Source organism: Corythoichthys intestinalis, chromosome 1 (assembly GCF_030265065.1).
Source record: "Corythoichthys intestinalis isolate RoL2023-P3 chromosome 1, ASM3026506v1, whole genome shotgun sequence".
In the NCBI taxonomy this organism is placed as follows: domain Eukaryota; kingdom Metazoa; phylum Chordata; class Actinopteri; order Syngnathiformes; family Syngnathidae; genus Corythoichthys; species Corythoichthys intestinalis.
The window spans coordinates 37,655,381-37,790,000 of record NC_080395.1 but is presented as its reverse complement, the minus strand read 5'-3'; the positions used below and the strand labels follow the sequence as shown (position 1 = coordinate 37,790,000).

Here is a 134,620-nt window from a genome sequence, read left to right as displayed (position 1 = left end):
CACGAGAAAGAGCGTCTGAACTCACACAAAGTATTCTGAAAATGATTGTCCAGGACATCGCGATTAATTTTAACATTTATAACAATATAGACAATGACATACCGCAAAAAGAGTAAGAATTGTTTTGACTCCTGTTAAAAAGGTAACGTCACGGTGTTTCCGTTTATTTTTTTGCACCAGTTAATGCCAGCAGCATTTGACCTCATTGTTTGTGATTTATTATTGATATTTGTTATTTATTTATACGTTAATAAAGAATGTAGGTGTTCCAAAATGTTTTTTGTGAATTAATAAGCTTTACCAAAATTTCCTTATTAAATTATTTAAAAAAAATTTTTTTTTTAGATTAGTCGACTAATCGTAAAAATAGTCAGCTGACTAATCGGGAGGAAATTAGTCGTTTGGGACAGCCCTAACGGTGACACACATTATTTCATGTCAAATAATTATTTCTTTATGTGGGATTTTTTTCCCCACTGAATAAATGCACTTGTATTGAAGGTTGGATTTTTCTCTTTTTTTCCATTAAGGTCACATATTTGAATTTTAAAAAATTATTAGAAGCTAAAAAACCCATCTTAACCAGGGGTGCCAATAATTAGGGAGGGCACTGTGTATGTATATATATATATATATATATATATATATATATATATATATATATATATATATATATATATATACACAGAAAAGATTTTTTATATACCTGTATATACTTTTTAGGGAAAAAAGTGACATAGCATGTCTTATACTATATGTATCGATTTCCAATGCTAAATCTGAATGAATACATTGAACACACACACACACAAAAAAGTTTTTTTCTTTTTCTACTTCAAGGTTTTTCACTTATCGCTGTGGTTTCTGCTCCCCATTAACCGCGAAAAACGAGGGATCACTGTATTTAATTTCATTATTTTTCAGGACATAAATGTGATAAACTCGCCGTTTCTGACAAGATTTCAAATATCTTTGCCGTTTTTAAAAGCTACCCTCAATCACAAAAAGGGCAACTCAAAATCTCCCGTGGGCCTGGCTTTAATGGAAAGCTCACTTTAAATGGATTTGTATTATTTTGGGTTTCAGGCAAAATATTTGTCACATCCTTGCATTGTTACGGCAAACATTAACCAAAAAACAATAAGCATTCATTTTGTGTTGATGCTTCAGAACATTATAAACACAAATTTATGCACCTTGTTCCCAGAAGTAAAGAATGTAGAGATGTCTCTTTGTCCCCCTGCTGTCGCCTGAGAAAGAAATGAAGAAAATAGAATGTGTGCATGTTTTATAATAACTGTGGCAGGTGAAAGCGGATGGTGCATTTTCTGAAAATTAGCAGTAGTGAGTGACTCGTGACACTTGGTCTCTACTTGCAAAACTACGGAGACGATTTGGAATGTCATAACTGAATGTAAAGTAGTCTGGTCAACTTACCTTGGGATTCTTCAGTTTGGTTCTTTTCATATTGATTAAACAGGTAAACAAACAGAAGCTGGTTTTCTAGTCTGTAATAAAGGGTAAAGCTACTGTTTCATTGCTAACAACGCTAACATTCGCCGTTTTCGGTTGAGCCGCGCGGAATTTTGGACTTAACTGACGACGCAATTCAATTAAACAAAAAGTCAACTAAATCGTTGTGACGGGGCTTTTTTTTAATTATTGTTTGTCATCTTGCAGTTTGATTTGGCGCGCCATATTCTGTTTCGCGCAACGGACGTGACGTCAGGTAAACTTCCGGCAACGGAATCGGAACAAGGGAGATCGTGACAAGGGATACATTAAACGAAGAAATAATATATAAATAGTTTACATAACTAGAAACTGCAATTTCGGGAGAAATTACACCTTGGTCTTTCCTCTGTGGAGATACAGATCTTAGCCCCACTCAGGTCTATCAACAGAATGGACAATAATGCCAGTCAATGGCACGAAACAAAGTAAAAGCCATTAGAAATGAATGGGAGAATTGGACGTCCATGGACGTCAATGGCCGCACCCTTCATAATTGCTAATGGAATCGGGGAAGTTTGGGGTACACGTCTTATTGATATCTAGTCATTTTCTGTTGATTTGGTGGGAAAAAAAATTCCCATTGAAAATGAATGGGAAAAATTTTGAATAATACGTATTAAAATTACACAGTAAAGTGCATCACGATATTACATATTTATATTTTTTTAAGTGACGATAATAATTCTCTGCCCCCATAACTTCATTTTTATTGTTTTCTTTACAGCTGATATTTTTAATTTACGATGTCGATGACTTTTGTTGCTTTTCCACATTTTAAACTCAATTTGAATTCACAAATAGTCGCAAAAATCCGGATGTGCCGAGAGCCGTTTTTCACATTGCAAAAAAATTACTACTTTCTACGTTAAAAATACATTCCAAAAAGCCATCCTATATTTCATATTCCAAATTAAAGCCATCCTATATTTCATATTCCAAATTCATGTTCCACAATAAAAAATGTCGACATTTTTACGGTACGGGGATACTAATTTCTCCCGATTCAAACCATTCCAAATATCCACTATGAGGACACATTTTCACATTCCAAAGATGCCTATTTTTCCAACAATTCTAAATTCACCAATATAATAACGCAATACAAGTTAATAAAAAAGAACCTCATCTTCCACAATCAAACTGTTACTTTCAGCCAAGGGCGTAGGTTTGGTCTCAACATTGGTAGGGACGATATAACAGCATAACCTGGATGTACACATTTTGCTGGGGACGGGACATTAATAAGACCAAACAGATTATTGAACAGGGGTCAGACCTACATTTCTCACGAATATGAACCTAATTAATTGATAGGCTAAATGATCAATGCAAAATAAATCTGTACTGATTTATACTAACTTTAAATTGTATTGGTTCAGGTCATACACCGTTTGATTCAAACTTTTGTTATCAAAAACTACTAAAGACCTATTTTGACAACTTCCAGAATAAATGTCTGGATTTTATTAACAAATTGAAATTGCAATATTTGAACATAACTTAAATTATATTAATATACTCAATGAATACAAACTTGTTAAGAAGCTCTTAACTATCCAGGAATGCAAAAAATAAACATTTGTCTTACTTAAGACCACTCAACGTTGTCTGAATAAATAAAATAAAACTGAAAAACCTTCTTAGTCAGGGAATAACAAAAATAAATAAAAATACAGCCTTCCTTCAGATACACCACTACTGCTTTTGTCCTCAAGCACAGTAAAACTCAACAAAAAAATGAAAGCTCTTTTGGACTGCTTTAAGACCACATAAATAAAATAAAAATGAAAATTGAGGAGAAGGGGGTAAACCTCGGTTTACTATATTTTTCACAGTTTAATTAACGTTAACCATAGAAAACACACACAGTGGACACTTCTCTACAAGCAGCTTCTACTTGAGTTTTCCCGGTTAGCAACTTTTCACAGTTTAAGGTTATGCGAACTCTGATGCAAGTCGGACTTTCAGTAGCAAAATTAGTGGTGTGTTCCCCACCTCCACAACACTGACAGATTTTTACATTACTTACAGTGGCCGCTGCTGCTGTCCGAAACAAACTTCTAATATCCCTCCTATTTGAAGGGGGCAGAATCAAGTCATCAACCAATCAAACATGCGTTTAAGGGGGGAGGAAATGGACCGGTACATTCAGCAAATGAAAAGGGGTAAATGTAAGTCTGAACATAATAAAAATACTTCATTTGATGATGGTAGGGTCAATTCTATCCGTACAACATATGGGAAGGCAATCTAAACGATATAAATTGTGTAAATAACTGAAGTTATTATATAATGCAAATAAGGTTGCTTAAAAGTTGGCGGGGACAATATGAGCATCCTGAAAAGTTGGTAGTGTTATGTCCCTACCGTCCCTATGCAAACCTACGCCCTTGCTTTCAGCACATCTTTGTTTCCACATTCCATTAACTTCGAATCATCTTAATCACCTCATCACCTAAATCCACTTTGCACAAAAATTACCAAAATCAAGACCCCTTTAGCATATTTTAATGAATTCCATTAATCAGATTAGAACTCTGGTAGTAGATGTAGTAGTTCTTCTTATGGAAACTAATTTTGAAGTCTTTCGCCTCCTTTAGACATGAAGTGATCGCATTGAAACTTGGTTTCTATATAGAACTGCACAGTATCTATTGATTCAGGGAGCCCGATTTTTAGCATCATGGCTGATTAATTAATTACGTATTTTTATTCATTTTTAGTAATTACTTACTTATTGCTGCCTGTGTTATCTGTAAATTACGAGTTACCCAGTAGAGGGCGTGCGTGTACAGCCTTCAGCCTTGTGTTTTTTAACCCACTCCAGTGCATTTATTAAATACAGTTCAGTTTTAGTCAATGTAAACCTGAAGCGATTAGAATTTACTGTTTTATAAATGTTTCTTCACAAATAATAGGGATCAATTTGTAAGTATAATCCCACTTAACTCAATCTTTAATTAGATTACCTGAATATTGCAGAAATTCTAGCGCAGTGTTAATGCACAATCTGCGGCTGCCTTTATTTTCCTGAACATTTCGGCCTACTAAACAAATGTATATGTTGGCACTGATGGTATGGAACCCCAAAAGGGTCATACAGTGATCCCTCGTTTTTTGCGCTTAATGGGGACCAGAACCTGCTGCGATAATCGAACCCTCCACACCCCCCAAAAAATTGTGTGTGCGGGTGTGTGTGTTCAATGTATTTATTCAGATTTAGCATTGGTAAGAGATACGTATAAGACATGTATCCCTTTTTTCCCAAAGTATAATTTTTAAAAAATGTATTCAATGAGGCAAATAAGTATTTAGTCAACCACTAATTGTGCAAGTTCTCCCACTTGAAAATATTAGAGAGGCCTGTAATTGTCAACATGGGTAAACCTCAACCATGAGAGACAAAATGTGGAGAAAAAACCCCCCAGAAAACCACATTGTTTGATTTTTAAAGAATTTATTTGCAAATCATGGTAGAAAATAAGTATTTGGTCAATACCAAAAGTTCATCTCAATACTTTGTTATGTACTGTTTGTTGGCAATAACAGAGGCCAAACGTTTTTTGTAACTCTTCACAAGCTTTTTACACACTGTTGCTGGTATTTTGGCCCATTCCTCCATGCAGATCTCCTCTATAGCAGTGATGTTTTGGGGCTGTTATTGGGCAACACAGACTTTCAACTCCCTCCACAGATTTTCTATGGGGTTGAGATCTGGAGACTGGCTAGGCCACTCCAGGACCTTGAAATGCTTCGTACGAAGCCACTCCTTTGTTGCCCTGGCAGTGTGTTTGGGATCATTGTCATTCTGAAAGACCCAGCCATTGTCAGGCCTAGGGCCGGGCAGGTGTGTGGGTGTGTTTGTCATCCAATTACAGGCCCAGCACCTGACGGGTGGAGCGACAGCAGCTGTCAGCAATCACCATCACCAGCCTACATAAGCCAGCCAGAGCTCCACCACGTCGCTGGATCGTCTCTTTCAGTACACTGTTAGTGCTTTCTCGCATTTTGAATATTTTGTGTGGACTCATCTGATCATCGACCTTTTGCTTTGTTCCAGGATCTCGTCCACGCCTCATGTTTTTTGGTACCTTTGCCCAGACGCTCAACGCCACAGATTCAACAGCTGTTAACAATAAACTGCTTGAACTCAGGGCCTCAGTATCTCACGTGCCTGTTTAGGGGTTCTCAGCCTACGACCGTAACAGCCATGCCCCATCTTCAATGCCCTTGCTGATGAAAGGAGATTTTCACTCAAAATCAGATCAGTCGTCCTGGTCCCTTTGCAGAAAAACAGCCCCAAAGCATGTTGTTTCCACACCCATGCTTCACAGTGGGTATGGTGTTCTTTGGATGCAATTCAGTATTCTTTCACCTCCAAACACGAGAACCTGTGTTTCTCCCCAAAAGTTTTATTTTGCTTTCATCTGACCATAACACATTCTCCCAGTCCTCTTCTGGATCATCCAAATGCTCTCTAGCGAACCGCAGACGGGCCTGGATGTGTATTTTCTTCAGCAGGGGGGACACGTCTGGCAGTGCAGGATTTGAGTCCTTGGCGGCGCATTGTGTTACGGATAGTAGCCTTTGTTACTGTGGTCCCAGCTCTCTGTAGGTCATTCACTAAGTTCCCCCATGTGGTTCTGGGATTTTTGCTCACCGTTCTTGTTATCATTTTGACGCAATGGGGTGAGTACTTGCATGGAGCTTCAGATCGAGGGAGATTATCAGTGGTCTTTTATGTCTTCCATTTTCTAATAATTGCTCTCACAGTTGATTTCTTTACACCAAGCATTTTACCTATTGCAGATTCAGTCTTTCCAGCCTGGTGCAGGTCTACAATTTTGTCTCTGGTGTCCTTCAACAGCTCTTTGGTCTTTGCCATAGTGGAGTTTGGAGTGTGACTGACTGAGGTTGTGGACAGGTGTCTTTTATACCGATAATGAGTTAATGCGCCATTGATACAGGTAACGAGTGGAGCCCGTTAAAAGAAGTTCGACCTCTTTGACAGCCAAAAATCTTGCTTGTTTGTAGGTGACCAAATACTTATTTTCCACTCTAATTTGGAAATAAATTATTTAAAAATCAAACAATGTGATTTTCTGTTTTTTTTTCCACATTCTTTCTCTCATGGTTGAGGTTTACCTATATTGACAACTACAGGCCTCTGTAATCTTAAGTAGGAGAACTTGCACAATTGGTGGTTGACTAAATACTTATTTGCCCCACTGTATATAAATGCATGGTTTTTAAGCACTTCAAATGTAATGACTATAATACGTTTTAAACATGTTACTGTCCCACCGAATAATTTTTAAACAAGAATAAAGTAGTACAAACATGCTTGTCTTTATTAAATGCTTCATTGAGTGAGTCAACTCACTCCACTACACTGCTCACTAACACGCAGAGTTGCCACAGCAACTGTTTAACAAGTTAAACAATGATTGATGCATGTGTCGCTTTGATCTTAACAGAGGAGCGGACTTGAAACACGTGTGTCAAGATCGTTAACTTAAACAACTCCAGTGCACGGGAGAGGGAGGGAGGGAGGGAGAGTGAGACTACACGATCGGCTCAGGACAGCTCATCTGTTTTTTGTTTTTGTTTTTTTTTATTTTATTTTTTAAAAATCTGCTATGGACTGTGGGCACGAAGTTTGAAGTGCGAAGTAGCAAGGGATCACTGCGTAGTATTCTTTAAGATTGTTCTTGCTGGAAAAGGTTTATCAAAGTTATAAATACAACACCTCTTTTTTCACTTGACTGTTTCAATTATCTACAAAGGTCAGCCCCCGGAATCAGAAAATAAATAGGCGCGAAAGACACAAACACAATTACAAGAGGGAGCAAGAGAACGAAAGATAATTGGATTGGACCTGGATAATTAGGCCAATTCATTTGGCGATATCAGCTGAATCCCTGTAGAAATGCTGTTAATCTACTCTCCAATGAATAGACATTGTGACAAGCTGTTAGCTATTTGTATAGCTTGTCAGGACTGCCAACTGTTGAAATAACAGAAGGCAATGATTATTGGACAACAGTGTGCTAATGATTGTTGTGTAGTGTCTAGTGTTGCCAACTACCTGTAAAAAAGGATCACCTCATTGGTAGAGCCAGCCGGCCTGATAACCATCAGGCTTTAATTATTTTTTGGGGATGTGAAACTGTTTTTTTATTAAAAGTATAATATTATGAGTGTGTGCGCAAATAGTTGTTCGTCTCATTGTGCCCTGCGATTGGCTGGCAACCGATTCAGGGTGTACTCTGACTACTGCCCATGTTAGCTGGGATTGGCTATAGCACCCCTGTGACCATCATGAGGATAAGCGACTTGGAAAATGAAAAAATTATAATACTATAGTAATTTTACTCAACACTGAATCCATTACGTACATATTTGAATGATACAAGGACATGAAAATCATATTAGCAAAGTGTTTTTAATACAAAAACGACTAGACTAAAATTAACATCTGTCATGCTAAATTTTAAACTTTAACCCTTAAGGTCCTGAGCCTTATGTGAGTGCGTGTGTGTTTTGGGGCGGTTTTTTTGTTGTTGCTTATTATTATATAATTTTTTGTAAGAATTTAGGTGTCCCCTCAGCAATAACAGTTTCGCAAACGATCACTCCGAACATAATGTGGAAATGCATACAAAATCAACAGAACACTAAAATATAATACAATTTAGTGAAAATTATGTAAACAGAGAAGAACAAGAAAACCAATGATTATCATTTTGTACATGCTTAGTTTTTACTAACGCTTCACTCAAACCTCTTTCCTCCCACTCTTATGTTGTCTTCCGTTTTCCTCATGGCGAGCGTCAGTTCCTCCTCGACCAATGAGATGCGCGGGATTGTCATTGTTCTGTCAGCTCATTGGTCAGAAAGCAGGAGAGGGGAAGGAATGCATTGCCCTACATATTCTTGAAAAACATCACACCAGCATTCGTTCGGTCTACAAATAAAACACAGTTTTCAATTTTCATGGGACAAAGCGCGTCCCTTATAAGCTTAATACGGGACGCGTACTTTTTTTCTGAATACGGGATGATTCCGCTTTTCAAGGGATGGTTGGCAACCCTAGTAGTGTCAGAGAGTTGTGACATTCCCTTAGGGATCCATTATATGATTTTACTTCCGGGTACTGTAGGGTAAAGGAGCCTCGAATAGTTCCAAACATCGCTTTGACGAAGGCAGACCCCAATGAGATAATCAAACCAAGTACTTAGATATGCGATTTTATCAATTTTTACCATATATGTCGCAATTACCGCTGTAAGTTCCTACAAAAAAGATTACAGGGCTGCTTGTGCTTGGAACTATTCAGGCCCATGTGTAGCACGTGACCAACTGCCGTGTTGCTCTGGTGTCAGCAAGTCAGTGAGTTTCTTGAAAAGTGATGGATTCAACAGATACGCTATTTTCTTATATGCCAATTGTAAATCTCAGCAGATTTGTATGAAAGCACTGTAAGGTGAGACACAAAGTCAAGGAAAGCAGAGCTTGTGATTAGCCGCCTCATTATTTTGACTCTGCCTAGTGAAAAATCAATCACCGTTAAGTGAATGTGACAGCAGGTCTTTGAAATACGTTTCTTCTTATTTAAAAATAATTCAATGATAATAACATAGTAATACGGCAAGTGACCAGTTTTGGTTATTAAGCAAGGCAAGGCAAGGCAAGGCAGTAACTAAATGATGTCTCACCGTGATTGGTTCTTGTTCTTGGAACATACAGGAGACCGGTTCCAGACGAACAACAACAAAGAAAAAAAACAACATAATGACCTGGTGTTTACATACAGACATCACATTTTGGGTAATATTGACCACAAAATTAACAATTGGTATAAAAGTGTTGCCTGCATGACCCAAAATGCAGCAGGGCCGAGAACGAAAAGTGGTATTTGCCATGTGGCAAAATGGATTTTGCCACATGGCATTTTTTTTGCCATGTGGAAAATGGACTTTGCCATGTGACATTTTTTTTTGCCATGTGGCATGTTTTTTTTCCATGTGGCAAAACTGATTTTGCCATGTGGCATTTTTTTTTTGCCATGTGGCAAAATTTATTCTGGCATGTGGCAAAATGGATTTTGCCATGTGGCATTTTTTTTGCCATGTGGCAAAATTTATTCTGGCATGTGGCAAAATGGATTTTGCCATGTGGCATTTTTTTTTTGCCGTGTGGCAGTTCATAAATACACCTCTAGGTGCTACTTGAACACATCATCAATAATGAACCGGAGGTCGTAGAGTGTTTCGGGTCTTTTGATCATTACACACCTTTACTCCGGCGACCCAGCCGGGGGTGATCAGCCCCCGACTTGTGGATCCTCCAAAGGATCCCCCCCTCCGGATCCATAGTCATCTTGAGGCTTTTTCCACAGCCTCGCAAAATGTATTTTGACATGTGGCATTTTTTTTGGTATGTGGCAAAATGGATGCGCTCTAATGTAAAGTGTACGGTCAAAAATCACAACCACACGTTTTCCTGCCATTCAAAATGAATGGAAAATTTGGACGTGCACAGCCGTCAATGGCATAGCCTGACTTGGGTGCCAGTTGAATCTCAATGCTCTGTATTGGTAAGTGTATGGTCAAAAATCACAGCCAGACATGTTTTTTCTGCCATTTAATATGAATGGAAAATTTGGACATGCATAGTCGTCAGTGGCATAGCCCTACTTGGGTGCCAGTTGAATGTCAATGCGCTCTAATGGTAAGTGTATAGTCAACAATTACAGCCACACAGGTTTTCTGCCATTTAAAAAGAATAGAAAATTTGGACGTGCACAGCCGTCAATGGCATAGCCTGACTTGGGTGCCAGTTGAATCTCAATGCTCTGTATTGGTAAGTGTATGGTCAAAAATCACAGCCAGACATGTTTTTTCTGCCATTTAATATGAATGGAAAATTTGGACATGCATAGTCGTCATTGGCATAGCCCTACTTGGGTGCCAGTTGAATGTCAATGCGCTCTAATGGTAAGTGTATAGTCAACAATTACAGCCACACAGGTTTCTGTCATTTAAAAAGAATGGAAAATTTGGACGTGCATAGCCGTCAATGGCAGGGACGTGCACGGCTTGCAAAAATGCCATACACACCAAAAAAATGCCACATGGCAAAATCCATTTTGCAACATGGCAAAAAAAATGTCACATGGCAAAATCCATTTTGACACACGGCAAAAAAATGCAACATGGCAAAATCCATTTTGACACATGGCAAATACCACTTTTGGTTCTCGCTGTCTCTCCCAAAATGTGATGCCAGGTCTCAATTATGATTGTATTATTATTTATTTATTTATTCATATATTTTTTTAATGTTAACATTATTTTATACTTTTTAAATGAATGAGTAAAATTGTGAATTACTAAAATTTTCATAAAAACAAAATAAAACCAAAAGGAATAAAAACAAATACTCTCTGGTTATGGTCCTCAATAACACCCTAAAGTTTTTTTGTTATTATTATTTTCAATTTCATTGTGTTCAACTAACAACAATTGACAACAATAGACAGCAAATTCATTTAAACTAGGAAGACTGGCTGTGAAGGCTTCAGGTTTCAGTGCCCTTGACGCAACTAGACGTCCAATCCATTTTGAATTGGATCGGAAGTCTACTACGTCCATTGCCAGCCAATGAGTTAAATGATTGCACTATAAAGGGTTAATAATATAGACGTTGCTGGTAACATTGGATAAGGCATTTATATAGTCACATTTCTATTAATTTCCAAAGTTTCCACGTTTTTTTTTCAACAATTAGATAAATTATATAGAGGAAATTTATATGCAAATGATTTTAATTGTCATTTTCCAGCAAAAAAAAAAGATAATGAACTATTCTGGCAGTAAATTAAGTCCTTGAAATTGGAAGTGGTTTAAATGCGGCGACGCATTTTGATTGTATTTCATTCCGGGGAAGACAGGCTGCACTGATTACATGATGCGTCAGGGGCGGCATAAGATTCTGTGTTGCGTGCCTCCATGATGGACCAAAGAATGGAAAAGTGATTGCATGATTGTTTTCAAGAGTAGACATGCTCACCTAGTTTAAGCTAGGGGTTTGTGACACTCACATGCTCCTTTCTGGCTGATATAGACCGACCATTAATCTAAAGGTGTGAGGCGAACAGGCTTGTGCTATATGTGGAACTCAACTCCTTGACTCGCATACATTCCCAACGTTTATGGTTGGCTAATGGCTGAAGCAGCTAATAAAAGTTGGAAGAATAACTCAGACTTAAAAATGAACTCAATGGCCGCCAGCTATTCCAATTCAAATGAATCAGACGTGTGTTGCCAGTGTCGCGGGAAGTGGGGAGCTGAGGGTTGGGGGGGGGAGTGTTTTGATATTCTTTTGTTTTCGTTCAAAATAAATAAAACATTAAAACAATAGTGTAATATAACTTTGAGGATTAAATACTAGTAGGCTATATATAGTGGGGCAAATAAGTATTTAGTCAACCACCAATTGTGCAAGTTCTCCTACTTGAAAAGATTAGGGAGGCCTGTAATTGTCAACATGGGTAAACCTCAACCATGAAAGACAGAATGTGGAAAAAAAAACAGAAAATCACATTGTTTGATTTTTAAATAATTTATTTCCAAATTAGAGAGGGAAATTAGTATTTGGTCACCTACAAACGAACCAGATTTCTGGCTGTCAAAGAGGTCTACCTTCTTCTAACGAGGTCTAACGACGCTCCACTCGTTACCTGTATTAATGGCACATGTTTTAACTCATTATCGGTATAAAAGACACCTGTCCACAACATCAGTCAGTCACACTCTAAACTCCACTATGGCCAAGACCAAAGAGCTGTCGAAGGACACCAGACACAAAATTGTAGCCCTGCACCAGGCTGGGAACGCTGAATTTGCAATAGGTAAAACGCTTGGTGTAAAGAAATCAACTGTGAGAGCAATTATTAGAAAATGGAAGACATACAAGACCACTGATAATCTCCCTCGATCTGGGGCACCATGCAAGATCTCTGGGGGTGGAAACATCATGCTTTGGGGCTGTTTTTCTGCAAAGGGACCAGGACGACTGATCTGTGTAAAGGAAAGAATGAATGGAGCCATGTATCGAGAGATTTTGAGTGAAAATCTCCTTCCATCAGCAAGGGCATTGAAGATGAGACGTGGCTGGGTCTTTCAGCATGACAATGATCCCAAACACACAGCCAGGGCAACACAGGAGTGGCTTCGTAAGAAGCATTTCGAGGTCCTGGAGTGGCCTAGCCAGTCTCCAGATCTCAACCCCATAGAAAATCTGTGGAGGGAGTTGAAAGTCCGTGTAGCCCAACGACAGCCCCAAAACATCACTGCTCTAGAGGAGATCTGCATGGAGGAATGGGCCAAAATACCAGCAAGAGTGTGTGAAAAGCTTGTGAAGATTTACAGAAAATGTTTTGCCTCTGTTATTTCCAACAAAGGGTACATATCAAAGTATTGAGATGAACTTTTGGTATCGACCAAATACTTATTTTCCACCATGATTTGCAAATAAATTCTTTAAAAATCAAACAATGTGATTTTCCGTTTTTTTTTTCTCCACATTTTGTCTCTCATGGTTGAGGTTTACCCATGTTGACAATTACAGGCCTCTCTAATATTTTCAAGTGGGAGAACTTGCAGAACTAGTGGTTGACTAAATACTTATTTGCCCCACTGTATGTTGAAATAACATGGTCACTACCCGACACCTTGCTTGCTACCGGGTCACGTTGAACAAGTCGCTATCGGACTGGGAAAGTATACTGTTGACAGGAGGCGTTAACATGGTGCAAAAACGAATTAGCGATTTTTTTTTCTTTACAAAAACAGCAACATTTTTTAAAATTCAATTCTATGTCAAAAATAAAGGGGATTAATACTTATCTTATATTTAGTTTATAATAGTGCCCAGCGAGGAAAGGCTGGCTGTAGGTTTAGACTTCAAATCGGTAGGACACACTTGCCTTGTAGCCATATTATTGTTTGTTGTTGCTGTTGAGCTGCCGCTGTGCAGAGCGCTCTTGGATATTCGTGTGCAATTTATTTGAGTGTTGTCAAAAGTGGGTGTTAAGCAGAGGGTTATTTGACCTTTTAGTTTTCAAATGTGTTCGTGTGTCATTGCGCTGTCTAGCTGCGGGGATTTGCATTATAATACACAGGCACTTTTATTTCCAATACAAAAACTCCAACACACACTGTAGGTGAAATAGTGTGTTTAGACCAGGGGTGTCCAAATTTTTTGCAAAGGGGGCCAGATTTGGTAAAAATGTGGGGGGCCGAACTTGGCTGACGCCCTTTACGTAGAACAATATATTTAAGCAAATTTTAGCAACCCATTCTGTGTGTCACATTTATTATTATTATTTTTTTATTAATAATTTCAACAATCTCGCAAATAGCCTTTGTGGCGTTCTCTTTCGACTCTCGGGCTCCTGCAAAATACTGCTGCTGTGAAATTGAACTAGCTTCAAGTTGCTTCAATTTCTCGCTGCGTATCTTCCCTGTAATCTGGTCGTACATGTCAGCGTGTCTCGTTTGGTAATATCGCCTCACATTTTGAACTCTTTAAAAACAGCGACTGTCTCTTTGCAAATGAGACGAACACAGTTGCTGCGTATTTTAGTGAAGAAATCCAATTTCCATCTATCCTTGAAGTGTCGGCCGTCGCAGTCTTTTTTTGTTGATTGTCGCTATTTTAGAAAATTGGAAGTAAAGGGTCACAAGGGGTAATGTTGCTTAGAGTGCTGCTGCCTTTCAGTGGGTAAATGAGGAGCAGCATTTAGTGTGTAAGCTACTTCATATGCTGGTAGCTGTACTGCTGACTAATTTATTAAGTGTGTGCGGGCCAGACGTTATTGATTTTATGACAGAGGCTGGGGGCCGGATGAAATTTGACCACGGGCCACATTTGGCCCCCGGGCCGGACTTTGGACATGTCTGGTTTAGACTACCCAGCATAAGTGTGTACACACATTGTGCATGCCTCGTATGAAGAAAAAGCGCCAGCATGACAAATTTGGACCAAAACGGCTGTTTTTGGATGGGGAAAAATAAAATAAGGTCCTCAGCACCCCCTACTGTGAGTGACTTCCAGCGCCCCTGTCTGTTGCTGTCAATGGCGCTGAATCATCATAGTAAATGGGGTAAATAATTGAAACTAAAACGGCAGCAAAAGCAATTGCTTATGACACCAGAACGTCCAAGGGGTGCTAAAAATTTACGGGTAAAAAATTACTTAAACAAAACTAACAAAATTGGAATACATTTTACATCATACCCTTGAAATTTGAAATAATCCATATACAAAACAAAAAAACATCCAGTGGCTCAGTAGCTATACTCTCCTGAGACCAAACCTTACAAAAAAAAAAAAAAAAAAAAACCTGACGCGAAAAGAATGCTTGAAAAATATTTTTGAAATACCGAATAAATCTGCAGTACCCCCTTAAAATGCTACTCTTTATTGCCCACCCCCTATCCAATGACCAAATCAATTTAAATAAAACGGTTGAATTTAAATCTAAACTGAATTTTTGGGGTATTATTTGTTTTGATTGCGTTTTTTTGTAACTGTTGGAACATTTGTTTAAATACGCATAATATTTCTCATATGAATAATAAATAATGGAACGTGTGTCTTAATACATGCCTGCATTTCTGTTGCCATAACCTTATTTTTCAAGCATTGTAGAAAAAAAAAAGCTGTAAATCATGTTACGTTGGACTTGTCATAGAACAGTATTCCAAAAGAATGTGTAGCGCACTTTTATGTCCTGTTTCTATTTTTAATATTTTACCTGCAGTATGCTTGGGTTTGTGTACAATACAACCGAATGGCAGATGAACATACTTTCCTTGGAGATTCAGCTGGAATGTAGAAATAGGACACAATAAAGGGGTTAATGCTTAATCGCTTTTCCTTCACTGCGTACAGTATTATGGCGAGCGACATGGAGAAGAATAAGACAGACAGTTTTTAGGTTTCACACTTGCTGCTTTTGTGCCCTGTACACTGCACGGCCTTAGCAGGGAGCACCTTTGTTGAACAGAAAACACCAGTACTTAACAACGGCAACCACCACGCTCAGTCATGGTTGCAGCAACTACCCACGAACCATTGCGGGTGTAGCACAGAACAGTCGCTATAGTACGAATGTCCAGCCAAAATGAGTCCCGTAGTAATATTTTTGAAAATTGTACATTTTTTAAAACAGCGTCTCGTGTAGTTTGAATTTAAATTCGTACATGGAACCGTATAGTTTGAAAGCCAACTGCAACATTGCAATCGCACAAGACGCGTCTTTTGCTGTCGCTTCCACAATCAGGTCGCATTTTCTATGCTAATTCTTGGAGTTTCAAATTAATTTTCTGCACTAAATAGAGGACTACAGAGATATAGCCCATCTAAAAACACTCCCAGACACATAAAGTACAACTGTGTAAAGTTTCGTCAAAACCCGCCCAGCCGTTCGGAGTCCATAGGGAACGGACACACAAAGTTTTATATATATGTACAGTGTATATATATATATATATATGTATATTAGGGCTGTAAAACGATTAACATTTTTAATCGAGTTAATTACACCTTAAAAATTAATTAATCGTAATTAATCGCAATTAATCGCAATTCAAACCATCATAAAATATGCCATATTTTTCTGTAAATTATTGTTGGAATGGAAAGATAAGACACAAGATGGATATATATATATACATTCAACATACGGTACATAAGGACTGTATTTGTTTATTATAACAATAAATCAACAAGATGGCATTAACATTATTAACATTCTGTTAAAGCGATCCATGGATAGAAAGACTTGTAGTTCTTAAAAGAAAAATGTTAGTACAAGTTATAGAAATTTTATATTAAAACCCCTCTTAATGTTTTCGTTTTAATAAAATTTGTAAAATTTTCAATCAAAAAATAAACTAGTAGCCCGCCATTGTTTATGTCAATAATTACTTACACAATGCTCATGGGTGCTGAAGCCTATAAAATCAGTCGCACCCAAGCGCCAGCAGAGGGCGGCAAAACTCCATAAAACACAATTAACAAGTGAGCGTTTCACTGTACCGTCATTTAAATCTGTCTGAGCGGGGCATCTGTGTTAATTGCGTCAAATATTTTAATGAGATTAATTAAAAAAATTAATTAACGCCCGTTAACGCGACAATTTTGACAGCCTTAATGTATATATATATATATATATATATATATATTAAAGATACAAGATAATATCGGTGGCCGATAATTATCGGCCGATAATGGCAATTATGACGTCACACAGATAATCCAGATAATAAAAAATTGAACCGATAATGTAATCCGATAATTATATACTTGATTTAGCCTCCAAATGTGCACAACCGAAGAATTCAACACGCCGCCTCCTCAACCCCTCCCCTCTCTGAAGCCCCTGAGGGAGGAGGGGTTGAGGAGGCGGAGTTACACGCCAAGAAATAGTTGAATATTATGGCGGCTGTTACTAAAAAAACGACGCTCTCGCCATTTGCGAAACATGTACCGCAGAAGTTCCAAGAGGCCGAAAGAAAGCGTCCTCATTCAAAATCACTAACCCAGCATCCATTTAAAACTGCATCACAAAGATTTTTGGAACGAATGCCAGGCTGCTGCTGCTAGCGGGAATGCTAAAGCTATTGTAAACACTAAATTAAACTAGGGGCTTGTGACGATTCAGAGTCGGGTTGTTTGGGAAAGCAGTCCAAGGCGGGTGGTAAACTCGCATCTAAGGCTAAACACCGGCACGACTGGAGACCGATCGTCGGCAAGTAGCCGTCTTCCGACGGAGCCTGCCGCTCTGGCCGGTCCGGCAGGCCGCCGCCGCCTCGCCATCGGCGGGGCGGGCAGAGCCCGGTTCCCCGGCTTCAGGACCTCCGGCGAACACCCCGGTTTCTCGAGCGTTCCCTCACGGCGTGTGAGCAGAGCCAGGCCCCGAATACGCCGCGGCAAACCGGCCGGTGCGGGCGGATTATCCGGTACGAACGTAGCCGCCGCCGAGACGAGACACGATTTTTTTTTTTTACCGAAATGACCCGAGAGTCAAAGCCCTGGATAAAAAAATAATGCAGTTTATACGACCACCATTCTTCATGAAAAACATGCCAATCACATTTTCACCACTACATTTGGAAAAGTGATGTCCAGTAAGCAAGCTTATCATGACGGCACAGTGTTTAGATGATAATTTAAACATGGAGAAAACGAAGTCAGCCCGTCAATAATACATTCAGTATGTAAAATGACGAGCGGTCAGATGACTTTGTAATGCCGCCTTTATTTTCAGCTTAACAAAACTCAGGCACAAAACAACACGCACGGAGATGCGAGCTCCAACTGCATCCAAATAGTACTGCCGTTTATCAGTTTAGCTGCTGTAAAGCGAATGTCGGGACTCGGGAGTGCCGCAAATGTAAACAAAGCGCTGCAGAATGGGTACATGACATCTCGCTCTTTTGAGTTAATCATTTTCACAGTGTGCAACAAAGCATATAACATTAGCAATCACTTTTCAAATTAATTTAACTTATTTGTCTGCTCAATTACAGTCACAGTAGATAATCTAAACTTATTGGCACTTATTAACACTTATTAATTTAAATATGCACATTCCTGTTGTAATGAAATAACAATAATATTCTGTCGCCACAAATATTCAAAATCTTTTCTTCTTCCAAGTTTTTTTTAGGATTAAGTATAATAATGTATTGCTTAAAATAAGGCTGTTGAGATTATTTTCAGCTAGCTATTTTTCTTCCAAGAAATCTGAGAGAAATACACATGAAGTGCTGGCAGATAATTTCACTTATTTCCAATAGATTTACACTTAAAACTGACTAGTTTTAAGGAAGTGTGTTTTGCAGTGTATTAATGTTATGTTAGGAATGGCTTACTTTTAAAGGCATTTTTGTGCAATTTAGGTATTTACTCTGTAAGTAATTGTTGCCAAAAGTTTACCATTACACAATGTCAGACAATGTCATTTTTTAGATGTTGGAATTGACGACTTGTTCATATTTTATGTTGGAAAAAAAAAAAGCAATAAATTATATTTTTGCACAGTAATATTTTCTTTTGTTTAAAATTTTACATAAATCTTTTAATAGAATTATCGGCTTGACATTATCGGTTATCGGTAGGAATGAGGAGGAAATTATCGGTTATCGGTATCGGTTGAAAAATGTATTATCGTGCATCACTAATATATATTATTTGTCAGTTCTGGGTTACCCACCTATAAAGAACTATTAAGAAATCTGATGTATAAGTTCATGTGTCGATTAAATGAGTCAGAAAATAGTATTTTAATGAAAATAACGGACCCTACAAATAATTATAGATGTAGGTGATGCATGTGGCGACATTGGCGGAAAAGCCTGTTTGTTGTGCACAGACAGTTTGTGCCTTTTAATTTTCTTTTTTGTAGTTTCTGTTCCCGTGTTTTCTAATATCATTTTTTTCTGTTGGTTTGTGTGCTATGGACACCGTTTGATTCCTGAATAAAGATCATATATATTAAGTATCGATAATTTATTGAATGTGCATCTTACAACATGCCTGTTGTATAACCTATTTTAGCATTGTAGAAAAAAAAAATCAGTGAATCACATTATGTTGATTACTGTTTTACGTCATAAAACAGTTTTCCAAAATAATGCATAGCATTTATGTCCTTGCTTCTATTTTTCATATTTATAAATAATATAGAGCCTTGAATTTCTTACTGTAGCCCATGTAACAGTTATGCATATGAGTAAAATAAGAAAATTTAATTAAAAAAAAAAACAAACAAACTAAACATAATAGATTGCTAAATTTGTCATCCTGATCAGTACTAACTAAAAAGCTTAGCTTCTATTCCTAAGAAAAAGCTACATACACAAAGTAGGCCTACATATTTGCAACCATGTGACTGAGATTATGCAAAGTACCAAATAAATCATGTAATAAGGATTTTAATATTGATAAGAAGGATAAATTAATAAAGCATTTAATACTTCATTACCTATAATTGATATATAGCTGAAAATCTGAGGTGAAGGCTATATTTTTCAAAAGTTTTGAAGCAAAAATGTCCTCGAATTCTGAAGTGGACCTTAATCTAAAACAATTTCCCTTAAATAAAAATGGAAATTCTAAATTCAAAAGTAAAGCAATTCCTAATTAAAATGATTAGAAATAAATTAGAAGTAAAAGCAGGTACCATGATTTTATTATTTGTTATATTTACAACTTGCGCGCTTACATTTTTCATGCTTAGTCGATTTAAATATTTCCTTTTTACTTCTTAATAGTCTATATAAGTGCTCATGCATTACAATTCAAGTCATCTAGAGCATGTTAATTTGTTTTTACATTCGTGTTAAAGTGGACAATAAAAAATATTGATACACCAAAATAAATTGTAGTAAATGGCTAATTTGCATTGGCTCATCACCATTTCACACTAATAACAATAAAGCTGTATCGAATTTAATATGCAGATGAGGAAAAATGCCTGCATATTAAACGTGCAGTGTACACCATGTGTCTATTAGGTTTTATATTTTTGTATTATTGCAGTCTTTATGTTATGTTAAATAATTACGAATTAGTTAAGTGATTAAAAGTCAATAACTGTTAGTCTCTCACCTGCCAGAAGTCCTCAATTGTGATTGTAATCTCCCAAGTGGATTCTGCACCCTCGGTCCATGCTTCAAATGTCAATCAATGAATATATGAAAATATAAATCTCATATAAATCAGATCACTGTGTGCTAACAGGGATTCAATTTGACATGTTCTTAACTTCTGGAAAGGCCAGAGTCTCCGCATGTTCTTAACTTCTGGAAAGGCCAAAGTCTCCACTCACTGAGTGAATGACTGTGATTGGAAGTGTAAATAGAAATCCGTCTCTATAGGTGCCCTTTGATTTACTGCGAACCTTTCACCCAAAAGTCAGTTGAGATAAGACTGAGCACAAAGGAAGCTTTCAACGGAATAATAACGATTTATTCTACCATTTTATATAAAGAAAAGCTGCTGTTTGAGTGACACCTTGATAAACTTTTCACGCTGAAAAGTAACTTTAATTTCGGGGCAATACACAGTGAAGTATCTATCCTCATTAGATTCGGTGTCTTTGCAGCCAAGCAGCTCATTAAGGAAGAACAGATGGAGCAAAATATTACCTTTCGGAAGACAAAAAGATTAGCGGCAGTTTCTAGAAGAGCGAGGGGGCTCTACACTAATTGTGTTATTTGGTGTGTGATGTTACTACTAATCCACAGGTTTGCTAAATGTTAAAAAATGGAAATTCATGAAAGTACAGGAAACATTTCAAAATTTTGTGCAGAATGATGTAGATGTGTTCTCAAATCATTAGGAATAGACAGGAGGAGAAATCATTTTTTGCAGGGGATAAAGAACATATAATAAGAGTAATTGTTTTGTCAACTGTTTTTAAAGTCTTGAAGCCCAAAGCTTATTTTGGCCTTTTTTCTTTTTCTTTTCTTTCTTTTTTTTTTTTTTTTAAAATAATTTTTGTTTTGCCTCTCTATACCACGTGAAGAAATGTTTACAAACCCTTGCCTAGTAGTTTTTTTTTTCCCAGCACAAATTCACTTATATGAAAAAATCCACCATATTAGGCCTTAAAATAGACAAAAATGAGCAAATTACTGTTACCAGTCATGTTTGTGTCCCAATGTAATGTATGTATGCCTCACTTATGTTATTCCTGTGTTATGTGATATGGGATAGAGAGAGAAATGCAATTTCTTTGTATGACCTGTGCATATGAAGAAGATGACCATGACAAACATGCTAAACGAACAAAAATTCTAATTTTCTGATCTAACTCTTGTGATCGTGTGATTTTTTTTGTGAAGTAAAGTTACCATTTTATGCTCCTGAATGAAATGAACCGATTGGATGTGTGTGGAAGCAATTGATTTATTTATTCCAATTTTTAATCCCACGCCAAGAAAATTTGCGACTTCCTGGATTCAGGAAGAATGCGAATGCGACGTCAGCCGGGTCACCATCTCACAATACAGCCATTGCTATATAGCATGCAGATGGAATGGATTCAACTGATTTTGCAGATTAATTTGTTTATTTTTCACATCACGCCAGCCCAATGTGCTCTGGGGCAGGGAAATGAGAAAAGCCGGACAAACCCCGGTGGCATTAAATACTATTTGGGAGAGGAAGAAGTCGGCAGTTTTAACCATTATGCAGTAATTTTGCCCTGTCTTACGGAATAAATGCCTTTTTAATATATCATATTCCATTTAGCACAAAACTGTTATTTGTCACGACCACAGCATTTATTTAGCAATTGGGGAAAAAATACATAAAAAGAATCACCTGTAAAAATATTGGAGAGATTGAAACAATCATGACATCTTGCTGCTCTTTGTCGCAGTTTCCTCGTTCTGAATCTTCCCCCTCAATGGGCTGAATTCTAAATCAGATGAAATCGTGACCCTGCCAAAGTCATCATCCAGCTGCAGATGCTAGAGCGCTATAATGACAGGCGGGGGCTAAACGGCAGATTAAAAGACTTAATTTCTCGTCATCTGCGCTTTGCCAAATTGTTGTATTTAGTCGAATCGTCTCATAATATGATTTTAATTCACATAATAATGCTATTTAGATTTTTTTTATGCTGTCACAGGCACTTTAATAGCTATCTTAAGTTAACATACCGGTCACGTTCTCAGTTCCTTGTTGATGCTTCATGTAACGTTAGCATACCCGTACACTTATTCAGCCTGCTGTTCTCTATTCTGTTTTTTACTTTTAATTGCCTTTCAAGATGACCTCTGTTTTTGGGGTTGGATTTTATCAAATAAATTTCCACCAAAAATGCGACTGCTACTCCAGTGCGACCAGAGGTGGGTAGTAACACATTACAGTTACTCCGTTACTGTGACATATTTATGTCACACTGCTGTTGCCATAGTGTTCCCCTCCTGTGGGTGTGGTATTACAGTATAAAAAGGAATCTCTGTTATGTCTCTGTGACATATATGATGAGAAGTACACTGAATAAAGAAGTGTTGTTCCATTCAAGTCTCGGCCTTCCATGTACTTAGATCAGGGAAGTACATAACAAAAGTGGCGACGAGGACGTCTGGACCTGCGTCAGCTTGGACGTGCTGTTTTTGGAGTTTACTGCTGGTCGCGGTGCTCCTGGGGACAGACGGCGCCGACCTCAGCTTCCACGTCGTGACTTTGTGGGGAGGACGAGCGGAGTTTTCAAAAGGAGCTTGAAGGTGCTGTATAACCAGGCGCTATGGCGGGAGTTATCGGCTCTGTTGGTCTTTTTGATGAGCTTGTGGAACAGTGGAGCTCGTACACAGAGCGGTTCGGCTATTTCGTGGTAGCTAACGACATAGCGGAAGAGAAAGTGGTGCCCACGTTTTTGAGCGTTATTGGGCCAAAGACTTTCAATTTACTGAGAAACTTGCTTCAACCCGATAAACCTGGTAGTAAAACGTACAGGGAAATCGTGGAAACTCTTAATGGACATTTTTCACCCAAGCCCCTTGTGATAGCAGAGAGATTCCGATTTCACAGGAGAAGTCAGGAAGAGGGGGAATCTGTCACTATGTTCGTAGCGGCGCTGCGGAAGCTGGCTGAACATTGTGAGTTTGGTGATGTTTTAGAAGACACATTAAGAGACAGATTGGTATGTGGACTGTGTGTGTTCAAAGCGTACACTGGACACAAAGGGCACATGAAAGGAATGACTGACATTACTGTGCAATGCAAGGATCAAACTGCTAAACTTCCAGTGTATGTCACAAAAGGGAATTTTGCTTCCATAATGGGACGACTGTGGATTAATGCACTTCGTGTAAATTTGCTAGAAGTTCGGCAGCTGTCAGACGCTTCTTCACAACTACAAGTCATACTGGACAAGAATGAAGAGGTTTTCCATGAGGAATTGGGCAGCATGAAGGACATTACAGTGAAATTGCACATTAAACCAGGAAGCAAACCTGTGTTTATGAAGGCTAGGACAGTGCCGTATGCTATTCGTGACAAAGTCGAGGCTGACCTGGATGCGTTGGTCAAAAGTGGGGTTTTGGAACCAGTCACCACCAGCGAATGGGCGACACCAATTGTGCCGGTTCCGAAAAACAATGGCGGAATTCGCACATGTGGCGATTTTAAAGTGACTTTGAATCCGGTGCTTTGTGTGGAGCAGTACCCACTTCCATTGATCGATGATTTGTTTGCAGGTCTGAGCGGTGGTCAAAAATTCAGCAAAATTGACCTCAATCAAGCTTATCTGCAGAGGCATGTGGATGAAGAATCACGGGAGTGGCTGACAATTAACACGCACAAGGGACTTTTCAGATATTGCAGATTACCTTTTGGCATCACATCTGCTCCTGCTCTGTTTCAACGGGCTATGGATCAAATTTTGAGTGGATTGCCAGGAGTACAATGTTACTTGGATGACATTCTATACACCGGTGCCAACGACGAGGAGCATCTTCGCAACCTGGATGCTGTCTTGAAAAGGCTAAGGCAGTATGGTCTTCGAGTGCGCAAGGAAAAATGTGAATTTTTGAGACCATCGGTGGAGTATCTCGGGCATGTGATAGACCACGCAGGATTACACAAGGCTCCATTAAAGACAAAGGCAATTGTGGATGCACCCGCCCCAGAAAATGTGAGTCAGCTTAGATCTTTTTTAGGTCTATTGAACTATTATGGACGGTTTATTCCCAATTTGGCATCACTTCTTAAACCATTGCATGAGCTGTTGTGCAAAGATGTAAAATGGAAATGGACGAATGAGTGTAACAAAGCTTTTCGAAATGCGAAAAACGCCCTGATTTCATCAGAGGTTCTCACTCATTTCAACCCTTCATATCAAAGCTGACATGTGATGCTTCACCCTATGGGGTGGGTGCTGTCATCTCCCATGTGTTCCCGAACGGAGATGAAAGACCAATTGCTTTCGCATCGAGAACACTTAACAAAGCAGAGTCAAACTATGCTCAATTGGAACGAGAAGCATTGAGCATTATTTTTGGTGTGAGGAAGTTCCACCAATATTTGTATGGAAGGAAGTTTACTCTGTTAACGGATCACAGACCACTGGCAACGATTTTGGGACCTCATGCAGAAATCCCTTCACTGGCTGCTGCACGTCTTCAGAGGTGGGCTTTGTTGTTATCAGCTCACTCATACGACATCAAGTATCGTAAATCTGATTTGCATTGCAATGCTGATGGACTTTCGAGGTTGCCGCTTCCTGTCACAAAACATGAACCTACCTCAGTGGACATATTCTATTTCCGAAATGTTGACCATGCACCAATTTCAGCGTCGCAAGTAAAACGTGCAACTCGGAATGACCCCGACCTGTCAGTCGTCATGGACATGGTAATTAAAGGACAAACCATGTGTGAGAACACCGCTCTCAAACCTTTTTTGGATAGGAGGTGGGAACTTTCTGTTCAATCGGGTTGTTTGCTGTGGGGGAGGAGAGTGATTGTGCCACAGTCATTGCGTGCTAAAATGCTTGCGCAACTGCATGCAGGTCACAGTGGTATTGTTAAAATGAAAGAAATGGCAAGAAGTTATTTTTGGTGGCCAGGATTAGATAAACAGATCGAAGAGACGGTAAAAAGTTGTTCATCTTGCCAGAAGATTCGCAGCAATCCACCTGCAGCCCCACTTCATCCTTGGGATTTTCCTCAGGACCCTTGGCACCGCATTCATATTGACTTTGCGGGGCCTTTTGAAAATCGAATGTTTCTGGTTGCTATCGATGCCCATAGTAAGTGGCCAGAGGTAGCTATCATGAAATCAACCACATCGGAAAAGGCAATTGAGAAGTTAGGGGAGATGTTTAGTCGTTTCGGAGCCCCTGCACAACTCGTCTCAGACAATGGCCCCCAATTTGTGTCAAAAGAAATGGTTGAATTCCTGCAAGCCAATGGGGTTCAACACATTAAGTCGGCTCCCTATCACCCGGCAACCAACGGCCTGGCAGAGAGGTTTGTGCAGACCCTCAAACATGCTCTCAAAGCATCACAAGGGCAAAGTACACTCCATCAGAGACTACACGAATTTCTCCTCAAATACCGAACATCTGTGCATGCAACTACCAAAGTATCGCCAGCGAGCCTCATGTTTTCTCGAGAGATACAAACTGGCATGGATCTTCTGAAAACACCAACCCTGAGTGAGATTGTTCAAATGGATCAACAGAAGCAAGTCAAGTACAGAGACCTGCATTCCAAGAACAGAGTTTTTGCACCTGGTGACTCTGTTATGGCCCGGAGTTACCAGAGTAAGGAAAAGTGGGCCCCTGCCACCATCATTGCTCAAACCGGGCCTGTTTCCTACACCGTTCGGACAGCTGATGGTGTTTGGCGTCGCCATGTGGATCAATTGTTGGGAACATCAGACACTACTCCAGAACTGTCTATTGATTGTGATGATGCTAGCAGTGTAATTATACCAGAAATGTCTAGCTTACCGGGATGTGTCAAACCCAAACAATCCTGCTGTAATTGTGTCTAATTCAACCAATGCACAAACGGAACCTGAAACGGTATCGGAACCTGTTTCCACAAGTGGGAAATCGGAAGTGACTGTTGAACGTCGTTATCCTGCACGCGACAGGCGACCGCCTGATAGATTGGATTTATAAGTAATAAGTAATGAGGGGAAAACAGGAGGTATTCTTGTGTTTATTTTTGGGACATGTTATGTAAGGGGGGAGGAGATGTGACATATTTATGTCACACTGCTGTTGCCATAGTGTGCACCTCCTGTGGGTGTGGTATTACAGTATAAAAAGGAATCTCTGTTATGTCTCTGTGACATATATGATGAGACGCACACTGAATAAAGAAGTGTTGTTCCATTCAAGTCTCGGCCTTACATGTACTTAGATCAGGGAAGTACATAACAGTTACAATTATTTGAGTAACTTTTTATGAAAAACGTACTTCTAAGAGTATTTTTAATAAGCCATACTTTTTACTTGTACTTGAGTACACTTGTGGAGACAAAAACGCTACTCTTACTCGCTACTTTGGACTACACAAGAGTCGTTACATTTTTCTTTATTCTTCATATTATGATATATTTATTTATTTTTCGCTAGCGATGCTAAGAAAAGCGCTAAAAATTATCCCAATGAGACGACGGAACAATAATCACATGATTTCATTATACCAGTTGGACGCAAGCTTGCCGTTGTTTGATCACCCAAACATGTTCAATCACATGGCGCCTTTAAAGTACCGTAAAAAAGGAAGTATTTGACATAAAGAGCTGCCCTCAACATGACTCGAAAGCGCGGATTTAAACTCTCTCCCAGTATTTATTTGGCACCGACTGACACCGAAAACCGGAGATATGATCCTTTTAATTTCATAATAGTAACTATGAAGGAACTATTCATAATTCAAACTGTTGAAGTGGTTGCAGCTCAACGTTGCATTCGTAGGAAGAATTGACGGAGAATAAGTTGTCTTTTAGCCAAAACTTGGCGTGTTTAATTTCCATTGACATGCGGATACATCCTCTCTCATTGCTCTCTTCACAGGCAATCCCACAAATCAAAGTAATCAAAGTCAAACACAAAGAAGTAATAAAAGTAGCACTTTAGACAATTAAGTCCCATCCTGCCATCTTGTGGCGTAAAGATAATATGTCAATAATAACAAGCAATAGGAACATTATTTCAACATCAACTGAGTACACATTTATGAATACAAAATATTTCTCCAAACATTTCTCTCAACACAAACTAGGAACTTTCTTTGGCTTAATGTGGTTATGTAATGGGTTATTGGGTTAACTTTTTGCTGGAAAAAAAAATCTAACAAATTTGTAAGTAGTTACGCACAATGGTACTCATTACTTGAGTATTCTTTTCACCAAATACTTTTTTACTTGTATTTAAGTACATTTTTTGGGATGACTACTTTTACTTGAGTTAAATTATTTTGAAGTAACGCTACTCTCAGTTGAGTACAATTTTTTTGGCTGCTCTACCCATCTCTGAGTGTGACTTATATGTGTTTTTCCTCTTCATTGCGCATTTTTTCTTTTCATGTGCGACTTATAGTCCGTAAAATGGTATCGATTTGGCAATTCTGATTTTAAAAATCCTTTGCAGTTTTGGGAAGCTCATCAAAACCACAATAAGACCTCAAATAAAATTTGCAATCTTTCAACCCAAGTGTCTGGTTTCGTCAGTAAAGCTTACATGTGATAGTGTTCATTTAACCCAAATTCAAGTCAATTTCGCTTGAATGGAAACAGTCTTAAATTGTTCAATCAATAGGTTACTAAATGCTCTTTGTGGAAATGTTTCCCTTTTGCATGCCAGGTGAAACACCAATTTACAGGGGAGTCTTTTATTCGACTTCATTACAATGTAATTGACTTGCTACAGGAATCCATAAGCTACTGTGTCAAAGCATTACATTAGGGAATCGGTTCTTGTGAGGTTCTTCCATCTGTTTCTTTTTGGAGCATGGTTTCCATTTCGGAATTCTGTGTATTTCTTTCTCTGTTTACCATTGTTATTTTTAACATGATAGTCAGAAGAGCAAACACACAATCACAGCCTCAGCCCAGGCATTCAAAGTCGTCCCAATCACAGATCCGATCAGATTTGAATTACAAATGTCGCTCACGTATTCTTGCTGTTTGATATGTATGCCAGATAAAGTTTTTTTTAGAAGGGAGAGCTCAGGAATTTTTCTCAATGTACGTGAATGCGTGTATATGGCCAACTAACGCTCTCCCCTGAGAATAAAACACAGCTAAACTAAATTACCTGGGTATGCGAGGCGAGACTTTATGGAAGCGTCATTTTGAATCTCTGCATACTGAAACGCTCCTTATGCTTGCTTTTTTTGCTCCAGCCTTTAATTTGCAATTGCTTTCATCCCCATTTCGTTTTCTGTTCTTAACTGAATGTCAAATGTCATGCTGTTTTTTTTTTAATTTTCTTAATTTGATGCGGTTTCTTACTAAAAAAAGTCTGGAATTAAATCAGTAATATTGATGTCCTACCAAGCCTAGAAGGACTTTGTAAATTTCAAATCAAGAAAAGTGAAATTTATTTATTGCCTTTTATTTATTTAACCCTTAAAGGGCAATCATTTAACTCACTGGCTGCCATTGACGGCGCTAGCTGTCCAATCCATTTCGACAGGGAGGGGGCGAATTCAGGTCCCAGTTTGAACGAATCATCAACGAATCATGAGTCAGCTATTAAAAAATGCCACAAATTTGCGCTTAATTGCGAGTTAACTATTTAAAAAATGTGAACATTTTGTGATTGATCATGATTTCACTGTTTTAAATTTTTCGATTCATCACCAGTTAATAATTTTAAAATGTGCCAAATTTGCAATTAATCACCAATTAAAAGTTCTTAAAATGTGACAAATTTGAAATTAAAAGTTTTTGAAATTATTATGAATTAAAAATTACAAACGAATTCCTTCTCATTGTTATGTTATGTTGAAGCAATCTGTTGTTTTTTTGTGTGTGTGTAAGACATCTTCTGATGTAATGTAAAGAAGAATAGTTATTTTGACTAATTAATCAAAAACAGTTAAACTCATAATTTTTTAAAGAAGTTGCTGGCCAATTAAAAGTGTCAACAAATCCCATAGTATGTGACAACCATTATCACAATGGAATGATTAACAGTTGCCACGTTTACATGGAGCCAGATATTCCAATTACAATCGGAATATTTGTTCAAACCGAATAAATGTGTTCCATATAAACACCTCATTCGGAATGAACAGGCCCAAACCGAATGGAATTTCATTCCGATTCACAGGGGTGGAATATTCCTTTTCCCAAACCGATTAGAAGTAAAATTATATCATGTAAACAGGGAAGCGGAATGGTGTCTGGTTGCGTTCTTTCTGCGCATGCTCCGTACTGACGTGGTGACGTCACTCGGTGACGTAAGTAACGTCACTTGCAACATGGCTTCCAAGCACACGCACAGCGCACCCACACAACTTTTTAAATGAACGGCGTATCATTCTGAAGTTTTGTTTCCACTCGAAAAGTTAAAACAGCAGCTGATCTGACGATCGATCTCCATGTTTTGCAACGTGACGCTTTGTTTTGATTAATCTGCGCATGTCAGACAGCAGTTGTCAAACGTCCTTTCGGAATGAAGGCAGTCACATGTAAACGCTGGATCGGAATAGATGAAGTGACATGTAAACAGCTGATGTGAAATTTCCATTCGGAATGATTTGAATCAGTATGAATAAAAGCATGTAAACGTGGCTAGTGTCAGGTTGCCTTGTTGCAATAAATGAATGACTAGTCTAAGATTTGTTAATTGGAAGATAAACATTAAATAGTGAAAAATTTGTCAAACAACTCTGCTCTCCCATACAAATTAATGAAATGAAAAAGCAGTGAGGCAAAGTGAACACTGCAAGAAGTCTCATCATAACGGTCTTTATTACGTGCCGAGAGCATCCAATCCTATCTTTCCATTCAGGGAGATGAACTCATACATTCAAAAAGAACAATTCTAGATTTGTGGTGCTTGCTCACCTGAAAAAAACATTACTGTTTAACATTAAGAGACCTGCTCTACCAAAATGAACTTTAGTGACAGTTGGCATGATTTCTCCCATTTTGTGCGTATCATTTAAAGTGTTTATTTCTTCTACTTTCTACTAATTTAGTTCATTAGGTGTTTTCAGGATCATTGGTTTGAAATCCCCTCGTTTAACACACAAACACACTTACAGTTTATCCCCTTGGGCAGAACATATACAGTGAAGAAAATAAATATTTGAACACCTGCTATTTTGCGAGTTCTCCCACTTAGAAATCATGGAGGAGTCTGAAATTTTCATCGTAGGTGCATGTCCACTGTGAGAGAGAATCTAAAAAGAAAAATCCAGAAATCATCCATCCATCCATTATCTTCCGCTTAGTCCGGGGTCGGGTCGCGGGGGCAGCAGCTTTAGCAGGGAAGCCCAGACTTCCCTCTCCCCAGCCACTTCAGCCAGCTCCTCCGGCGGGATTCCAAGGCGTTCCCAGGCCAGCCGATCGACATAGTCTCTCCAGCGTGTCCTGGGTCGACCCCGGGGCCTCCTGCCGGTGGGACATGCCCGGAACACCTCTCCAGGGAGGCGTCCAATAGGCATCCGAACCAAATGCCCGAGCCACCTCAACTGGCTCCTCTCAACGCGGAGGAGTAGCGGCTCGACACCAAGCCCCTCCCGGATGACCGAGCTTCTCACCCTATCTCTAAGGGAGAGCCCGGACACCCTGCGGAGGAAACTCATTTCGGCCACTTGTATCCGGGATCTTGTTCTTTCGGTCACGACCCACAGCTCGTGACCATAGGTTACGGTAGGAACGTAGATCGACCGGTAAATCGAGAGCTTCGCCTTTTGGCTCAGCTCCTTCTTCACCACAACGGACCGGTGCAGAGTCTGCATCACTGCAGACGCTGCACTGATCCGCCTGTCAATCTCCCGCTCCCTCCTACCCTCACTCGTGAACAAGACCCCAAGATACTTGAACTCCTCCACTTGGGGCAGGATCTCATCCCCGACCCGGAGAGGGCACTCCACCCTTTTCCGGCTGAGGACCATGGTCTCGGATTTGGAGGTGCTGATCTTCATCCCAACCGCTTCACACTCGGCCGCGAACGGCCCCAGTGAGAGTTGAAGGTCAGGGCTTGATGAAGCCAACAGCACCACATCACCTGCAAAAAGCAGAGATGCAATGCTGAGGCCACCAAACCGGACACCCTCAACGCTTCGGCTGCGCCTAGAAATTCTGTCCATAAAAATTATGAACAGAATCGGTGACAAAGGGCAGCCTTGGCGGAGTCCAATCCTCACTGGGAACGAATTCGACTTACTGCCGGCAATGCGGACCAGACTCTGACACCGGTCGTACAGGGACCGAACAGCCCTTACCAAGGGGCTCGGTACCCCGTACTCCCGGAGCACCCTCCACAGGACTCCCCTTGGCACACGGTCGAACGCCTTCTCCAAATCCACAAAACACATGTGGACTGGTTGGGCGAACTCGCATGCACCCTCGAGGACACCTGCCGAGGGTGTAGAGCTGGTCCACTGTTCCACGGCCGGGACGAAAACCACACTGCTCCTCCTGAATCCGAGATTCGACTTCCCGACGGACCCTCCTCTCCAGCACCCCTGAATAGACTTTACCAGGGAGGCTGAGGAGTGTGATCCCTCTATAATTGGAACACACCCTCCGGTCCCCCTTTTTAAAAAGGGGGACCACCACCCCGGTCTGCCAATCCAGAGGCACTGTCCCCGATGTCCACGCAATGTTGTAGAGGCGTGTCAGCCATGACAGCCCTACAATATCCAGAGCCTTTAGGAACTCCGGGCGGATCTCATCTACCCCTGGGGCCTTGCCACCGAGGAGCTTACCAACCGCTTCAGTGACTTCAACCCAGGAGATCGAAGAGCCCACCTCAGAGTCCACAGACTCTGCTCCCTCAAAGGAAGGCGTGTCGGTGGAATTGAGGAGGGCTTCGAAGTATTCTCCCCACCTACTCACGACGTCCCGAGTCGAGGTCAGCAGTACACCATCTTCACTATACACAGTGTTAATGGTGCACTGCTTTCCTCTCCTCAGACACCGGATGGTGGACCAGAATTTCCTCGAAGCCGTCCGGAAGTCGTTTTCCATGGCCTCGCCGAACTCCTTCCATGTCCGAGTTTTTGCCTCAGCGACCGCAGAAGCCGCAGTCCGCTTGGCCAGCCGGTACCTGTCAGCTGCCTCCGGAGTCCCACAGGCCAAAAAGGCCTGATAGGCCTCCTTCTTCAGCTTGACGGCATCCCTTACCGCTGGTGTCCACCAGCGGGTTCGGAGATTGCCGCCACGACAGGCACCAACCACCTTACAGCCACAGCTCCGATCGGCCGCCTCAACAATGGAGGTGCGGAACATGGCCCACTCGGACTCAATGTCCCTCACCTCCCCCGGGACAAGGGAGAAGTTCTGCCGGAGGTGGGTGTTGAAACTCTTTCTGACAGGGGATTCCGCCAGACGTTCCCAGCAGACCCTCACAATATGTTTGGGCCTGCCAGGTCTGGCCAGCAACTTCCCCCGCCATCGGAGCCAACACACCACCAGGTGGTGATCAGTTGACAGCTCCGCCCCTCTCTTCACCCGAGTGTCCAAAACATGTGGCCGCAAGTCCGATGACACGATTACAAAGTCGATCATTGAACTGCGGCCTAAGGTGTCCTGGTGCCAAGTGCACATGTGGACACCCCTATGTTTGAACATGGTGTTCGTTATGGACAAACCGTGACGAGCACAGAAGTCCAATAACAGAACACCACTCGGGTTCTGATCGGGGGGGCCGTTCCTCCCAATCACGCCCCTCCAGGTCTCACTGTCATTGCCCACGTGAGCGTTGAAGTCCCCCAGTAGAACGAGGGAGTCCCCAGAGGGGGCGCTCTCCAGCACACCCTCCAAGGACTCCAAAAAGGGTGGGTATTCTGAGCTGCTGTTCGGAGCATAAGCGCAAACAACAGTCAGAACCCGTCCCCCCACCCGAAGGCGGAGGGAGGCTACCCTCTCGTCTACGGGGGTAAACCCCAACGTACAGGCACCAAGCCGGGGGGCAATAAGTACGCCCACACCTGCTCGGCGCCTCTCACCGTGGGCAACTCCAGAATGGAAGAGAGTCCAACCCCTCTCGAGAGGATTGGTACCAGAACCCAAGCCGTGTGTGGAGGAGAGTCCGACTATATCTAGTCGGAACTTCTCTGCCTCACCCACCAGCTCAGGCTCCTTCCCTGCCAGAGAGGTGACATTCCATGTCCCAAGAGTTAGCTTCTGCAGCGGGGGTTGGACCGCCAAGGCCCCCGCCTTTGACTGCCGCCCAACTCTCTACGCACCCGACCCCTTTGGCCCCTCCCACAGGTGGTGAGCCCGTGGGAAGATCCAGAAATCACAATGCATGATTTTTTCACAATTTATTTGTGTAATACAGCTGCAAATAAGTATTTGAACAGCTATCTATCAGCTAGAATTCTGACCCTTAAAGACCTGTTAGTTTGCTTATTAAAAGTTCACCTCTAATCCACGTATTATCCTGAATCAGATGGACCTGTTTGAGGTCGATAGCTGCATAAAGACAGCCATCCACCCCATACAATCAGTAAGACTTAAACTTGTAACACGGTCAAGACCAAAGAGCTGGCCAAAGACACCAAAGAGACCAAAAGAGTCCAGGGGACAAAATTGTTCACCACCAAAAGGAAGAAGATAAAAATTACGGTCAATCTCAATTGGAGTGGCATCCCATATAAGATATCTCCTCGTGAGGTCTCAATGATCCTATGAAAGGTGAGGAATCAACCCACAACTACACGAAAGGAGTTGGTCAATGACCTTAAAAGAGCTGGGACCAGAGTTTCCAAGGTTACTGTTGGTAATACACTAAGACGTCATGGTTTGAAATAATGCATGGCACAGTAGGTTCTCGTGCTTAAACCAGCACATATCAAGGGCGGTCTTAGGTTTGCCTATGAGCCTTTGGATGATGCAGAGGAGTTTTGTGGTCAAGTAAAATAGAACTTTTTGGTCATAATTCCACTAACCGTGTCTGGAGGAAGAAGAACGAGGAGTACTATCCCAAGAACACCCTCCCTACTGTGAAGCATCAGGGTGGTAGCATCATGCTTTGTGGTTGTTTTTCTGCGCATGGGACAAGACGAGTGCACTGTATAAAAGAGAGGATGACTGGGGCCCTGTACTGTGAGATTTTGGGGAACAACCTCCTTCTCCAGTCAGAGCATTGAAGATGGGTCGTGCCTGGGTCTTCTAATATGACAATGACCCGAAGTACATAGCAAGGGAATGCAAGGAGTGGCTCCTTAAGAAGGATAACAAGGTTCTAGCATGGCCTAGCCAGTCTCCAGACATAAACCCAATAGAAAACCTCTGGAGGGAGCTCAAACTCTTCTAACGAGGTCTAACGAGGCTCCACTCGTTACCTGTATTAATGGCACCTGTTTTAACTCATTATCGGTATAAAAGACACCTGTCCACCACCTCAGTCAGTCACACTCCAAACTCCACTATGGCCAAGAGCTGTCGAAGGTTTCCAGAGACAAAACTGTAGACCTGCACCACGCTGGGAAGACTGAATCTGCAATAGGTAAAACGCTTAGTGTAAAGAAATCAACTGTGGGAGCAATTATTAGAAAATGGAAGACCTACAAGACCACTGATAATCTCCCTTGATCTGGGCCTACAGAGAGCTGGGACCACAGTAACAAAGGCTACTATCAGTAACACAATGCGCAACCAGGGACTCAAATCCTGCACTGCCAGACGTATCCCCCTGCTGAAGCCGTTACACGTCCAGGCCCGTCTGGGGTTCGCTAGAGAGCATTTGGATGATCCAGAAGAGGACTGGGAGAATTTGTTATGATCAGATGAAACCAAAATAGAACTTTTTGGTAGAAACACAGGTTCTCGTGTTTGGAGGAGAAAGAATACTGAATTGCATCCGAAGAACACCATACCCACTGGGAAACATGGGGGTGGAAACATCATGCTTTGGGGCTGTTTTTCTGCAAAGGGAGCAGGACGACTGATCTCTGTAAAGGAAAGAATGAATGGGGCCCTGTATTGAGAGATTTTGAGTGAACATCTCCTTCCATCAGCAAGGGCATTGAAGATGAGACATGGCTGGGTCTTTCAGCATGAGAATGATCCTAAACACACAGCCAGGGCAACAAAGGAGTCCTGGAGTGGCCTAGCCAGTCTCCAGATCTCAACCCCACAGAAGATCTGTGGAGGGAGTTGAAAGTCCGTGTTGCCCAACGACAGCCCCAAAACATCACTGCTCTAGAGGAGATCTGCATGGAGGAATGGGCCAAAACACCAGTACCAGTGTGTGGAAAGCTTGTGAAGAGTTACAGAAAACATTTGGCCTCCGTTATTGCCAACAAAGGGTACATAACAAAGTATTGAGATGAACTTTTGGTATTGACCAAATACTTATTTTCCACCATGATTTGCAAATAAACTCTTTAAAAATCAAACAATCTGATTTCTTGTTTTTTTTTTCTTCCACATTCCGTCTCTCATGGTTGAGGTTTACCCTTGTTGACAATTACAAGCCTCTCTAATATTTTCAAGAGGGAGAACTTGCACAATTAGTGGTTGACTAAATACTTATTGGCCCAACTGTAAATTGTTTTTTAAAAAAAAAATCGTACAATGTGATTTCTGGATTTTTTTTAGATTCTCTCTCTGACAGAGAATATGCACCTACGATGAAAACTTTAGACCCCTCCATGATTTCTGAGTAACTTGCAAAACAACAACGTATTCAAATACTTATTTTCTTCACTGTAACCCGAACCCCTAAGTGCCTATGGCACTAACACATCCAATGAATTCCACCATTTTATGTATAACCCTGTTTTACCCTTGAAGCTGTTATACTTTTTTGACAGGTGTTGGAGTTCATCAGAAATGCTATTTCCCAAATGATTGCTGTTTTGTTGTGCTCTTACCCTTTGTGAACTCAATCTCCCTGTCTGTTTATCGAGTGTTTTCCTCTCAGCAAATGCCAGCCCCAGATTACAATGATTAGCCGACTAATATATGAGGCTAACAAAATGTTGGTCGTCAAGGTGCAGTCATTTGTATGATGGATCCAAAACCACTGACTGCAAAGTTGGCAGCATTGCCCTCCTATGTACCTCATGCCCTTGATTTATATCTAAAAGCCAAGTAATAATTAGAAAACATTAACAAGCAATTGGGCTTCAGAATATTAAAAAAAAAAAAAAAAAGCCTTTACTGATTTTCTTCTACATATTCATCAATAATTGGTGGTAACTGAGCTAAGGCTTGATTAGCTCAGCTTAGAGATCAATGGTAAGTTGTAACATTTTTATGACATGATTTATTCAATGTTTATAGTTGGAATAATCAAACTAACAGAGTTGCAAATCTGTTTTATTGTTAGAATTTATTTTGCAGTTAAATCTTGCGGATTAGCTAGCTGTCAGTGCTGACTAGGGGTTGCCAACTCCCTCAGAAAAAATGAGGGATACGTCATTGGTAGAACCAGTCGGCCCGATAACAGTCACCCTTGATTTTTTTTTGTTTTTTGTATGTGAAAAGTGATTTTTATTTTTTTAAAATTAATAATTATAAAATTATAAGAGCGGCATGGAGGCAGAGTGGTTAGCACGGCTGCCTCACAGTTCTGAGATCATGTGTTTAATCCTGGGCTCCAGCCTTCCTGTGTGAATTTTACATGTTCTCCCAGTGCCTGCGTAGTTTTCTCCAGGTACTCCCCCCATCCTAAAAACATGCATGGTAGGCTGATCGATCACTCAAAATTGTCCCTAAGTATGAGTATGTGCGCAAATGGTTGTTCGTCTCCTTGTGCCCTGCGATGGCGTACCACACGCAGGCTATTTTTAGACCGTGACGTTGCATCGTAAAGCGGAAGTAAAGCAGCAGTGGGACATTATAGACGCGCCCTCGTATAGACTTAACGTAATATATGCTACTTTTCACCGGTAATCTTTCAAAAACGAACATGCTGATCACGCATGGCTTTTTTGGAACTTGTAGAAACAACTCTAGACATTACGACACATGAAGGATGTTTTCTTCTTACGTTTCTGGAAACCAAAAACTCGGGAGGAAAAAATGTGAAGACCGAATCAGCTTGCGCGGACTTTAACACCAGCTCGGTGAATCCATTCACATTTCTTATGCAGTAAACATCATGTTGGGTTGGCATGGTCTTTCAGAGGACAAAGAGGTAAGCCATTTTTATATTTTTAACTTATTCTTTTAGCGTAACGTTGTGCTGTACTGCTTATGTCTGACAATGAATGACCTGAAAAGAATTACAATGGTATCTGACTGCCGCTGTTACAGTTTCTGTTATATATATAAAACAACTTTAGTAAGGGGGAAGTGTAAATAAATTATAGAATTAAGATGTGTTATCAATGAAAAAATTAAAAGTGTTCGTTGGCTGTCACCGAGTAGCATTTGCGATCGCTACACAAAGCTAACTAAATTACCCCCAAGAACGGTAAGAGACGTAGGACAACCAGAGGATACATAAGAAAGACAGGGCTGATAGTAAAGGATAGCTTGTTGAAACAGGAGAATGTCATTGTCAGTCGGGTCAATAAAAAAGCTAAAGCTATACTTCGGTCGGCTCGTTTTTTTTCGTCTTTTTCAGCCTTCGACACTTAAGCCATCTCTTTAACTGAACATTTTTATGTTTTTCCACCTCTTTGCCAGTGAATGTGGCACCAGGCACATCATTTTCGGGCAGAATTGGTAGGTTTAGTTGTGTAAACATCTCCTTCGTACGTACACGATTTCCATTCATTTCCTATTAGGGACAAACGGTGGCTTGTCCCTACGGGAACGGAAGTGACGTGTTGCTTGCGGTACGCCATTGGCTGGCAACCAATTCAAGGTGTACTCCGCCTACTGCCCATAGTTAGCTGGGATTGGCTCCAACACCCCCATGACCCTCGTGAGGATAAGCGGCTTGGAAAATGAAAGAACGTATGAATGAATATTATAATAATTTTACTCAAACCTTAAATTTTCAGGCATCTATTTGAATGATATAAGCATACGGAAAAACAATAGTTATCAGCAATGTATTTTTGATACAAAAATACTACAATAAAATTAACGTATGTCCTGCTAATTTTAAAACTATAATTTAACCTAAGTTTCCGAGCCTTTTTCTTGTGTGTGTTTTGGGCTTTTTTTTTTTCTTCAACTCGGAGGTAAACTTTAACAACTTAGGTGCGCTCAAACCCCCATTGAAGTAACATTTAGCTAATGATCACTCAAAAAATAATGTAGAAATACAAATGAAATTGACAGAACACAAAAATAGTGAAAATAAAGCACAGAGAAGAACTAGAAGGGTTTACAAATTATCATTTTGAACATGCTTTTTACTCAAGCTTCACTCTAACCTCTTATCTCCCACACTTTTGTGTTGTCTAGCGTTATCATCATAGCCAGCGACAGTACCTCAACTAATGAGATGAGTGGGATTTTGTATTGTCATTGTTCCCTCAGTTCATTGGTCAAAAAGCAGGAGAGGCGGGGGAATACGTTTCCATGCATATTATTGAAAAGCACCAGACCAGTATTCGTCCGTTCTACAAATAATTTCTATTTTCGAGATTGATGATAATTCGGGAAAAAGCGTGTCCCTTAAAAGCTCAATCAGTGACACGTACTTTTGTTTCTCGATAAAAGACTATTCCGTTTTTCAAGGGACGGTTGGCAACCCTAGTGCTGACCAAGAGGACAAAATCACTTATTGACAAAAGAAAACTTATTTTAGCAATTTTTAAACTGCATACTTTTGTATTTTGTATGTAGATTTGTTCAAATACATAAGATGTCAAAAATATTCTCAATTCTGAAATGACCCAATTAAATTGGGCACAAGACCGTTACAAAATGATCAAGTAGATTCACATACTATGAAGTAAAAGGAGTTTGAACTTTAAACTGTAGGAATATATTTTCACATAATCATGTATAATAATACAGTACATATTTGCTCATTGCCGTTCTATAGAGTTCCCGGGTTACGAATGAGTTCAGTTCCTTTGCTGGCGACGTAACTCGAATTTCTGCGTAAAACGGAATTAACCCGTTAAATACCCCAAAATACCCCCTAAATCTCAAAATACAGCACATGCACAGGTAGTCCCCAGTTTACGAACGGGTTCCTTTTCTACGGTGGAGACATAACCCGGTATTCCGCGCAAATCGGACTTAACCCTTAATCTCAAAATAACTATCCAAAAACATGTATTATACATTTGTATGAAAGAGTATCTGAACCTTTTGGAATTTCTTACATTTCTGCATAAAATCACAATGAAATGTGATCAGATCTTTGTAAAATCACATAGATGAAAATACAGTGTGCACTTTAACTAAAACCACCCAAACATTTATAGGTTTTCATATTCTAATGAGGATAGCATGCAAACAATGACAGAAGGGGGAAAATTAAGTCAGTGAAACCTCTGCATAAAGAGACTTAAAGAGCAATTGAAACCAATTTTTACTAGGGCCGTCCCAAACGACTAATCTAGTAATTAATAAATTTTTTTTTTTTTTATTTTTTTTTTTTACTAATTTAGCAATGAAATTTTTGTTGACGCTTAACAATTCACAAAAAACATATTGGAACACTTGAATTATTTATTAAAGTACAAATAAACACGTAAATAACAATAAATCACAAATAAACAATGAGTTCAAATGCTGATAGAATTAACTAGTGTAGCATCCCGATTGAAAAGATGGTCTCTTAAACTGATGGTTTACAACTTTTATTCCATCCTTGATGTAATCACATTGTAAGAGCTACGGTGCACACAAATAAAACAACACAATTAGAAATTAACAAAAACTTTTCACCTTTTTCCTTTTAAACCTTATTTATATATCAATGAATTGCCTATATGAATTGCCTTTACCTTAATTTATTACCTTTTCATTGACAGTCTCTCCCTTGAGTGCAATCACTGTATATACTGTATATATTTATGACCTTTTAACCTTATATAATTTTCTATACCATAAAATAAACCATAACATGAAATAAACCTTTCAGTTAGCATTAAGAACAATACTAATTTCACTTATAGGCCCATTGTCAATGAAACATTGTTATTTAGTAAGGCGACAGCACCCTCTGGTGTACAAAAAATGGGAAAAAAAAGAAATTACAAACTGGGTGACGGCGCTTGAGGTGTTTATTCACGGCCGACGTGCAGCCAAGCTTGTCATTGAAGAGACAGGACAGAAGAGTGTATCATCCTTTGTTTCTTTGAAATAAGTCAATGTTTTGGACACTCTGGTGCGCTTTTTTTGGCTTTGTGCCGCTTTCCCCGCTTGCATACAGAGCATCCGACATTCTGAACTTTCCACGCATATATTTTTTTAACCCTTCATTAACCGTCGACGGGATGTTGTGCTCGTCGACGGATTTACGTCATCGATGACGTCGACTATGTCGACTAGTCGGGACAGCTCTAATTTTTACCAAACATTTTAAGTCAGGTGTGTGCCCAATCACTGATGAGTGGTTTAAAGCTGCCCTGCCCACTATAAAACACACAGCTGGTAAGAAATGTCTTGATGAGAAGCATTGTCTGATGTGCATCATGGCTCGGTCAAAAGAGCTGTCTGAAGACCTGCGATCAAGGATTGTTGATTTGTATTAAGCTGGGAAAGGATGTTCATCAGTCGACAGTCAGAGAAGATGTCCACAAATGGAGAGAGTTTGGCACTGTTGCTTCTCTCCTAAGGAGTGGCCGTCCACCAAAGATGACGCCAAGAGTTCAGCGCAGAATACTCAGAGAGCTAAAGAAGAACCGTAAAGTGTCTGCTAAAGACTTACAGAAATCACTGGCACTGTCCAATATCTCTGCACACATCAACTATATGTCAAACTACGGCCAAGAATGGTGTTCATGGGAGGACTCCACGGAGGAAGCCACTGCTGTCTGAAAAAACATTGTTGCTCGTTTAATGTTTGCAAAAAGGCACTTGGACACTCCAAAGAATTTTGGGCAAAATATTTTGTGGACTGATTAAACCAAAGTTTAATTGTTTGGGAGTAACACACATCATCATATTAAAAAAAAAAAGAAACAGCTCACCAACATCAACATCAACTTCATAATGGTTTCAGAAGAACAAAATACACGTTCTAGAGTGGCCAAGTCAAAGTCCAGACTTGAACCCCATTGAGATGCTGTGGCATGACCTAAAGACAGCGATTCATCTCAGGAATCTGACTGAACTACAGCAGTTTTGTTGAGAAGAATGGGCCAAGATTAGTCCTGATTGATGTGCCCAACTGATCTGCAGCTACAGGAAGCGTCTGGTTGAAGTTATTGCTGCCAAACGGTGGGGCCACAAAATATTCAATGTGATGGTTCACTTATTTCCCCCCTGCCTATTGTCATTGCTTGCATACTATCCTCATTAAAATATGTAAACCTGTAAATGTTTGGGTGGTATTAGTTAAAGCAGACGCTGTTTTTTCTTGTGTGTGGTTTTGAAAAAGATCAGCTCACATTTGGTGATTTAATGCAGAAAAGTGAGAAATTCCAAAATGTTCAGATACTTTTTCATACCGCTGTACATCATATTAACAAAATAAAGTAAAAAATATGATATTTCTTCCCTCCCTTAACATCGATCACACCATGGTTCTTCTTTCAACTGATATTTATGTCACTGTTAAAACTATGAACACACATTTAGAAAATACAATCATGACAGAGCATACAATAATGCTATAAAGTAAATCAATAGAGACATATTCTCTTACAAAAACATACCTCAATGGCTGCACAATAATACCAAGGGAAATAAGGTCCATATCTTGGGCAATTCAGCAAGGAAAACGGCAGCTATTAGTGGCACCGGTCCAGCGGTGAAAACGAACGCTGCTCAATAAGCCTACGAAGTAATAGGGGGAATCACCGAGCCTGCGCCTTTTACCCTTTTTCTGCCTTCTTGTAATGTTAACTGGCGTTCACCCCCGCTTCCCAACGTGAAAGCAACGCTCAAAATAACAAAGTCGCGCTTACATGACTTCAAACATGTCAGAGTGAAACAAAGCAGACCGCATATATAGTATAATAAAATATCAGATATGCGTTGCAATTAGAGATCAACCATCTAGATTTAATAAATAACAAAATTAAATGACAAATAATATACTGTACTTCCCATAAATACTGAGAGTCTGTGAACAAGAAATGTGAAAAAATCCCTTCAAAATAACTCAAAATATAGCCATTAATATCTAAACCCCTGGCAACAAAAGTGAGTACACCCCTTTGAAAAAACGTACATCCCTAAATGTCCAAATTAAAGGGGATGTTTCGGCAAAGGGGGTGTGAGACATCAATAGAACCGTTATGCGCCAAGATAACAAATATTGATAAAGTTAACAAAAAAATCAATCACATTAATGAGCAATTATCGAAAATAGATCGAAAATGACGAACACTACCGAAAGTGTTCCGGAAACAGCCGAATGGGGCGGCGACGTCACGACAAGTGATTGAAAGTCGAGGTGGAGCTAGGTGCCATTGTTTTTTAACGACGAGAGAGTAGCGTTGGGGTTTGTTTGACCAAAACATCACAACAATGGTTCAAAACTGCTGTGCTATGTGGTGTACAAATAGTTGTTTATCGGAATATAGTATCCATGAGTTCCTGAACGCGAAAAAAAAAGCTGGACTACACAGAAAATGGGTAAAGTTCGTCCGTGCAAAGAGGGCTAATTTTCTAGACACAGCCTCCGGCACGCTTTTCTGTGGTGCGCATTTTCCAACTGAAAGCTTCTCGAACTATGGACAAGAGAAATCGGGTTTTGCTAAAAGATTGCTGCTCAAAGGAGATGCGGTGCCGACCATAGATGCACAGCCACCTAAATGTCCCGAGATATCAAGAGAGAGACGATGACTGCTAAAGGAGGCTAAAGCTACGCAAAGAAGGGAGCAGCCAAGCTTGAAATGGCCAGAGTGAGTACTCTTTTATAATTAATTAAAAAAAATGTCACGCCTTTGGATACAGGACTCGACACATGTATAAATGATCGTTCGTAAAATATATAGAACAAATCCTCTGATCCCGTTCATATTTGTGTCTGTTGGCAGAGCGAAAAGCTATGATAGTGCAATAAATTATAATTATTCTATGCATTCCTTTATTTTGCAGTCACGGTGTATCAGCTTCACAAAAAGAAATGCTAAACAAATCATTGGTGTTTCCCACACGATCTGCTGCCGATGTTTCATCAGTGTCATTGCTCCCCTCAATGACCGTTTCATTACGCTGCATTGGCGTTCGTTTGGGCTCAAATTGGTCACCTATAACACCGATTAAAGCTTTGCAACTCTCCTCGTCACCATTAGATGAACATTCGTTACGTCCTTCTACGTCGGATTCGTCGCTGAAACTAGAAACGAAATTGTCTGCCATCATCGCCGCCATTCAGTATTAAAGCACTGAGCCTTTTTCTTGTTGAAGAAACAGCCCTCACTGCCAACTCTGAATTCTCTTTTATTGACAACGAGCGGTGTTTCTTCATGAGGGAACCTGGAATATGTGCAGGACGAACACAATGCATCAGCATAAACAGCTCAAAACACCCCCAATTCTCCCCACACTAGAAGGAATTATATTGATGCAGACAGGCGCTGCCCCCCTAGTGGCCGGTGGCACTCTCTTCACTTGACGTGACGTCACGCACACAATCTGCCAGATCTCGGGCGCCGGTCGTTTTAGCTTGACAATCGAGCCAAATTTCTCTCATTTTCTTGTGTGTAATTACACGAAGTGGCATGATATGAATACAATAGGCATGCATTTATGGATAAATGATGGAATATCAAAATTTTCCCAGGGCGCTACATCCCCTTTAAGAACTGCTTGTCACTTTCCCTCCAAAATGTCATGTGACTCGTGACTCGGAGTGCTGTCAGCATTGCTGCAGAGATTGAAGAGGTGGGGGGTGAGCCCGCCTGTCTCATCAGACCGTAGGACATGGTTCCAGTAATCCATGTACTTTGTTGACATGTCTTCAGCAAACTGTTTGTGGGATTTCTTGTGTACAGTCTTCAGAAGAGGCTTCCTCCTGGGGTGACAGCCATGCACACCAATTAGATGTAGAGTGCGGCGTATGGTCTGAGCACTAACAGGCCGATATGGTGACCCTGAATCCTCGCCTGGGTCCCTCTGTGCTGTATGATTGCTGTCGACTCAGAATAAATTGTAAACTTGTGCTTCGATGCCTTTTCCCAGCTTTCAAAATGGAGTCCGTTCAAGGGGTTAAGATTAAGGGGAACGCGCAGAGTTTGGCCTTTTGGCCGGGTTGTCGGGATTTCGCCAGCCTGGGATCTGCGCCAGCGCGCGGGTCTAGCTGGCTAAAAGGTCAGATTCCTTCAATTAGTATCCGATTGTTATACGAAGACAGCCGTCTATATTAAGCGGTGGGTATTATTACCTGCCTACCTTCTCCATGTCGGAACGTATCCAGACAAGAGGTACGCTGGTGTAGCAGACATGCCGTATAGACCCTACTCACGTGACGTCACAGCCACGCCCCCGCGCCATGCTGTCCGTATACTCGTCATGTTAATGCATTAGCGCTTCGTAAATTTCTCCTATTATGGCATGTTTTTCTGCTCGTTAACATTAATAATCAAAATGGTGAAGTCGTGTGTGGCGGTCGGTTGCAAAAACAGAGAAGATAGACGGAGAAAAGTTTTACCGTATTCCGAGAGACCCGGAGAGGAGAGCGAGATTGACTGCTGCAATTCGACGAGAAAATTGGGCTCCAAATGACTACCACAGATTATGTAGTAGTCATTTTATATCTGGTAAGATGCATTTAATATATATTTAGAGGGTTTTGGGCTGACAACCACAATTAAGATCATTGCTAGGCTAATCGCCAACAACATACACTCAGACGTTGTGAATGAACTACCTGAAAATATATAAGGGGATAATAAGACAGTTGTCATACAATTAATTTACAATTTCACTATTGAGGTCAAAAGCCAAAAAATAAATTCAACTAGGGACAATCTGGAGTAGTGCTATTGCACTTCATATTTATTACATATTATATATGTATGTAGTGAGAGTGCTATCGCTAAACCATATAAACATTAAAAGCCCTAGGTCCATTGACAAATGACATGAAATACATTAGACTTGACAGTGGATGTTAGCAAGAACAAAAGATTTTGAATTGAAAATTTCGTAACTCACCTTCCTGAGCACAAGATAGATTCCTGCCGAATTTTCGTGGACGAGGACCTGTTTCACCCAACCAGCAACGAAGTATTTATAAGCCTCCAAGCTCTTTAAGTTTTTCAAACTTTCGTGAGAATAGGCTGATTTTGTGTGGACAAGATAGTTGTAAATATCAGGATAGCTAGCAGATGTCAGGCAAAGACGGCAAAGACAGCGGGTCGAAAAACATCGATTTAGGCATCAAATATGGATCTGGCGAATGGATAAACTGAAGCTTTTCCACATAACGCCTTTTATGCAACGCATCCAATGAGTTTACAGTGTCAGATAACACCGGGGCTTCCATGAATTGCTCTATAACTTATAATAATCTATAACTCTATAACGACTAATTGAAAACAATGAGAATAAGTCTAAAAAATACGGACAATATGGCGGCCGGATACAGCGACACGTCATTTTGTGACGTAGGTGAGTAGGGTCTATAGTCTAAATAATTACACGTTTAAGGCCATTATCCGTCCTCGTGTAGACGTAGCCTTAATCAGCGTATGATAATTGGGCTTGAGTGTCTTAAACTTTGAAGAACAACTTAGACGTCTGAAGTATGCTCAAACTGTTAGCTTCTTTAAATCATGGCTAAAAACGCTTTTGTTTGGCACTGCATATCCATAACTGTCTATATATTTCAACCTACCTGCCTTCTATTCCTCTTGTGCTAATCTCCATTGCTGATTTCAATGATTATTATTAGTAGTAGTTTTTGCTTTATTTTTATTTTTGTTTTATTTTTATTTATTTATTTATTTTTATTCTGTGATTAAATGCGATCATTTGTCTTGGTTTTTACGTTGTGTTGATTTAAATGTGATTTTTATGGTCTTCATGTGATGTAAAGCACTTTGAATTGCCTTGTGTTGAATTGTGCTATATAAATAAATTTGCCTTGCCTTGCCTTGCCTAGACTTACTAACCAAACCCCTAGGGTTCGATCAAATCCAGATTAAGAACCACTGTTGAGGATTTCGTATTTGACTAAGGTTGCAGTAAATTATTTAATTTCTTCTCGACTACACTGATGCTTACAGATAATTACTCAAATTTTAAGTTAATTATTCAATCCGTTCTAAAAATCTAACTTCTTAATCATTCAGAAATTTCAGACCACATTTCACATTAGCTGAAACATGGTGCAAAAATACAGAGATGAGATTGAAACTCTTTGTCGATTTAATCAGACATCAATTAAGATGATACAATCAGCCTATTCATTAGAATGTTGTCGAATCAGTGGTAATTGGGTGTATCGGGTTTAAAGATTGGCAGTGATGATAAAGGTGATGGTCTGCTATTTAAGTCATATTGTGCTTCTTCCTCAGCTGCTTTCTCCCACGATACAGTTGTTAAGGGGGAGCTTGCCAATTAATGCAACAACAATCAATTACGGCCAAAAAAAAATAAAAAATTCAGGAATGTAAAGGAAGGTAGTGGACATTTGTGGACGGTCACCAACAAACACATTTCCTGTTCTGTAAATAAATTGACACGCTGAATGTGTGTTGTGGTTAACACATGGCGTAACGGCTGACCTCAAATGTTTGATTCATAATCACATTGTCTTCTGCTGACTCTGTGACTGAGCGGCACATGATTATGTGCATGTGTGAGGGGCCGCTTCACTCTCATGGTTTTGCAATTTGTGAGTTTGGATGATTATCAATGTTATCTTTCAATTCAATTCAATTATATTTGTGTAGCCCTATATCACAACAAGGTTGTTTCAAAGGTTGTCTTGTCTTTGACAAACAGGGCAAGTCCAGAACAAAAAAATAGCTTGGAATATTTCTTATACTTTACCAAAATCGGTCCATCTTTACTTACAGACGATAAATCATATGGTCCTCAAAATTGGTGGGAGGGTGCATATTAGCCAGAGGAAGAACGAGTTTATACTTTTCATTGATGGGTCCAGAAATGGCCGAAAACGACTAATACTATGATATAAATTAAGACATACAGGAGTTCACCACAAGGCCCCAACGATTTTAAGAACAAGTTTTAATATTGCATTCACCATTGCGATAGAAAGATGTTGCCGCAAATTAATTAAAATCATTCAAAATATGATTGTTCAGGAATATCTACAGGGTAACTATGCGGTATGCATTCTGAAGTTGATAAGCAACCCTGTCGATGAAAATTGCGTCAGTGCTTTTTGGACGTGCTCACCATGTCATCTTTATAGAAATGCCATATGAGACTTCAGGTGATTGGAAATACTTTTAATTATGAGCTCCATTAGATGAAAGGGAACACAATACAACCTAATTGGAATGGATGTCATACTTCAGCCCAATAGCTTAGTTTAACACATTAAAACAGATTCAGAATGAAGTTGACTGAATGAAGCGACTCAAGATTGTTTCTGCCACACAGCAGGAGGTCAAATCCTTTTTTTTTTAAGCGTTCTCACACTCCCAAACACATACAGTGCTGCTCAAAAGTTTGTGAACCCCCTCAACATTTTGGAATTTTCTATTATTTCAACCTGATTTCCTAATCAATCAATTCAGTAGTTTTTTTTTTGTTTTTTTAACAGTTGTGTTGTCGAGACTAAATTAAAAAGAGTTTTCATCAACTGATGTAGGTGCAAAATTGAACTGTTTGGTCACAACCAAAACCGCCATGTCTGGCGAAAAGTCAACACTGCATACCACCAAAAGAACCTTCTCCCAACAGTGAAGCATGGAAGTGGGAATGTCAAGATCTGGGCTTGCTTTTCATCCTCAGGACCTGGACAACTCCACATAGTCCAGGGAATCATGAATTCTGAGGAATATTGTCAAATCCTAGAACATAACCTGACGCCATCTGTTTTGAAGTTAAAGCTTGGCAGAAGGTGGATCATGCAACATGATAATGATCCAAAGCATTCCAGCAATACAACCAAGGAATGGCTGAAAAAGAAGAAGATTCGTGTTCTGGACTGGCCCAGTCAAAGTCCTGACCTAAATCCCATTGAAATGCTGTGGCGGGACCTGAAGCGAGCAGTTCATGCCAGACGCCCATCAAACCTCTCTCAACTGACTGCGTTCTGCAAGGAAGAATGGGCAAAAATCCCCCAAAGTAGATGTGAGAGGCTGATTAGTCACTACAGAAACCGTTTGGTTGAGGTAATCTCTGCAAAAGGAGGCGCAATATCCTATTAACTGAAGGGGTTCACATACTTTTGCACACATGATATCTGAGTTTTTCTTAAATCAACCACTTTTGTTAAATAAAGAATGACAATATAACTATTTCTTTTGTTTCAGTCCATTATTTGGAATGTCAGTATTGTGGATTTGGGTATAACTTAACATTTAATAAGGTTATTTTAGTTTTTTTTTACAAAAAATCTGACCATCGCTGTGGGGTTCACAAACTTTCGAGCAGCACTGTACGTAGATAGGAGGTGTCAAAGTAAAAAAACAAAATAAAATCAAAATAAACACACCAGTGACTTAATTTTTCTGCACTTCATTTTTTCCACACGAACATACAAAAAACACTGAGCAACTTTCATAGATCATCATTATCCAGTCACATTGGCAATCGTAAATCTTTAGAAAATATATGACCAAAAACAGGAACAACAATTGATTAATAACACGAGGGGACATATTTTTCAAATGGATTTGAGTTTAAAATTGAAAAATACTTTCAAATTACAGCCGAGATTACATTTAGTGGTACATTAAAGTCCAACTACAGGTATTCAATCGTCAGTAGCACATTCAGTATTTTCCATTCTAAAACTAGTCCCCCCAGGAACCAGAGATCGTAAAATTTACTGCAGATTTCAATGTTGTCTGCAGTATATCAAAACAGTCAGCAGTGAACAGGGCGAGGTGCAGGATATTACATTTTTTCTGTAGTTTTCCATCACGGGCACCAGTGTACCATGGTTAGATAACCCTTTTTGTCCCCCGGCAGTAATGTTTATAAAACAAGTGAGTCATTTATATTTAGTTTTAATGGTCATATTTAATGCAGTGTTCTGCACTTGATAAGTTATAAGCTACTTGCTATAGGCCTATATTTACAATATCTAAGTCAAGTGGATGGCTTCCAATTTCTTTAATCTTTAACATCACTTCTGCCTCAAACCCATTGTTTGATGAAATGTTTCGCACTTGAGAAGTGATTCAAATAAATCTGTCTAGTGACAAAGACTATATTGATGTTTATTCATTTACAACCACTCATTATTGCATAAATTTTCTTTATAACTGGTCATTTTGGGTTGCCATTTTAGTTGCCCACTGAAAAATAACTTTTAAGCTGTAAAATCAAGAATTACTCCCCGCAGAATCAGGATTGTTCTCAGCAGAATCAATGCTTTTAACCACAGATTCCTAGGGGGAATCAGGGACTATTAAACCTCGTTTAGTCGTATTTAACTTGCCGTATTTTTCGGACTAGTCACAGTTTTTTGTTTGTTTGTTTGTTTGTTTTAATCAGTTTGGCCAGGGATGCAACCATAGGCGGAGTTTGACTTTTGGGGCAGGGGGGGCACAACATGTTGATGACCCCAAAACGCAGTATCAGCAATAAAATTAACTCACAAGAATATAATATTACATTGACAATGAGCATTTTTTTGTTTCCCATCATTCTTGAGGGGAATTCTAAATCAGGCTGCTTAGGCAATACTTTTCTCCAAGATCGTCATCCAATGAATTTGGTACACCCGCCGGTGTCGTGCCAATGTAGTTACCCCAGGCAAAAATTGTATCCCCTGGGCAGAGCCATATGGAGGAAGATTTGTGTCTCTATTATTCAATCAAAAATGTTGCGTCTATATAAAAAAAAAAAAAAAAATTGCTTGAATTAAAATATATATTTTCAGCCCATAAAAAGTCACTTCATCAAAAAAAAATGTGTTTAAATTAGGGCTGTCAAAATTATCGCGTTAACGGGCGGTAATTCATGTTTTTAATTGATCACGTTAAAATATTTGATGCAATTAACACACATGCCCCGCTCAAACGGATTAAAATGACAGCACAGTGTAATGCCCCCTTGTTACTTGTGTTTTTTGGTGTTTTGTCGCCCTCTGCTGGCGCTTGGGTGCGACTGATTTTATGGGTTTAAGCACCGTTAGCATTGTGTAATTATTAACATCAACAATTGCGAGCTACTAGTTTATTTTTTGATTGAAAATTTTACAAATGTTATTAAAACAAAAACATTAAGAGGGGTTTTAATATAAAATTTCTATAACTTGTACTAACATTCATCTTTTAAGAACTACAAGTCTTTCTATCCATGGATCGCTTTAACAGAATGTTAATGCCATCTTGTTGATTTATTGTTATAATAAACAAATACAGTACTTATGTACAGTATGTTGAATGTATATATCCGTCTTGTGTCTTATCTTTCCATTCCAACAATAATTTACAGAAAAATATGGATTGAAATATGGATATGGATTTATTTATAGATGGTTTGAATTGCGATTAATTACAATTAATTAATCTTTAAGCTGTGATTAGCTCGATAAAAAAATTTAATCGTTTCACAGCCCTAGTTTAAATGCAAAAATAAATTTGAAACTCAAAAAACAGCATGTGAAAGCTATTTTTCTTTGATTAATTTTATTTATTTATTTATTTATTTTTATTTTAGTCAAGGTTTTTTTTTTTTTTTTTTGATTGAAATGATGTTGATTTGTGTTTGGGTCCCATTTTGGCTGGGACATTTTTCTCCATTATTCAATCAAAAAATAAGTTGCTTCAAAAAAATATAGATTTTCAAAAAGAAAAATCACTTCAATCAAAAAAAGAAAATTTTCAATCATAGAAAAAAGTTTTTGAATGAGAAAAAATATTTGAGATTGAAAAATTTGAACACTTAATTTTTCATTGAAACAGTTTTCTTTGATTAAAGCAATCCTTTTTGTGTTTGGGCCATATTATGATTAGGAAAAGCTGCTTCAATCAAAAAATATATATTTTCAATCAAAGAAAAAAATCATTTTAAAAATATTTTTTCTCTAATAAATAAATATATATATATATATATATATATATATATATATATATAATTATATGCAAAGCAAATGACTGTCTAAGGTGCTCAAAAAATAATTTCGACCCATTATAAAAAAATTTTTCTTCCTGAATTCATTTTTGTTGCAGTTTTATTGCGTTACAACTTTTATATATATATGTAGGAGAGTCAATTACATGCAATGACACGTTTCAGCCACCAGGGGCCCCCCTGGCCCCCCCTTAAAATCCGCTTATGGGTGCAACTTGTACTCTGGAGTGACTTAAGTGTTAAATTATTAACACATTAATATATCATTTCACATTATTTTCACACTAAACTGTAAGAAGGCGCTTAAGGCAAGGCCTGTCCTTCAACATTGGCTGTGTCGCGGAAGAATTGGTCTCATATGCGGTAACTTATAAAAATAATTAAAAACAACCAAGACGGGCTGAACAAAATAGCACCAAAAAGAAAATCATATTTTGCGGATTACAAGTGGCAAGTAGTGAAATATGCAATCGAAAATGGTAATCAGGCAGCAGAAATAAAGTTTGGAGTTAGCGAGAACTGTTGAAATGCAGAGGTTATCTGGTAAACTTGTTGGCATGTTCTTTATCGTATAGGTATCTGAATAACTCTTGATACTGTAGCTATGTTACATTAACATACCAGGCACGTTCTCAGTTCATGCAAATACTAGCATACCGTACACTTATTCAGCCTGTTGTTCTTTATTCTATTTTTTTTAAAATTGCCTTTCAAGATGACATGTCTGTTCTTGGTGTTGGATTTTATCAAATAAATTTCCCCCATAAATGAAACTTATACTCAGGTGCGACTTGTAGTCCGATAAATACTGTATAAGGTCAATGAATTCGTATTAGGGATGTCCCCCAGTTGGATCAGGTGATAGGAAATCGGGCCCGTTCACATAATTTTCAGAGGATCGAAATGAAGTGTAAAAGATGTTTTTTTTTTTTTTTTTTAAAATAGATTGATTTATTTTTTTGTGTTAACTCATTGGCTGCCATTGACAGTAATAGACATCCAATCCAATCAGACTGGGTGTGCTGCTTGCGATTGTTTGATTGCTGTCAATGGCAATGAAAAACTATCACTCAATATTAAATATTTACACATCAGAATCCATAATATATATAAAACTTGGTCACTTAAAACTAATGAGAGTATTGTGTACCATGCAGGGACTCACAATACAATAAAATAAACTTGGCAGAGAAAAATAATTTGGCATCTCTCGATGCCATAAATAATCATCTTAAAAAAAGTTTCATCCAGTTCCTGAGACACCGAGAGCATTCCACTTTAGACTTATCGGTTGTGCTGCTGCATATTTGTTGAAGTAGCTCATGTCCCACTCTGTGTTGCAATGAGAAGTCATACATTGCGCCAAGGAGAGGTAAAACAAACAGAAATAATTGGCTTGATTACGTTAATTCAGTCTGTACCTTCATGGTGTTTGTCCCTGAGCAGTGAGAAGAATTCAGTTCTGCAGACATTTGAGCCCAATATGCTCTTCAGTCAAACTCAGGCATACACTTAAACCACTTGGCCACTCGGCCTTGCCTTTTGTGGTGTCCACTCTGTGCATTAGAGTCCAGAAGTCCGTCTGTAACGTTCCCATACTGGCTGATGGCGTCTTCCACTCGGGTGATGTACAACCAGCTAATGGCTACACCAAAAAACTAAGGAAACAAAAGGTAGAGAAGGTAAGTGACAAGTCACATACGTGTTTGATGTATTCGAACTGTCTGCGTACAACTTTTTATTCAATTACGTCTCTTTCTCTCAAAGTGCATGTCCTGTCTCTTGTCTATAAAGGGCCCAGAATTATCCTGTGACATTTACCCAGATGATATTTCAATAGAATTTCAGATATCTGTAATGAGAAACCCCATACACACGAATAGCTAAGCTGAAGTCATTGGTCCAAGGATATCTGAAATTACAATTGAGGATAGAAAGAATGTAATTATGAATGTGATATTTCGTTTTTAACGAGATACATTTGAATTACCATATTTTCATGACAATATTTCCCACTTTTTTTCATAGCATGGCTTGGTCTGCGACTGATAGATATATTTTTTATACATTAACAGCCATGAGAAGGTTGCTCTAAGTGTGTTCATTACTTCCAGGATTAGATGAGTTCAGAACAGATACTGAAGAAGACTTTAATGGATGAGGTTTGGAGTGAGATTGGGAGTTTGGTAAACAAGTTACATTGTGTTGTTTAGGCTATAATTATTATTCACTAATCAAGGAAATGGCAAAGTTTTGATCAAGTGCATCCCAGCAGAAAGAATGTTGTTCAACAATTTGAAGAAAAAAATAAATAAATGTAATTTTGATGTTGTGAAATAGTGGAGAAAAAATGTAAATAAAATCCAATATTTACAAAAAATACGGTAGACAAAATGGCTGGTTTTGTAAATGCCAAAACTGTTTAGCCAATCAAATGACAGCATTTCAGATATTCCGCCATTGCTCATGACATTAGTTATAAACACAATTTCCTAAGATATTGCGATGGCAATGTTGTTTACATGCGAGTCATCACTTAATTATTTATATACTGGTCCTTCTAAAAAAATTAGCATATTGTGATAAAGTTCATTATTTTCTGTAAAGTACTGATAAACATTAGACTTTCATATATTTTAGATTCATTACACACAACTGTTCAAGCCGTTTATTGTTTTAATATTGATGATTTTGGCAAAAAAGTCAAGAAAAAAACCAAAAATCCCGATCTCAAAAAATTAGCTTATCATTAAAAGGTACTCTAAAGAAGCTACTAACCTAATCATCTGAATCAACAAAGTAACTCAAAACCCCTGTGTAAGTTTCCTGAGGCGTTTAAAAACACCCAGCCTGGTTCATTACTCAAAACCGCAATCATGGGCAAGACTGCCGAGCTGACTGCTGTCCAGAAGGCCATCATTAACACCCTCAAGCAAGAGGCTAAGACACAGAAAGAAATTTCTGAGCGAATATGCTGTTCCCAGAATGCTGTATCAAGGCACCTCAGTGGGAAGTCTGTGGGAAGGAAAAAGTGTAGCAGGACACGCTGCACAACCAGAGGAGGTGACCGCACCCTGAGAAAGATTGTGGAGAAGGACCGATTCCAGAGCTTGGGGGACCTGCAGGAACAGTGGACGGAGTCTGCAGCAGAAACATCCAGAGCCACCGTGATCAGGCGTGTGCTGCAAATGCGCGACAGGTGCCGCATTCCCCAGGTCAAGCCACTTTTGAACCTGAAACAGCGGCAGAAGCGCCTGACCTGGGCTACAGAGAAGCAGCACTGGACTGTTGCTCAGTGGTCCAAAGGACTTTTTTCAGATGAAAGCAAATTTTGCATGTCATTCTGAAATCAACGCACCAGAGTTTGGAGGAAGACTGGGGAGGAGGAAATGCCAAAATGCCTGAAGTCCAGTGTCAAGTACCCACAGTCAGTGATGGTCAGGGGTGCCATGTCAGCTGCTGGTGTTGGTCTACTGTCTTTTATCAAAGGCAGGGTCAATGCAGCTAACTATCAGGATATTTTGGAGCACTTCATGCTTCCATCTGCTGAAAAGCTTTATGGAGATGAAGATTTCAGCACGACCTGGCACCTGCTCACAGTGCCAAAACCACTGGTAAATGGTTTATTGACCATGGCATTACTGTGCTCAATTGGCCTGCCAACTCTCCTGACCTGAACCCCATAGAGAATCTGTGGGATATTGTGAAGAGGAAGTTGAGAGACACCAGACCAAACACTGTGGATGAGCTTAAGGCCGCTATCGAAGCATCCTGGGCCTCCATAACACCCCAGAAGTGCCAAAGGCTGATTGTCTCCATGCCATGCTGCATTGAAGCAGTCATTTCTACAAAAGGATTCCTGACCAAGTATCAAGTGCATAGCTGATAGAATTAATTGAAGGTTTACTTTTTTTGTTTTAAAAACACTTTTTTTGTATTGGTCGGATGAAACATGCAAATTTTTTGAGATAGGGATTTTTGTTTTTTCTTGACTTTTTTTTTGCCAAAATCATCAATATTAAAACAATAAAAACCTTGAACTACTTCAGTTGAGTGTAATGAATCTAAAATATATGAAAGTCTAATCTTCATCAGTACATTACAGAAAATAATGAACTTTATCACAATATGCTATTTTTTTTAGAAGGACTAGTACTGCTAGTACAGTGGTACCTCTACATACAAAGTTAATTCGTTCCAGGACGCAGGTGGAGCAGGATTTTCCCATAAGAATTATAATTCCATTAATTCGTTCTACAGCCCGAAAACCTACACTAACTCCTTAATAAATACAGCTGGTATTATTGCAAATAGCAATTACACAGATGAAAACAAATAAATTATAAATAAAAATCTGAATAATAATGGTAATGATAATAATAATAATAATAATACCTAATTGGGTTGAACGTGATGTACCTGAACGCGTGCCTGACGACAGAGTGAGAGAGAGTGCATTACAGTTTTTACTTTCACTTTTCACGTTCTGTTGTTGGGCGTCAGCTGCGGCGGACAGTCGGAATGTTGTCTTGCACAAGTTCTAAAATGATTAAAAACCTGATGAAGCTGACGATTTCTTTGGGGATGTTACAATAATAATAATTGTAACATTAACTTATAAAGAATGGCGAATGGAGGTCGGAGGAGGACCGTCGAGATTGTAGACAATCTAGAGCCGTATTGCCGCGCCAGTTCCAGACGCGTACACCACGCTCATATTTTTCTATCACTTCCATCTTCATTCTAATGGTGAGCCACACCTTTTTCCTTTTTTCACCACCTGCACTAACCTTCTTGGAACCTACAGTATATTGATTTTCTCTCACAAAAAAAAATCAGCCGTGCGTTCGTCATGCAGGAAAACAGAAACTGCGGCGCTGTCATAAATCATCATATTTCGAGAAAGTCGTCGGATGTAGAAACAAATGGCGAGTCAAATCTTACGTCGGATGTCGAATAGATCATGTGTCAAAGCGATCGTATGAGGTACCACTGTATACGTATTTTATTCTGAAAGACAAAAAAAAAAAAAAGGGAATGTTTACGGTAGTATTTTGTTCGACTCTGTTGCTGTAGGGTGGTCTGTGCTGCCATACTTTGGTTCGGTGTGGTGTATCTGCAGCTCTGCTGTGCAATGCGCTCACAGACATGTAGTGTATTGTCCTTTCATACTGGGAGTGGGAACCTCTTGTTACCTCACGATACGATACGATTTGCGATCCAAAGCTCACGATAACAATGATCTGATGATATCGCGATACAACGAATTTCAATACAATGGTCAGGAAATCATTCTAGGATATTCTACAAACAACTAAAAAACAGAAAAACAAGCTTCTGCTGCGAATTGTAATGAGTTTATCACTAGTAGACGTCCAATCCATTTGAAGTGGGAGGGTGGCATTCGGTGTCATCCCTCCCACTTCAAATGGATTGAACGTCTACGGCCATCATTGGCAGCCAATACCAGGCAATGAGGTAATTTTGGGCCATTTAAGGTCATTTACCTGTTGATTTTCAGTTACTTCCTGTTGATTTGGAGGTATTTTATGGGTCTCTTCCTGTTTATTTTGAGTTACAGAACAGGAAGTGACCTGGGAATCACCCAAATGATTAGGCAGTGACTCAAACTCAACAGGAAATGACCTGTAAATGAACAGAAAGTGACCTGTAAATGCCCCGAAAATCGGACAGAATGACTGCGAATGCTCTGGTTTCGAATGAACGAACATTCCCAGTCTAAATGGATTGGGCGTCGAGGACCGTCAGTGGCAGCCTGACAGTTGCCTGAGCCACCATCATGGTGGAAGATTTTGGTAGCAACTTGCTTGGTTGCTTTTTTTTTTTTTTTTTTTTTTTAAACATTGACACCTTTTTAAAACGATATCTCGATTCTTGGCAGGAGCATATCGATAACCTTTTGGGGTACAAAGTATCACGATATATCACCATTCCGCTATTTCATACACTGATTTTGTTTGGGCAAAAAAACCCGATATAATGAAAAGCAATGTAGTGTGACATAGCGTTCGGCTCTCAAATGTATGAACAGCACGGAGGGTAAATGCAAAAGTTCACCACCACCTTCCTTGCACTTTGCTGAGCGCTTGTTGAAGAATTGGGTGCAAACTACTCACGCATACAAAAACCTTGTTCGCCCCGTTTTGCGCATTTCCTCCTAAACTTTCATTGTGGATGTGGACGCGTTAAACAGTGCAGTCAAGCGAGCCGAAAAACAGCAGCAAAGAAAGGCAACGGGTGGGGGAAAAAGATGCCTCGTTTAAGGATGACAGTTCCCATTTGTCCAAGCCACAATGTGAAACAGCCGCGTAGTTTGCTCTTGACAACAAGACTTGCATAATCAAACTAAAATAAAAAAAGAAATTAAATCAGTTTCACCTTCAATAACACCAATTCAAATTTGCGTTTATAACAAGCTGCTGATACAGCAATAACAATTCACGAAACAATTAGCATGTATCAGTTAGCGTCCGCACATCGTCAAAAACAATCACATAAACTCGTCACCCGATACCTTTGTCCACATTACACCATTCCTAAGTAATTTTTTTTCATGATAAGTCAAACCCAATTGTGTAATTACAAAAAATAGAGGGACGTGAAGGCCAATAAGATCACCTGATGAAATACAGTAGTTGATTAGAAGTGATACAAATAGGCTCAATTCCAATTCGCAATGAAATGAAACTGACGAGCAGAAAATCCATTTAACTAGACATGTTGTTTTGTCAAACCTGGGATAAGGCCATTAAAATGCAGTCCCGCTTAGCCATCACTCATCAGACTGTTCATTAATGAGGCATGTTTGAAATGAATGTGCTTTCCACCTCCAACAAAGTTGTATTTTCTACCGGAAGTTTTTGATTGGGAAATGCACGCTTCTGTGTGAGTTCACCCTGACTGACAGTTGCACAATCAGTGAACGTATACACAGTAAATGAAATGAAAATATTGATACAGTGTGTGTGTCTACCTGAGGCAGCAGGATCCCCAGTAGCAGTCCTGCCATAATCTTGTAGTTGTCCGTAAGCCAAATGAAGAAAGCGTCTGTGCAGCCTCTGATGTGAATCATGTCGATCAGGTTTAAGCGCTAAAGAGGCAGAAGAACAACAAAACAAAAAGGACATTAGACAGGGAGGACAAGCATGCTGGCAACGGAGTGTCTTCTTATTTTTTTATTAAAATAACCCTTAATTTCTTGCGGTTTTTTTGTTTTGTTTTGTATCATTTGTGTTCTGTGTGATGATCCAGAAATATGACGCTTTTTTTGGTGCTAATCAAAAACTCAGTTTCAAACAATTCTTTTGAATAAATAACTTGTGGACAGCACAAAAGCAGAGCATTTCAACAGAGTACATACAGGTGCAGTGCTTCCACGACACCTGAAATATAAATGCACTCCCTGCATGATTGCACACCAATTTTATGACGTTTGCCTTTGGCTGACACTTTAGAGTGATGTTCTAACTGCTAACATATGCAATCTTGCACCTGTAAATATCTGTTTTTACATCTGGTGGTAACATTTATCAACCTTACCTCCAGTTCCATTGCTTTGTAGCCACACATTGTGTTTATGACTTCATTTTGCTGCAGAGGAGAAGGAAAAAAAATAAGTTAATTTCTTGGAAAGTACAAGTATACGGCGACTATGCCTGCCACAAATATTCAACTATACATTCACAAAAAGAGCTCATCCCAATCTAATCATTTGACCAAAGGGCAAACGTCTGTGTAGAATAGGAGTCTTTTAAAAGCCTGCAGCACGAGCGATGGATTTGTTTTGGAGAAGTTTAAAAAAAGAAACTACGTGTGTGCATGGGTAAATATAATTAACTAATGATAGCACCACTATGTTCATAGGTATAATAGGCGTGTAATTATGTATTTCTTGTTGTTGTTTGTTCTCCTCTTCTGTCTGCATCCTTCCTTTCTGTCTCCCCATAACCCTTTCCTGTTCGCCGCTTTCTCCTAATAAATAAAACGTAATGAACAACCACAATGGGAGTATATCAAACTCCCATGTGATACCGTATTTTTCAGACTATAAGTCGCATCTGAGTATACATTAAGTCGCACCAGCCCAAAAATGTGTAATGAAGAGGAAAAATAAACATATAAGTCGCACCGGAGTATAAGTGGGGGGAAATTTACTTGACAAAATCCAAAACATAGAACAGATATGTCATCTTGAAAGGCAATTTAAAATAAAAATAAAATAGAGAACAATGTGCTGAATGACACGTATGTACAGCACACAATGTACAGTATGATAATGTTACATGATGCATGAACAACGAAATGCGAATGTTGCCGGTATGTTAACGTAATATAGCTATTAAGAGTTATACAGATAACTATAGCATAAAGAACATGCTAACAGGTTTACCAAACCATCAGTGTCACTCCAAAACACCGAAATAACATGTGAAATTACATAATAATGTGCTAATAATTTCACACATAAGTCGCACCCCCAGCCAAAAATTGAAAAAAAAAACTGCGACTTATAGTCCGAAAAATACGGTACATTAAAACTGTTTAGACCATAAGAACACTTAGATTCCTATTCTCTGTGTCTCGGCAGCTGAACAGGAAAGGTAGATAAAAAAAAAAAATAAAACATTTTAAAATTGCTGTGTATTAGTCAGATTTAATCTGTAGAATCAAGAGGAAAAATGTAACGACTCTAGTGCACAATTGCTCAAAACTGTATGGTCGTAATTTTTTTTTTTTTTTTGGTAACTTTCTCCAGCAACCATTGATTGACCGAAACAATGCCAGGATTCATTTGTTGTGAGGCACCCAAATACTCCATACTGTATATGGGCTTCATGAAGGGGCACAAGGGGCACTATTATGGTGACACCTTGAAAAGTGAGACATGGGGACAGGTGCCATAGAGACATGGAAACAGGTGACATCCCCAAGAGTTTGTCCACTTGCTATTTTTTGTCACAGTATATGCATCAAATTGAGAAGTAGCAACTCCCTTCTGAGCTAAGCTTTTCATGGCTTTAAACAACAGGATATTATTCGGAGAAACGAGCCAAAATAAAGTTGCATAAAATACAATTATTTTCCATTCCATACGAGCAAGGAAAGAAACACAAAAAGCGAAAATCATTACCCACGCACATTTCGGAGAAAATGTTTAGTCATGCGATAAAACTACAGCCAAAACTCTTGCTCAAATAATGGCTGCATCATTTAGAATAATTTGATAGTCCGTCGGTACGTAATTACAGTGATTACAAAGCACAATTCTGAGAACGGAGAGAAAATCTTAGAGAGCAGTATTATGCTTTGGCAGCCCACACTTGACATTTGAGAGCGGAAGAGTAAATACATTGCAAATATTACATTTGCTCATATCAATGCCACATAAGGGAGGAAATGTGTGGTCCAGCAGACGAGAGCTAAATATCAGCAAAAATTACTTGGCAGGGTGATGAAATTCCAAACATGTTATCAATTCAGCATTTTAATTCAGCAGGCATCACTGCACATAGCAGCTGCGCACACGCCCTTTGAGTCAAAGTGTGCGAGTGCCAGCTTGCAGTAACAGATGGCATACATTTTCACGTGGTGTGTGGCTTTTATTTATTAATCCACATATATTGGTAATTTGTGCCAGGTCTCAGGGCCACGAAAATTAGTTTTAATGGGAGAAAGCAATAAAAGAAAGGAGTAGGGTGTGCAAGCGAAGGCTTTAAGGGCACCATAGAAACTTTGGAAGCTTCTCTGCAGCTGAGCTTTTGAACCAGCATGTTGAAGCAGATTAGCTTGACGATTGCTAATGACAAACTGCTCCTTTCCCTGTTCAGCTGCGGTGAGTGGTGGAAAATCAAAAAGTTTAATTTGTTTCTTACTTCAGGCAAAAATTGGCTACGAGCATGCCCTGCACGGCAAAGTGATAATCATTACCATGAACTATGTGAAGGCTTTTAAAGATAGCTCCACGCTTATAGTGGTGTACACAAAAGTGAAACACAGTTCCAGGACTTAGCAGACACATAGAACATGTGTATTATGAAAGATTAAAAAAAGAAAATGATCCCTTTCCATTTCAGGCACTGCTGATGCCCTGAAATAAAACAAGGGTGTCAAATGGGGTAATTTTCTCCAGACTGACCTTGGCTTCACTTGAACCAAATGGCTTCCTTGAGTCCTTTGATTTCCACTCACGAATACAATATGACCCCCCTAACTGTATGCAATTAGAGTACTATAAAACATCACACAGATTCACAGCAATATAATGCATTGCCATTCCATGGATGTTAGGAGCGAAATGGTATAAATTGATGTCCATCGCTTCAAAGCGCTTGAACCTTCAATGAGACTAAAAATGGCCAATGGTGAGCACCACTTCAGCGCTATTCCTTTGTAACGTTATCAATCATCTCAGTGGGAGAGGTGACACATCCAACAATTATTCATCAATTACACCCCTGTCTCTTGCATATACCTTATTTTTCCGACTATAAGTCGCAGTTTTTTTTTGTTTTCCATAGTTTGCCTGGGGGTACGACTTCTACTCTGGAGTGACTAATATGTGAAATTATTAACACATTATTATATCATTTCACATGTTATTTTTATTTTTTGGAGTGACACTGATTGTTTGGTAAACTTGTTAACATGTTCTTTATGCTATAGTTATCTGAATAACTCTTAATAGCTATGTTACGTTAACATTCAGGCCACGTTCACATTTCGTTGTTGATGATGATGACATATCTGTTCTATGTGTTCGATTTTATCAAGTAAATTTCTCACTTATACTCCGCAGCGACTAAATGTTTTCTTTCCTCTTCATTGCGCATTTTTGGGCTTGTGGACTTATACTCAGGTGCAACTAAGGCTAGGTTCATACTACAGGTCTTAATGCATCGATCCGATTTTTTCATGTTTTTCCGACTTGAGTGAGGCATTAACTTGACAGTCTGAACGTGACAAGTCGCATAGAACTGGACCATTTCAAATCCGATCTGGGTCACTTCCGTATGTGGTTCAAATCCGATCTGGGCCACATTTTTCCAGAATGTCGCGGCGGTCTGTACTGTCAAGTCTCCCAAATCGGAATGCATGCAGCAATTACGTTATCAAAGAGCGAGAGAGACACTACGGTAGCGGCGCAGCTGCGCGTTATTAGCGCCTAGCTTGCATTGAGCACGGCTTTTGGGGAAGGGCCGGGAAGGGCTTGACAACAGTCATAAAAAAATTTAAATGGTTTGAGGATAAGCCTGAGAATGATCGGTTTTCTCTCTGCTCTATACAGGCAATATTTCAACATTGCCTACACGGCCGAGAGTCGGGCGAACTGCCCGTATGTTTGTGTGACATGCATGGACAGTGCGTGCATGCCATCGATCCATATAAACTTTGAATATAAGCCTAAACGGGGATTATTTAAGTCTGTTATTTGTGTCCTCTTTTTGAAAAGCAAAATATGATATCCCTGGAATGACGGATGACAGCCAGCATGTGTGGTCATTTGTTTTGATGCTTCTGCGCATGCGGGTCTTCTTGCTCAGCGTGTGTCGGACTGCGAATTAGTGCGCATGCGAAATACTTGAATGGTCTCAATGAACAAAGGCAGTCCGAACGGGCATGCCAAAAAAAAACAGATATGACAAAAAATCGGATTTGTGCATTAAGACCTGTAGTATGAACCTAGCCTTATAGTCTGAAAAACACGGCAATGTATTTTATCTTGAACAAGATTAGCATTCAGCATAGCAACTAGTAGGTTACACTTGTGTAGTTGAGGTCGTGTTTTAGAAACTTTCATCAACAAAGGGTTGTTCTGCCAAAATCAGTTGTCTGTTGAAAATTTTATCAAGCTTCGCAGACAGTTGCTGTTCTTACACATATGTTTGAACAATGTGACCCACATTCACTTAAATCAGTCATTACATCTTCCCAGTGTAACCTCACCATCATAAACAAATACCACTAAAAGCGCAAAGAATGCATTTGACCTATGTCTAGTCTATGCAAGAACTAACACTGACTCTTAGGACCTGAAACACGGTTCCTTACAAAAAACACTATATTTCTGATGCCTGGACTCAAGAAGGTGATCATAAATAATTTTGGCATAAAAAGGAAGAAGACGCAAGTAAATGGTGACAAAGACAACAGCATGACAGGATCGGAAACTAAAGGTAACATAAAATATTAATATTCTACAACAGTAGACATAGACATGTGCCAATTACCGGTTTCAAGGTATAGAGTGGCAGGAAAACGTCAAGGTTTCAAAACCACAAAATTCTTCCGTCATATTAGCGATTAGCGGTATTAGCGATTTTTTTTGGTCCCAAAAATCAGGGTCCCCCCAGGATTGATAAATCTAAATTCAGGACTTTTAAGACCTTTTTTAATGCTATTTCAACTGAAAATTAATACTTTTCTCGCACCCATTATTTAGATAATATTGAATCATATTAAAAAAATAAAGCACTGAACATCAAATTTAACCTCAATTACTAAGTGTGTTTAACAAAAGAATGCACATTTATTGAAGATTCAATTACAACACATTTAAATATAAGGTCTTCCAGAATTTTTTTTCCCAGGATAAAATGGATTTCACACTATTTTTGTAAAGCAACTTCAGAAATTACATTTGCAATACAACAGGTTTCCCTTTTAAGAGGACCTAGTCAAGGTGGAAGGTAGGTGATTGTCAAGTTGGCCACCTTAACTGTAAAATGCTTGCAATTGGCAGTGAAAGTTTAAAAAACAGCCACTAAATGGCAGTAGTTTACCATTAATTACCACAAAATAAAAAAGCTACACATGACCATTTCCCTTGGTAATTGTTTTTTTCTAATCACATTGCAAGAAGTATACAAAACACATTTATTTATGATTTATTTATTTATTTATTTATTTATTTATTTATTTATTTATTTCCCCTTCAGGCATGACAAATCCAAACAAACATACAGCATTTATATGCGTTTACAATTAATTCAACCCGAAAAGAATAGGGCTGACGGGAGAAGCCGAAGCTTATTGAAACCCGTCCCCAGCATACCATAAAGGACGCAGAAAATATCAAATATCAAATTTTTGACATTCAGATTTCGTAATGATCGTTTTTTTTTTGTTTTTTTTTTTTTTTTTAATAATAACCATCCCCTCTGATTGTTCATTTTCCCAATAGTCCATAGTCGATCTAAGTGCTCGTTATGTTGATTAGATCCAGTAGACTAGTTCATAATTTAGTACTTAGTTTATTCAGTTGATTCGATCCAGAAGATAGGGAATAGCTGAGGACCGATGGTAGGCCGTGTCCGCCACACATGTTAATCCTTTGTTAGCTATTGAAGACATTTCTTTTAATCAGATAGAGAAAATCCATACTCTTATTTAATCAAGAAAAACATTTAAATATACCAGGAGGTGTTTTACTATCACCTACATTATAATTTGCCTATCACCATGCCATGTTATTCAGATCAACGTTACCCCGCACTCGTTCCAATAATAGACAGTGTCAACCGTGTTGTGTATCTAAAAGTGATGGTGAATCTATGACTCCGGTTTATCCACGCTAAGGCTAGTGCACCTGCCAATACCCCATTGAACATGGTTAACTCTTGAGTTAAAACTGCGAAATTCACATTCATTCGAAAGGTAAACTGTGCAGAAATACATTATTGCATCCAATACATTTTAATTGGAGAAATTGGCAACTTACTTTGAAATGTTAAGCAGGTCCACTGCCTTCGCATGACCCATAAACTGTGACCCAAAGTATCTGGATGCGACTTGGTCGCCGATCCAATACCTCACATGCTGGTCCAACTGTTTGGACTTGGTTGTCTTGTTGAGGCTTTCGTCGAACATAAAAACTAAGGCATCTGAGCAGTTCCTTGCGTTAGCACACAGTACTGTGCGATTGCCTGCTGTTGTGATGTTGATGCTAATGATGCTAACGGCGCGCACGCACGAGGTGCAGTGCATCGTAAATATTCTACGAGTCATCTTCTTTATGGATTACAAAAAAAAACAAAAAACTTTGTCACGGATATAATTTAGGTTGCACTGAGATGTTCTTGAAAATTTAAACCACGGTGAAAAAATTCCAGACTTCCGACAGCTAATTTAATACTTTTAATACCTTTAATAATGGAAAACTAAATTCAATGCTTTTTTAATACTTTTAATAACCCGCGGGTACCATGAAAAATGCATGGAGAAATCCCTTGCTTGTAGCTGCAAGGCTCAAGCCTCCCCCACCGGTTAGTGAGTCAGCTGTGCTACTCGATGGCTGGAGGAGGTGAAACTCCTAAACTTTTTTTCCCTTGTCGAAGAAAACAAAGTTTCTGGTATGGGAAAACTTCGGCTACAGAAAAGTTACAGACGGCCGCGGCTTAGAGGAGGAGGGCCAACAGACATGTAAAACATGTTTGCGGAGATTGGGTGCTGAGGAGGCAATACCTCCAATATGATTTCGCATTTATACAAAATTAAAGGTTAGTAAACACTGTCATGAACGTTTCCAACCAGCTTTGAGAGTTAACTTCAGTGTGTTTAGTGTGCCTAGCAGTAAATGTGAAAGAATATTTTATTCATGCTTATAAAACACATAACTGCTGTGATAATATATTCATTTGTGAGTCTGCATCTATCCAAGTTCGTGTGCTGCACATATATTACTTCGAAAATATTACAGTGGGTTTCTGTGGAGTGTCTTATCTGGTTTGACTCCCTCTTGTCCAAGGACAGGCTGTTCCAAGGACAAGCTCTGGATGTTTTTCTGTGGAAGACCACCAGAGTTGGGCGAAAATAAACTTCACATGTTTCTGTAGATAGAATCTTCAGTTGTTTCCGTAGAAGGTATCGTCTCATAGTGAGCAACGCCCTTTCAACAAGCATATAGACCCTCGACTTGAGTATTCTCATTGTACTCCGGCGTGTTCACAGCTCCTGGCTGGAGCAAGTAATTGAACCCCTGATATACAGTACATCTTGTGTTCTATAAAGTCTTCGAAGCAGGCAATCCTAGGCTGTGTTGATTCTTTTCTCATTTGACCTATTGAGTCGATACTTGTCTTGGAGTTCAACTTGAACTTCCCTGACAGTAGTGAAACGTGGTGTTTTTTAATCTCTGGCAACTGTCTGTGTTGAGAAAGAGTGTGCGTATAATGTAAACATGATGAGTCATACACACACACTAGCTTTTTATGGAAAATAATTCCATTATTTTTGTTCTGATGTTAATAATGTTGGGGTGTGGCTGTGGGTTTAGGCTCACCTAAAGAACTGCATTTATTTTAATTTTATATTAGAATATTTTGCTCAAAGTAACACATTTTACAGCTGTAATTCTCACCCTTTCTGCTCTACTTAGAATTTTTCTTATGACTGTCCCGATATACTCGTGACTATAAACTTTTAGTAGCTTCTTAAGGAGACATGACTCACACATAATCTTGGCTCAGCACTATAATATGATGTGCACTTTGTAAATATGAATGTGTGAATAAATTGAATTGAAATTACAATACTGTGATACCGTGAAACGGCTTAAGGTTATCATACTGTCAGAATATCATACCGGCACATGCCTAAGTAGACAGAACGTTACAAGTTTGTGTCACATTGCCAATCTGTCAACATATGATGATGCCATTCACCTTAATGATGCAGCAGGTATAAGGCACCCCACAGGCCAGTGGACCCCGCGCAGAGCAGTTGTGGTACATGTTGACTGACCAGTCGGTAAAATCTTTGCCGCCACAACACTTAAACTTGAGCAAAAAGACAGGACAGCAGAGGCTTAGTATTTAAATGAAACAGGAACAAACTGATTTAGAAGACAAATGATAAACAGAATGCTTCTAATGTAGTGGCATTATGCCAGAATGGTTTTGAGCTGAAGGGAGACTTAATTAACAAGGCAAATTGAATGCAATTATGAGCCTGTCTTTGATAGTCTTTCAATGAAAACTCATGGTCCAAGTGGTTGTCATGCTTGAAGGGATGTTATAGTCATCTCCTGTAGGGTAAGAACTCACCGGAAGATATACCCTAAATTTTTCTGGTCCAGATTTATTGTACTCCTTCATGTTTTTGCAAGATCTTAAAAATATTCAGGCAAACTTCTAATATACTGGAAGGCTCTTTTTTTCTTCTATTCAGTTTTGTTTTTTCGGTCAAATTTTTTGGCATACTGTCCTCATGAGTTAATGTTTCTAATCCATTTGAATTTGTTTTTATTTACTGATTTTATTAAATTTTATTTTTCAGTATCAAATGGTCAAAAATGTACCTTGAGTGTATTTTTACAGTTTGGATGTGACTTTTTTTTTTTTTTTAATTCAGGCAAATTGATGCACGTTAAGGCTTTTCTGGTACAAACAAAACAATGTTAATAAAGTTATACTTTATTATAAGTTGCTCTACTGTACGTTTTTTTTTCTTTAATAGAAAAAAAGAATGTTAGGCAGAGGCATACTTATAATAGTATTTTTATAGACAGTACTATTTATAGTGGCGGCACAGAGTTTGGGGGGGGCGCGAAACATTTATGTCTTCCTTGGGGGGGGGCGTAACAGAAAATAATTGAGAAGCACTGAATTAGAGTGACATTGTTATAGTTTATTTTGAAAGTGGACGGCACAAAAACAGAGCATTTCAACAGAGTACATACAGGTGCAGTGCTCCCGCGACATCTGAAATGTAAATGCACTCCTTGCATGATTGCACACCGATTTTATGACGTTTGCCTTCGGCTGACAATTTAAAGTGATGTTCCACCTCCTAACATTTGCAATGTTGCACCTGTAAATACATGTTTTTACATCCAGTGTTGCATTTTGTATTCTTGATTTGGGTGGATATACTGCCCTCTAGTGGCACCAGTCACTATACCATAACTTGTCTAACATGGCTGAATGCAGCTGCTCCCTGTTAAGAGCAACATATGGTATGTTTTTGTTTGAGCTAATATGTTGGTTTATGCATTCGTTATTTAGTTTAGAAGTATATTTATCAGTTTTTTTTGGGAATATGTTTTTGAACAATTTGTTAAGAGCATTGTAAAAAAAAAAAAAATCTAGCATTTTATGGCATTTAAGCTACTTGGAATACTACTTAGATTATTACTTAGATTTTTTTTTTTTTAATTGTTGGAGGCTTAGCTCAGATTTTTAACTTGATTTTTTAAATGCATTTATTGCTCTTGTGAAATGAAAGTGCGATCCTGCATCGTTTGAAGAAACACTCAGGAATTTTATTTTGTATTGCTATTTAATGCTCTTTTGAAGTGTAATCTCAGGAAGCCAAAAAAAATTATCATTGCAAGCATAAACACTTATTCATTTTACATATTCTAAAATTTATTCAGCAACGCATTAAATGTTTGTAATCCGATTACTCGATCATTCAAACTAACTGATAGATTAATCGATTACCTAAATAATACATAGCTGCAGTCCTAGCTTGGATATCTAAGTGTTATGTCAACAAAAGTGGAAGCCACAGTTTTTATTCACGAAATCAAACGATTAATTGAAATGTTGTGGCCATTTTCTGTCATGAAATTTAAGTGCAGTTTCTAAAACAGTGGTTCTTAACTGGGGTTTGATTGAACCCCAGGGGTTTGGTGAGTAAGCCACAGGGGTTCGGTGAAGGTTAAACACAGGTGCCTATTTTGTACGCTGACTTAATCTTGGCAAAGTGGTGTTGTATACCAGGTTTTGGACTGCTTTACCCTCAGTTTACGGGATTTATTCCATTTCTTTCAACTGCTAGCCCTCTATCTAACTGGAGGATAAATCAGTTTGCTCAGTGGAAGGTTGACTCGCACTCGGGATGTGGAAGTATAACAGACCTACAGACAGCGTGGACTGCGTAAAATATATTTTTTTAAAAATTGCATCATTTTATGACATGAAATAGTATGTGACACAAGAATGTGACAATAAAATGAGAATTTGGACATGAAAACAAAAAGAATAGTGTGAAATGAAATGGGTTTCATTTAATTTAGCAACGTGAAAATCAACAGCAAAAGGCAAAATTATTTGTAGTAAATTAGAAATCTGGAAGAAATTTGAACAGGAATTCACTTAGATGTTAGCTTGCTAGATTTTGAATTCATTATAAAATGGCTTTATTATGAAATTCCAAAGGGTTCGGTGAATGCACCTGTGAGACTCGTGGGGTTCAGCTCCTTTAGCAAGGGTAAGAACTACTGTTCTAAAATGTATCCTACATTCAAGCCCTTTTCAAAACACCTTATATAATCCAACCTGAAATGAACACTGTATGCTGTGATATTTTCCTTTTTCATTCTTTTCCTTTAGTACACTTCTTCTGAGTAAAAGATCACAGAAATTACTTTTAACACATTTAGCTCATCCCGAACATGCTGTATTGAATGAGGGTTTGTTAACCCATGGTCATTAGAAATAACTCAGCCAGCAACACACATGATTAGATCGTGAAAACTGCATGCTCACAAATTGGAAAATTGACTGAGACCGTCAATAACACAGCCTGCAGTGGCACCTGGCAAGACACTCCAGTCAGACATAACTAGTGTTCTTCAGGAGAAATGGAAAAACACTGTCAGTCACAGCCAAAGCTCAAAATAGATGAGGGAAACCAGATTTTGATACCGGTAGTTTCTGAAAATAACATACTTGATACCAATGGCCTCAGTAGGTGCAGGATTTCATTCCAACAAAACAAGATGACACCTAGTTTCGAGCAGGGATCCCCACCGCCTGAACAGGCCCACCTAATTCTCACACTACAGTCCATGCTTTGTTGCCCTATTGCCTGATAAATATTTGATCAGAAGTGGGTAGGCTGAAGAGCATGTACAGAGGCATAACTTCAGTTAAATTGTATAGTTCTGAAAGCGCAGGAGAGAGAGGAAGAATGGAATAAAGTCTGATGTGCTTTGCACACTGATTACACCACACAGCAGACATGATGCAAAAGCGCCACATAGTTACTCTCAAACTCATCTCTCCTCATAACGCGGTTATCCCCCACCCCCACCCAAGTACAGGCAATAGAGGCCAAAGCAATTTTGGCACAATTACTGCCTGTAACTGTAATATAAGAGGGAAAAAAAAGAAAACAAGACACTTTTACTTTACACTGTAATCAAAGGCTCTGTTAAGGATGTCATTTGTGAAAAGACTAATGTTAGTCCGGTGGTGGGGGACCATGCTGCCACACAAAACCAGAGTGAGACAGCTATCTCATCAAGCTAACGTGAACACAAGTCAAGGTTATTGTGAAGATTCTGGAAGCATATGTTGTTACTATTCTGCATTTTAATTCTGTCAAATTTTCTTTTTTTTTTGACATGCATGATCTCCAATATGTTTCAAGCAATTCTCACCATTGCAACTTCTTAACTTACATATTCGCGGACGCGGGGTTGGATTTTTCTCAATTCTAAATCCCCTTATCCCCTAACATTTGATATTTTCCCAATCCCCCCCCAAAAAATTCCTAGTCATATACAATGGGACTTTCAACTTTGAGGGTTCACATACCGTATTGGCCCGGATCAGTGCCATATATTTAGAGAGTCACGACACTCCCATAGGGATCCATTATACGATTTTACACCCGGGTAATGGAGCCTTGGATAGTTACAAACATCGCATTTGACATGGCGGACACCATTCATTTGAATGGCAGGCTGTCAAGTATATTCGGTGGTAAGTTGATTAAAAACCGACCTCATTTGAATTTTCAACTGTCTGTATTTTACCAGAGGTGCTTTATGATGTATATGTTGAGCTTTATTTGTATGTGCATGGCGTAATTATATATATTTTTTGTTTTGGTTGACAAGGGATTCTCTCTTACTTTTAAAGCTGGCTACGCTAACTGGGAACGTATATTCGGAGGAAAGTTGATTAAAAACCGACTTCTTTTGAATTTTCAACCGTCTGTATTTTATTAGAGGTGCTTTATGATGTATATGTTGAGCTTTATTTGTATGTGCATGGCGTAATTATATATTTTGTCTTGGTTGACGAGTGATTCTTATTTTTAAAGCTGGCTATACTAACTGGGAATGTATCGCCTGTGATATATTGATTAAGTAATTATCTCTTTAAAATCTCTTTCAGAGGCCCTTTACATACACTTATCTGTGAGTATTGGAAGACAACCGGCTTTTATGTGCTTGTTAGCGTGATTTTGTAAAGTTAATGCATGGCAACCTGTTTTCTTAATATTGAAATCTTTGATATTTCCTTCCTTTCAGCTTTGATGCACATGGATTGAATTCTCAATCGCAGCCTAATGTAAGTTGTCACATTTTTTTTTTCAGCTCATGGCATGAGGGAAGGTTGCTGTGCAAACTCATAGCCTTTCTTTCCAGCTGCTCCACAACATTGGAGGATTCCATGAGGGAATCATTCATTGCCAAACGGAACAGCTGCTCGACATCCTTTAAGAGAGTGAAGACCTCATCCGATGGCCGGTATAATGCACCCCGTTTTAAACTCTTTCATCTGCAGCAGGACAGCACTCTGACTCTCTGTGTTGGTATTGATAGGTGCTTCAACCAATGCACACTGGCATTGGTTGCAGAGTGAGAAGCTGATGACCCTCTTCACTATGCATCCTGCCAGATGGTAAAGGACACATGACTCTGTCTTTGTGAATTCAGGTGGTGATACTTCTGTCAGCTGCTCAATACTCACAACATCAGAAGCACTGTAGCAACAGGTTCTGATGTCGAGGAAGTCTGCTAAGGGTTCTGAAGCGTCATCCATATTCTTCATTTGAAAATTAATTTTTGTTTTTGTTTTTTAAGAGCTCTCTCTGCTCTCCTTCTCATTATTTTCTCCCTTGTAAGTTCCTTCATTAATTCTTCCACAGTTGCCATTTTGCCTGACAGCGTGGTCCCTGGCGCATCTGGGCCTAGTGTTGTGGCGCCACCGCTGGTTCCTGATTGGTCGGCACCCGGCTCATCCACCCCTGGATCACCTGGCCTGGATACGTCATTGTCATTGTGCTCACTTTCGCCCAACCTTCCCACCTCAATTTCTCCCTGAATGTCTGTAACAATAACAAGGCATTCTTAATTTTATATGCAGTCAGTTTTTTTACATTTGCACCTATTGTCATCTCCAAAGTAAGGGTACACTACACTCCTAAAGGGGAAAAAAAAAATAACGGACATTACTGTTACATGAATCAAATCATCTGCCACAATCAGAAACTGCTATGGCATTGCCATGTGTCAACAGTCTGGTGATATCATGGAGTTGGTTCTGCTTTGCTGTTGTATCCACCAGAAATGTTTAGGTATAGGTGAAAATTAAATGCATAAATAAAGCTAAATTATGAAGTAACTAACAATGAAGTTGATTGAAATTTTGTGTGTAAATCCCAGGACAATTCCTGACCTCTTGTATTTGAAGCTGAATGTATTAATATGAAAAATGTAATTATCTTACAGTGTTGTTTATCCTTGAATTACTTGACATGGGAAATGTTGTTGACAGCTGGTCTGTATCATACCCAAGTTTAACCTGGTGCAATATGTATGGTCCGTTCGAATTTTGGTTGGAGGCACACTCCTAAAGGGAAGTTTCCTCCTCTTTGGCTTCGAACGATGAATGAAAATGGTTGGGACAGCATCTGGCCTCAATTTTAATGTGTGCCCTACTTTGGTTGGCGTAAACTGGTCCTCGTCAAAGTGTTCCTGATGTTTGGTTCGCAAGATAAGTTTCCATTCTACTTAAAATTTAATTTTTTTTTAAAAGTCATAATACCGTGACTTACATGACAGAGTTTATAGTTGTTGCTGGCCCCCTTCAATTTCAAGATTTTTACGGCTGACCATTGCCAGCCATCGTTTCTGCCGGTCTTTGTCCTTCGGGAAACCATACATTCGGTAGCCCTTTTCGGACCGATTGGTGCATCCAAAAGCTGCACAACCAACCATCACGACCTCTAAAATGTTAGGTGTGAGCACTGAATCATGACACCAATTTTACCTATTTAATAAAAAATAAATATTACTGTAATATTAAATATTTTCTTTATCAAAGGGTAATACGTTATGTAATATATTACCACAGGTAAGTGTATCAAGAAAATCTGGGCATTCTCTGGAAAAACAGTATTCTAGTTGTGGGGGGAAAAAATCCATCTTGCATTTCAATGTATAAGTTGATTTCCAATGCTATTGCTAACACAAACATGAAACTCCCTCCAAGACATGGGAACTTTCCCTTCTGTGTAACAGTTTACATAGTTTTCAGTTGTTGCCTTACCACTCCAAATGTAAAACTAGCATTTATAAACACTATAGTGCAATGACATAATCAAACAAGTACTTAAAATACGTGATTTTATCTATTTTTACCATAAATGGACCAATCACCGCTATCTGGTTCATGGAATACTATTACAGCGCTGCTTGTGTTTGTAACTATATACGCCTACATGAGGCACGTGACCACCCGCGGCGACATGAGAGAGTGTCGCAACTCTCTAAATATATGGCACTGGCCCGGGTATAATACTGTGTTTTTTGCATTGAAATAAGACCGAAAGAGAGGGGGTCGTCTTATATTCGCGGTCTAGACATTATACCCAGTCACGACGCTAGATGACGCCAGATATCATTGAAGTGATGTTCTGTCCCAGTGTTGTTAATAACGGCGTTACAATATAATGGCGTTACTAACGGCGTTATTTTTTTCAGCAATGAGTAATCTAATTACTTTTCTCATCTTGGCAACGCCGTTACCGTTACTGAGGCGGGAAAGGCGTGCGTTACTATGCGTTACTAAGTTGGTTGAATAAAAAAAGTCTGAGAGAAACGGACTCACGGGGACGAGAGCAGAGCAGCAGTGGGGAAGACGCCGTTGCAACCGCGATGCTAGGTGGCTCCAATAATACCTGACTGTAGCCATTGCCGACAAACTACGCCCACATGACATAGTAGATATCATATTATAGAACTAGATGCAATAACTGACACAGCTGCATTGCCAACATGTTTTAAGGACTACATGCGTTAGTAAACAGCCGCCATCTTAAAGCAGTAGACCTCTCAGGAAGGCCCTGATGTAGAGATCCTTCCTAGCGAACCTGAGTAACTTTTTTTTTTTTTTTTTCAAATCTAAAATGCTTCTAAATCGGCAAAATCTTAACTTAAATCTATCTTTAAATGATGAAACAGTTTTAAAACTTACACATCTTTAAAGTAGACAGAAGGGAACTAATGCAATAACGGGAGCAATTTTAACAACTTTAACGGTTGATTCACAACTTTAAATGACTTCCACACATAGCAAAGGTTACTAGCTAGTTATCGCAATACCCTTGTGTCTAGTTAAGTGGAGGGTAAAGGGGCTAGGGCCAATTGTCCCCCAAATCCTTTAAACTTCACATTGTGTGACCTGTTTTTTTTGTTTTTTTTTGTTTCTTTTTTTTTTTGAGAGAAAAAAAAAAATTATCACTAGTTACTTTGCCAAGTAACTAATTACTCTTACATTCAGGTAACTGAGTTACTAACGCAATTACTTTTTGGGAGAAGTAATTTGTAACTGTAATTAATTACTATTTTAAAGTAAAATTAACAACACTGCATATACTGTATATAGATATAACTAGATGCAAAATGACAGACACGGCACTAGATGCATTAGTAAACAGCCGCCATCTTAAAGCAGTAGACCTTTTATTACGGCTCTTTTGTAGAGAACCTTCCTAACGAACCTAAGTAACTTTTTATCTAAAATACTTCTAAATCGGCAAAATCTTGACTTGAATCTATCTTTAAATGATGAAATTGTTTTAAAACGTTCATTTGTCGAAAGTAGAGAGAAGGGAACTAATGCAATAATGGGAGCAATTTTAACAACTTTTAACAGTTGATTCAGGGTGAAGGGTAAATTAGGGTAAAGAATTGGGCTCGGGCCAATTGTACCAAAAACCTTCACAAAAAAACTTCACATAGTGTGGCCAATGTTTTGTTTTGTTTTTTAGGAAAAAAAAAAGTAATTATCACCAATTACTTTGCTAAGTAACTAATTACTCTTACATTCAGGTAATTGAGTTACTAACGCAATTACTTTTTGGGAGAAGGAATTTGTAACTATAATTAATTACTTTTTTTCAGTAAGATTAACAACACTGGTCATGACAGATCTCAGCTAATCTCCCCATTCACGATGCTAGATGGGGCCAGATATCATTGAAGCGATGTTCTGTCATGACAGATCTCAGCTTCTCTCAAGTTTAACCAGTTTGCAATTTTTTATTGCAATGTTTTTCCTTATTCAGATTTGTTTCAAGACAACAGTTACAGTTAGACTTCACTTTGATAGTTAATGCAGTTATTGCAATTTTGTTGTTTTATCACAATAGATAGGTTTATTTAGATTTCAAAAACCAAAAGCCATTCATTTACGAATGTGATTGCACTTTAGTTTACATATTTAAATGTTCAGAAATATTAAGATTTGAATGGGGCAAAATAACATGCTTTTCTCTCAAATATATTGTTATTAGAGCTGCAGCTATCGAATATTTTAGTAATCGAGTAATCGACTGAAAATCCTATCGATTAATCGAGTAATCGGATAAAACATTTTTTAGGTAAAGAGCAATTATAAATATACATGAGAAAAAAAGACATTTCATTTAATATTGAACCATTTTCAGTCAATCAATGTCTTTATTTTCGATGTACATAGTTGAAAACAGCCAACAATTTCCTCTCAGATGTGACTGGAAAAAAAAAAAGACAAATTCACTGTTTTCACTCCAAAAAACTTTAGATCTTATAAAATATATATATATATTTCTTACCTAAAAATGCCATTACGCTTAATAACACACATCACTTAAAAGTTAGGTGTGTTTCCCACGTGTTTGAATTGAATTTCCATTTGTGTCGAGCTATTTTTAAGTTATAGTTAAGTTTTAAGTTAGTCTAAACTGTAAGTCCTGATAGGATTTTGAGTTTTTGCAGTGTTCAAAATAAATGTACTGTAACATATCAGGTTATAATATGGCGGGGATATTTGCATGCGTTCCTGAATGCACCGCGTGAGGTGCGGGGTGAGGGAGGTGCGGGACAGCGAGAGACTTGCCTTCCTGTTGTTGTTGTCATTCCACAAGTTCCCAAGAAAGAAATAATTGCAACCTAACAAAGCGGGTGACTCTTTGTCAACGTTACAGTATGATACCTGCTGTATTGGAGCACATTAGGGGCCAGTGCTACTTGGTGTTTTATCCAGCAATGACTACCGAGCTAAAATTGACAGTTAGCTTGATCATATTTTCATTTTACACCCTCATCACTCTACAGCGCTATGTTTCACAGATTAAATAAAGCCTGTATGTAAGACACGTTAGCCACGCATCGACAGTGGTTGTTGATTTAATTATCGAGGGTTGATTGAATATTTGCTTGATTGATTGAATATTTGCTTGTGCTCATATATACCTAATACATACATAATACATATTGCCATATTTTTTCTTATTTGCTATAACCAGTAAATGATTATTGCTTGCTATACTAGGCTGTAGTATAATGTTTAAGTGTTACAAAGTGTTAAAGAGGGTCGGGGTGACAACTGCCTTGCCTCATGGCCGCAACATTGCGTAACTAGACCTTCTGGGACATCTTCAGCATCTTACATCTAGACTTTCATCTAGACTTTCGAGGACAACTTCCATTTGAGGACATCTTCCATGGCCGCAGCGTTGCATAACTGAAGTGTCTGGGTCATTCTGACCACTTTACCTAAGTGCCTTTGCTTACACACGTGTATTTAGTTAGTTCCACCTACATGCTCACACATAGCCAACCAAAATCACATGGGTGTCTCCAGCTTGCTATCCCCCTCCCTTTAGAGTGGCACCTTTCTGTGTTAGGACAAGCCCCTAATAAAAGAAAGAGCAAGGAGTTTAGTTTTAGATCAATTTTGGTGACTATACAGCGTAATCTAGCATTTCACTGTCTAGTCCCTCCTTGCTCTCCTTGGTCAAGAAAACTGAGTGTCTTCTCTCCTTATTTTTGGGTAATTTTACAAATGTCTACCTAAGGGTCTATTTTTGAACTTGACAGTGGTCTTAATAGAAACCTAGCCCTCCGTAGGGCTAACGTTACGTACGTGAGCGAGTGACAGTAACATTAATCTTATTTATTAGCGCTGAAAAGTGTACTGCTTTAAGATGGCGGCTGTTTACTAACACCGCTGACTCTGTCATTTCGCATCTAGTTCAACATACATGTGATATCTATGAGACGCATCAGATGCTACCTGCTACCACGCATCATGCGGGCTAGTTTTTAGCAACGACGGCGTAGTTTGTAGCAGCTGTCGGCTGCAGAAAGTTTTTTTTAAAAATAATTTCTTTATTGCTTCTTCCTCTACGCACGTGACATCAGCGTGTTGTCCCGCATTAAAAGTAGTCCGGGCAAAACCTGATGCTTAGAGCTGGCAAAATGAAACGATTCCTCGAGGTGAATAAAATTACTCGGATCAGTTTTTAAACTCGAGTTCCTCGAGAATTCGTTTCAGCTCTAATTGTTATAATCATTTGTTTCAGATGTACTGTAATTATTTTCTGTGTAAAAATTTATTTGGTTTTCAAAAAGTGTTTTTTCAAACTTGAGTCTTGAAAAAGGGGGGGTCGTCTTATATTCGGGCCAATACGGTACTTCGTTTATTTTCATCCAGTTCACATCATTTCACATTACAACAATCAGAAACACTACCCAAAATTTTACATTTTTCAACAACAACAAAAACCATTCTGCCCATTTTTTCCCCCACTTCTACATTTCTACCTATTCTTGGTTTCAATCTCAGTGTATGTATTCTGGGAATTAATGACAATTAAAGATGACATTTTTACATTCCGAAATGTACTATTCCCAGCAAAACTCAACCCCCACAAATCCTCAATCATTTCCAATTTCCAATCCATTTAATTCAATTTGAAAGTTATTTTCCACTTTCAAAAAATTCAGAATAACCCCAAATTTCTCATTTTTTCCCACTTTAAACTCAGACCCACAAAATAATTTGAGTTTCACTTCTCTTGACAATCAAACCTATCCTACAAAAATATAATACAACTTTCACTATTAACTTTCTACTCTGACACACACACACACACACAAAATCATACTTTCACTCCCATTATTTTTACTGTGACCCGCAAAAAAAAAAAAAAAAAATCTCCTTTAACCTCTATTTATTATTAACCCGGACCAAGCAAAAACATCAGCTTTCACTCCATCTGACTTTTTTTTAATCCCACCCATGAAAAAAATCCACTATAACATGTTTATTTTTAACCTGGACCCACAAAAATTCTTTCATTCCCGTTTGCTTTAATCAAATAATTTGACAACACCCCTGCCCAAATCCACTTTCACTCCTGTTGAATTTTAACCCGGACCTCCCCAGAAAACATCACACTTTCACTCATATTGACTTCAGACTCTAACCCAAAAAAAAAAAAAAAAATAATAAATCCATTTCCACCCCAGTATATTTTGTAGAATACTTACTCGATGTTGCGCACCATCCTTACTGTGCCCAAAGCACTTTGCATTAGCTCACATTTACCCAGTCTTGCACAAATTCATACACCAATGGTGCTGCTCCTATCCCACTAGAGGCAAACTCAACTCGAACCCACAAAAAAATTCCACTTTCATTCCTGTTTGTGTTACACTCAGACCCACAAATAAATTCCTATTTCAATCATGTTGACTTTATTCAGACCAAACAATAAGTGACCCAAAATTACCCCTCATTTAGCATTCCAACATTCACACACAATTTCTACAGATGTTGCATTCTCTTGGTTATACTGCGCTTTCACAACAGCTGCCGCTATATGCATGACTAGATTCCCTGAAGAATGACTCGCCCATGTGTTTGTTTGCAGATGGTATAAGACTCTTGCCTATTGTTCCATCACAGCCGGATTACTCAAAATGTCCTTTCCCGGGAGACAATCCTCAGACGTGCCCGTGCACAGAGAGTAAATTAATTTTGAAGCACACTGCCAAGCCACCCGCGTGAAAGAATGACTGATGACTGGCTGTTCACTAGCGGCTAGAAACATTAACTGAGCCAGTAATTGCACACCCTTAAGTTTTGGGTGATAAAAATCCATGTTATCCCTGGCATTGTCAAACCATTAAATCCGTACAACAATGGGGAAAAAATGAAATATATAGGTATACACTTGTAAGTTAATTCACGTCAATCAAAGTAGAAAGCTGTTGCTGCCATTTTGATAAACTGTAAAAGAAGATGTGATTGATCAGGCTTGTATACCCTAACCCTTTCAGCAAGGACGTATGTTTGCATAGGGACAGTAGGGACTAGGGCTGCAGCTATCGAATATTTTAGTAATCGAGTAATTGACTGAAAATTCTATCAATTAATCGAGTAATCAGATAAAACATTTTTTTAGGTAAAGAGCAAATATAAATATACATGAGAAAAAAAGACATTTAATCCAACATTGAACTTCTAGATCTTATTATAAAAAAAAACATTTTACCTAAAAATGTAATTACACTTGTTAACACACATCACTTGAAAGCTATGTTTTTCCCACGTTTCAATTGAATTTCCATTTGTGCCAAGCTATTTTTAAGTTCTAGTTAAGTCTTAAGTTAGTCTAAACTGTAAGTACTGATAGGATTTTGAGTTTTTGCAGTGTTCAAAATAAATGTATGATACCTGCTGTATTGGAGCACATTAGGGACCAGTGCTACTTGGTGTTTTATTCAGCAATGTCTACTGAGCTAAAACTGACAGTTAGCTTTATTATGTTTTAATTTTAGACCCTCATCACTCTACAGCGCTGTTTTGCCAGATTAAATAAAGCCTGTATGTACGTATGACACATTAGCCACGCATCGACAGTGGTCATAATCATTAGAAACCTAGCCCTCCAAAGGGCTAACGTTATGTGAGCGAGTGACAGTAACGTTATATTTATTAGCGCTGAGAAGTCTACTGCTTAAAGATGGCGGCTGTTTACTAACGCTGCCCAGACGCAGCCGAATTTGTCATTTCGCATTTAGTTCTAATGCATGCGATATTGATGAGACGCATCGGACACTACCTGCTACCACACTAGCATCACGCGGGCGTAGTTTTTAGCAACGTCGGCGTAGTTTGTAGCGGCTGTCGGCTGCAGTAAGGTTTTTTTTCTTCCTCTACGCACGTGACGTCAGCGCGTTGTCCCGCATTAAAAGTAGTCCGGGCAAAACGTGATGCTTAGAGCTGGCAAAATTAAATGATTGTTGAGGTGAATAAAATTCCTCGGATCAGTTTTTAAACTCGAGTTACTCGAGTTGCTCTAGTATTTGTTTCAGCTCTCGTAGGGACATAACACTACTTTTCAGGATGCTCAAATTGTCCCCACCAGCTTTTAAGCAACCTTATTTGCATTATATAATGAGTTCATTTATGGAGGTCATTTAGATTGGCTTCACATACTGTATGTTGTCAGGATAGAATTGAACCTACCATTATTATCACTTGCTGAATGTACCAGTCCATTTTTTTTTCTTCAAATGAATGTTTGATTGGCTGATGATTTGACCCCCCCCCCCCCACACACACACACACACACACACACAAGCACAGCCCCGACAGAATGTCACGTTGTCCCCACCACCCACTTCGAGGAAGAGGGATATATATATATATATATATATATTTTTTTTTTTTTTTTTTCAGCCAGCAACAGTAGCAGCCAATGTTGTGGAGGTGGGGAACACACCACTAATTTGCTACTGAAAGTCATACCTGCATCAGAGTTAACATAACTCGAGTAGGAAGGATATTAGGAGAAGTGTCCTCCTGTATGTGTTTTCGACTGTTAACGTTAATGAAACTGTGAGAAATGTAGTGAACTCTGCTGGAAACCATAGAACCAGAAAAAATGTGAGCAAGAAGCTGCGTGGAGAGAGGTAATTCCTTGACAAAAAAGTTTTGTTAGTTATATTTGATTTATTTATTTAGACAAGGTTGAGTGGTCCTAAGAAAAAAATAATTTTTGCATGCCTGGATAATTACTAAGAGATTTCATAGTTTGTAGTTATTGTGTATGTTAATATAATTTAAGTTCTGTTCACATTTATTCTGGAAGTCTTCAAAATGTTTCCTTAGTAGTTTTTAAAACGAACGTTTTAAGCGGCGGATGGGCGGATGGACGGATTTATCACCTGAACCAGTACACATGAAAGTAATACAGATTTATTTTGCGTCCATCATTTAGCCTATCAACAAATTAGGTTCATATTCTTGAGAAATGTACCCCTGACCCCCGTTTACACAATCTGTTTGGTCTTATTAATGTCCCGTCTCCAGCAAAAAGTGTAAATGTAGGCTATGCTGTTATATCGTCCCTACCAATGTTGAAACCAAACCTTGCCTTTCAGGGACAGCGGTCATTAAAGTGCCAGGTTGCATTTGTGCTTTTTTTGTTTTGCAAAACGTTTGCAATCGGGGTTCATGCTTTTTTTATTTGCAAAGTGTTTGGACTTTCACCTGACACCTCTCAGCCACCGTACTTTTCCACCATGCAACTCAGTGTCATAGATGAAGAAGTCAAGCTTTGACTAAGCAGCCAATTGCCATGCAAACTGTTCAATGTTAATCCATAAAAGTAATTCAATACATGAATGCATAAACGTCAGGTCTAGTAAGATAAATGTGTGCTGCAAGGCTTAAGATCCGAATTATTATTCAGTGCCAATATGCTATTTTGTCGTTGATTGCCTTATATATATGTATTCAGTTTTCAATCATATTCATTCTAACATTGCTAACATTTAATGAACACTTCGGTGCATATTTTGGTGGGAATATTTTGTTGAACAATGTCGGTATCTCACTTTCCATTAGAATTGGCTGGTATAAAATCTGAGGCTTACATGAGAAGTCAGTATATCCAATTCTATTTTTTGGGGGGGAGCAGCCATGATGTATGCTACATCAGGGGGTAATACAAATTGTGTCACCTGGACCATGGCGTTTAGATGCAGCCCTGGAGTCTATGCGCAAGTAGAGCATGATGAGATTTACAGGTTTGGAAAAGCCTTTTGTATGCAAACAACAACCAATTTATGGGAGTCAGTAAAGTTGAAATAATATAAAAGATAAAATGGGTTTTATACCAATTATAACAAGTTATTTAAATCCAAAATTACTACTACTCTAGTAACAAATCCAATGCCAAATTAAAGCAGTGGTTTGATCGAGCACATGTCACAATTTATGCTTTCAAAAAACATTTTACCGAGATACATTTTGAATCTGACCAGTGGCCGGTGAATAAAAAAGCATGTCCATCAACTTAGAGGTTTTTTGTCTCAAATGAAATATAAATAGAATTTCTTTAGTCTTCATCATTCATTGAGCGAAGACTCATGTTTTTTTTGTTTTTTTTTAATAAACAAAAAAACAAACATTAAAAACAATGTTCAGTTTCGTTTTTAACTGGAAAAAAAAGAATATTTACTATTGTCTCCTTTTTTAATTGAAAAGTAAATACAGTCACAAAATGAATAGCAATGTATCAATAAATAATGAATAATTACTGTATTTGTTTTTACTTTTATTATTGAGAACAAGTTCAAATGAACTACGACCACCCAGCTCTCTCCTAAACATCTCAACAACCCAGAGCATAACAAGCACACTCGAATAGTGTGCATTCCCCCTACTGGGAAAATCAGAACCTTGATGCAACAATAATCAACATCCCAGACACATGATGAGCGCACCTCCAGTGCGCGCATGTCCTCTACTGGTGATTTCAGAGCATACAGGTAACAGTAAGTCCGAAAATAATCTAATTAAAAACATAAATAAAAACAGGCTACGAGGATTGAGGCATATACTTGTCGTCGTCGTCGTCTCCCGCTTATCCGAATCCGGGTAGTGGGGGCAGCAGCCTCAGCAAAGAGGCCCAGACAGCCCTCTCCCCAGCCACTTCCAGCAGCTCGTCTGGGAGAATCCCAAGGCGTTTCCCGGCCAGCTGAGAGATATAATCTCTCCAGCGTGTCCTGGGTCGGCCCCAGGGTCTCCTCCCAGTTGGACATGCCTGAAACACCTCACGAGGGAGGCGACCAGATGTCCAAACCACCTCAACTGGCTCCTCTCGACATGGAGAAGTAGCGGCTCTACTCAGAGTCCCTCCCCTTTGACCGAGCTCCTCACCCTATCTTGAACGCTGAGCCCGGCCACTCTGCGAAGGAAACTCATTTCAGCCGCTTGTATCCGCGATCTTGTCCTTTCGGTCATTACCCAAAGTTCATGGCCATAGGTGAGGATAGGAACGTAGATTGACCGCTAAAATCGAGAGCTGTGCCTTCTGGCTCAGCTCCCCCTTCACCACGACCGACTGCTTAAGTGCCCGCAACACTGCGGACACTGCCCCAATCCGCCTGTCAAGCTCATGCTCCGACCTCCCCTCACTCGTGAACAAGATCCCGAGATACTTAAACTCCTCCACCTGGGGCAGGAACTCACCCGACCTGGAACGAGCAATCCACCCTTTTCCGGCTGAGAACCATTGCCTCAGACTTGGAGGTGCTGATTCTCATCCCAGCCGCTTCACACTCGGCTGCGAACTGTCCTAGTGAGAGCTTTAGGTCGCTGTGCGATGGAGTCGGAAGAACCACATCATCTGCAAAAAGCAGAGATGATATCCTCCCACCACCGAACTCAACCCCCTCCACCACCCGGCTGTGACTAGAAATTCCGTCCATGAAAGACACGAAAAGAACCGGTGACAAAGGGCAGCCCTGGCGGAGTCCAACCCTCACCGGGCACAGGTCCGACTTATTACCGGCCACATGGACCAGACTCATACTCCTGTGGTAGAGGGACTGGATGGCCCCTAGCAGAGGGCCACCCACCCCATACTTTCGGAGTGCCCCCCACAGGGTGCCCCGGGGGAAACGGTCATAAACCATCTCCAAATCCAATAAACACATGTGGACTGAATTGGCAAACTCCCGTGCCCCCTCAAGCACCCTCACGAGGGTAAAGAGCTGGTCCGTGGTTCCACGGCCAGGACAAAAACCCCATTGTTCCTCCTCGATCTGAGGTTCAACTATCGACCGGACCCTCCTTTCCAGTAACCTGGTGTAGACTTTCCCGGGGAGGCTGAGGAGTGTGATCCCCCGATAGTTGGAACACACCCAGACTCTCCCACCTCAGCTGTAGATCTCTGCAGTTCATCCAGAGTGATCATAGGCCTCTTGGCTGCATCTCTGATCAGTTTTCTCCTTGTTTGAGAAGAAAGTTTGGAAGGACGGCCGGGTCTTGGTAGATTTGCAGTGGTCTGATGCTCCTTCCATTTCAATATGATGGCTTGCACAGTGCTCCTTGAGATGTTTAAAGCTTGGGAAATCTTTTTGTATCCAAATCTGGCTTTAAACTTCTCCACAACAGTATCTCGGACCTGCCTGGTGTATTCCTTGGTTTTCATAATGCTCTCTGCACTTTAAACAGAACCCTGAGACTATCACAGAGCAGGTGCATTTATCCGGAGACTTGATTACACACATTTGGATTCTATTTATCATCATCGGTCATTTAGGACAACATCATTCAGAGATCCTCACTGAACTTCTGGAGTGAGTTTGCTGCACTGAAAGTAAAGGGGCCGAATAATATTGCACGCCCCACTTTTCAGTTTTTTGTTAAAAAAGTTTAAATTATCCAATAAATGTTGTTCCACTTCACGATTGTGTCCCACTTGTTGTTGATTCTTGACAAAAAAATAAAATTTCCTATCTTTATGTTTGAAGCCTGAAATGTGGCGAAAGGTTGCAAGATTCAAGGGGGCCGAATACATTTGCAAGGCACTGTATGTTAGTCTGTGGGTAGCAGGTGCACGAGGCTGAACAGACTCTGGTCCGGCGGCTGGATTTTTCTTGGGTTTACAAACCACTGTGGATTATAGCAAATGCTAATACGAATCCATCACCGAAACAGCACAAACAAGCAGCTGATATTATAAATTAATTTGCTGTCAAAAAATCTAGGCGCATCACTGTTTGAGGGCTTGATAACCCCAGGGATGTGGAGGGGGCAGGCACAGGATGTTTAGTTATACTGTTTTGTTGCTCAGCAGGCAGGCATAGCACTCTCAGTTGTATTGTAATGTAGACTACATGGGACCATTGATGGAAATTGTTTGTTTATATTGTGTCACGTCACATTACGGTCTGTTAAACTTAAATGTCCTTCTCAAATTAAATAATTTGAAAATTTACACTGTCATCGCTTGCAAAGCATTATAAGTACTGCATATGTTGTCGTGACAAGCCGGTGGCAGGGGTCGGTGGGCCCTATAATGGTCTCTTGTCCCCGGGCCCCTGCAAGTCTGTGGACAGCCCTTACTTTTCGAGCCTGTGAGTCGATCGGGTTACAGTTTCTTTGTATAGATTATATTTACTCTGTCTTCTCTAGTATAATGAGGACCGACATGGTAGGACAGTATAACCCAGAAACGTCAACGGCGCGACAACGTGGCCGCAGCGAGAACGCAGTGAAACGCGGGCGTTAAAGTCAATCAGCCAATGCACATCAGTCGAAGTGCGGCCACGTGTTAGACGCGTCCCAGAAGCGGCTAAACGCGACGCACGCAAAAAGAACGACAGAGTTTATTATTTGACATGAGACGCGATCCTCCTGCGGCAATACTACTACCCGTAGCTAGGATCGGGTAGACTGGAAGTCACTCGTGTAAAAATACGGTGGATCCGGTCGATTTTCAAACTAATATGCAATCGTAACCCACTTTTTGAGTCCATCAGATCTCTTGAGTGGTTGATCAGGGCACAGTTGACTTGTCTTTGTTGATTTACTGCTGTTTTCTCTGCTATAATAATAGCCAACACGGCCCCGTGTTCAATACAAAACCCTCCTACCACAACAAAACAAGTCGGAACTAATATTCACATAGTAACTAAAGTTATACAACATAAAATATACAATATAAATGAATACTACATCACATTTGTAAAATATAAACACATAATAAAATAAATAATAGCCCATTAAAATAAAATAAATTGAAATGAGCTAAAACACCTGGAATTAAAGGATAATACACAGATCCCGCTTACACAATTAAAAATTTATTAATTTCTGTGTGGCGCTTTAACTTGACAAAAACCACCAATAAAGCTTTTGAAAACCATTCATAAGAAAAAAATGATTCATTGAGGCATTTCATATGTAAAATACATGTTAAAATCTTTGTCATTGGGATTGCTTTTCTCTTTAGCACACGACTTTTTTTTCCCTCAATATGCAGGGTCTGAAAGGCAAATTGTTGTTGGATTATCTTTAAATACCCGCTACTTTTTGAGCAGAATTCTAGCTTTGTATAGGCTAATGTTCCTATTGTTGAAAGCACAAAGGTGTGTAATAAACAACTAGCACATTTATATTTTGCATTTTGTTTTCTTACTGTACCAAAAATGAACCGAACTGTGACCTCAAAACCGAGGTACGTACTGAACCGAGATTTTTGTGTACCGTTACACCCCTATTATATATCAAAAAAAGGATCCGGACATTTCATTCATTTGATAATCGATTAGTTGTCGAATCATCGTGGCAGCCCTAGTTGTCAGACAATGGCAATCCAAAGGAAAGTATATCTACGACGCAGCCTGCGACAAAGATGAGTTTGACATGCCTGCCCTATATTTTAGAGCACAGAATTGATCAAAACGAATCCGAACCCCAATTTGTATAGGGAAGGACAAGGCTTGAAATTGATCACTGTTTAAGAGAGGATTACAGAAGAATGGGATACAACAAAAAACACCTAAAACAACGAGTAATCATTTCAGCACAATTAAATGAGCATGTAACAGTCCACTTCCTAGATGAGTACATTTTTAGTGAAATACAGTTGGATGGAAACACGCTGTTAGACAGGCCAATTATGGTGGCCATTATAAATCCAAAGCCTTAGAAATAATGCCACAGTAACTAGAGTAGGAAAAAAATGTGTTGTGCAGAGTGAAGCACCTAAAATATATACAGTATATACACTGTCTAAGTGCAACTGCATCAATGTACTGTATAAAAACATACATGAAGTGATGAATGGATTCTTTACCCTTACAATGAGGCTGTCTTCTCTGATACGCTTTGCAAACTATGCTGATCAATCAAGATCTGTTCGCCTGAAGCAGCAGAAAGGCACAGTGACTGATCGAGTCCTGTAAAAGGCAAATAGTGACCACACGTTCGGACCACGTGTGTGATTTATTCATTCAATTTACAGTCAAGTGGAGGGACATTCCTAAAGAGCTTTCTCAATATGACTCAACACTGCAGAGGCAATACAGTTCCTGAATGTAATGTGTTTGTTAAGATGGTCATTGCAGAATTGGAGAGCATTTTACACCACATTGTTTTAAATAATCCACAACACAAAATACTAAAACATGCAGTGAGTAAAAATTCAAAATCAGAAAAAAAAAGTTAAAATAATGCTTGAAAATATTTGTTAAAACACCAAATACTAAAATCTTTGGTTCCACTCAATTAAAATGATATTTAAAAGTCATATTTTGGGGGTATTATTTCTTTCCTAGAAAAGCTCATGTTGGTACAGATTTGCAACACGTATATGCAAACCATTTACTGTGATTGTTCTAAATATTGTAAATAGTAGGGATGCAATGAAATGAAAATTCTTGAAGGAAATTGAAAACCGAATACTGTACGAGAAAACTGAGGCCGAAATCATGACTAAAATATATTGTTTATATTATTTCAAAATGACAATCAAGGCAATAATTAGATTAAGATTAAATAATAAGATTTTTTGCTGATATTTATTTACTATTTATTTTATTAATACTGTACATTTCTTAATGGTTAAAATTACAAAAATATGTATTTGATACATTTCAACAATGCGCAACATAAAATAAGTTTAAACACAAAATTAAATGTTTAATTTGAACCATCTATTCTGTCAATCTATCAATCTAAAAAGTAAAGATGTGACCAAAAACCTTTTGGTGAAAAGACTGAAAGTTTACCACCGAACAGTGTGAAGAACCGTAGTCCTCTTTTGAGGATATAATTAGAGCTGTCCCGACTAGTCGACGTTGTCGACGTCATCGATGACATAAATGCGTCGACAGGCAAAACATACCGTCGACGGGTAATGACGGGTTAAAAAAAAATTACATGGAGATAATGTTTAGAATGGCAGGCGCTCGCGGTGTAAGCGGTTGTTACTGGCACTCCCAAGGGGGCCGCTGTTATTTCAATGTGACAGGCATTGTCAGATTGAGCAAAGAGGAAGAAAGTGGGCGAGCGAGAGTGAGGGAGCGAGATCGGTGAGTTGGGAAAGTGCCCGTAGTTGAGTGGCTGCATCCCCCACGTTTTTGTTTTGGTCAATTAAAAGTATCCACAAAGAGCCATCCGACGCCTTTTGGCGTTTTTATGCACGCCGCCGCCTTCCTGAGGAGGAAATTGGACGAACCAACAACAACGAGCCAAGTGAATCGCCGGTTTATGCCTCACTACGGCGAGGAGTTGAAAACACCGCCAATTACTAAAAAAGCCAGAATTGGTAACACGTGAAAGCGGCATAAAGCCAAAAAAACAGACCAGAATAGCCAGAGCCTGGAATTATTTCAAGGAAAACATGGAGGGTGGCACCGTGTGTACTCTTGGCTAAGCTGTGCTCTCATACCACGGTAGCACGTCGGCTATGAATAAACACTTGAAGCACTGTCACCCAAGTGTAATTTCAGAAGACAACAAAAAAACAACAAGCTAGCGGATTGTAAGTCCATACAACTTTGTAACGATTTTTTTTTAATGGAAGTTGCTTTTATGTGCGTCGTATCAACGTGCATTTTTATTTAATAAATAAATAAATGTGAGCGAGAGAGAGAGAATATAATTATATAATATTTTTTGAAAATTATTATTAAATTTATTAGGATCATGGAGGCTCCCACTTGGGAAAAATATATACATATATCCTGTATATAGACAATATAATAAAAATATATATGGAAAGTTACCGATCCAAACCAAGAATAATGTTTAAAAAACGTTTAAAAGGGTAAATATATGCAAAAGAACATCTCGACCACTCCTTGATGTCTGCGATTTCTGCGTCGCAACCCTTGTTATTAGAGCTGGGAATCTTTGGGCACCTAACGATTCGATTACGATTACGATTCAGAGGCTCCAATTGGATTATAAAACGATTATTGATGCACCCCCCTCCTTTTTTTTTCTCTCTTTTTTAAAAATGTTTTGTACATTAGTTCCAAAATTGTTCAAAAATACTCTCAGGCTAAACCACACTACTATTTCAGTACCAAGTTAACATATAGCAGTAAACAAATATACAAAAATAACATTAAATTAAAAACTCCAGTCCCCATTCTGTATCAGCAGCTTTAAACTACATTCAATTAATTTAATGTTGTGAATCAACCGTTAAATTTGTAAAAATTGCTCCCATTATTCCATAATTTCCCTTTTGTCTACTTTCGACATGTGAAAGTTTTAAAACTATTTTAAAGATAGATTCAAGTCAATATTTTACCGATTTAGGAGTATTTTAGATAAAACGTTAATTAGGCTTACTTGGAAGGTTCGCTACAACAGCCTTGCAAGGAAGTGTACTGCTTTAAGATGGCGGCCGTTTATAACGTCCGCATCTAGCTTTTGTAGATGTGCTGCTAACACTACCAAATCTATATTGAATCTAGTCCTATATAAATGATATCCACCGTAACATTATATGGATGTACAGCTTTTCGGCAGCAGTCAGGTATGTTGTTGTGTTTTTTTATCTCGTTGCATGAGTTGAGCTAGAGCTGTGAGTTGAGCATTGGCATTACCCGAGGGGCCGGGTAATGGGAAGCATGCTGTTAACTACTCTCGCTCCGTTCCGTCCCGAAGACCGCGCGGCGCGCTGAGTGTTGTGTACTTCCACTTTACTTCGCATATTTCAATAATCGGAATTTGGATGTTTGTGAATTGTTCTCGAATCTTCCAAGGCCGAATCGCGAATAATCTAAGAATCGGAAATTTTGCACACCTCTACTTGTTATACTACCATGTTTCACCCATAAAATTCCCAAAAAATCCAGGTGTGGCCATTCACAGCCGTGTCTTGACACTCAGTGATACATGCTACATGGAGTTTTGGATCGAAACAAGGTTTCTTTTTTTTTTTTTTTAAATGCCCTCCTGTTCTAAAATTTTCTTCCGCCAGAAAATTGAGATTTTAAACTTTCCAATGATGTATCACACATGCATATCGGACAATTTTGAAATTTGGCCAAACTGGGGGTCTCAGAGTGGAACTTCAAGTCACCTGAGTGTTTTCCGCCATATTTCAGTTACCATGATTTGAGACAGTCATAAATTCAAGAAAAGTACGCCTTGTGTCTGGAGTGTTTCTTTTTTGGTTCGCTGGCTGTGTAGCAGAATAGCGTCACTGACACACACAGCAACAACAGGAGAGGGAGGGGTGAGCTTTGCCGCTCTAAGACAGCATTTTTGGGACATGTAAAATAGCGAATACCATACCACGGTATGGCGGAAAATTTAAGTAGTTTAGAAACCATGACGTTTTCATACCACGGTAAACCTTGAAACTGGTAACCGGCACATGCCTAGTCACTGCACTGTGTCACTTGAATGTTTCTCTTGGCACACTATCTATGACGGATGCCCTTTTTGATGCAACCCATACATTTTTATCAGGGCTTGCTTCAAAATATAATAAAATGTATTCTAACACTATTTTTTCCCCCATACCTATGTTTTGTGTGTATATTAATTGTGCATTTTATCTGGAAGCACATTGTATGAGCCTTTTCATAGTAAATGTCACATTTCCATTGGCAGAGGGAATAAAAGGTAAGGTCAACTTGAATATACTATGACAGAAACCGGCACTAATCAATGACTGTTGTTGTTGTTGTTTGTTTTTTTTTGTTTTTTTTTAAATATTTGTATAGGGACTGTCCTATAGCAATCCTAAATTTTGATACAAATCCTTGAGAAGTATGAAATCACCATTTGTTTTTACCATTTTTATAGGTTTCATAGATAAAACATTATTAAAAATTCATGGGCCTCTTCAGACGTTTTTTGATATAAAGGAGGGATGTAAACTTTCTTTCCAAAAGGTAAAAGATTGCGGTATTGAAAATATCTTTGACACCATTTTTCCAGCCAAAGTCATCGTACAAAGGCGAATATTCCTCAGTAAGTCTCTAGCGTGAAATTGCAGTAAACTTTGTTGGTGGCCTGTCGCTTTAAACATCAGTAGTGTACGGATTCAGGGTAATAAACATCTCCTTTGCTTTAATAAAGTTTTGTTTGGAACAACCTATGCAAAGTGTTAGTTGTGTGCTTATTTTCTTCTGTTTTCATCTCCCAGTATTACTTGAAACATTTCTAAATGATTTGATTAGTGATGATGTGGCCCATTTTCTAAGCCTTTTTAGTTTAACATAGTTTTCAGGGGATTTCTTGTTGGTCTGCATTGTATTGCTTTGTTTCCCTATATTATGGAGGTAGATTTGTGTCTTTATTATTCAATAAAAAAAAAAGTTGCTTCGATCAAATAAAAAGTTGCTTCAATCAAAATATATACTTTCAATCGAAGAAAACGTCACTTCAATCAAAAAAAATGTGTTTGAATCCAAAAATACATTTGAAACTCAAAAAAATATATTTGAAAACTATTTTTCTTTGATTGAATTTTATTTTTTTGATCAAAGTCAAGTTTTTTTTAATTGAAACACCATTTTTGATTGAAGTCATGTAATTTTCCGTTTGGACCACATTTTGGCTAGGACATTTGTGTCTTTATTATTCAATCAAAAAATAAATTGCTTCAAACAAAAAAATATATATTTTCAAAAGAAAAATCACTTCAATCAATTTTTTCTTTAAATCAGTCGTAGAAAAAAAGGTTTGAATGTGAAAAAATATTTGAGACTCAGAAATTCGCATTTGAACACTTTATTTTTCATTCAAACTGTTTTCTTTGATTGAAGCAATCCTTTTTGTGTTTGAGCCATATTAGGGGTAGGACATTTGTGTCAAAATCATTCAATCGCAATAAAAGTTGCTTTAATCAAAAAACTATTATAAATCAAAGAAAAAAATCATTTGCAAAAACTTTTTTTTTTTTTTAATATATTTTTTATTTGAAATATATATTTTTTTTTTATTGAAGTGTCACTTTTTTTTAAAAGCAAAAAGTTTTAAACTTTTTTTTTTTCAAAGTGGAAAAAGTTTTGAACACACTTTTTTTTTGAAGTGGAAAAAGTTTTGAAGGCACTTTTTTTCGATTGAATCATTTTGACACAAAGATTCTCCTTCAACGCTAGTTCCGGTGTGTTTGATTGGCAGGTAGCTACGCCAATGACATAAAAGTATGAAGCAAGCATAATGGCCACCAGGGCTCCATCCAGCCATCGGAGTCTGTTGGAGTCTAAGCCGAATATAGGGCACCGGTACGGGCGTGTGACATCGGCATTTCACCAGAGTACCCGCAACGGTACGGTGCCCTGTCGTGGCACACTGGTCGGACCCCGATATCACCCCCCAGGCGCGGAGGCCGGCTGTCGAGTGGACGCCCCGCGAATGACACGGCACTCATTCAAAGCTGAAGCGATGGGGCTGCCGGCGACTCGCCGGTAGTCCACTCACTTACTGGGCAGGCTAGTGTCGGGCCACTCGCCGACCACTCCCGTACCGGCGCGTCGCGGACACTCCGGTTGGAACCAATTGCCAACCGTCACGTCAGGGCAGCGGGTGAAGTTCGCCGTGTTAAATCACATTAAGCAAAAGGGCACCGTACTCCGGTGAAATGCCGATGTCACACGCCCGTACCGGTGCCCTATATTCGGCTTAGACTCCAACAGACTCCGATGGCTGGATGAGCCCTGGTGGCTATTATGCTTGCTTCATACTTTTATGTCATTGCCTTAGCTACCTGCCAATCAAACACACCGGAACTAGCGTTGAAGGAGAATCTTTGTGTCAAAATGATTCAATCGAAAAAAAGTGCCTTCAAAACTTTTTCCACTTCAAAAAAAAAAAAGTGTGTTCAAAACTTTTTCCACTTTGAAAAAAAAAAAAAAGTTTAAAACTTTTTGCTTTTCAAAAAAAGGGACACTTCTATAAAAATATATATATATTTCAAATAAAAAATATATTTAAAAAAAAAAAAAGTTTTTGCAAATGATTTTTTTCTTTGATTAAAAATAGTTTTTTGATTAAAGCAACTTTTATTGCGATTGAATGATTTTGACACAAATGTCCTACCCCTAATATGGCTCAAACACAAAAAGGATTGCTTCAATCAAAGAAAACAGTTTGAATGAAAAATAAAGTGTTCAAATGCGAATTTCTGAGTCTCAAATATTTTTTCACATTCAAACCTTTTTTTCTACGATTGATTAAAAAAAAAATGATCGAAGTGATTTTTCTTTTGAAAATATATATATATTTTTTTGAAGCAATTTATTTTTTGATTGAATAATAAAGACACAAATGTCCTAGCCAAAATGTGGTCCAAACGGAAAATTACATGACTTCAATCAAAAATGGTGTTTCAATTAAAAAAAACTTGACTTTGATCAAAAAAATAAAATTCAATCAAAGAAAAATAGTTTTCAAATATATTTTTTTGAGTTTCAAATTTATTTTTGCATTCAAACACATTTTTTTTGATTGAAGTGACGTTTTCTTCGATTGAAAGTATATATTTTGATTGAAGCAACTTTTTATTTGATCGAAGCAACCTTTTTTTTGATTGAATAATAAAGACACAAATCTACCTCCATACTATATCGTAACGAATCGTATCGCTTCCAAACTGAACTAAATCATAATTAATCCGTTATGGCTGTTTTTCCATCGAATCGCAACGCGTGTATTTACATACTTATTGAATTGCAGCAAGCTCTTCAGCCTTTTTATTGGTGAAGAAGCAAGGCAGTGGCACACTTGAAAAGAGCGCCTTATAAAAAAGGACTTTACCTTCCTCTGGACAAAATCCATGATGTTTTTGAAGTCCAAGTCATCATAGTAGTTAACTATGCCTCTTCTTATGTTCTTGTTCAATAAATCCACTGTCTGGACAGAGAAGGGGAAAAGAAGTCAAGCAGATTGGATGTGAACCAACAGTAGAATTGTCAGAATCACGTTTCAATCGTTGTGTGGAATTGACGCAGGAGTGACAAGTTTGTCATAAGTCCTGGTTGTCAAGGTGACTGATCCAGTGAAGTGGAAATCAAAATGTGACAGTTTTATAGCCCACATCTGTCAGATGCAATCTGGCATAGCCAGATCCCATAAGGTTAATGTGTTTAAATATCCAGAAAGCGACATGACACTTCTGTGTAGAAACTCCTTCACATGGCCTTTTTTTTTTTTTTTTTCCCTCTCTTCTCCATTGACAATGATAGACGTACAATTATGGGGCTCTTTTCATCCTCATGTTGTGAATTTAAATGGGTTTGCCACTAGTAGACATCCAATCCATTTGAACTCTGAGGGCTGTGGCGAATGTAATAATATTCATTTCATTTCACTGGTGTCTATTGCCGTCAATGGCAGCTAATGAATTAACTTTCAAATATGGTCCACTGTTTGTGTCTAATTAGAATTAAGCAGAACATTCAAGTGGACGCATTACTGATTAGCGATTTACAGACATACATTAGGTCCATAAACATTGAAATATTGTCATCTTTAAAGTTCTAAACAACACATCAAATAAATTGAAATTAAACGAGTTTTAATGGCAAAACTTCAGGTTTAAGTGTATTTACATCCATATCAGATGATTAGTGCAAGAATAACAACGATTTATACAAATGTTTTTTAGATTTTAAATGAACAAAAGTAAGTTACTAGTAGTAAGTAAGTAGTAAGTTAACAACATTCCACATTTTTTGACAAAAACTCTCCTGTTGCTTTTTTAGAGCCAAATCTTATATTCCACAGATATGACAGTTAATCCTGCTTCTTCAAATCATGGGTACAGTATATAGGTGGAATCGTATTTTATATTACAATATTTAAAAAAAAAAAAAAAAGTATTTACCTGGTTGCGAAACACAAGTGCCAAAATTCCACCCAGCAGCTCCAGAACGAGACACACCGCCAGTGTATACATGAACTATGTCAAAAAAAGGAAAGCAATTTTTAAGATAGAGTATATGAATGTGTTCTGTTCATTTGTTTGGCCAAAAACGCTTTAGTATTTAGTGTTCGATTATATCTTGGTTACTTTTTCCAATGTAGTCTTAAACTAGAAATGTATGGTCGTAAATGACCACAGTGTCAAACTAATATTGTCATGGGCAACAATGTAGTTATGGTTTCCTCAGAGTGGCATTATAATTTGTCGCGTACTCATATACCCCTTTCCCACTGGCCAAAAAACCTGTGTCAACCCACTAACAATCGGCTTTTGGTGGCAGTGGGAAAGGTGCAGCGACCCGCCTCGACCCGTGTCAATCAGGCTCCGATCGTCATGCAGTGTGAAAGCAAAACCCCGGGTCAACAGTCAATACCCTAATCTACGTGGTGACGTAGGCTCTTACGTGATGCGTCATAACGTGCCAGTCGCCTCCCATTTAACACGCCCCACACGACTCCTTTCAATTTCAAACCAAAACTCACGTCCCCTCAGCACAAGCAGAGTGTTGATCCTTTGCTGCATTTCGACCATTTTGAGGGAAGTAAAAAGCATGAAAACACAGAACACAAACGGAAAGGAGGCTTACATTTTGCTCTGCATTGTTTATTTCGTTGAACTGAATGAATTTGGTCGCATTTGTCGACGCGCATCTTAGCGTGGTGACGTCACGTAACCTTACTTCACGGCTGAAGAGGGGTAGGGGGTTAGACGGGTGAAAAAAAAAAAGACACGGCTTTTTTTTGTCAATGGGAAAGGTGCCAAATGCCAATTGCTAATGGGTTGCATCTGCTTGGAAAAACGCGCGTTGACCCACTAGTTTCAGTGGGAAAGGAGCATCACAGACAGTACATTGTTGTTTTCGTCAACACTGACGATAACGAAAATATTTTGTTAACGAAATTTTTTTTACATCACATTGACGAGCTAAAAACATGGCTTGGGAGACTAGAACATAAAGAGACAAATGCCAGTTGTTGTCTGACGAGATGACAACGAGACGAAAATGCGACATTTTTTGTCATATGTTCAAAATGCGTGACATTTTCATATCGTACATAGAGTACGTCAGCTTGCATCATTGCAGTGTTTGGGGTGTGTCACTCATGTGAGATGTGCTGCGCATCTCCCTCACTCTCCTCCCCGCAGTTTAAGATGTGTTTGAAGATAATGTGCGCTACATCTTGGCGAGAGAGAATCTGCAATGTTGCTTTCGCCTTTAAGAGACTGTGCTGAGTGAACATCACACACTAAATGTAACTCGTTGCGTTAGCATTAATATCAACTTTAGCATGGCAAGCATCCTCTTAAACACTCGGACAACATTTTTCTACATACAGTTTGCGGCTTCTAGGTGGGTTTAATTGAAAATACCGGTAATGTACAGTAATCCCTCGTTTTCTGCTGTTAATGGGGACCAATAATCGAAAATCCGCGAAGTAGAGGCGGAGCTTGTTTACATCTAAAAAAATTTTGGGAAGGGTGTTTTTAATGTTTTTTTTTTCCCCAGTTTTCGCATTGGAAAGATATATATACTATATATATTCATTTATTTTCAGAGCCGCTTATCCTCGAGGGTCACAAGGGTGCTGGAGCCTATCCCAGCTAACTATATATACATATATACATACAGTGGGGAGAACAAGTATTTGATAGACTCCCAATGGGTTTTCCCATTGGCAGTCTATCAAATACTTGTTCTCTCCACTGTACATATGCAGTGCCTTGCAAAAGTATTCAGCCCCCTTGAACCTTGCAACCTTTCGCCACATTTCAGGCTTCAAACATAAAGATATAAAATTTTAATTTTTGTCAAGAATCAACAACAAGTGGGACACAATCGTGAAGTGGAACAACATTTATTGGATAATTTAAACTTTTTTAACAAATAAAAAACTGAAAAGCGGGGCGTGCAAAATTATTCGGCCCCCTTGCGTTAATACTTTGTAGCGCCACCTTTTGCTCCAATTACAGCTGCAAGTCGCTTGGGGTATGTTTCTATCAGTTTTGCACATCGAGAGACTGACATTCTTGCCCATTCTTCCTTGCAAAACAGCTCGAGCTCAGTGAGGTTGGATGGAGGGTGTTTGTGAACAGCAGTCTTCAGCTCTTTCCACAGATTCTCGATTGGATTCAGGTCTGGACTTTGACTTGGCCATTCTAACACCTGGATACGTTCATTTTTGAATCATTCCATTGTAGATTTGGCTTTATGTTTTGGATCATTGTCCTGTTGGAAGATAAATCTCCGTCCCAGTCTCAGGTCTTGTGCAGATACCAACAGGTTTTCTTCCAGAATGTTCCTGTATTTGGCTGCATCCATCTTCCCGTCAATTTTAACCATCTTCCCTGTCCCTTCCGAAGAAAAGCAGGCACTAACCATGATGCTGCCACCACCATGTTTGACAGTGGGAATGGTGTGTTCAGGGTGATGAGCTGTGTTGCTTTTACGCCAAACATATCGTTTTGCATTGTGGCCAAAAAGTTCTATTTTGGTTTCATCTGACCAGAGCACCTTCTTCCACATGTTTGGTGTGTCTCCCAGGTGGCTTGTGGCAAACTTTAAACGAGACTTTTTATGGATATCTTTGAGAAATGGCTTTCTTCTTGCCACTCTTCCATAAAGGCCAGATTTGTGCAGTGTACGACTGATTGTTGTCCTATGGACAGACTCTCCCACCTCAGTTGTAGATCTCTGCAGTTCATCCAGAGTGATCATGGGCCTCTTGGCTGCATCTCTGATCAGTTATCTCCTTGTTTGAGAAGAAAGTTTGGAAGGACGGCCGGGTCTTGGTAGATTTGCAGTGGTCTGATGCTCCTTCCATTTCAATATGATGGCTTGCACAGCGCTCCTTGAGATGTTTAAAGCTTGTTAAAACTTTTTGTATCCAAATCCAGCTTTAAACTTCTCCACAACAGTATCTCGGACCTGCAGGACAGGGTCCATGATCAAGGACCGCTGTGCAAGCCATCATATTGAAATGGAAGGAGCATCAGACCACTGCAAATCTACCAAGACCCGGCCGTCCTTCCAAACTTTCTTCTCAAACAAGGAGAAAACTGATCAGAGATGCAGCCAAGAGGCCCATGATCACTCTGGATGAACTGCAGAGATCTACAGCTGAGGTGGGAGAGTCTGTCCATAGGACAACAATCAGTCGTACACTGCACAAATCTGGCCTTTATGGAAGAGTGGCAAGAAGAAAGCCATTTCTCAAAGATATCCATAAAAAGTCTCGTTTAAAGTTTGCCACAAGCCACCTGGGAGACACACCAAACATGTGGAAGAAGGTGCTCTGGTCAGATGAAATCAAAATTGAACTTTTTGGCCACAATGCAAAACTATATGTTTGGCATAAAAGCAACACAGCTCATCACCCTGAACACACCATCCCCACTGTCAAACATTGTGGTAGCAGCATCATGGTTTGGGCCTGCTTTTCTTCAGCAGAGACAGGGAAGATGGTTAAAATTGACGGGAAGATGGATGCAGCCAAATACAGGAACATTCTGGAAGAAAACCTGTTGGTATCTGCACAAGACCTGAGACTGGGACGGAGATTTATCTTCCAACAGGACAATGATCCAAAACATAAAGCCAAATCTACAATGGAATGGTTCAAAAATAAACGTGTCCAGGTGTTAGAATGGCCAAGTCAAAGTCCAGACCTGAATCCAATCGAGAATCTGTGGAAAGAGCTGAAGACTGCTGTTCACAAACACTCTCCATCCAACCTCACTGAGCTCAAGCTGTTTTGCAAGGAAGAATGGGCAAGAATGTCAGTCTCTCGATGTGCAAAACTGATAGAAACATACCCCAAGCGACTTGCAGCTGTAATTGGAGCAAAAGGTGGCGCTACAAAGTATTAACGCAAGAGGGCCGAATAATATTGCACGCCCCACTTTTCAGTTTTTTATTTGTTAAAAAAGTTTAAATTATCCAATAAATGTTGTTCCACTTCACGATTGTGTCCCACTTGTTGTTGATTCTTGACAAAAAATTAAAATTTTATATCTTTATGTTTGAGGCCTGAAATGTGGCGAAAGGTTGCAAGGTTCACGGGGCCGAATACTTTTGCAAGGCACTGTATATATACATACATACATACATACATACATACATACTAGGGCTGTCAAAATGATCGCGTTAACGGGCGTTAATTAATTTTTTAAAATTAATTACGTTAAAATATTTGACGCAATTAACGCACTCCCCCCGCTCAGACAGATTTAAATGACAGTACAGTGAACAGCTTGTTAATTGTGTTTTATGGAGTTTTGCCGGCCTCTGCTGGCGCTTGGGCGCGACTGATTTTATAGGCTTCAGCACCCATGAGCATTGTGTAAGTGATTATTGAAATCAACAATGGCGGGCTACTAGTTTATTTTTTTAAATGAAAATTTTACAACATTTATTAAAACGAAAACATTAAGAGGGGTTTTAATATAAAATTTCTATAACTTGTACTAACATTTTTCTTTTAAGAACTACAAGTCTTTCTATCCATGGATCGCTTTAACAGAATGTTAATAATGTTAATGCCATCTTGTTGATTTATTGTTATAATAAACAAACAGTCCTTATGTTCTGTATTTTCAATGTCTACATCCATCTTGTGTCTTATCTTTCTATTCCAACAATAATTTACAGAAAAATATGGCATATTTTATAGATGATTTGAATTGCGATTAATTGCGATTAATTACGATTAATTAATTTCTAAGCTGTAATTAACTCAATTAAAAATTTTAATCGTTTGACAGCCCTAATACATATATGCAGTATATATATATACATATATACATATATATATATATATATATACATATATATATATATATATACATACAGTATCTATTTGACATATACTTGATACATATATACGTTTTATCCCTTTTTTCCCCCCAAAGTATTAAAAAATAAAATGCTTGTCTTTAGGGCTGTAGCTATCGATATTTTAGTAATCGAGTATTCGACTGAAAATTCTATTGCTTAATCAACTAATCGGATAAAACATTTTTTTTAGGTAAAGACCAATTATAAATATACAAGAGAAAACAAAACATTTCACCTAATATTGAACCATTTTCAGACTATCAATGTCTTTATTTTCGATGTATATTGTTGAAAACAGCCAACATTTGCATCTCAGATGTCACAAAAAAAAACCAAAAAAAATTACAGCTTTCACTCAAAAAACTTCTAGGTCTTAAAAATCGTATTTCTTACCTAAAATGTCATTACGCTTGATAACACACAAGTTAGGTGTTTTTCCCACCTGTTTCAATTGAATTTCTATTTGTGGCAAGCTCTTTTAAGTTCTAGTTAAGTTTTAAATTCTAAATCATAAGTCAAGATAGGATTTTGAGTTTTTGCAGTATTCAAAATAAATATATCATACCTGCTACTGGAGCACATCACGCACCAGTGCTACTAGGTGTTTTATTCAGTAATGACTACTGAGCTAAAACTGACAGTCAGCTTAGTATGTTTTTTTATTTTACACCCTCATCACTCTACAACGCTGTGTTTTTACAGATTGAATAAAGCCTGTATGTAAGACACATTAGCCACGCATCAACAGTGGTCATAATTAATAGAAACCTAGCCCTCCGCAGGGCTAACGTTACGTTAGCAAGGAAGAGTAATGTTAATTTTATTTATTAGTGCTGAGAAGTCTACTGCTTTAAGATGGCGGCTTTTTACTAACGCCAACAAGTCTGTCATTTCGCATTTAGTTCTATATACATGTGATATCAATGAGACTCATCAGACGCTACCTCCTACCAGCGTAGCATCATGCGGGCGTAGTTTGCAGAAACGTTGGCACAGTTTGACGCGGCTGTCGGCTGCAATCAGGTATTATTGTTTCTTCCTCTACAGACATGACGTCAGCGCATTGTCCCGCATTAAACGTCGTCTGGGCAAAACGCGATGCACAGAGCTGGCAAAATGAAACGATTCCTCGAGGCCAATAAAATTACTCGGATCAATTTTTAAACCCGAGTTACTTGAGTTACTCGAGTATTCGTTTCAGTTCTACTTGTCTTTATTAAATGCGTCATTGAGTGAATCCACTCAAATCCGCTCATGCTGCTCACTTACACATACACAATGAATCGCCTCAGCACCCTTAAGGCCCAAGTACACTGCATGCGTGATCGTTGCGGTTCCGGTCCGGTTCAGTGTTGCCTGCGTGCCACGCAGTCCGTCAAAAACAGGCAAATCATACCGGCTGCTGCACGGCTGCGGTCCGCCAACCTCGTCCCCCCGGTGAGCTCTCGCATGATCGCGCGCGATAATGTGCCCTTTAAAACAACGAAAAACACACGGAGTCTATACTCATCAGAGAAGCAGAGAGAGAGCACATATTTTCTTTGCATATTGATATTTTAGTTAATCTGGAATTAAGAGACAGACATGACTGCATCATGATGAGATCAGGACAGAAAAACACACATAATAGGACACCTTGCAGCTTCCTTTTTAAAATTGTCCTCATAGAAAGGATCTGCTGCATCATAAATGATTTTGTGGGTTTCCACCTCCATGATGAAGCGCTCATCATCCATCTTCGCTCGTGTTTAAACCGTGATTAGGCACCTGGGTTGTTACGTCCAGGACCAGCTCCGCCCATTTTGCCGGATGCGTGTCCGGCAAAAATAGAAAATAGCCTATACCATCCGGCGGGCATGTGGCACGCCGGAGGTGGTTCGCAGTCAAGCCGGACCACTGACGCGGCCGGTATACGTTGAACAATAGGATATAATGGGAACGGATTGGCTCCGGCGCTATTTTTTACCGGAGTCGGACCGGAACCGCAACGATCACGCATGCAGTGTACTTGGGCCTTTACCCTCGTGTTTAACGAGCTCATTCATTCGGCGCCTTTTAAGGTATGCGCTTCCAAGCTTCTCTAGCAAGATCAAAGCTTCAGAGCTGTTGCTCATCGTTAACTTTAACAAGGAGCTGATTGGTGAGCAAGAAAAGCAGCAAGAGGGAGAGGTGAGAGGCTGTACGTGATCAGATCGGGACATCTCTATAAAATACTGTATTTTTTTTTTTTTTTTTTTAAATTGGAAAAAAAATCTGCGATGGACTGAGGGCGCGAAGGTTGAAGCACGAAGTAGCGAGGGATCACTGTACTGCCTTTCTTGCGGAGTGTGTATTATGATCATGAAGTTGGCGTTGACCTTGTGAACGCTACAATATATGCTTGTCTGTCTATGTCTGTTTTGATATTTTTGGAACCTTTATTTTTGGACAAAAACTTTTGAATTTTACAGACGAACACATTTTGAGTAACTTGACTAAAACTAGACGAGATCTGTACAAGATTTTGTCACCTAAAACTAGATGAAGAAGAACACATTTTGAAATGAATAAAATATAACTAAGACTAATTGAAAGTATATTTAAACCATTTTCGTCCAAAAGACTAAGGCAAAAATTAAAAGGACTACCAAAAAACACTGATAGGAGTATAAACAAATGGATTTTTTTTGGACAAATTTAAACATACCCGGTATTATTATTTATTAATTTTTATTCTCATTAGAAACCAATAAAAACTTTCCATTCCAACAATTGTTTTGGGATTGGGAACAAACATACTTGCAATATTTCAATGGTTTTTTTTTTATTTATTTAAAAGTGATAATCTGCAATTTTGCTATTTTTGTAAGAAACAAAGTTGTATCACTTTATTTCATGACGGGTCATGCAAGAAGATTTCACGGAACAAATTTGGCCCCCGGACCTCGAGTTTGACAATTTCTGCAGTAGCAATTCTTAAAAAAATAAAATAAAATAAAAATTGAATTAAAAAAAAATACAATCCTGTGAAAAATAATTTTATTTCAGAAAAATACAGTTATTTTACTTACATTAGATTTGTTAACCCAACTGTTAAGTTTTTTGTTGTTGTTGTTCCATATGTTCAGCAGGTGGCAGGGGTACACCCTGAACAGCCAATTGCAGCAAATCGTCCGTTGAAAACAATCAAACAAGTATATTTAAAGCACACATGTCAGGCTTTTGAAAAGTATGTTTATTTCAATGCACTCAATACTAGTTTGGGCCTCCATTTGCATAAATTACTGTACCAATGGGCCGTAGTGTGGAGGCAATTAACTTGTGTCACTGCGTAGGTGTAATGGAAGCCTAGAATGCTTGTGAAATTGCACACTATGTGAAATTAATCTACATAGAATTATTTTTAAAAGTGTTTGATATTTATCTGGATCGGCTAACTTTGGAGCAACAAAGAAGGCAAAGGTGAGGATCGTCAAAAAAAGTAATTCTGAGCATTTCACTTAAAAACAAATGTCCTTGTTGTGTTGTTGTTACAATTTAGTCTAACTTAAAACTTAACTAGAAGTTAAAACTAACTTGGCAGGAATGGAAACACGGGGGAAAAACACTTAATTTTTAAGTGATGTGTGTTATAAAGCGTATTGACATTTTTAGGTAAGAAATGATAATTTTTTTTAATTATAAGATCAAAATTTTTGGAGCGAAAGCAGTGAATTCGTTGTTTTTTTTTACTATCTGAGATGCAATTAGAGGTGTGCAAAAATTCCAATTCTTAGATTCTTCGCGATTTGGCCGTGGAAGATTCGAGAACGATTCACAAACATCCAAATTCCGATTATTGAAATATGCCAAGTAAAGCAGAAGTACAACACACTCAGCACGCCGCGCGGTCTTCGGGACAGAACGGAGCGAGAGTAGCTAAACATCATGCTTCTCATTACCCGGCCCCTCGGGTAATGCCAATGCTCAACTCACGGCTCTAGCTCAACTCATGCCACGAGATAAAAAAAACACAACAACATACCTGACTGCTGCCAAAAAGCTGCTACAAAGTACATCCACATAATGTTACGGTAGATATCATTTATATAGGACTAGATGTAATATAGATTCGGTAGCGTTAGCAGCACATCTACAAAAAGCTAGATGTGGGCGTTAGTAAACGGCCGCCATCTTAAAGCAGTACACTTCCCTGCAAGGCTGTTGTAGCGAACCTTCCAAGCAAACCTAATTAACTTTTTATCTAAAATACTCCTAAATCGGTAAAATATTGACTTGAATCTATCTTTAAAATAGTTTTAAAACGTTCACATGTCAAAAGTAGACAAAAGGGAAATTATGGAATAACGGGAGCAATTTTAACAACTTTAACGGTTGATTCACAACATTAAATTAATTGAATTGAGTTTAAAGCTGCTGATACAGAATGTGGACTGGAGTTTTTTATTTAATGTTATTTTTGTATATTTGTTTACTGCTATATGATAACTTGATACTGAAATAGTAGTTTGGTTTAGCCTGAGAGTATTTTTGAACAATTTTGGAACTAATGTACAAAACATTAAAAAAAAAAAAAAAAAAATTAAATAAATAAATAAAAAAGAGGGGGGGTGCATCAATAATCGTTTTATAATCGAATCGGAGCCTCTGAATCGTAATCGTAATCGAGTCGTTAGGTGCCCAAAGATTCCCAGCTCTAGATGCAATTGTAGGCTGTTTTCAACAATGTACACCTAAAATAAACACATTGATTGTCTAAAAATGGTTCGATATTAGGGGAAATGTCTCGTTTTGTCATGTAAATTTATAATTGCTCTTTACTTTAAAAAAATATATATCGGATTAATCGATGGAATTTTTAGCAGAATGCTCGATTACTAAAATATTCGATAGCTGCAGCCCTAGATTAAAGTGATTGGACAATATCTGTTTTAGGGCTGCAGCTATCGATTATTTTAGTAGTCGATTAATCGAGGAAGTAGTTAGTTCGAATAATCGAGTAATCGGATCAGGAACATCAAAAATTCAAATACCTGAGCTGAGCCTCAAAAGGTATTTAAAAAAAAGAGGACCTATGTACAACAAAAGAACAATTGGCTAACTTATATAGCAAAAGTCCGCTAGCTTGAATGCTATAAAATGTTTTTTTTTTTTTTTTCAATGCTCCTAACAAAAGGTTCAAACACATATTCCCACAAAAAACAGCTAAATATATCTATAAACGAAATTACGAATGCATTAAAAAACATTAGCTCAAACAAAAACTTAGCTTACGTGGGTCTTAACAGGGAGCATTTGGATTCAGCCATGTGAAATGAGGCAGACCAGATGGCAGTAAATCCACCCTAATCAATAAAACTACATGCAAACATTTTCAAAATAAACCATTACATCGCCACTAAACAAAATACTAAACGAATACTCGAAGCAATAAAATTTAATTTGAATATTTTTTTCTAATCGAATACTCGAGTTAAATCGATTAATCATTGCAGCACTAATCTGTTTAACATACTGAGCATGTGTCATTCCGCTTCCATATTATTAAAGAGAAAATCAAACCACAGCAACATGATAATTATTATTATTTCTTATGTTTGGGCCCGACTCAATCTGGATAAAATTGTATAGTATCAACGATTCAAAATCAAAATTCTATAACATGTGCATGTTTGGATTATTTGGCAAGAGAATCTGAAGCATTTATTCCGTAGTGTGTCAGTTTACTAGATTTAAATGCCCAAATTACAGTTGGGCAAATAAGTATTTAGTCAACCACCAATTGTGCAAGTTCTCCTACTTGAAAAGATTAGAGAGGCCTGTAATTGTCAACATGGGTAAACCTCAACCATGAGAGACAGAATGTGGAAAAAAACAAAACAGAAAATCATTGTTTGATTTTAAAGAATGTATTTGCAAATCATGGTGGAAAATAAATATTTGGTCAATACCAAAAGTTCATCTCAGTACTTTGTTATGTACCCTTTGTTGGCAATAACGGAGGCCAAACGTTTTCTGTAACTCTTCACTCTTCGCTTGGTGTACAGAAATCAACTGTGGGAGCAATTATTAGAAAATGGAAGACATACAAGACCTATGATAATCTCCCTCGATCTGGGGCTCCATGCAAGATCTCACCCCGTGGCGTCAAAATGATAACAAGAACGGTGAGCAAAAATCCCAGAACCCCACGGTGGGACCTAGTGAATGACCTACAGAGAGCTGGGACCACAGTAACAAAGGCTACTATCAGTAACACAATGCGCCACCAGGGACTCAAATCCTGCACTGCCAGACGTGTCCCCCTGCTGAAGCCAGTACACGTCCAGGCCCGTCTGCGGTTCACTAAAAAGCATTTGGATTATCCAGAAGATGATTGGGAGAATGTGTTATGGTCAGATGAAACCAAAATATAACTTTTTGGTAGGAACACAGGTTCTCGTGTTTGGAGGAGAAAGAATACTCAATTGCACCATACCCACTGTGAAGCATGGGGGTGGAAACATCATGCTATGGGGCTGTTTTTCTGCAAAAGGACCAGGACAACTGATCTGTGTAAAGGACAGAATGAATGGGGCCATGTATTGAGAGATTTTGAGAGAAAATCTCCTTCCATCAGCAAGGGCATTGAAGATGAGACATGGCTGGGTCGTTCAGCATGACAATGAGCCCAAACACACAGCCAGGGCAACAAAGGAGTGGCTTCGTAAGAAGCATCTCAAGGTCCTGGAGTGGCCTAGCCAGTCTCCAGATCTCAACCCAATATAAAATCTGTGGAGGGAGTTGAAAGTCCGTGTTGCCCAAAGACAGCCCCAAAACATCACTGCTCTAGAGGATATCTGCATGGAGGAATGGGCCAAAATACCAGCAACATTGTGTTGAAAGCTTGTGAAGAGTTACAGAAAATGTTTGGCCTCCGGTATTGCCAACAAAGGGTACATAACAAAGTATTGAGATGAACTTTTGGTATTGACCAAATACTTATTTTCCACCATGATTTGCAAATACATTCTTTAAAAATCAAACAATGTGATTTTCAGTTTGTTTTCCCACATTCTGTCTCTCATGGTTGAGGTTTACCCATGTTGACAATTACGGGCCTCTCTAATATTTTCAAGTGGGAAACAATTAGTGGTTGACTAAATACTTATTTGCCCCACTGTATCTTGTTGGTTAAAGCCACAGTAACAGTTTCACTGTCTGAAATGTCGGACAAAATATATTGAACTTTTTTTTCAGCAATTATATATTTTTAGATGTTCTAAAACATTCTGGTGGGATACAACTGGAGTAATACAAATTGAAACATATGTGTTGATCTATTTTCTGTGAAATGTACATACTTAAAGCAGTGTTTAAACTCTTTGGGCACTACTCACCACCTTGAGGAGAATGAGATTATCCCTGAGTGATGCCAAGACACCAATGAATGAAACAATGAACATGACGATTCCCAGGAGTATAAGAATCAAAGCAGGGGCCAGGAACACCCCCTCCAATGTCTTGTAGCGCTGCCTCTCCACCTCAGCATATATACCTATTGCCAGGATGAAGCCACCTATCAGCTGAAAAAAAAAAAAAAAAAAAAGATAAATTTCTTAGCCCTATCCTTGGAATATATTGGAAATGAGTACACTTTTTTTCCTTATGTGCATTCATCATCTTTAAACTAAGGACATTTGGTTGTTTCCTGCACTCTGGGCTCTGCTTCCATGAGTAAAAGCAAGCAGCCGGCCATAGCAACCCCCTGCCGCCAAGCGAGGCGGAGGAAGAGATGCTGGCAGGAACGTGCAAGCAGGATTCGCCCATAGCTTGTCTAACAAAAGATAGACTTGTCATCAACCCAGCAGCACGTACGGGAGGTGGGATGAGTCTTGGCTGATTTACATGAGTAAGACTCAGCATCTAAAATAACCTCATTTCACTATGGCAAGAAACACGTATTAGTACTGAATGTCTTTCATTCTAAATCTTTGGAGTATTTTGACAAAGCCTCTGACTAACATATTTTTAAAAGTATTTTGAAAATGCATATGGTGTCTAAGTATAAGTCATGAAGCCACCAAGGGATAAGGTTCAGTCAGTAGTACCAATCAGTGGAAACAATATCATGGCAATAGACTGAAGAACACATGAGTAATGGAAACTCTCCAGACTAGACATAAAATTAAGAAATGGAAATTGTTTTTAACTTTCCGTGTGTGGCAGGGGATTTACAGTAATAAATAAAGACCTGGCCTTCACATATTGGAGAGACCGTTTGATTAGAGGTGGGAATCTTTGGCCACCTAATGATTCGATTGCAATTCAGAGGCTACGATTCAATTATAAATCGATTGTTGATGACCCCCCCACCACAGCTATTAGCTGCTTTTAATGTTTTGTACATTAGTTACACAAATTGTACAAAAATCCTCCCAGGCTTAAATATACGACTATTTCAGTTAACAGTTCAAAACAGTAAATAAAATACTCAAGTCCCCATTTTGTATCAGCAGCTTTAAACTACAATTAATCTAATGTTGTGAATCAACCGTTAAATTTGTTAAAATTGCCCTTGCATTATTTCCCTTCTACTTTCGACGTGTGAAAGTTTTAAAACCGTTTCATCATTTAAAGATGGATTTAAGTCAAGATTTTGCCGAGTTAGGAGTATTTTAGATAAAAAGTTAATTAGATTCGTTTGGAAGGTTCGTCACAACAGCCCTCCAGGGAAGTCTACTGCTTTAAAATGGCGGCTGTTTACTAAAGCTGGCAAGTCTGTCATTTCACATTTCGTTCTTTATACATGTGATATCTACAGTGGCATTATGTGGGAGTAGTTTGATGATGATGTTTACTCTCGGTCCATTACTCATTGAGTCCTGAGGACCGCGCTGACTGCGTTTTAGTTCCGCTTACCCTTGGCATATTTCAATAATCGGAATTTGGATGTTTGTGAATCGTTCTCGAATCTTCCACAGCTGAATCGCGAATAATCGGAACTTTCGCACACCTCTATGTTGTATGTACGCTGAAAACAAGCTTTTTAGAAGATATCATTTTTAGAAGAGTTGATTCCTCCCATAAAAGTCGGGTACTGACCTTGTTTCACTAGCAACACGTTTATCTCAAAAACATGTACAGTAGGGCAGAATGATATTGGAAAAAACCGACAATGGAAACTTTTGGGGGGGTTGCGATATTGCGATATTTAAACTAGAAGAATTTTCACCAGATGACTTGAATAGCTATGTTTAGAAAGACTTTGGTTGACTCACCATGGCCACATTGTATTCATATAATACCGTTTATTCTAGGATGTGGGGGTTCATCTGTGAATGATGAAGATTACTGTTAGGCCTGTCGCCATAAATTTTCGCAGGCAATATGTTGTCTCAAATTATTGCCGTTATGCAATATGATTGTCTTTTTTTTTTTTTTTAATAACCAATTCAACCACTGTTGTAGTGAGAATACATCCTAATAAATCACCCATTCAAATGCAATAAATTGTTATTCTTAAATAAAACACAAACTATTAAAAAAAAAAAAAAAAAATTTTTAAACACACAGACACAATGCATAACGAGTCATTTGAAAGCTAGCTCAGTGCAGAACATAGAATAGATGAGAAACTCAATGTCATTTTTGTTTCTGTCTAACCTGCCAATTAGACTCCCAAATTTAAAGCCAAATTATTCATTGCCAATCAGATTTTTCATAAAGGGTGTCATTTTAAAGTTATTCCTAGTGTAGAATCTGAAGTATGCGAGATTAACTCCAGAAATTGTTATTTATATGTTGAACATGACATGCTTTTATTTTGAAATGTTCACTGGACGTACATTCGCTAAGCCGGTAACCGTAAGCTTTACACTCTGTAAAGTTAAAAAAAAAAATTTTAAAAAAGTGTACTCCTCTTTTCGTCATGCATGTGGTGTCAGGTTTTTTCATTTTTTTGTTTGCAAATGCTGTTAAGCAGCGATTTTTCATTTTGGAATCAACTGCCAACCACTATAGCAGGCTAAAGTGGTTAGTACATTGTCTTTTTTCCATTAGCCTCAATGTAGCAATACTAACGTTTTATAATGTATAATATAGATGTGTTTCCTTATTTTGAAAGTCTGAACTTACAATTGTACGGAGTGTTGATGACCAATAAACATCTGTGAAACGAACTAGAGTCTCATATGCCATAGACACGGACAGGTGCCGAGTGAACTCAGCACACGCAATCACACACACGCACAAATGTATGCACGCGGTGATAAATCGCAGCCGTGAAAATTACCGCCGTCATTTTTATTTACCGTGCGATAAATGGACTCATTGGATATTGCCAAAGGCTTAATTGCTGTATATAAAAGGGATCGGCATGGAGCAGCTTGCTGCTTTTATGAAGCAAAACAAAAGGTTACATGTTTAAAAAAAAAAAAAAAAACATATCGCATGTCCTGCAATGGGACTATCGCACATGCGCACATCGCGATGGGAGATTTTCAAACGATACAGTATATCGTGCAGGCTTGATGAACAGTATTTGTATCAATTAGACCAAACTCCAAGAGATGGAACTTGGGGTTGAACCATGAGTCACTCTATAGACATGCTATAAAGAAAATAATTTGCAAAAGTTACATCCTCTTAAAAGAACATATTTTTTTAGACTGGATAAAAGTCAATTAGATTAGGGAAAAAGATAAATGAAATATCCCATCACACGAATAGGCCACAGAGAACTTCAAAAAAAAAAAAGGTCACTTAAATTCAATGCCAACCATTAAGGAAATGATCTTGGAAAATACCAGTGTTATCAGTGTGAGACAGTTTAATTAGAGGACTTTCAGGCCCTGTAAAGTACGAAATGTCTTGTAAATTTGACACACCACAGAGAAGAGCTTTTTACAATTGTGCCAAATGTGAATGATAAAAAGCCACTTTGTTGTCAGCAAAATAATGACTAAATCTCAGTTTTTACATTCGGGTATGCTCATGTTAGCCTGACAGTTTTCTACAGTAATGTTCTTTTTTTCCACAGATAAAAAAGCTGTTGCAAATTAAGGAATTGTGACCTAGTGTACAAAACGTACAGTCAGTCAAAGCATGCCTTAATAATTTTGAGGTTGAATTACTTGAATAGTTCATGCAGAACCTTAACCTCAATTAGAATGATGTAAAATAGGGGTGTGCCATCTAATGCACCCCACGATTCGATTCGATTCGATTACGATTCAGGGCGTTACGATTCCATTATTGAACAATGATCACGGTATTGACGATGATCTTGGTTATCACGATTATCAATCATACATTATTAATTAATAAAGTAGCCAAACAAATTTATGTCCATTATTTATTCAAAATATCCATATGATTCAACAGGAACGATGGAAATATGCCCATACAACAAAAAACTGCCCTTGAGCTTTTTTTTTTAACAATAAAGTGCAAAAACATTTACCATTTCAAAGGCAGTACTTATTTCTCAACATGCACATACAACACACAGCTGACCTTAAGATGCTCTTTTTGACAAGGTGCAAAAACATTAACCATTTCAAATGCAGTACTTATTTATCTCAACAATACAATAAACTTTACACTGGTGGAATTAATTTCACATTTTCTGGAAAGAAACAAAGTGTCTTCAGAAATAAGACTTCTTTTAATATACTTTGTTTTCACAGATTTCGGTACTAGTAGAGTTAATGCTGTACTTAATCCTAGTTTTACACGTTCTGCATCTCAAATAACTTTTGTACACCACCAAACAACGCACAATTGGACATGGAAATACACGTTAGCGAATTCGCTAAATAGCATAGCACTAACTAGTAACACTTCAAAAACAACAACCATGAAAAATAAACAGTAAAAGAGGTTTCGTGTACTCAACTCTTATAGACCCTACCCACGTGACGTCACAACTCCGCTCTCCTGAATGATACCGCCCACTTGTCCGTCAAAACATAGTGTTAACCTGTTACGGCTACGTACATTTCTCCTATTTACGGCGTGTTTTTCTGCTCCTTAACATTAATAATCAAAATGCAGGCATGAAAATGGGTCAGGGGTTAAAAAGGTGAGAAAGGTGTGGAGGAAATATGTTCCGGCGTTCTGCCAAAATGTCCTCCGTTAGCGAAACGTCCTACATGAGGCGAATTTGACTATTTTAATTTTTCACATGAGGCTTAAGATTCGAGTTAGTGGGGATTTAATTAGTTGAAGGAGTTGATTTCAACCACCATTGACTCGCGCTAGCTTAGCCACTCCGGAGCCCTGAAACTAACAAATAACTGGAAAACTGCACAGAATTTGTTCAAATCAACTCCAACGACTAATTAAACCCCGGCTAACTCAAAGATTAAGCCTAATGTAAAAAATTCTGAACATCCCCTTTAAAATAAAGACCAGTGAATATGGCCATTAAATGTTGTCTATAAAAGTTTTAGAGCAATAAAACAACAAAAATGAATGAAATGAACAAGAATCCTTCAAAGTACTTCATAATGGGTCCAAATTATTTTTCGAACAGATCATGTGACCTTAGAGACAGCCGTTTGCATTGCTTAGCCAAAACTACAGCTGAGGAGGCAAGATGGATATTTAGAATTTCTTTAAACCTATGCTTTCAAAACCTTCAACAACAACTGAGCTGTAACCAAGGATTGAACACGAGCAGTATCAAAAAGTCCTGGCTGTCGTGTTACGTGTTGTGCTGTAATTCCAAGTGGTGCTTGAATTGGATGCTTATAGCGGTCGACAGTCTTTTTGAGCCAGCGCAAAGTTCGCAGCGCACGGAGATGTTTTGTCATATTTACTGGACAAAAATGTGAAGTAATGGCTGTGTTTCCAGTGTGCAAATGCAGCCGTTTTTAGTATATCTCCTGCCTATTTCATTGCATCCTGGCGAGGTAGCAAGGCTATGTTGTTTTGGCCGCGAACTCCCAGCGCTCACGGCTCACGCATCATGGTAATACACGTGACCCGTTTTTTTTCCATCCCCGATTAGAAAATGTGACACGTGATGTCACTCCCATGACTACAGTATTCTTCATTCTACATACATTATGGGGCAACAACAAAATAGTAACGCACAGGCATCAAGGAAAGTAACTTTAATCAGATTACTGATTTAGAAAAATGAACGCGTTAGATTGCTCTTTACTGAAAGAAAGTAATCAGATTACAGTTACGCATTACTCACATAACGTGTAACTGACAGCACTGCTTTTATATTACTGTTAAATACACAAGCTTGACGCTAACTTAACGGGAGCTAGTTTTTCACTGGAGATTTGGCTAGCTCTGGCAGTGTTCAACGCAAGCTGCAACGAACGGCAGTAACTTTGTCATACTGCAAAATATGAAAACGTTTGAAACCATTACTCACCAAATTCACTATGCTGGCAAATGCATTCATCTAAAAAAAAATTGGGAGTGAGACCTCATCTCGTCCAGCGAACGTGAATTTGTGCTTAGGACAAGATCATCTGTCGCAATCAGCGATCTTTGACGCTCTCTTTTTTTTCCCCCCTGCATACAAACTTGTTTCTCTCTCAGCGGCTGTGATTAACCTCAATGAAGTTGCTCTCCTAGCTAAGCCTTGCCTATCATTCGTCTTTGTAAGTTTTTAGTAACTTTGTGTATTGAATTTGAAAGGAAAATGTGCGTTTTGTTTTTGGCGAACTTTTTCAAGAAGCTAAACTGTTGAAGCTACTCACACGTGGAAAAATACGATTGTACGTTTTAAATGTATTCATTTGGTATATTTCCGTTACAACGATTTGAGAGATCAATAAATTGAAGAATTTACGCCTTGTGTTTCGAGTGTTTATTTTTGGGTTTGCTGGAATTGCGTCACTGACACACGCAGCATCAAACAGGGGAAGGGGTAAGCGCTGCCGCGCCAAGCCACTTCTGGCTGCATTTTTGACACATGAAAAATAACGAATACGTACTACTCTATGACGGAAAATTTTAGTGGTTTTGTAACCGCGACGTTTTCATAGCATGGTAAACCGTGAAGGTAACCGGCACATGCCTACACCCGACCCCCCCATCCCCCTTAAAAATTTTCTCCTCGGATCTACACGATTCACGTAAGTCATCCTTTTTGACTACAAAACGGCGAATATCGCCGAAAGGTGAGAGATTTTCATGCCTGAAAATGGTGAAGGCGTGTGTGGCTGTTGGTTGCACTAACAGAGAAGATGGAAGGAGAGACTTGAAGTTTTACCGTATTCCGAGGGATCCAAAGAGGAGAGCAAAATGGACGGCTGCAATTCGACGTGAAAACTGGGCACCAAAAAATCACCACAGACTATGTAGTAGTCATTTTATATCCGGTAAGATGCATTTAAGATATACTTAGAGGGTTTTGGGCTGACAAATAACCACAATTAAGATCATTGCGAGGCTAATCGCCGACAACATACGACGTAGTACGACATAGTTTCAAATTCAAGATGTTTGTGACTTCCCTTTCTTCCACCATCTTTATTTTTTGAATAATATTTAGCTGGTACCAAGTGAAAGAAACTGGCCTCGTCTACGGGGCTGACAAATAACCACAATTAAGATCATTGCGAGGCTAATCGCCGACAACATACGACGTAGTACGACATAGTTTCAAATTCAAGATGTTTGTGACTTCCCTTTCTTCCACCATCGTTATTTTTTGAATAATATTTAGCTGGTACCAAGTGAAAGAAACTGGCCTTGTCTACGGGGCTGACAAATAACCAGTGTTGTTAATTTTACTTTAAAAGAGTAATTAATTACAGTTACAAATTACTTCTCCCAAAAAGTAATTGCGTTAGTAACTCAGTTACCTGAATGTAAGAGTAATTAGTTACTTGGCAAAGTAACTAGTGATATATTTTTTTTCTCAAAAAAAAAAATAAAATAAAAATAAAAAAATTAAAAAAAAAAAAAAAAAAACAGGTCACACAATGTGAAGCTTAAAGGGTTTGGGGGACAATTGGCCCAAGCTCAATTCTTTACCCTCCACTTAACTAGACACAAGGGTATTGCGATAACTAGCTAGTAACCTTTGCTATGTGTGGAAGTCATTTAAAGTTGTGAATCAATCGTTAAAGTTGTTAAAATTTCTCCCGTTATTGCATTAGTTCCCTTCTGTCTACTTTAAACATGTGTAAGTTTTAAAACTGTTTCATCATTTAAAGATAGATTTAAGTTAAGATTTTGCCGATTTAGGAGCATTTTAGATTTAAAAAATTTACTTAGGTTCGCTAGGAAGGATCTCTACATCAGGGCCTTCCTGAGAGGTCTACTGCTTTAAGATGGCGGCTGTTTACAAACGCATGTAGTCCTTAAAACATGTTGGCAATGCAACCGTGTCTGTCATCTGCATCTAGTTCTATAATATGATATCTACCGTGTCATGTGGGCGTAGTTTGTCGGCTATGGCTGCAGTCAGGTATTATTGGAGCCATCTAGCATCGCGGTTGCAACGGCGCCGTCTTCCCCACTCCTGCTCTGCTCTCGTCCCCGTGAGTCCGTTTCTCTCAGACTTTTTTTTATTTAACCAACTTAGTAACGCATAGTAACGCACGCCTTTCCCGCCTCAGTAACGGTAACGGCGTTGCCAAGATGAGAAAAGTAATTAATTAGATTACTCATTACTGAAAAAAATAACGCCGTTAGTAACGCCGTTATATTGTAACGCCGTTATTAACAACACTGCAAATAACCACAATTAAGATCATTGCTAGGCTAATCGCCGACAAGTGAGAGTGCTATCGCTAAACCATATAAACATTAAAAGCCTTAACTCCATTGACAAACGACATGAAATACATTAGACTTGACAGTGGATGTTAGCAATAACAAAAGATTTTGAATTGAAAATTTCCTAACTCACCTTTCCAAGCACAAGATAGATTCCTGCCGAATTTTCGTGGACGAGGACCTGTTTCACCCAACCAGCAACGAAGTATTTATAAGCCTCCAAGCTCTTGAAGTTTTTCAAATTTTCGTGGGAATAGGCTGATTTTGTGTGGACAAGATAATTGTAAATATCAGCGTAGCAGATGTCAGGCAGACAGGGCGAAGACAGTGGGTCGAAAAACATCGATTTGGGCATCAAATATGGATCTGGCGACTGTATAGAACGAAGCTTTTCCACATAACGCCTTTTATGCAACACATCCAGTGAGTTTACGGCATCAGAAAGCACTGGGTCTTCCATGAAATGCATTTTAAATTCCTCGATCAATTGAAAACAATGCTAATACAGAGACAAAATGACGGACAAGTGGGCGGAACCACACAGCGAGCACGTGGTTTTGTGACGTCGGTGGGTAGGGTATATAGACGCAAACGGGACTTAACAACACACAAGGGACATTTTCCTATTAACACGACTTGAACCTAGTGCTGGACAACTGACAGGCAAGGAGCAACAAACTGTCTTATACTCTCGCTCTAAAAAATAACTTGCGCACAGAAGAGGACCCAAAGTGCGACCGCAGGGTCCCTGCCGGTCTCATAAACAAATTCATTTTCAAGTCTTTTGAACAGGAGTAAATCTCTCGCTCAGTAACTTCAGCTGCAGCCATCATAACCTTAAGGTGTCCGGGCGGCAGACGTGTCTTGAATTTTGTTCCGCCACTAGCGGCTGTCATTAAGTTATTAGGGAAAATCCTCGTTTTGAACATTTATGATTCGTAATCGAATCGTCACGTGTCGAATCTCGATGAATCTAATAATTGATTTAGTAGCACACCGCTAATGTAAAATTGAGTATTCTCAGTCACATACGTGTTCTGCAATTTTATTTTAAAGAGCATACGACAGGAGCAAAAAAGTCTTAAATAGCATTATTATGTGAATTATAATCATATTTTGAGACGATTCGACTATATACAACAATGAAGCAAAGTGCAGATGATGAGAAATTAGTCTTTTAATCTGCCGGTTAGCCACACCTACCATTATAGGGCTGTAGTGTCCCCAACAGGTGGATGACGTCAGCGGGAGACTGGGCTCATCGGTTTTATTATTCAGCCCACTGAGGGGGGAATTATTCAGAACGAGGAAAACGCAATGAAGAGAGCCGCAAAATGTCATTGTTTCAGTCTCTCTACTCCAATATTTTTACAGCATATTCTTTGTATCCAAGTATTTTTCCCCAATAGCTAAATAAATGGCTTGAGAAGGACCAGTCAGCCCGTCGAGGGGGAACTATTCACAACGAGGAAAACGCGACGAAGAGAGCTGTAAAATGTCATTGTTTCTGTCTTTTTACTTCAATATTTTTACAGGATATTCTTTTCATCCAAGTATTTTCCCCAATTGCTAAATAAATGGCATGGTCATGACAAATAACAGTCTTGTGCTAAATGGAATATGAGATAATAAAAATGCACTTATTCAGGACGACATGGCAAAATTACTCCATAATGGTCAAAACTGTCGACTTCACCTTTACTGTCGCACCTCCCGAACAATATTTTATGACACCTAAATCGGACATATGTCATTTCCCTTCCCTGGCTTCGGAGAATGTAAACAAACCAAGAGGCGTGACAGCTAGCCGACATGCTAACCCGAACCGAGTGATGTTTCAAAGTCTTCGAAGCGGAAAATCACACATAACTAGCCTCAATTATTTGACATGACGACTGGGTTGTCGATTGTCTTTGTGGATCGGCAAACCTCCCGGCGGAGAGCAATTTACAGTTCGTTCCCCGGAGGAGGGCGGCTGCAGTTGTTGTGCAGCTAATGTGCAGCTAATGTGCATGAGGAGAGCTTTTTATATGCCTATCAATGATCAAACATAAGTAGCCCTTTATTTAAAGAAAGTTTGTAGTGTTTACTTTGTAATCGCTGTTTTCGTATTTGACACAATACAAAACAAGATGTTTACTCACTTCCTCATAAGTCCAATGGTCCCACAGTAGTAGGGCTTGTTTTGGCCAATATCCACGGTGAATGGGAACCTTTTGAAACTCCAAAAAGGCTCACACACCCCTCCCTCATAAAGCAAGATTTTTCTGCAGCCGTTTGGCTGGCGTGATGCGAAAAATAAACGTATTAATCCGCAAAATCAGCTGAATCTTTAGTCCTCATACACAACAGTACGGCTGTTTAGTGAAGAGGACACCTTGACCCATACACGTCACAGGGCCCTCCTCCTCAATGCAAGACCGAAGCTGGAAGTGACTCATTTTCATGGCGCGGGATTCAAAAAACTAAATAAATATAGTGATCGCTTCCACACACATCCAAGCGGTCCATTCAGGAGAATAAAATACCGCGTGTATTATGAAATAAACATGCTTTTTCGTGTCACATGCGCTTTAAAGCCTATTGTACAATGAATAAATGAATAAACACCCAAGGCCATACAATAAACAACATCAATATAGGGAGAATCCTTCCTCTTATTTATATACAGAGAAACCTCTAAGCTATATACGTCTTTAACTCTTAATACAAACATTGGAAACTTTCCTTTGGTCCGCATTTCCTGAAGTAAGTGACAATGTGACCTAAAGTGCTCATTACTGTGTGCTGCATCCCGCTGAGATAAACCACACTCCATTGAGACCAAGTGTGGCGGGAACATGAAGACGCAATGTAAACTGGAGCCATTAATCTGTTTTGCTCCCTTTATTAGGGAAGTATTCATTCACTATAATATACGCATTAATGCAACGCCACCTCCTCCTGCTCTTTCTTTCTCTCTTTTACATTCTCTGTTCAAATACATATTTCACTCAACAGTATCTCACGTAAACAAAACATTAAGTGCCTATAAGCCATCTGTTTAAGCCACAATAGCCTGTTACATTGCCCTTGAAAGAAAACAGCTGGAGGCTTTATTTGCATGAGAAAAAATACAGCCATTAGGATGCTTTGTGATTTTTGCTCACCAAGTACTTTGTAAGGCAGTTTTATATCACCACTGTCTTTCTTTTCTCTCAAGAAAGAGTTTGAAAAATTCTGTCACCACCCTTAAAGAGACTATAAGGGATTTGTAGAGTTTATTTGAAATACATTTCTACTCCATGCGTGCTTCACCAATGCCCTGATGAGTACACAGACCCCGGACACTTTACCTGAGACTGCCCCAAAAAGCCCTATTTCTTACCTTCAATAGAGAGGTTTGGGTTGAGCCCTCTAGGCGAACACATGCCTGTGCAAGTTTACACGTCTGCCCGTGGCAGTAGCACCGTTTCACCCAGCCCCCACATAGTCTCTGCTCGGCAAAAACACTTTTCTAACCCACTTAAGACTTGCTAGTTGCTACAAACTGTTTTTACGTTTCTGGTACGGATCTGATGGGCAAAATGCCTGTTGCTATCTGTTCGTACTCATACAAGCATGTGCGCCAAGCACAAGCTGCAGTTACGCTTTAGGCTGGAGGTGGAAGTTAAGAGTAAAAAAAATGACAAACTCCATATACAGGTAGTCCTGGGATTACTAACGAGTTTCGTTCCTACACTGGCGATCAACCCGAATTTTCGTGTGAGTCAGAACTAACCCTTTAAGCACCCCTAAATCTCAAAATAACTTTTCAAAAAGTAAAAGTATTGTATTTTGTTTCATAATGGAGGATACACTGCCCTCTGGTAACAGTGTTGGGTCTGGCTGGACTGTCACTTTGTATGACTGAGGAGAAGACTCAGACATCTGGCATGGATAAAGGATAGCTGTGCTCTGGTTTGTTCCACATAAAGCTGTAAGTTTTTTCAGCTAATATGTTTGTGTGTGCATTTTTAATTAAGTTTGGAGCTACAGTTTGTGGAGTTATGTGTGAGTGATTTGCTTTGAGAATTGTAAACACGCTAGCATTCGCAGCATTTAAGCTTGCGGACTTTTCGTTAGGCAAATTACCGTAATTTTCACACAACAAGGCGCACCTGACTCAGCCGCCACCCACCAAATTTGACACAAAAACTGCATTTGTTCATAAATAAGCTGCACTGGACTATATGCCAAAATTTTCCTCACTGTATTGGTTTGACAGCTGCATTATATGACTGTCATAAGACCAAATGAACCACCATGAGCTTCATAGCTTCATTGCTTCAAGAAGCTTTATTTGGCCATCACTGCTCCCTCGGGGGAGAGAGTCAACCTCTGCTGTCAACACTGTTGTTGTCCAACATGCCTCCTAGCATGCATTGCAGCGCTACAGATGTAAATAACAATCCAAATTCATGTTCTAATTATTTCTTCAGTTACTGTTCAAGTTGTTTGATTAATTGGAAGTTATGGTATTTGGTAACACTTTATTAGACAGTGGTGCCATAAGATGGTGATTAGACAATCATAATTATGACATGATACTGTCATGAGCATTAATGAATGCTTATAACAGATGTCATTTAGTGTTATCCTGCAAATTATTTCACTTTTGAGTGGATGTTAAAGATCCGAGGTGGACAGAAATGGCGTTAGTGACATAATTTGCCGGATGACACTTAATGACATCCGTCATAAGCATTGAGTTATGCCCATGTTAGTGTCATGTCTTAATTATGACGGTCTTATGACGCCACTGTCAAATAAAGTTTTATCTATTAACCCAAATAAATTAACAAATAAGGCGCACTGGACTATAAGCCCCAGGATTCAAAATGAAGGAAAAAAGCAGCGGCTTATAGTCCGAAAATTACGGTAGGCTAATTTAAACAATTTTGGATTTTGGCCAAATTGGCGGTCTCAGAGCGGAACTTCAAGACACCTGAGTGTTTTCCGCCATATAGTATCACATTTTTGCATCAGGAGAAAATACTTTAACTTGTAAAGTAAATTTTAAAGCAAGTACTTTTGTATTTTTGCTTGAGTAAATGTTTTCTTAGACACTTGTACTTTTACTTAAGTAAAATTCCAGATGCAGGGGCAAAAAATACTTGAGTAAAAAAAGTGAGTACTTAATCCACCACTGGAATCGACTGTGGAAAATATTGTCAAAGTTGTACTTAGAAAGTGATTTCCATTGACAAACATTATTTTTGATGTTTGACCATGAATAATTTTGCGGTTAATTATTTATTATAGAGGTCATTCAAACGAAAATAATGCAACAGTTTAAACCAGGGGTCCCTGAACTATGGCCCGCCTCCACATTTGGTCCGGCCCCCTAAACTTTTTTTTTTTTTTTTTTTTTTTTTTTGCAATAGTGTTATTTATTTCATGGCTTTTTTTCTGTGAAGAACCCAGAGAGGGTTATTTGGTTATTATCTGTTTAATTAATAGTGTTATTATTCTTTATTATTGGATTATATTATATTATTATTTTTTATGGCTTTCAGAAAAACAATAACTTTTTACATTTAGGCACTCCTGCAATCGTCACACTTTTTCTGTTACAAACTGACCCGGTGTAGGCGCACTATCCTATTCCCCTCACTATCCACTCGCGGGGGCCTGCGCTTGTCAGTGACGTTCCTTATTCTCGCTATATGAATATACAACTTTAGCATTTGTTAATAATACGCTCTGTGTGTAGTATCATCCATCGATTTTCCTTTTTAAATGAGCACTTTTAAGCGAACGCAAGAAGTAACAACGGGAACATTTTTAAACAGGCATTTCACGGGACAGCATTTCGACTCTTCGGCCAATCACGGGAGAGCATTTCGACTCTTCGGCCAATCATATAGCGAGAGCGAGTGGATAGTGAGGGGAAGAGGATAGTGAATCTACACCGGCCCCTCATCAGAGAAGGGAAAAGTTATGTGGCCCTCACAGGATTTGGTTTGGGGACCCCTGGTTTAAACCTTTTCAAAGAACTACATCTCCCATGATGCCTATCGGCGAAAGAGCAATAATTCCACTACAGAAATGTTTTTTTTTTCCTGATTAGAATATCAAAATATAATAATAGAGTTGTATAAATGGAAACATCTAATTTAGAATAGGAGATTGTAATTAAACTAGTAGATTAGTAATGTAGCGTTTGTAACTGGAAAAACTCTCCTTACTAAACTTGTGTTTACAGTACACTAAACTGACGGCGATAGCAGCCAGGGTAAAGGTGTAATGGAGGGTGTGGCCATTTTGTTATTGAAAAAGGCTGGAGTCATTCACTTGCTTACTTCTGTCGGTGGAAGAAAGCATTCAAAAGTTTAGTCTGCTTACGCCAACTCTCCGTTGTAATCACAGCTTCATACAGACTCACATCTCACTTTAAAAAAAAAAAAAGAGTAAACTGAACTGGAAGTTGGAATAACAAACCAACCCGAGCACACAAATATTCGAAATGACAAAAAAAATACTCACCCACCAAACGATGGCATAGGAGAAGAGAATGAATTTGAGAAAGATGTAGGAAAAGCTGTGACAGTAGCGAGTTACGTCTGTGTTCGCCATCGTGGTGGCTCAGTAGCTACTGCTTGGATCACTTGCATCGAGGACTTGACTTCCGCTTTGTGTCTGCTCACCTGGGGCGTGTGCACGTTATTGGACGGGAGGGGCGTTCGGAGCCCCTAAGGTAGGGCTCCGTAAATTCACGAGCGGACCGCTGACGGTTAAAAAAAAAAAAAAAGTCTTATATGGTTTCTCAAATAGGTTTTGCTTTGAAATTTCCTTTTAGCCTTTCAAAACAGAGGGGTTATATCATAGGCGGAGTTTGACTTTTAGGACAGTGGGGGCACAACATGTTGATGACCCCGAAACGCAGTGTCAGCAATAAAATTAACTTACAAGAATATTTAATATTAATAATAAGTTGAAAATGAGCGGTTTTTTTTTGTTTTTTTCCCCATCATTCTTGAGAGGAATTCTAAATAAGGCTGCTGGCAGGACAGCTATACCTCTCACCAAGATCATCATCCATTGAATATGGTTCGCCTGCCGGTGTCGTGCCAATGTAGTTACCTAAGTCAAAAATTGTATCCCAGGGCGAAGCCATGTGGAGGTAGATTTGTGTCTTCATTATTCGATCAAAAAATAAAAGTTACTTTAATTAAAAAAATAAAAATAAAAAGTCAATCAAAAAATGTGTTTGAATGCAAAAGTACATTTGAAACGCCAAAAAAATGCATTTGAAAGATATTTTTTTGGGTTTTTTTTGTTTTTGTTTTTTTTTTTGATCGGAGTCAATTTTTTTTTTTTTTTTTTTTTTTTTTGATTGAAGCAACTTTTTTGATTGAAGTAATGCTGTTTTGCATTTGGGCCACATTTTGGCAAGGACATTTGTGCCTTTATTATTCAATCAAAAAATAAGTTGCTTCATACAAAAAAAATGTATTTTCAAAAGAAAAATCAATCAAAAAAAGAAAACTTTCAATCATAGAAAAAAGTTTTTGAATGCGATAAAATATTTGAGATTAAAAAATTTGCATTTGAACACTTAATTTTTCTTTGATTTTAGCAATCCCTTTTGTGTTTCGACTATACTATGGGTAGGACTATATGTCTAAATCATTCAATCCCCCAAAAAGTTGCAAAGAAAAAAAATTGAAAAATAAAATTGCCCTCCCCTATTTTTTTTTAATAATATGCAAAGCAAATGACCATCTAAGGTGCTAGTCACATGATCTGTTCGAAAAATAATTTTGACCCATTATAAAGATATCTTTTTTTGTTCATCTCATTCATTTTTGTTGTTTGTTTTCTCAATTTACAACTTTGATATACAGAACAAGTATTTGATACACTGTCAATGGGAAACCCATTGGTTCTTGTTCTCCCCACTGTATATAGGAAAGTAAATTAAATGCAATGACACTTTTCGGCCACCGGGGGGGGGGGTGCCCCCCCCTTAAACTCCGCTTATGGGTTATATTCATAGGCGGAGTTTGACTTTTGGAGCAGGTAGAGCACAACCTGTTGATGAACCCGAAACGCAGTTTAAGCAATAAAATTAACTTCCAAGAATAATTGTAATAATGACTTGAAAAAGCGTTTCTTGTTTGTTGTTCATGCCTGCAAAACCTCTTAGTTGTATCGAGTTCATTTTGTCAACACTTGTAGGTTAGTTGATTTTTTTTTCTTTTATCACAAACACTTGTTTTAGGTTTTTATTTACCTGAAATGTTTCGGCGACTACTTCTGCCTTCATGAAGGTAAATAAAAACCTAAAACAATTCAATTCAATTAGTCCACACATTCAAATTTATAAAGTGTACATCATATCATAGTGCTGAGCCAAGATCATGTGTGAGTCAGCTCTCATTAAGAAGCTACTAAAAGCTGATATAGTCAGGAGCCTGCATACATCAAGAAAATCATAAGAAAAATTATAAGAAGAGCAGAAAGGGTGAGTTGTAGCATGTTATAGTATCCTCATACAATCACATACTAATAAACAATAACAAACACTGAATACACACACACAAGAAAAATAAATACTTCCCTAGAAGAGGAGAATTTATAACTGAGGTAAGTTGGAATATTTTTATATTCACGGTACTCATCAGAATGCTTTTTAGCATCGTTTTATAGGTGGAGATGGATTTCAACACCTTTAGATTTTCGTCGAGCTCATTTTGTTCCAAATCTTAGGGCAGGCATGTCCAAAGTCTGGGGAAGGGATTGTCCGGGGGCCAAATGCGGCCGTGGTCAAATTTCATCCGGCCCCCAGCCTCTGTCATAAAATCAATAACGTCTGGCCCGCACACAGACTTAATAAATTGGTCAGCAGTACTGCTACCAGAATATGAAGTAGCTTACACACTAAATGCTGCTCCTCATTTACCCACGTGTGATCCTTTACTTTCAGTTTTCTAAAGTGGCAATAATCAACAACAAAAAAAGAAAGTTGACTGCGACTGCCGACGCTTCAAGTATAGGTGGAAATTGGACTATTTCTTCAATAAAATACGCAACAACTGTGTCTGCCTCATTTGTAAAGAGACAGTCGCTGTTTTTAAAGAGTTCAATGTGAGGCGATATTACCAAACAAGACACGCTGATATGTAGGACAAGATTACAGGGAAGATACGCAGCGAGGAATGTAAGCAACTTGAACCTAGTATAATTTCACAGCAGCAGTATTTCGCAAGAGCCCGAGAGTCGAAAGAGAACGCCACAAAAACTTGTTGCGAGATTGTTGAAATTATTAATTTAAAAAAATAATAAAGCAAATGTGACACACAGAATGGCTTGCTAAAATTTGCTTAAATATATTGTTCTACGTAAAGGACATCAGCCAAGGTCGGCCCCCCACATTTTTCTCACAGCAAATCTGGCCCCCTTTGCAAAAAGTTTGGACACCCCTGACTTAGGGCCTCTAGTAACAATGCTCTGGCTGGTGCTAACAAGTCTTCTGTTTTTTCCATTGATTGTTCCTGGTGTTATGAGTATGGAGAGGAGTCCAGACTGGAATGAGCTCAGACAGTCTGCTATTCATATTATTTATGATTTGGAATACTATGCATGCATTATGAAATATGTTCAACTCAGTGAGTCGGAGAAGGCGTAAAAAATAAAATAGTTGGTGGGGGCATTAAAACTAGCCCAGGACATGGCACGTACCATCTTCTTTTGAAGGGTTTCTAATTTCTTTAGGTGACTGGGGAACGTGTTACACCATATGACGTTACAGTGTTTAATATGGGGCTCAAACAAGGTTTTGTACAAGGTAAGAAGTGCGGTTAAAGGGAGATGGTGTCTTACAGTGGGGCAAATAAGTATTTAGTCAACCACTAATTGTGCAAGTTCTCCCACTTGAAAATATTAGAGAGGCCTGTAATTGTCAACATGGTTAAATCGCAACCATGAGAGACAGAATGTGGAAAAAAAAAAGAAAATCACATTGTTTGATTTTTAAAGAATTTATTTGCAAATCATGGTGGAAAATAAGTATTTGGTCAATACCAAAGTTCATCTCAATACTTTGATATGTACCCTTTGTTGGCAATAACGGAGGCGAAACGTTTTCTGTAACTCTTCACAAGCTTTTCACACACTCTTGCTGGTATTTTGGCCCATACCTCCATGCAGATCTCCTCTAGAGCAGTAATGTTTTGGGGCTGTCGTTGGGCAACACGGACTTTCAACTCCCTCCGCAGATTTTCTATGGGGTTGAGACCTGGAGACTGGCTAGACCACTCCAGGACCTTGAAATGCTTCTTACGAAGCCACTCCTTTGTTGTCCTGGCTGTGTGTTTGGGATCATTGTCATGCTGAAAGACCCAGCCATGTCTCATCTTCAATGTCCTTGCTGATGGAAGGAGATTTTCACTCAAAATCTCTCCATACATGGCCCCATTCATTCTTTCCTTTACACAGATCAGTCGTCCTGGTCCCTTTGCAGAAAAACAGCCCCAAAGCATGATGTTTCCACCCCCATGCTTCACAGTGGGTATGGTGCAATTCAGTATTCTTTTTCCTCCAAACACGAGAACCTGTGTTTATACAAAAAAGTTCTATTATGGTTTCATCTGACCATAACACATTCTCCCAGTCCTCTTCTGGATCATCCAAATGCTCTCTAGCGAACTGCAGACGGGCCTGGACGTGTACTTTCTTAAGCAGGGGAACAGGTCTGGCAGTGCAGGATTTGAGTCCCTGGTGGCGCATTGTGTTACTGATAGTAGCCTTTGTTACTGTGGTCCCAGCTCTCTGTAGGTCATTCACTAGGTCCCCCCATGTGGTTCTGGGATTTTTGCTCCCCGTTCTTGTTATAATTTTGACGCCACAGGGTGAGGAGGGAGTTGAAAGTCCGTGTTGCCCAACGACAGCCCCAAAACATCACTGCTCTAGAGGAGATCTGCATGGAGGAATGGGCCAAAATACCAGCAACAATGTGTGCGAAAAGCTTGTGAAGAGTTACAGAAAACGTTTGGCCTCCGTTATTGCCAACAAAGGGTACATAACAAAGTAGTGAGATGAACTTTTGGTATAGACCAAATACTTATTTTCCACCATGATTTGCAAATAAATTATTTAAACATCAAACAATGTGATTTTCTGGGGGTTTTTTTCACATTCTGTCTCTCATGGTTGAGGTTTACCCTTGTTGACAATTACAGGCCTCTCTAATATTTTCAAGTGGGAGAACTTGCACAATTAGTGGTTGACTAAATACTTATTTGCCCCACTGTATTTTGAAGAATAGACCAACATATTTGGATAATGTTGATATCAGGTGGTCTATATGGCATTTGAAATTAAGAGACTTGTCAATGAGGACTCCCAGGAACTTTGTGGAATCGATTTGTATTATATTCTCTTCGTTTACTTTCAGACACATCCTGTTTCTATCAATTGCTGTCATATTTGATCTAAATACTATATGATTGTTTTTGTTGATGTTGAGGGAACATTTGCTGCACCTGGGACAGCTATCTATTTCTTTTAACTCTGCATTTAAAATGTGCTGTAGATCTGCTGTGCTTTTATGTGAAAGAAACAAGTTGGTATCATCAGCAAACAATCATATGTAGTATGTCAGAAGAATTAACAAGGTCATTAATGTAGATAAGAAAGAGCAATGGGCCCAAAATTGAACCCTGGGGGACCCCATATTTTATTTCCTTTTTTTTTGTGAAATATGATTATTAATACTAACATATTGTTGTCGCCTGAAAAAGTAACTTCTGAACCAGTTGTGTGCTAGTCCTCTAATACCATAATGATGCATCTTCTCCAGTAAAATATCAGGGTCAATGGTATCAAAAACCTTAGATAAGTCCAGATAAATGCCAACTCCACTCTTGCTCTGCTCAAAGGCATCATTATGTTTTTTGAGAATAGCCATACACGTTGAACTCTTCTTCCTGAAGCCAAATTGTCTGTGATCATACGTGTCAAGTTGTACGGTTTCGGCGAAATTTGTACAAGTGAGCACTGATTTTTAAATGTGTACGCCGTGCGTTCATAATCGGTACATTTTTCATGCATTGCGTTTTTTTCTCCGTTCGGATTATGTCACCGTTTTGGCAACGAGACAATGTGCGTTACTATGCGTTACTATGTTGGTTGAATGATGCGAGAAACATCAGAGACATGGAGAGAGAAGAGTATTGTGACGCTGTAGCAAACGCGATGCTAGGCTAGGTGGCTCCAATACTTCCTGACTGTAGCCTACAGCCTACAATCTACGCCCACTTGATGCTACACTACATATCACATGAATATAAAACTAAATGCGAAATGACAGTCTCTGCGACGTTAGTTAGCAGCCGCCATCTTAAAGCAGTAGATTTCTCAGAAAAGCTCTGTTGTAGTGAACTTTGTTATCCAAAATACTCCTAAATCACCTAAATATTGACTATAATCTATCCTTAAATGATGAAACCGTTTTAAAACTTTCACATGTCAAAAGTTGACAGAGGGGAACTAATGCAAAAACGGGAGCAATTTTAAAAACTTTATTAATTCACAACATTAAATGACTTCCAAACATAGCAAAGGTTACTATGTTTTTGTTTTTGTTTTTTTGAATGGAAAAAAACCCATGAAAGGTAATACCAGTTACTTTGCCAAGTCATTAATTACGCCTACATTCAGGTAACTGAGTTACTAACTCAATTACTTTTTGGGAGAAGTAATTTGTTACTGTAATAAGTTACTTTTTAAAAATAAGATTAACAACAGTCTGCAGAATGAAAAGCTATGCTGTGACGAAAGCGGAGATTTTATTTTGCCAATTTGTTGCCAAACACAATTTGCCTGCAACTAGTGCTGATCACTTCTCAGAATTAGCAAAAGAAATGTTCCCTGATTCGAAGATTGCAGATTGAAGTTAATTTTATCAATTGACCTTTTTAATTTATAATTAGACACATTAATGAACTACCTTCAAGTCAAACTGAATTGCAAGCTGAAGTGCCATGTGCCAAGTGCAGCCATCAAAAGACATGATAGAAATTGCCAAAAGTGCTACATACAATTATAACAAAAGTCACCCTTAAATTGTAGTAATCATGATGTAGCTGAAGATATTGATTGTTCTTTGATTGCACCAGGTTATACAGTATGTAACAATATTACCAATAAATTCATATTATTTTAAAAATTGAGTTTTATTTTTGTTTCACATTGCACGCTATATAAAACTTTGTAAGATTAGTCACCAGTTTGTAAGGGCATACGTCACTATTTGTAAGATTGCCAACGGCCTCGGGTTGACAGGTATGCTGTGATAAAAAAACAAACAAAAAAAACAACTAATGCAAAACATCTTGTTAAACCATTGGTCTATTGTGTCTCTTAGTCACAAGTCACAATGATTTTCAATAGCAAGTCAGATGAGCTTGAAAAGCCAATGTGGTATCATGAATACAGAATGAGTATACATGGTCAAAAGACACAAAGCCTGTCATTACCATGTGAGTTTACGGTGCAATAAAGAGAAGTGGGAAAATAATAGAAAAACCAAAACACTCTACATTATGACCATTTTCAATGTCTAGCCAACAAAGCAAAGCAAACACATCTTCCGACAATGATAAAACAATAAAATTCATTTTTTATGAGGTGCATTGCAGCAGTTTATTTCAACCGTTTCATGCACAACTTTTTTTCCTTTACTCATTTAAGTCATTGGCTGCCATTGACGGGGCTAGACGTCCAATCTATTTTGACTTTGAGAGACGAATTCACAGCCACTCCTCCCAGTTTAGGTGAAATGGACATCCATCGCTGTCGATGGCACGCAATGAGTCAATGAAAAGTTTTTGTTTTTTTTTTTTAAGAGTGTTGCTTGGGACCGTAACTAAAGTTTATTTCTGTTTGAATTCATTTTGATTTTATCAAGTTAGCTTTAAAATAACGTTGTAATAATTTATAAATGTATCTATGCGTATATAAATGATGTAAAACAGTATAGATATAATCATTTCTAATATTTAAGTTTGCCATGTCAACCCTTGAATAGCTGTTTTCCTATCTGCTTTTCAAATTTAAATCAAATTCATTGTTTGCGAGGCAGTCTGTTATAATGTCTGTATTCTAATCTACTTGAGTGGAGCGTTTTACTTTTTCAACCTGTTCTTCAAAGGACTCTTCTCATCTTATCTGACTGAGATCCACTGCAAACATGAGATCCAAAAGGTCAAAAGATGCAAAATGGAAACATGTAAGCTCACAAACAAGTCCAATGAACCGCAGAACAGAAACACGTGCTTGCTTGAATTTGTTCATGTCTTTCACATCCTCTTAGAAAGCAATAATATCATATAATGCCAAAGCTCAAGTTTATTCAAAACTTCCTGTTCTCAAGATCTTAGCAAACAATGTTTGTCAGCATTCTGTGAGCGCACAAAAACACACACTGGGAAGAGAATAGTTCTGCTGAAGTCAGCGTTCTACACTTCAATGCATTTCATCTATATGCCAACACATCCAAGCTTATCCTGCTGACAGTCATGACAATAAGCAGCAAAAAGATTAATGTTTGAAAAAACAGACGTCAAGTTGTCAATGTTACACACACAAAATTCAAGACACTGTACAGTATATCAAAAAGGTAGAGTAGCTTTTAGGACAGTAATGTTTTTTTCTTGGTTCAAAACCCAAAAGAAAAATCAAACATTTATAGATTTTGTCCCCGAGCAAGTTGAAATGGAAAATCATTTTTTATCCAAACAATTGGGAACCAAACAAAAGTCAGCACAAACAAAACATCTCCTGGGCCTTTGTCATTATTTTGCCACATTTCAGATGCAATTTCTCTCGGAAAATATACCCCCAAAAAACACATAGTAACCCCTAGAAATGCAAGATGGGCATGCCAACGCAGGGCTGTGCTTTGCAATCAAGGAAGATTTAGATTCAAGCATTACTGCAATGAAACTGACTTTATTGTCATTGTGTTGGGACTCTTGGCTCGCAGTATTTTATTATTAGGATATAAACAAAACAAGAGAAAAATAATCTATGGCGGTTTTCAAGGCAAGAGATGAATGCCACTGTCATGTGGCATATAAAAAAGTATATGCGTATTTTTCAGACTGTAAATTGCACTTTTGCTTATACTTTTGCAGTTCCTGTGACTTATACAACAACATGCAACTTGTATGTATTATTATGTTTAACTTCACATGTTTTTAAATGTTATTTACACTCCAACATGACCAAAAGCAAAGTGTTACATCAACATACCATACACGTATTCATCCTGTTGTTCTGTTATTCTGTTATCATTATAACTTTCTAAGATGAATATTCTGTTCTTGGTCTCAGATATAAAAAAAATATATATATACCGTAACCGTAATCAATTGTAATTTTCGGACTACAAGGTGCACCTGACTATAGGCCGCCACCCACCAAATTTGACACGAAAACGGCATTTGTTCCTAGAAACACTGAACTATAACCCACAGCTGTCCTCACTATATCATGGGATATTTACACCAAAAGACATTAACGGGTAACACTTTATTTGCTTCAAGATGCTTCATTTGGCCATCACTGCTCCCTTGGGGGAGACAGTCAATCTCTGCTTCCACCTGCTGTCAACACTATTGTCGTCAAACATGCCTCCTAGCATGCATTGCAGCACTACATATGTAAATTACAATCAAAATTCTTGTTCTGGGCTAATTATTTCCTCGGTATTGTTATGGTATTTTGTAACACATTATTTGACAGTGGAGTCATAAGACCATCATAACTATTACATGACACTGTAATGAGCATTAATGAATGCTCATGACTGATGTCATTTTGTGTCATCCAGCAAATTATCTCACTTTTGAATGGATTTAAAAGAACCAAGCTGGAAATAAATGTAGTTAGTGACATAGTTTGCCAAATGACACTAAATGACAACCGTCCTAACCATTCATTATTGCCCATGATAGACTCATGTCATACATATGACGGTCTTATGGCAGTCTTATGACCCCGCTGTCAAATAAAGTGTTACCTATTAATCCAAATAAATCAACAAATAAGCCACACTGGACTATAAAACGCATGATTCAAAAGGAAACAATTAGCGGCTTATAGTCCGAAAATTACGGTACACAAAAGATGTTACTAAGTGTGATTCTTTTTTTTTTTTCATCTTCTTGATACATTTTTTTGAATCGTGTGACTAATATTTACTAATAATACTTACTAATGCTACTAATACTGAGATACTTTTTTTTTTCAATTTATAACAATTTGTTTTAATACATTTATTTTTTTTTTTAAATTAATTTTTTTTTATTTAGAATTATTTATATTTTCCATTACTCATTGCTTTTTAAAAATCTTTTTTTACATACAGTGGTACCTCGACATACGATCACATCGACATACGATCCTTTCGACATCCGACATAAAATTTGACTCGTCTCGACATGTCCAAAATACGACAATTTAGGACAGTGTCACAATTTTTTGAATCGTGTGACTAATACTTACTAATAATACTTACTAATGCTACTAATACTGAGATACTTTTTTTTTCAATTTATAACAATTTGTTTTAATACATTTAAAAAAAAAAAATTTTTTTATTAATTTTCTTTTATTTAGAATTATTTATATTTTCCATTACTCATTGCTTTTTAAAAATCTTTTTTACATACAGTGGTACCTCGACATACGATCACATCGACATACGATCCTTTTGACATCCGACATAAAATTTGACTCGTCTCGACAAGTCCAAAATACGACAATTTAGGACAGCGTCACAATTTCATTGTTTTTCCGCAAGACGGCCATACGGCGTATTTTCTTGTGAGAGAAGCCAACATAGGTTGTTGTAGGTGGTCAAAAAGGAAAAAGTTGACGCTTACTATTGAAATAAATAAGGAAATGATAGTAAAATATGAACGAGTAGTGCACGTCAGTGAACTGGCTCGACACTACGGCACTAAGTCTACGATCTCGTCCTATGGCCTCCGTTCGCCAGTCTTTATACTGTAAGTTAAGGTGACACTTAATATAACCACCTTGTAAAGTCTTCGTTAGGTTTTTGATAGCTTATCACAGGACTTGTGCAACACAACACAGCTACTGTCCGCCGTAGCCAACGCCAGCAACAACAGAACATGAAAAGAGAAAGGAAAAACTTTTCCCTCTTCCGCACCTCTCTCACTCTCGTCAGTCACACGGTGTGTTCAGGAACAGCATTCAAAACACAACCGCAACATTAGAACCCGATTCGTTGCATTCATTCATTATTAACTGTATTATATTATTATTAGTCCGATTTGTATTAATAGTTTGTTTTGCTATGTGTAATTGTTAATAGTAATTGTACCTTCAGTATGTATTCATGATTTAGCGTAGGTTTTTGGGCTGTGGAACGAATTGGACGAATTGTAATGTATTCTTATGGGAAAAAACCCGTTCCACATACCATTTCGATTTACAAACCAGGTCCTGGAACGAATTAAATTCATACGTAGGGTTACCACTCTACTACGATTTTCATTTTCAAAATGGACCCTTCAATTAATTCATTCATTTTATTTAGAAATTACATAATTTTTCATTGACCATTGCAAAATATCTGCGTTCAACACAAATACTACAATTAGATGTCAAATGGGGGCAGCAAAATATTGTCTTGTGTGCAGCAATTGATCCTTGGACCGCAAGTGAACACAATAAAGACATTTAAGAAAAAAAAATCAAAATGCATGGCTAAAAGGTTTAATTATTTTTCCTGAATGTGTACTGTGGTACATCTCGAGTATAGATAGATGAACAAAACCATCTGTAGAAAATAAATTGTACATTCCGGAACAATTAACTGAAATTGGATAATTAAAAAACACTCCATGACTACTAACGACACATTAATGTGCCACAGAGCACTTCTCCGGACTGACTGATGCAATATAGTCATATTCACTCTTGCTTATTCTTAAAGGGATTACACTGAAGTTGGGATGAAAGAGCCCCCCAAAATCTTTTTAACAAAGTATTTACTGATTTTACATGTTGAAAATTCCTGTCTCTCCCAGAGGATGCAATGTGGTTGCTAAAAAAAAACAAAAAACATGCCAATATGGTTTTCTGAAGAGTGATCATTTTGGAGATAAAATGATTATGCCTACACACACACACGTAATTAAAAATAAAAGTTACCGTATTGGCCCGAATATAAGACGGCCCTGATTATAAGACAATCACCTCTTTTTC

General features: G+C 38.6%; 3 protein-coding genes across 4 annotated transcripts in view; 1 reads left to right on the top strand and 2 right to left on the bottom strand.

Moving 5' to 3' along the window:
- Window positions 1–1,733, bottom strand: part of dna2 (DNA replication helicase/nuclease 2) — a 35,083-nt gene extending 33,350 nt beyond the window's left edge. Inside the window, exons 1-2 of the mRNA XM_057851157.1 lie at window positions 1,438–1,733; window positions 1,197–1,250 (exon numbers count right to left, since the gene is read on the bottom strand). Coding sequence (XP_057707140.1) covers window positions 1,197–1,250; window positions 1,438–1,467 — 84 coding nt within the window. The 5' untranslated portion in view covers window positions 1,468–1,733. The remainder of the gene's footprint in view (window positions 1–1,196; window positions 1,251–1,437) is intronic.
- A 20,864-nt stretch (window positions 1,734–22,597) lies between these two features.
- On the top strand, window positions 22,598–24,591 carry LOC130916080 (uncharacterized protein K02A2.6-like). The gene has a single exon (XM_057836516.1). It carries the CDS (start codon window positions 22,853–22,855, stop codon window positions 24,452–24,454), a length of 1,602 nt encoding a protein of 533 aa, XP_057692499.1. The 5' UTR covers window positions 22,598–22,852; the 3' UTR covers window positions 24,455–24,591.
- Window positions 24,592–49,899: 25,308 nt separating this feature from the next.
- On the bottom strand, window positions 49,900–123,062 carry tspan15 (tetraspanin 15). Of its 2 annotated transcripts, XM_057852897.1 has the most exons (8): window positions 122,861–123,059; window positions 107,998–108,183; window positions 95,707–95,781; window positions 94,638–94,733; window positions 67,197–67,310; window positions 59,077–59,127; window positions 58,511–58,627; window positions 49,900–53,174 (listed from the first exon to the last, which is right to left on the bottom strand). In XM_057852897.1, the coding sequence occupies exons 1-8, from the start codon at window positions 122,948–122,950 to the stop codon at window positions 53,007–53,009; spliced, it is 897 nt and encodes a 298-aa protein (XP_057708880.1). In that variant the 5' UTR covers window positions 122,951–123,059; the 3' UTR covers window positions 49,900–53,006. The 2 variants fall into 2 exon arrangements, with proteins under 2 accessions (XP_057708880.1, XP_057708889.1); XM_057852906.1 differs by lacking the exon at window positions 67,197–67,310 and having other exon boundaries at window positions 122,861–123,062.
- Between the last annotated feature and the right edge of the window lie 11,558 nt (window positions 123,063–134,620).

What these genes read in the sequence shown, in the direction of transcription:
- LOC130916080 (XM_057836516.1), top strand. Translation starts at nt 22,853, where the DNA reads ATGGCGGGAGTTATCGGCTCTGTTGGTCTTTTTGATGAGCTTGTGGAA.
- tspan15 (XM_057852897.1), bottom strand. Translation starts at nt 122,950, where the DNA reads ATGGCGAACACAGACGTAACTCGCTACTGTCACAGCTTTTCCTACATC. An exon ending in CCTATGCCATCGTTTGGTGG is followed by an intron (nt 108,184 to 122,860) that starts GTGAGTATTTTT and finishes TTTTTTTTTCAG; the next exon opens with CTGATAGGTGGCTTCATCCT. An exon ending in ATCTCATTCTCCTCAAGGTG is followed by an intron (nt 95,782 to 107,997) that starts GTGAGTAGTGCC and finishes TTTTTGACATAG; the next exon opens with TTCATGTATACACTGGCGGT.